The sequence below is a fragment of the Grus americana genome, chromosome Z (assembly GCF_028858705.1).
Source record: "Grus americana isolate bGruAme1 chromosome Z, bGruAme1.mat, whole genome shotgun sequence".
Classification (NCBI taxonomy): domain Eukaryota; kingdom Metazoa; phylum Chordata; class Aves; order Gruiformes; family Gruidae; genus Grus; species Grus americana.
The window spans coordinates 53155982-53300160 of NC_072891.1; the positions used below are offsets into that span (position 1 = coordinate 53155982).

The 144179-nt window shown below is 42.5% G+C and overlaps 1 protein-coding gene across 1 annotated transcript; it reads left to right on the plus strand.

Moving 5' to 3' along the window:
- The first annotated feature begins 9754 nt into the window (after nt 1-9754).
- On the plus strand, nt 9755-73951 carry LOC129199621 (neuronal acetylcholine receptor subunit alpha-7-like). Its single transcript, XM_054810399.1, has 10 exons — nt 9755-9858; nt 27546-27685; nt 46598-46642; nt 48394-48503; nt 50936-51015; nt 53591-53758; nt 55843-56037; nt 57326-57412; nt 68340-68449; nt 73430-73951. The coding sequence occupies exons 1-10, from the start codon at nt 9780-9782 to the stop codon at nt 73949-73951; spliced, it is 1536 nt and encodes a 511-aa protein (XP_054666374.1). The 5' UTR covers nt 9755-9779.
- Nucleotides 73952-144179: the final 70228 nt, after the last annotated feature.

Below are 144179 nucleotides of genomic sequence, written 5' to 3' on the forward strand. Positions count from 1 at the left end.
TGGAGGGTGACATCACCGAGCGATGGAGGGCAACATCACTGAGCGATGGGTTCTGATGTCACCGAGGGAGGGACTGCCACATCTCCAAGCGATGGACTGTGACGTCACCGAGCCATGCATTGTGACCGCACGTCCCTCGCTGCTTATATCCGGGCGCCGAGTCTCACCCAGCCGGCTCGTGCCTGCACTCCGGCTGAGCGAGTACGCGAGGTTTGGGGTGTCGTGCAAGGCTGTCGTCTGGTGCTGGTGTCGTGCTCGGGGAGTTGTTCTCTGCAGCTCTCGGTGCCCGACCCCAGAGCCATTGGAGGATTTTCCCCGGCCCTGACAGGTGCAGGCAGCCGGGGCAGCCAGGAGGCACGCTCGCAGCAGCAGAGGTGAGCTGGGAGGGGGCGCCTCACCCTGGGGTGGCGAGCTGGCAGGGTTTCCTCCTTGAGGCACCGGGGCATTTCTTCCACCCCTCCCTGGAGCAGCGAATGACCGTGGCCTCTCTTCCCTTTCTAGCGCAAGACCCGCTGCTGCAGCGGCAGCGAGAGGGAGCGTCTTGTCATCGCCAGCTCCCCCCAGCCCACCGCAGAACATGGAGGCCATGGCCACGGAGCTGGAGGACCGCTGTCCAATATGCCTGGACAGCTGGGAGGAGGCCAGCTACGTGATGCCATGCCTCCACCAGTTCTGTTACACCTGCATCCTGCGGTGGGCTGAGAGCAAGCCCGAGTGCCCCCTCTGCAAAAGGAGGGTGAGCTCCATCTTGCACTCGGTGCGGAAGGACGACGACTTTGAGGAGCACGTCATCCCACCACCTGCGGCACCCTCAGTCGTCGTCCACCTGACGGGAGGAGGTCCTGGACACCCGGCCGCCCGCAGCCTCCATCACCCTGCAGCACCCCGGCCAGCAGCCGCGGGGCCGCTGCCCAGGGCTCCAGTGGGCGGCTTCCATGCCTACTTCTGGGCATCCCTCTTCCGCATCTACCCCGCTGTCCTCCAGCCCCTGCTGCCCTGGCTGCAGCAGGAGCTGGGGCAGCTCTTTGAGGATGCCCAGGAAGCAGCAGCAGCGCAGAGCCTCGTCACATCCAGCCTGCGCTACTTTGGGCTGGATGAGGAGGCTCTGATCCAGCTGCTGCAGGCCTCCCTGGGCAGGCACACGAGGAGCTTTGTCCACCAGCTCATCAACACCATCGTGGACCGGTGCGGCGGGGAGGCCCGACGTCGGATGGGCCTGGAGGACGGCCGTGCTGCTGGGGGACGGGAGGACAGCCCCGCAGCTGCCCCTGGGCCCGCTGCCTCCCGAGGGGGGCCTCCGGCCCCCAGCCCAGCCCTTCGTGGGGGTCCCGGCAGCACCCCCTCTGCCCCCGTTCCCACCCGCGGGGAGCAAGAAGAGGCCCAGCAGGACCCAGAGGAGGCTGTGCCCGGGCCCTCCACTCGCAGCCGGGGCAGCCAACGCTCCCCTGGGGGGCCCCGGCGAGCCCCAAGGAGAAGGGCCAGCAGCTCCCAGGACCCTTCACAGCCCCCCAGGAAGCCACGCCGTCATCGCTGACACTGGGGGGCTGCCTCAGGGGCCGGCTAATCCAGGGCCAGGCCACCGCTGGGGCACACACCAGCCCCTCGTGGCCTTTAATAAAAGAAAACAAAAGCCTGAAAACTGCAGGGAAGCTCTCAGGATTACTATCAATCCCGTTGGCGTTGCTATCGCCGCCTGTGCTGCTTTCTGCCCCTTCCCCTGGCGCTGCGGCCACCCTTTCCTCACGTGTGCCCCGGGTGCTACAGCTACTGGGGTCAGCCTGGCGGGAGAGGGGGTGCAGCAATGCAGCCCCTGGCCAGGAGGAGTGGGACGTGGATGCGGACGGGTCCTTCTACATGTACCGCGTACTATCTTGCTGTTGCCCCCAAAGGCAAGTGCTGCCCAGCTCCAGGCCTGCATCTCTGCAGCTGGCCCCCGGGCAGATGTTTCCTGGAGCCGGGGGGATCTCCAGGGCCAGCCCGTGCCCCATCGCCCATCACCCCAGGCCTGTCCTCCTCCTCCTCCTCCTCACCGCACCCTCTGCCCCCACGTCCCCCCTGGGGCTCTGCTCTCCTTCCAGCCTGCACTGCCCGGTGCGGCCTCGCTACGGCAGCGCCCAAATCCCTCCTGCGCAGAGTCGCAACTTGGCGCTGCTCTCTGCATCCGCCTAGGGATGTACCCTGCCGAGGCAGGAGCACCAACAAGAAGTTCAACAAGGGGAAGCGCTGAAACACGGACCCTTCCCTCTGAACACATGGAAACACTTTTTCACTGTGAGGGTGACCGAGCGCTGGCACAGGTCACCCAGACAGGTGGTGGAGGATCTTCCAAAGCAGCCTCAGCTTGGTCCTGGGCAACCGACGCTAGGTGGCCCTGCTTGAGGAGAAGGGTTGGACAAAGTGACTTCCAGAGGTCCCTTCCAACCTCAGCCAGTCTGTGATTCGGTGATTTTGTGATACAGGCATTACCCTCAAGGGCTGTCGAGTTTCCCTTCCTCTGCCCGTCCCAAAACATCTCTGTCGCTGACTGTCTGTGGGCAGAGTGCTGGAGGGCAGGGCAGGAAGGCAGGCACAGAAGAGGCACTGAGAGAGCAGAGGGCCGGGCCCCATGGCGCTCAGCTCAGAGCAAAGGGGCTCTGCACAAGCTGAGAAGATGAACCATGCTGCTGCTCTCAGTCACAGGCTTTCTTTCCGCTCTCCCAGCTCCAGCCACGGCACTGGCATTTCTGCTCCCCCACTTGGAAAGGACCATTCTTCAGCAGATGGGCACTGTCACTTCCCCAGCGCCACGCACCACCCCCCCACCCCCCCCACCCCCGCTCCCCATTGCATGCTCTCTGCAGGACTTCCCCCAGCACAGCTCCTCCCTGCTGTGAGTGAACCCTGTAGAAATGACAGTGGACCTTCTCCGTGCTCTCCCGGGCCCCTTGCCCGCCTCTTTCACACCGCTCCCTGAGCCCTTCTGCAGCCAAGCCAGCCACGCAAGATGAGGGGAGAGACAGAAGACGGCCACTGCCTTTGGCACCAAGAGCTGCTGCCAAATCAAGACCCGGGTCCCAATGCCAGGCCCACAGGTGATTCTGCATGCCTGGGGCACGCAGCAGGAACCTGGGGAGAAGCGGAGCGGGGTGAAGCTCTGCGGGCAGGCAGGCAGAAAACAGCGAGAGCAGGCCAGGCCCCACCGCTCTGGGGCTGCACAGAGGGCCAGAGGTCTGCCCTGGGAGGAGAACCCAGCTGCAAGACACGGGCTCTCTCTGGAGACCACACGATGCATGAGAGCAGCCGCCTTCAGGGAAGTGTCATGGGGTCTTCCCGCACTCCTCAGGCTCAGGAAGAATTCATATTTGCTCTCATGCAAGCGGCTGCAGCAGTCTGACACAAATCAATGACTTCTTTTTGAAGGGTTTTTCTCCCCCTTTATTTCCCTCTGGGTTTTTGCTTACTGTCCGTAGCCTCTCGCCCTCCCAGTTTCCTTCTGAGTATTGTGGGAAAGATCAAGATAACCGCAGTCAGCTACTAAATAGTGCCAGAAATCAACCCGAATCTCTTTTGTGACTTCTACCACTTTCCCTCCGTCAAATCTAGGTAGTCTGCCAAACATATGTTTTGGCTGCAGAAATTTGTTTAAAAAGCAAATCAGAACGAGCAAATACTCAACCACACCACACCTCCTCTCCCTCCCAAATTTGAAAGATTCTCTCCAAAGCTGTTGAACCAAATGAAAAAAGTGGTTTTCTGACATTGCACCTCCTAGAAGTGGTTGCACATTTGGAAACCTTTCGCACATTTCCCACTGGCAGTGCTTTCTCTTCCCGGACTTCACAGGGCATCCCTTCACAGGCTTGTGACAGCTGTGCTCTGGGTTGTGCCCGCTCCGCTGTTGAGGACCTCCAGGGTCCCAGGGCATCCCGCAGCCTTCTTGGGCAACCCACTCCACTGCTTAATGATCCTCACGGTGATATCCTCCCCACCACCCCTATCTCCAGCCTGAAGCTCTGTAGTTTCAGCTGATGCCACTGCCTCTCAACCCTCCTGCCAGGCAGGCACTGCTGGGAAGACTCTGTCCCTATCCCCTTGGTCTCTTCCCCACAAGCAGCAGGGTGTGCTGTTATTGACGTCTCTCCTGACCGAGACCCCAAACAGGACACAGAGCCTAGATGAGGCCTGATGGGTGCTGAAGAGAGGGCATCACCCTGCCAGTACGGGCTAGGGGAGAAAAATAAGAGAAATCCCAGACAGCAAGCCAAATGCTGCCTTCCACCTCCCATGGGAGCTCATAGCAATTAATAGCATAGCATAGCATAGCTTAGCATAGCTTAGCGTAGCGTAGCGTAGCGTAGCATAGCATAGCATAGCATAGCAAAGCATAGCATAGTTCCGTTGCAATGGACCTACAATGATCATCTAGTCCAACTGCCTGACCAGTTGTGGGCTGACCAAAAATTAAAGCATGTTATTAAGACATTGTCCAAATGAATCATAAACGCCGACAGGCACGGGGCATCGGCCACCTCTCCAGGAAGCTTGTTCTGTGTTTGACCTCCCTCTTGGTAAAAAAGTGTTTCCTCATGTCCAGTCACAACCACCTCTGACAGAACTTTGAACCGTTCCCACACAGCCTGTCCCTGGGTCCCAGGGAGAAGAGATCAGCACCTCCCTCTCCACGTCCCCTCCTCAGGAAGCTGCAGAGAGCAATGAGGTCGCCCCTCAGCCTGCTGGTGTCTAGACAAACCCCGTGTCCTCAGCCACTCCGCACAGGACATGCCTTCCAGCCCTTCCACCAGCTCTGTTGCCCTCCTCTGGACACACTCACGTACCTTAACATCCTTCTTGAATTGTGGGGCCCAGAACCACACACAGTATCCAAGGTGAAGCCGCACCAACGCTGAATACAGCGGGATAATCCCTTCTTTTGACCAGCTGGCTACGCTGCGTTTGATGTCCCCCAGGATGCGGATTGCCCTCGTGGCGGCCAGGACACACTGCTGACCCATGTTGAGCTGCTGTTGACCAGCACCCCCAGATCCCTTTCTGCAGGGCGGCCCTCCAGCCACTCCTCTCCCAATTTATACTTGTGTGCGGCATTCCCCTGTCCCAGGTGCAGAATCCGGCATTTGGACTTGTTAAATTTCATCCCATTAATCACTGCCAAATGCTCCGACCTCTCTAGATCCCTCTGCAAGGCCTCTTGTCCCTCGAGAGAGTCAACAGCACCTCCCAGTTTGGTATCATTGACAAACTTGCTAATGATGCATTCAACTCCTGCCTGCAGATCACTGATAAAGATATTGACCAGGACTGGCCCTAGAACTGAGCCCTGAGGAGCACTGCTGGTGGCTGGTCGCCAGCCAGATGTAGCCCCGTTCACTACAGCCCTTTGAGCCCTGCCGTTCAGCCAGTTCTTCACCCCGCGCAGCCTGTACCTGCTCATCTCACAGCTGGACAACTTGTCCAGAGGGATGCTGTGAGGGACAGTATCAAAAGCCTTCCTATAAACCAGAAAAACTACACCCACCACCTTCTCTTCATCGTCTAGGCAGGCGACATTATTGTAGAAGGATACCAAATGAATGAAACGGGACTTTCCTTTTGTGAACCCACGTTGGCCGTGCCTGACGATTGCGTTGTCCTTTAAATGCCTTTCAACAGCACCCAGTATGATCTTCGCCATCATTTCTCCAGGTACTGAGGTTAGACTAACAGGTCTGTAGTTTCCTGGGTCTTCCCTCATGCCCTTCTTGAAAACAGGAAAAACGCTGACTAGCTTCCAGGCAGCAGGGACCTCGCCAGACTCCCAAGACCTTTGGTAGGTGATCGAGAGGAGTCCTGCCGCAACATCCGCTAGCTCCTTCGGTACTCTGGGATGACTCCCATCTGGCCACGCGGACTTACAAACATTCAACTGATACAACCGGTCCCTTACAATTTCAGTGTCCACAAATGGAAAGTCACTGTTCCCGCAGTTGTGGTCCTCCAGCTCAGAGGCCCAGGCAGCCCAAGGTCTATCAGCATTATCATTTTCATCAGTGATCGCCCCATCACCCTGCAGACTGCAAGCGGGGGATGCTGGGCCCCATCCTGCCCCACATCGGATCTGGGGCCCAAGCACTACGTCCCCCCCAGCCCAAGGGGCCTCAGGACCTGAACACAAAAACCCATTCGGAGAAGTGCGCGCCTCCTGTGGTGGCTCCACAGTGGGGTGAGGGGTGCAACCACCTCCATCAAACAGACAGCCAGAGCTTGGGGCTGGACAGGGGAGGCCAAAGGGCTGGCCAGCAGTTCTGGAGTGTGGGGCGAGCCCGTGTGACTTTGTCCTGAAGCCTCCAAGGGAGGCACGAGGTGTTATCGAATGAAGCCTCTTGCCGCACGTGCCTGGAGTCATCTGCCACGGCCAGCATGACCTGACATGGCGCTGGGAAGACACGGCCGAGGCCTCGGTGACTGGCGTGAGACACCGATGCCGAGCATGAGACTGGAGATGTGGGGATGGAGTGGGCGGTGTCATTGTGGTAACCCAAGACGCATGTGTTGCGGCCAGACTGCTGCCAGGGGCAGTGTCGCAGGTGAGGACAGCCCATTGAGATGTGCCTGCATGATGGACGGTGACGTCACCGAGCGACGGGTTCTGATGCCACCGAGAGATGGACTGTGACCTCATTGCGCGATGGAGGGTGACATCACCGAGCGATGGAGGGCAACATCACTGAGCGATGGGTTCTGATGTCACCGAGGGAGGGACTGCCACATCTCCAAGCGATGGACTGTGACGTCACCGAGCCATGCATTGTGACCGCACGTCCCTCGCTGCTTATATCCGGGCGCCGAGTCTCACCCAGCCGGCTCGTGCCTGCACTCCGGCTGAGCGAGTACGCGAGGTTTGGGGTGTCGTGCAAGGCTGTCGTCTGGTGCTGGTGTCGTGCTCGGGGAGTTGTTCTCTGCAGCTCTCGGTGCCCGACCCCAGAGCCATTGGAGGATTTTCCCCGGCCCTGACAGGTGCAGGCAGCCGGGGCAGCCAGGAGGCACGCTCGCAGCAGCAGAGGTGAGCTGGGAGGGGGCGCCTCACCCTGGGGTGGCGAGCTGGCAGGGTTTCCTCCTTGAGGCACCGGGGCATTTCTTCCACCCCTCCCTGGAGCAGCGAATGACCGTGGCCTCTCTTCCCTTTCTAGCGCAAGACCCGCTGCTGCAGCGGCAGCGAGAGGGAGCGTCTTGTCATCGCCAGCTCCCCCCAGCCCACCGCAGAACATGGAGGCCATGGCCACGGAGCTGGAGGACCGCTGTCCAATATGCCTGGACAGCTGGGAGGAGGCCAGCTACGTGATGCCATGCCTCCACCAGTTCTGTTACACCTGCATCCTGCGGTGGGCTGAGAGCAAGCCCGAGTGCCCCCTCTGCAAAAGGAGGGTGAGCTCCATCTTGCACTCGGTGCGGAAGGACGACGACTTTGAGGAGCACGTCATCCCACCACCTGCGGCACCCTCAGTCGTCGTCCACCTGACGGGAGGAGGTCCTGGACACCCGGCCGCCCGCAGCCTCCATCACCCTGCAGCACCCCGGCCAGCAGCCGCGGGGCCGCTGCCCAGGGCTCCAGTGGGCGGCTTCCATGCCTACTTCTGGGCATCCCTCTTCCGCATCTACCCCGCTGTCCTCCAGCCCCTGCTGCCCTGGCTGCAGCAGGAGCTGGGGCAGCTCTTTGAGGATGCCCAGGAAGCAGCAGCAGCGCAGAGCCTCGTCACATCCAGCCTGCGCTACTTTGGGCTGGATGAGGAGGCTCTGATCCAGCTGCTGCAGGCCTCCCTGGGCAGGCACACGAGGAGCTTTGTCCACCAGCTCATCAACACCATCGTGGACCGGTGCGGCGGGGAGGCCCGACGTCGGATGGGCCTGGAGGACGGCCGTGCTGCTGGGGGACGGGAGGACAGCCCCGCAGCTGCCCCTGGGCCCGCTGCCTCCCGAGGGGGGCCTCCGGCCCCCAGCCCAGCCCTTCGTGGGGGTCCCGGCAGCACCCCCTCTGCCCCCGTTCCCACCCGCGGGGAGCAAGAAGAGGCCCAGCAGGACCCAGAGGAGGCTGTGCCCGGGCCCTCCACTCGCAGCCGGGGCAGCCAACGCTCCCCTGGGGGGCCCCGGCGAGCCCCAAGGAGAAGGGCCAGCAGCTCCCAGGACCCTTCACAGCCCCCCAGGAAGCCACGCCGTCATCGCTGACACTGGGGGGCTGCCTCAGGGGCCGGCTAATCCAGGGCCAGGCCACCGCTGGGGCACACACCAGCCCCTCGTGGCCTTTAATAAAAGAAAACAAAAGCCTGAAAACTGCAGGGAAGCTCTCAGGATTACTAACAATCCCGTTGGCGTTGCTATCGCCGCCTGTGCTGCTTTCTGCCCCTTCCCCTGGCGCTGCGGCCACCCTTTCCTCACGTGTGCCCCGGGTGCTACAGCTACTGGGGTCAGCCTGGCGGGAGAGGGGGTGCAGCAATGCAGCCCCTGGCCAGGAGGAGTGGGACGTGGATGCGGACGGGTCCTTCTACATGTACCGCGTACTATCTTGCTGTTGCCCCCAAAGGCAAGTGCTGCCCAGCTCCAGGCCTGCATCTCTGCAGCTGGCCCCCGGGCAGATGTTTCCTGGAGCCGGGGGGATCTCCAGGGCCAGCCCGTGCCCCATCGCCCATCACCCCAGGCCTGTCCTCCTCCTCCTCCTCCTCACCGCACCCTCTGCCCCCACGTCCCCCCTGGGGCTCTGCTCTCCTTCCAGCCTGCACTGCCCGGTGCGGCCTCGCTACGGCAGCGCCCAAATCCCTCCTGCGCAGAGTCGCAACTTGGCGCTGCTCTCTGCATCCGCCTAGGGATGTACCCTGCCGAGGCAGGAGCACCAACAAGAAGTTCAACAAGTGGAAGTTTAAAGTTCTGTACCTATTTTCAGTGACAAATAAGTGAGTGTGCAGAACAGGTAAAATAATGAAAAAAACGGTGCTTATTATTACGGTAATGTCTTGCCTTGCCTTTGCCTGGCTCATGAATAAAATATATTTGGGAGGTAGAGGAGCTGTTCCAGAGGTGCTAGGATGTTTGTAAAACTCCACAGTGGGCAGACAGAAGCACTGGGCAGCTGGGCAAGATTTCATTCAGGGCATTTCCCTTTGTGTCATGAAAGTGATCGCATGAAGGTCTGCATTAAAAAGTGAGGAGATTGGATAGTTTCACCTTCCCCAGTTTCAACACTGTTGAATCTCCCAAAGTACCTCTGCTCAGAGAAAGGGCAGTTTTACGGCAGAGGGACCGTGCCACAGGTTCTTGCTGCAAGTTGCACTGGCCACTGCAAGGGAGCTGAGAGGAACCGAAACTCATTTTGCTGGGAAACAGCTCTAGAGGCACTCGAGTGCAAGCTCTGGAATTGCTGCAGACGTGCTGTCTCTAGTTAGGTACAATCTGTGGGGACGTGGAAAGCATCTCCCAGGCAGCAGGCTCCCCCTCCTTGCTGTATATAAACAGCTGTGTGCAGGGATTGCTTGCATTTGCTTCTGACCAAGGCAAGGCTCAGATTGCCGGGGAGTGTGAGTCCTAAGCAAAGTAACCAGCCCCTTCATGTTTGTATTTACTGAGCCAGCACTGAGCTGATTTGGCTCCTGGGTATGGGAGAGGCACATGTGCAAATGCAATTCTCTCTCCTGGTGGGAAGCTGGTTTGATGCCTTATTAGTGTAATTGCCAAATCCATCAGTCATTGCAGGCTTTCTCCAAGACTTCATCCTCTTTCACCCTCTGCTCAGGAAGGATAGCCAGCCTATTTTAACAATGCTCACAGAAAAGTGCTTGGGATTTGTTTATTCTGGGCTATGTCTGTGGGCATCCTTGTTCCTGTCTTTGTTAAAAGGTAAGCTCATCTGTGGTTGTTCAGTATTGTGATTTTTTTTGTTTGTTTGTTTTGTAGTTTCGGTTTTTGTTTTGGTTGGTTGGTTTTCTTTTTTTCAAAACAGTAGTCACATCCTACCCCAGCTCTGTTTTCAGAAAGACTTGTATCTGCTTGTAGTTTAAACTTTGTTAGGGTAAGTGCTGGTGCCACTCAGTTTTGTAAACAGTTTGAATAAGTTTATCGGCCTTACAGTGCTGGGTGCCTTCTTTTAAGAAAGGAAAATGTGTGGGTTTTGGTTTTTTTTTTAATGAAATTGAGTAATTTTCACTTTCAGAAATGAATTGAAATGATCATATTTCAAAAGGAATATGTTCTTGCTCTCCTTTAAAAATTTAACCTATCAGTGTTTATTTGGGAATGAGAAATTATAACTCCAGGCTGGACAGAATGGCTGTGAGATCCCCGTTGGTGTGAGGGTGAAAGGGTGTTCTACAAAGAAAAATGACCAGAAGAAAATTCCTAACTGTTCACTTTCTGTGCATCATTTGGGAAGATTTGTAGCTGCATAGATACATAAATTTACAGTTCTGGGGGTTTTGTCTTCTAACTTTTAGTTTGTTTAATAAAAGTCCTTCCAGGCAGTGATGGGTATAAATTGGAAATATCTAATAAAAATAATAATAGGCTTCTGTAGTCTAAGGTGTCACCTGTGACCAAGATATCTTCTGAAGTTTCAGCATGTTACAAACAAAAGTAGAAACTGTGTGATTCTTCCAAAACATGGAAGATTGCAAGGTTAACAATAAAGAATTTTTAAATGAGAAGGGAGGTAGAAATAACCACAGTCCTGAAAGATGTTCAGGATTTGTGTTGGGTTGTGCTTTTATTGCTTCCTATCAGCTTGTTATAGGAAACATGCATGTCTGCAGCAAGTGTAAATTTCAGGTGTGAGGGACCATGTCAGGTTACCCATGATTTATGCAAAGAGATTGTCTTTTTAAAGCAGACAAAGTGGTCTGCATATTTCAGAAGCGCAGGGGCATGGGAAACTTATGTATATGTGATGTTGCACTGGACTATTAATGCTACACAGATATCTGCTCATTAGTTTATCTGAATCTGCAAAACATCTATGCATTTCACTATTACAGGTCCATGTTTCAGCTGCCTAATGTAGCAATGGTATAGCAGGAAAATGTTTTCCCATCTTGCTAAATTAAGAACCTTGTTATCTTTGTTTGTAAGACATTTCTGTGCTACTTCAGGAGCTGAACTAACTAACCAGATAATGGCAGCTAGTTATAACTCACTTTGTGTGCAGTTCCATTTTGAGCAGTTGTGTATCATGTAAATACTGCCTTTTAAAGATTGAGTTATCACTAATTCATCAAGGGGGATGCTTAGATTGTCTGAATGGCACATGAAGACACAAACTGCTTTTTTAAATAATTCAGAGGATTTTTTTGTTAGGTGCTTTTACCAGCAGTTTACAAGTATGCACTTTTACAGACAACTGCTAAAGCAGAATAAAATGAACCTCTGATTAAGGTGGTCTGTATTTGACTTCTGCTTTGTGGATAGTTGTTTTGTTTGTTTGTTTGTTTGTTTGTTTGTTTGTTTGTTTGTTTCTTTTTAAAGAAAAGGAGAAAAAAGAAAAAAGAAAAGCGTTGGGAATTGTGCAGTTGGGGCAGAAGAGAAAATGGTCAGGATGATCTTAGCATGTTATCATTTAAGTTGTCAGACTTCTAATAGTAAGCTCCAAATGATCTCCCCCAGGATGCCTCAGTGCACCCACATGGAAATCACAGCAAGTCCATCATAACTAACATCACTCTCACATAGTGCTGAGTTGTTTCAACAGAATTCATAACAATTTCTCAATTACTGAAAACTCCTCCAGTGCTGTTTGACAGGAAAGTTGTGAAAAGAACTAGGTAAAAAACAAAACAGAACATGAAGAGCTTGGTCATTTTTTCCAGTCCCTTCCACAAATCTTTTACTCCCACTTGACTCCACTTCCACTACTGCTAGGAGCCCTGATAGAAAATTCATTTATGTGAATTCATTGCAGCCCTCATTCCTGAAGAGCTTGGAGGTAGTGATGCTTTTCTCGGACATGGGCCCTAGGTAGAGTCAGGAAACTGGTTCTCAGCCTCCCTGGATCCCAGATGACAGCTCTCAGAGCCAGATATCCATTCCAGGCCAGGTGCAATCCTTGAAAGAGCATGCAGAGGATGAAAGGACCCTGCGAATCCTAGCAGCTCTGTAACAACCTCAGGTGGAGGGACTTGAAAACCCTGCTCCAGGGAGAGATTGGAAAGGAGGGATCAGACCCTTCCTCTGAGCATGGCACAGTCTGGGAGCCAGGGTGCAGATGACCCTGCAAGGGAGTTCTTCTCATGAGAAACATGTCCCAGTGACCACATGGGCACTTAGCCTCTCTGAGGAACATTACTTTCAGCTCAGTGCACAGGCACCTGCCGGGTTTGAACATCCAGGGAAGTTAAACATGCATTTTTCTAGTCTTCAATCAATCCATGCATTCTAATCACTGTGCTTTTATGTCCTTCTCTTTAAGTGAGGCCACTACAGTGCCACACATGCCACACAGAGCAAAGTCAAACCTCTTAGTTTCTTTGCTCTGTGTAGCCTGACATCAGGATCATACTCTGGCCATGTCGCTTTGAAAAGCTTAACAAAGGCAAAGGTACGTTGAGGATGGAGCCCCTCCTCTACAGTCCGGTGGGAATGTAAGTACTCAGCAGTATAGGACAAATCTTATGGCAAAGGATGCTGCAAGTGAGCCAACCAGCTAAAAGATGTAAATTATGAAGTAACTCAGCCTGACTTGGTGTACCCAGGCAGTGCAAACCAGCTTTTCTTTGGCTTACTGAAAATACAGATTTGAATTCCTGCGCTACACTCATTTCATGCTTTCTCACAGCTTTGCTGATTTAGATGAACTCTGGTGATCACATCAGAACACAACTGGTGATCTCTAGGAGCAAATCCTCACAAGGATGCTGTTCTTGGTTCACTTCCATGCAAGCAGGTGCTGTTTCTTCAGCATCAGTAGCATTGGTAAGACAGTCTCAAAAGGCCAAATTCTGCTGCCAAGCTATAATTTCTCTAATGTGAGCTAGTTAGGCTGAGGTGACATGAGTTTAGAGATCTGTGTAGCAGGAAGAACCAAGGCTGGTGCTTAAATACCTGTATATGGAGTCTAAACTTCAGTTATTCAGCTGGGTAGCACTGATGGAACTGCAGTGAGCTGTTAATCAAACTGGTTTACTCCAAAGACACAGCATTGAATAGATGTGAGAGGTCCTGTGCCTTAACAGAGTACAATATAATTGGTAATTTAGGTGGTTGGTGAAGGAGCTCCACCTTTAGATGTGGTAAATGTTACCAGACTAGAACCAGATCATAAGCCAGATCATTTAGAATCTTTCATACTCTTAATTTGAGATGTGAAGGTCACAGTCACCTCAGTTCCCCACATTCTCTATGTTGATGCTCTGAGTTGTAATCACCCCATTGAGTGATACACAGTTTCAAAGATAACAATGCAGCTGATGCAATTTTAAAATAGAAAAGATATGAGGAAGACCTTTGCTTGCACAGGTAGGTGTTTTCTTCCATATTGGCTAAAAAGATGCCACACATGCAACTTGCAGGGATGGGAAATTACAGCCAGACCCCTGCCATTACTATAACATCTGGGAACACTGACACCAGAGTCTGGTCAGTCTGGATATTGAGAGTGTGCTGAGGCATCACATATGCATGGAGTCAGATGGGATTGAATGTACTTGCCACAGCACATGTCTGTTTGTAGGTGTCATTCTGCTCTGTCATCAAGAACACTAGTACAGCAACATGTGTCAACAGGCAGAGTCCTAGGCAAATTTCCAAGATGATTTCCTGTGAGTTGCTGTCTGCTACAGTAACTTGCTGTACATGATTTCCTCTTGAGATTGACTTTTCAGTTCAATGAACCAGACTTCATGTTCAGTTACTAATCTTCTATGTGCGTTCACTGGCACAGCTCTAAGGCTGATCTGTATTATCTTAGGCACAGCTGTAACTGTGGAGCTGGCCCAAGTTTGTGAGAAGTCGCCAGGCTCCAGGAAAGTTAGAGGTATTTCCATGCACATCTGCTGATAGTGATCTGGGCTAAATCTTCTTGTGTTAACTCTCCTCAAATCTCACTAGAAAAAAACGGAAAAGTGCAGAAAAAGCACCTGGGCCCTGACATCACCACCACTTATTGTTATATGCACCTATTGGTATAGCACTCTGCTTGTAGGGAGGAATCCAGAAGCAGATACAGTGCACAGAAAGTAGCATAAGTAGCATCCATCTGGTCTTTGGGATGATGCCATATGGTGCCTTGGGAGCCTTCAGCCTTGCTCCAGTGCAGGGGGTCTTCTGATGGTCTCAGAGCAGAAGTTCCCACTCCAGGCACAGGATTCATGTCCTAAAGACAGCTGCAGACGTTTTTTCTCTCTCTGGTTTGTTCTAAGACATGTTGAGGAGAATATGAGTTACTGATGGCAGTAATATCCTGAACAAAGAGTTAGTGCAGAATTTCATTTGTATGTCACAAACAAGGAGGGAGATATAAAGTCTCTCCAGCTCTAGGGCGTGATTAAAGTAGATCAAAACCCTTTGCATCACTCCTGACATGGGTATTCGAGGATGCCTACTGCCTAGAGATCTTGCATAATCTAATTAAGGAAGAGTGCAAATCTGCCTGAGACAGGTAGGGCTAGTACTGACAATCAGTAGCATCCATGGGAATCAAAAAGATAGTCAGGAGTTTATTGCTGTTTTGGGACACACTACTGAGCAAATATGGTTTGAAGAAAGAGTTTTGCTTATCCAGTACCTTCTGCATTAGGCAAAGCAGCTGATAACAAAGCTGAGACCAGAACCAGATGATGTGTTTGGAAATAAGTCTTCCCACCTGGGGCTTGCAATTAAGTCAGTAAATTGCAATGGAAAGAGAACCTGTAGTCAGCATGAATACTTACACATGTCAACAGTGAGGTGCAGGTGACTCTGTCCTGCCTTGCTATCAATTGGCTTTGCTCAGTTAGCAAAGCTGTGGTTAACAGAGCACTGAAACGAGTGTCTGCAATCCTCATCAGCTTCAAGAAATGGAAGTCTTTGGTACTCATTACATTCCAGAACATTGCAGAGAAAGCCACGGTCCTCATTTCTGTCTTTAGTGCAACATGGATTTGGACAGAAAAAGGACTCAGTGGGAAGTGGCAGGCTTTAGGAGATCTCATTTCTCATTGAGGACTCCAGCAGCCCAAAGCCAGTTTGCAGATTGGGCTGACGAGACTGTTCACCATGTTTCCTGAAGCTCAGCTGTGGCTACGTGGAAAAGAATGTCTGGTCACTTAGATCTCCACCATGCCAAGAGAGAAAATGAAGTTGTAAATTGGAAAAGATACATTTGTAGCAGCTGAGGTGAGAGAGGATCTGATCTATACAGATTCATAAACTGGTAGAATAATTTGGCTGGAAGGGGCCTCCAGAGGTCCTTCTCAGAGTAAGGACAACTCTATTATGTTGCTTCTTGGGCAATCAAAATGGGAAGATCTCCAAGGATAGTGGTCTCCCCTATGGTGAGTACCCTTCAGAGATAAAAAGGCTCCCCTTATACAATGGCAATGCCCCATGATGCAACCTGTATCTGATTAGTGCTGTCCCTGTGCACCTCCTGGAAGAGTCTGGTTCCTTCATCACAGAGCCCTTCCTCATGGCAACTGAAGGCAGCCAAAAGAGCTCCCCCTTGCTTTCTCATCCCTAAGCTGATCAAAGGCATGCCTCTCTGCCTCTTATTGGACATGCTGTGCTCCAGCAGCCTGTTGTCTTAGTGGCCTCCACTTGACTCACTCGAGAGGGTCAGTGTAAGTCTTGTGCAGCCCTGGGGAGGCTTTATTAGGCACAGACCTAACTGTGTGTCATGCAGTGGGTCTCACTGATGTTGAATATAGGCTGGGTGTAGAGGAGGATGCTTCTTAGTGTTTTCATTGGCTCTGAGTCAGTACGTTTGGCAGAAAAAGCTGAAGGAGGGTAGATTTAGATTAGATGTTAGGAAGAAATTCTTCTGTGAGTGTAGTGAGGCACTGGAACATTTGCCCAGAGGGGTTGTGGATGCCCCATCCCTGGAAGTGTTCAAGGCCAGGTTGGATGGGGCTTTGGGCAACCTGGTCTAGTGGAAGGTGTCTCTGCCCATGGCAGGGGGGTTGGAACTAGATGATATTTACGGTCCCTTCCAACACAAACCATTCTATGATTCTATGAAAAACAAAAGCAAAAGGTCATATGATGATGAAGAAAATATACTCCATAATTCTTAGCCATCTTGTGCTCTTTTTGAAGAAATTCCTCATCTTGAGTCTGCAAAGTGGAAGAGCAGGTCATGACAAATGATCGAATACATTCCCTCAAATATTGTGTCATTTTAGAAAAGTCATCAGCCAAGTGAAATCTAGCTTGAGCAGCTGTAACAATAGGAAGAGGAGATAAATGAAATAAATAGTTGTTAGTTTGCAGTTGTCAGTGTTTCAAGTGGCAAAAGGGCAGCAACTTTGAACTAGACCCATTCTTGTTCAGGCTTCACATACAATTCATAAAAGGCAACTGGACAGATTCAAGAGCCCTAAGCAAAAGACTTGCCTTTCTAATATAGCCAAACAGCTACCCTGCAGCGTACTCTCTGCAGCAGTGTTTTGTTCAAAGTCTAAGCCTTCTAATGTAGTCTCCAAAGATACTAGGGTCCCCAGTTTCCATTTACTTTATAATTCAAATTTGTTGGATTGGTATCTCAGTCCAAGCACTTTAGCACTCCTGCCATCATCAGATCTACTTACGTGTTGCTTGACAATGACAATGAGAGGGCAGGATGATAAAGGATAGATCAAATGGGAACAGGTCTGTGGGTGAGGAAAGGAGACATCCTTCTCCAGAGCAGGCCTCTTCCCAAGCAGGCAAATCATTTCCCCTTTGGGTCAAAATGCCCTAGCAGACTCAGGAAGTCTGCATGTTGGGGAATACAAGAGGGTAGGCCAGACAACACAGGGTCACTTTCTGCTTGTCAGGCTAGTTTTGGTCTCTTTCAGAGACCAAGCATCCTGCATCTCCAGGCATTGCTACTGTATTGCAAGACGACAGTCATACTCCAACTGGACACATGGGGCACCAATTTTGTTTTAACTTTGTTTTGTTTGCACTGACATAATTCAGGAGCATTAGATTTGAGTTACCAAAGTTTTAAATCAACAAAGTTAAGACAAAATCAGGCTCCCCAGATCATCATTTTCTGGAAGATCTCATTTTCACTGTAGTTCATTTCTGCTCTTAGTCAGGATCAGTGACTCAGCCAGTGCAGATTTGGCTGGCAGGTGCAGCAAGGAGAGCCACGTATTTCATATCCCTGCCGATCGCAACAAACCAGGACTCAAGGCCTGTGCCTGAGGAAAAGACAATAGCATCTAGCATTCTGAAAACTGACAGATCAAGGCTAACCAACACTCAGCTGTCACTGAGACCTTGTGATATTCAGTGTCTGGGAGAAAAACCAAAACCAAAACAAAACAGCTGTGAACTTCATGATACAGACCATGCTCAGCCACTTTATATGCACATAAGCAAATCTGGGCTGAATCAGCCAAAACAAAGCACTTCTTACAGTTTCAAGTGTCCTAGGTCAGATCTCCACAGACCTTGTTTGATTGGACACAATTCTAATTTGCTCAGAGCTAGTAATTTACCTCATCAAGACGGTCTTAGAAGCAGCTTTTGTCTTCAGTGTGAAATAAATTCAGACACTCTGCCGAGAATTTTCATTCCTCTATTTACAGCTCCCTTTGTCTTTGAAGACCTGGACCACCAAAGCCTCAGACTTCTTTCCCTTGGAAAAAAATCCCTTGATAGTAGCCACTTCTGCTGCCAAACCCTTCAAACTATCACCAGTCAGCTAGCAGCACAGCATCTTTCACATAGACATGCAGCAAATTAAGCATGGCCTAGTGAAAGCTCAGCAGTGCTGCTTTAAACAGGGCTGAGTCCCGTCCATAGTTGTTTTATGTAAGTTTTGCTTTCCAGTTCAGGTAGTAAGCACTGAAAAGGAGGACAAATAAGCAGCCATTCAAGATGCACTCAAAATTTCAGTCAGTGATTGCCCACATCCCTTTCACACGGGTCTAACACCAAGGGTCATATCATCCAGCATTTGAGTTTCTGATATTGGAAAGACAAACTTACAACTTTCTCTGCATTCCCAGATCCATGTTCACCGTGGACATTTGTGCCTTGCCTGTGCTTTGCAGCCAGTGAAGTTCTCACTTTGCTCACAGGCAACAGCTGAGGCTCAAGCAATGCGAGAAGGCAGCAGAACAAGCAATCACTAGCCTTGTCTATTGCATCCTCAGTACCTTCGCTGCTTAGCATTGCTATGCAAGTACAACTGGCAGGCTGGCAAGGCAGAAATTCATTGTTCAGGAAACTAGCCATCTCTGGGATCATAACCAGTGCCACTGACCAGCATTGGAGAATGAGAAGGGGAAAGAATCACTGCAACATCTTGGGGCACACTGGGTGGTTCATTTCCGCAATATTGGTGTAACTGGGTGTAACACTCCAACCTATCCTCTGCATTGCCCAGAGAAGTTAAAAAATATCACTGCTGCTTTGGTAACATCACACTGAGGCGATGGTTTTGAGGCAGGATCCCTCCCTCAACTCTGAATTATGAAAAAAGGAACAAGCTTTCTCTGCCTAATAAAGGCATGTCTGTGGTAAAGGAATAGCACTTGGGAGAACTAAGTTTGGATTTTTATCTTTGCTCTCTTCATGTCTTGGGGACAAAATGACTTATCTTTCTCTTCCTGGGATGTTAACTTATCTTCCTCCCCTTCCAGGGTTCTGCCAACACTGGTGCAAGCTTCTTCCTAATTATATTGTGACATTTTCAGGGTGGGAAGTGGAGCCTGAAGAACTGTGTTGCACAGTAAACTGAAGATTTTGTTGCAGTCTCTATCATTGCTGTTATCTGCACTGGGTTTAGGAAAAAAAACCCAACCCTCTTCCTACCTATCGTCTTCTCGGCCCTAATGAGACTTGCCTATCTGTTTCCACTGAAATCATTATTACACTTCTCTGTTCACATATGGCTTTCCTACATTTGAGTTCTCCACATGTGCCTGGCATGGCGTTGAGTGGGCTTTTGACAGGGAGGTGCAGATTCCCTGCGTCCCTTTTCAGAGCCGTCTGTGAATGCTGTGCAGATTGCCATGGCTACCTCATTGACAGCAGTTGGTTAGTGAAGTCCGTCGTAGAGCTTTCCCAAGGAGGGTTTGGGAAAGCTTGGTTTTCCCAAGCTTGGTTTACCGGTTTGGGTGCTCCAACATGTAGAGGTGAAGGGATGTGACAAGCTGCGCTGCAAGCCAGTGGGAGCAGGGAGTCCAGAAGCCCACTGCAGTACGCTGAAGACCATATCACTGTTATCTCACTTTTGTCATGTGATTTTGCTTCGTGCCATTGGCTTCCATTACTGCTCCCCCCTACAAATCCCAGTATGGCTGGTAAGAGTCACCTTCAGACAGCCACAGCTCTCTCTAACATGTCTAGCGAGGGAAGTTCCCCTCCTCACCACTGCTCCAACTCCCTCCTCCTGCGCTCCCTCCACATCTAGTATTGTAGTGATTACAGTTACATTGCATGGAGCTAATGCAAACTAGCATTACAATAAAAATACAGTTTTTTCCCTTTCTGCCTGTAGCCACTTATGGTTCTGACCTGGAACAATGAGGCATTTTAGATAACTATCATACATTTGAGAGGTATCCCACTGTTAATATCTTAATGTCTGTCTCTTCACCTTACACACATATCTCAGCCTTTAAAACATCTGCACCAAGCCAGCATGACCAAAAATATAATCCTATCCCTTCATTATGTAATGGCCTATATTCTCTTTTTAGCATGTTGTCATGTGCTTAAAGTCTTTGAAATGAAACCTTTCGTAGCATACCCTTTAATACTCATCTCTGCTGGGAGCTCTTTATCTGCTATGAAAGAACAAAAATGACCACTCTCAGGAAGATTAGGTCCTTTTTGCCTAGGAAAACATGGCATTTCTCAGATTCCTCCGGGTATCTAATGAGTTTTGTGTGTAAGATGCAGAAACAATCTGCATGGTGAGAGCCAAAGATTAGAGTCAAAGATTACCCAGAAAGAAAGTAGATTAAAAGGAGTTTTTAAATGAGAGAGGTATTCAAATACACAACATGCAAATACACACACACACAGACACAGGGTTGAGGCAGCTGATACGATTCCATTGTTTCTTATGTGAGCACTCTTCCCTGAAGGTGTGACAGCATGCCTTTTAAATCAAAGGACATTGAAAGAAATAATGCATTTGTAGCCACAGATAAAAGCAACAAAGCTGCACATAAGAACAAAAGCAGATGGGACACATCTGTGTCTCTGGGGATTAAGTGACATATGGCAGTAACATGCTTTACATTCTCAGAAATCTGCAAAATATACAAAATAAGGTGGGTGGATTTTTTATAGCTACCAAAGCATTAGAACATGCCACATTTTTGTAAAAGCTGTTGTCATTCTAATTCGTTATGTCGATGAAGTTGTCTGTGAAACAACCTGCTTTTTCTTTGATACTACCGCTGTTACTTCCCTCATAATTCATAATTGTATATAGTGTGTGTGTGCATCCTCCTGTGTTCATTCTATTTGCATTCCCAAAGAAATACCTAGAAATCCCTGTAAGAGTACAGTGATAAAGTAAAAAAAAGAAAATAAATAATAGAAGAGGAGCTATGGCAGAAGAGTCTGCAGGTTCTTAGGAAAGTACTTGGAAGTTCTAGGTTTTAGCTCTGATACCCATATGTTTTCCTAATGGCTATTTGCTCAGTAAATGTTCCAGTCATAACAAGATTGTATACAATCATTACACAAAAAAACATAACAGTACCTTTCAGTATAATGACACTGCTTTTCAAAAAAGATCAGAACTTCACTCCATTTCTTTTAGGAAACAGTAAAACAAACCAACAAACAAGCAAACCAACCAACTAACCAACCAAAAGAGAGGGAATGTGGCAAAGTAACAGTACAGAGAGAAAAAAAAAATCACACAGATGTGGTGAAATACCTGCAGAAGGTACAAAGGGGGTGAATACATACCACAGCCACAATATCACTGCAGTTAAGGACCTTTCATGAAGTAGCAGGGGACAGAATATTTAAAAGCAACAATGTGATGGACCAGGAATATGCTGTTGATCTTAACTTACTGTGCTCTGCAAAGAGGTTGTATGTGCAAATGATTCTAGGAACTGTTTCTGAGAAGGGACGAAAGAAAAGACATGTTTTGTAATTCAGAGACATGACAGCATGCATATGTGTAAATATAAAGTGATATGGGAAGAATATGGTATTTGGTCTGAAAACCATTGGTCCTTTAGGTACCAGTAACTCCCATAATCTTGTATGAATAAAGTAATAACTTGGCGTGTAAGGCTCAAGCCTCTGCCAGAAGAAATCAGCAACAGCTAGAAAACATTCAGTTAGCATCTGGCCCAACAAAAAGTTCAAAGTATATGAAAATAAAACCAGGGAGTACTATGAACCAGAAATGGAATGGTCAATACATACAGGTACCATGGCTGAAAACCTCTTGGAAATCCATGTCTTTCCACATACCCTTCTGTTAATATGTCATTATTTATTCTTTATTGTGCAGAGCAAGCCATTATGTGGTCCACACCATGGATGCTTAGTCAAGAAGCTGACCATTTGTAGAGCAAACCTGGGGAACTGGCAAGGGCTGGACTCTTGCCTTGTAGCTGAGGGAACTCTGCAAGCAAAGCAGAGCAGGAGGATTGACCAGCCAAGACCAGACATGACAGCACAGCTCCCAGGAAAGGAGGGAGCATCTGGCTTTCCTGGGCATGGCATATGGATAGTCTGGCCAGAGCTAGCTGCAATTTTGACAGCCATTCCTACCAGACAGCGCCAAACAGCCTCCTGCCCCAACAAATACTTCCCTGGATCTAAACACAAACCCACAGAAGCATAAGGAGTATTATCGTGGCACAGTGGGGGGACAGGATAACACTCAAGCATGGAAGTCACAATCCATGCCCAGAGGATCCCACCTGAACAGCGAAGGTAGAAGAGGTTTGTTGTTAGCCTGCATTAGTGTGCCTAGAGCCCTATGTCTCCTCAACAGGCCAAGCAAAATTGTAAAGGAGCAAACCAGTGCAACAAGTGAAACCATATGCAACACACAAGGCAGGACGAAGGGCTTTGCTAGTTTTAGTCAGATTTCTTTTTCTCTTTCTTTTTCTCCTATTTTTTCCTTCCTTCCTTCCTTCCTTCCTTCCTTCCTTCCTTCCTTCCTTCCTTCCTTCCTTCCTTCCTTCCTTCCTTCCTTCCTTCCTTCCTTCCTTCCTTCCTTCCTTCCTTCCTTCCTTCCTTCCTTCCTTCCTTCCTTCCTTCCTTCCTTCCTTCCTTCCCAGAGGTTTGGGGTATTTATTTTATTTTTAGCTTTTCAGCCAGAACAGATATCTTAGTTACACCAAGATCAGCATGTCTTAGGTCACCATAAAACATGCAGGCCAGTTGAGACAGTTCTCCTTGCCATCACTGGCAATACAACATGAGGAGTTCAGTCTGAGCTTGAGCTTGGGCATGCACAGCTGCTGACTTGGAGCTGACATCAGCCAGTACCAGCTTATTCTAATCTAATTGCAGTGTTTCAGAGATTTCAAACCCCTTTATAGATTCCATGAAGGCTCACAGTCAGTATGAAACACCATCTGTGCAAGCCTTATCAGAGGTGCCCTTCTCCCTCTAGCTATGAATCCAAACATTGTTCAAATACATGGATGCAGTTTTTAACTTACTTCTAGGCTTGCTCAGAGATCTCTGCAATTTTTTTTTTAATTTATTTATTTATTTATTTATTTATTTATTTTTAAATATACAATTATCCCATGTTTTAGTCCTAGGCTCTCAGCCTAACCAGTCTAGGACATGGCAACATGTCTGCTTTTAACAAAGAGGATGAAGTCTCACATGCAGACCATGCATGTAGAAGGAAAGACAGCTCAGACTGTAAACTAACAGCAAGATGACTTGCTTTATTTCCTGCTGAAACAATTCAAGTCAAGCATGTTGTAGGGGAACAAAGGAGGAGAACAGCTTTTCAGATATGTTTCAGAAATATGCCCATAGGGAAGCTTCCATCTTCTGTTTTCTTGCTACAGATTCCCTTTCTCATCATCGGGCTCCCTCATCCAGCACAGAGGATACCACACAGTACCACCCTACCTGAGGAGTTCCCTAGTCGCACAGTAATGCATTTGGAGGGACCCACATTTTCTTTTATCTCCTGTTAGAGGAGGTGGTAGCATTCTGCAATGGAGAAATAGCTCCTAGGCAGGTTACCTTGCTGTGCAATTCTCAGCAATTCCATCCTAGAAAGAAAGATGAAATTCAACTATAGCATGTATTCCCAAGCGATTGGTAGCAGTTTATAGGTCGTGTTGATCAATCAGTGTGCTTCTTGCGGAGTTCTTTGCACATGCAGAAGCATGGGAGTAGATTCAGAGAGATATTCAAGAGATGAACATAGTTCATGAATACCTCTGTTGTTCACAGAGCTCTTCACAAAACCACCAGTGACTCCATCCCTTCTGTGGATTGGTTGCCTCGTGCCTCCCAATTGCCTGCAAACTGCAGGACCCATTTAGGGAACCATTTCAGATTATTGAGAGAGTAAAGTTTGAGGGATAACCTAGTCCTTGGTCTAGTAACTTCATCTTTCCTTTGTACTGAGGAGCCCAGCACTGAGGAGACCTAGCACTCCAGGTGTGTCTCACCAGTGCTGAGTAGAGAGGAAGTATCACTTCTCTTGACCTAGTGGTGAGGCTCTGCCTGATGCAGCTCAGAATGCTGGTGATCTTTGCTGCAAGGGTGCATTGCCAGCATATGGTCAACTTGGTACCTATAAGGACCCCCAGGGCTTTTCTGCCAACCTACTCTTCAGCCAGTGGGCCCCAGCCTGTCCTGGTGCCTGGGGTTACTCCTCCTCAGGTGCAGGACTTTGCAGTTCCTTTCATTGAACTTCATGAGGTTCCTGTCAGCCTTTTCTCCAGTTTTTAGAGATCTCTCTGAATCACAGCAAAACCACGTGCTGTATCAGCCACTCCTCTCAGTTTTGTACCATCTGAAAACTTGCCGAGGGTGCACTGTTCCATCATTCATAACAATGTTAAACAGCATTGGCCCCAGTATCCACCCCTGGAGTACTCCACCACTGGCTGGCCTTTAACTGGACTTTGTGCTGCTGACTACGACCCTCTGAGCCTGACAATTCAGCCACTTTTCAATGCACCTCACTGTTCACTTATCTAGTCTGTAAGGCATAGACAAATGTCTGTAAGGATGTTCTTGGAAATGGTGTCAAAAGTCTTGCTAAACTTAAGATAAACATCATACGCTGCTCTTCCTTCAAATTTTAATGAGATTGTATGTTTTCCTACTGCTTCAAAGATTATTCAGAATCAAGGGGGCCACCGTCTGAAGAAGTGGGACATAAGAGGCTGTCTGTTTCTCAAAGATCCTTTATCTAGAAATCATTCTGCCCTTTGCCAGTTACTCGTACTTTCCTGTAACATACATAGGCAAGTAAGTCTGGCATTACTTTTGGGAGACCGACCTGGCAACCTTAAATATTGACATCCAGCCTAATTTAAAAGATGAACACTTTTGCCACTGCTTTTGGTTAGATGATTTCTGTGACTGAGGGTTAAGCAGTGGTAAAGCTTACTCTACCACTACTCCTGAGAGATCCAAACTTCCCCATCACTAGCAAACACTCCATTTAGCGCACAGAGATGTAGTGTCACAATGCGTTAGCACAAGCATTAAAGGTGAAAAAAGCAGAAATCTCTCTGGACTATGAAACATTAAGTATCTGAAGATTACACTTTAAAGAAAAAGTCAATGAAAATACAAGTCTGACTTGCCACCCACCTCAGTTCCTTCTCCAAAGCAGCTGCAGCAGAGAGATGGCAGTGTGATCAGACTAGTCAGGTCTTTGTGGTACTGACAGCTGCCATGGTTATTTGCCAGGACACCCCAAAGTGTCCACTGCTTCTGAATCTATGTAATTTTGTAAGCAAAACCAGGCAGCACACAGACACGTGGTCACCAATGCCAGCTCAGCAGGCTAAGAATCGATCAGCTAATGTTAACAATTTCAGATACAAGAAGTAGCAAAGTAATAGGATTATATTACAAAGGGAAGAGTTGAAGAAGGGATGGAAAACCAGGTGCAAAATTGCAGTATTGGGCTACTTCAGCTCACAAAGTTTAACAGGTAAAGGGGCCTGGCTTCAGCACCGCTTGGAGCACACAGTATAAAGACAGTTTCCCAAAGCATACAGCAAAGGGTTATACTCAGATCTCTCCAAGTCAGACCTCCCTTGGGGGGAGGGAGGTGCCGCTTTAATGCACCATGGCAGTGATGGTACCAGGGCACTCTAGCAGCCCAGCTGACTTCCAGACACTGGTGAAGGGCACTTTTCCCTTGTAAAATCTGAGGCAGACAGTTTTAAAAGGAAGGTTAAAGGCAAACATTACGTAAGTACTCAAGATGAGTGCAATAGTGCAGGCAGTCATTTCTTCCCTAAAGCACAGGAACATGGAGGGGTAGTGGTGGTGGGACGGGCAGGTGAGTGAAAGGAGAACAAATTTGCTCAAAACATAGAGCCTCTTTCCATAGAACAATGTGTAGTGATTTTCACGGGTTTCCTTTCCACAGAAGGATCTTACAAGGGAGTCAGGGTCTGCTGAGGCACTGGAAAGTAAGTACTAAGGCTGTAACAGAGGACCTAAATCACTGCCTTGCAGGGGAGCTTACTTAAGCTGGTGAAGGAGAGGTACTGTGGCCAGTTTGTCTTTGTTGATGGTGAAAACATAGCATCCAATACTGACGTGTCAGCAAGGGCTTACAGCATCTGCTCCTCTGGATCCCCATGATCATGTAATGTATTACACAAGAACAGAGAGGGCCCATGAAGATGATGTGTTGGTGTTACTTACCAAACTAAGCAAAAATACTCTTCCTTCTCATTCACCAGGTACTGCTATACCGGAAAGCCACAAAGCTCCCTTTAGCATGAGGAAACCTCAAGAGAACACAAATTAAACAGACTTATAAACTGTTTATAAACTAAATTTATTATTAGCTTTAAAAGGCATGGCTGCTGTGTTGGAGACCAGCCTGTTCCAGGCTTGCAAGGTTTGCTGAGCACAGTAAGAGTCTGGGGAAGGCAGAACTGATTGTTATGGTTTGTTTGCATTGTCAAAAAGATATTCATCATAACCTCTGTGAGACAAGTCCTGGTTTCAATGTGCAGAGCTCTGCTCAACAGTTAAAAAGAGTAACACACACAGACTGGGAGTTGCAGTGGATAAAAAATATTTCAGTCCAAAGTAATAATAATTTAGAGTGCAGATTCCCTGCCAGGGACTGGATTTCTACAGTTCAGGGAATACGCACTCATGCTGACAGGACTGGTCTGGCCTCAGGGAACCTGCAGCCCATGACCATCACTCTGTTAAATGCAGCTCTCGGGTAGAGCTCAGGCTCCCACTGGCCAGAGCACCAACATCTACACTGTTTTGGGGGACCCAAGCTCTTGAGCAGTGTGTCCCAGCAAAGTGCTGACCTTCCCATGGAAAGAGACCCAAGCCATCACTGCTACCCTGCCCCATCCATGGTTGCTGTTGGCAAGAAAATCTGGTCATGCACGTTAGATGGATGTTCTCCACACTCAGCCCAAAGCTGGGGAACAGGGGCATCTTGCAATTTAAGCGTAGACTGAAAGTCTGCTAGTCTTTAACATGCTCATGTGTTTGCATGCCAGCTTCTGTGTTGAGGCTGTTCCTAGTAGAAGCTGAGTTAGACATGTAACACCAGATATTCAATATCATTATACATATCAGTGAATTACTCTAGCCTTCATACCACCACCTCATTAGGTGTTAACAAAGTGTGCTGCCATGAGAAGGAAAAAAAGGCAAGGGAAGTAACCCAAAGCCCGGAAAGACTCCAACATGAAACTGAAGAGGGTATGAAGAAGGCTTCTAACTGTTTGCTAAACACAGAAAAGGGCCTGATACATCAGCTCCAAGAAATAAGAATACATGCTACTCATGCTGGGTAAACATGCAGTAAGTCCAAGTAATGCCAGCACTGGCTTACAGCAGCCAGTCTTTAGGAAATAAGAACAAGTAAATAAAAGCATTCTGACTGCCTTCCAGGAAGCTATCTGGTGGTTTTGGAGCCACATCTCCGCTGGCCATCAGCAGGATGCGCACCAAGGGACAGGGACACTTAATCAGAGCCCCAAAGGCTGTTCAGTAGTTTCTGAGTGTTAGAAATGAGTGTTAGTAGTTAATTTTTTTTAAGAGCTCATCAGTCAGATATGCAAAAAAGCTGTGTCTGTCACACCAGCAGAATTCTGGGGTTTTTTTGGAACTGCTTTCAAACTACAAACCTATTAAAAAAGGATTTTCAACGAAACAGACAAACAATGGGACTAGTGTGACCAGCCCGAATGACAGATGCCTTCTGTTCTTTCCCTTAGTGTCTCAGCAGGGTGAAAGCCAGAGACGGTTGTACAGAGAACTGCTGAGAAACTACAATCGTCTTGAACGACCAGTAGCAAATGATTCCCAACCCCTTGTAGTCGAGCTCCAGCTTTCTTTGCTGCAGATAATTGATGTGGTAAGTTACTTGCTGTTCTGTTCTCTATGGTACCCATTCAGCATAACAAATCTGATCTCTCTTGTAGAGACCATACTTTTCCTCTTAATCAGGCTATTGGAGAAGAAAGCAGACTGTCTTTGGCTAAGTATCCTCCCTAAATGCTGGAGTACATGCTTTGACACTTTGGAGGAATGAGTATTGTCCTAAAAGCACAGCCATCTCTGATACAACATGGGCTGCAAGGAGATTAATAATGTACTTTTTCCCATTTGTTTTAAACAAAAGGAGCCATGTGTTACTACAAATTATTAATGATATGTTCTTCTCAGAGCCATGTGGGATGCAAAAACTGAAGACCATGGGCAGCATCTAAAGCTAGCATCACTGTATTTACACTTTTTCTTTAGTCTTTATAATGACATTGGCCTCTTCTCCCATCATGTCTTTACCATGCACTGCAGTTGAAGGAGCCTGCCCTGAGATGAGATTAGAAATATACAAAAGCAAAACCTGGAGGCACAGCCTTCTAATTGTCTTGACTGCAACGTACTTTTTTAGAATTGGAGATCTGACTGATTCTGTATGATAAACCATGATATATAGAGAGAATTTATTTCATCTGCATGGAAAATATAAGCCAGGAGAACAATTTTGACCACCTTCACCTTGTCAACACAGCAAAGGGCTGAACACATTAGTGCTCCTTTCCTCATCCTACCTTTCCCATAGTCAGTATGATGAGCTGGTTCCCAATACATCGTCACTGTCATAGAGGGATCAAGGAATAGAGAGATGTGCAAACCTTTGTGCAGTTGCAAACCAATTTGACAGAGGCCTCAAATATTTAAACTTTTTAAGCTGCTATAATCTTTCTGGAAATGCATAGTGCACCAGGTGCTCTCCCTGGAGGGGTAAGCAGGACCCTGAAAGTCTAGCCCCCCAGCATCATGCCATACAAGTGGCGGATCCTGCCATTTGTGGTGCTCCTGGAGGCAGGCAGCAGCCACTCAGGCAGGGTAAGCAGCTCTCTGTTTTGAAATGTTAGCAACTGCATTGAGCTGGAAGAGAGAGAAGATCAGTTCTCTGAATTAAAGTCACTCATTCACGGCAGGAGATCACAGGCTTCTTCATGAACAGAAGAACAGAGAAATCCTCCAGCTAATTTCAAGTAAATTTTAGTGAGCAACTGAAGGTTTAGCAGAGGCATTTTAGCTCCAAAGATGTTGCTCCAACTCTTCTTTTTCTGATGGTATTTTCTCGCAGTAATTTGAAGGTTAGGGGTGGTAGAGGGGACGTTTTAGCCTTAGGGCTGTGACTGTACATTTTCAAAGTCAGTCAGTCAGGAGGAGTTACATAAAACCTTTTTTCAGTTGGTTTCACATTCATGTGTGAAACCCATCCTTTCAGGAAATCAGCATTTCTTTAAACATTTTATCTACATTATGTCAATGTCCATTACAACAAATTTAATCCCACTTTTTCCTTTTGATTGCTCACAATAGGAAAGAGGTAATCTAAATGGTCGTACATACCAGAAACAAAGCTTTGCTTCCCTCCATCTCTGCACACACTACAGATGCTGGAAGTCAATCAGCTCAGAGCATTAATGACTTGTCCCAGGCTCATGGCCTTGCGATCTGCACTCATGGTGTTTTTAAAAAACATCCAGAATCACAAGAACAGTTCATCTTGCATGCTACAAAAGGGTGCCTGTCTCCTCTGGAGAGAAACAGAAAATCCCTTGGCAGCCAATTCCCTGTAGTAGAAGGGTCACTGTGCCATTAAGAAGTGGCTGAACCAACCACCCTGAAAATCCACTAAACACTGCTCCCATGGGACCCTAAATCAGGAAGCAATTCCAGGATATGCCAGCAGCAAGCAGGTTGTGAGCATGGACACAGCCCCTCAGCCTCCACGGCTAGCTGGGCAGACTGCAGCATCTGGATGCTCCAGCTGCTGAAGAATAAGCCTGTTTAAAAGGAGAGTCATAATAGTCACAGCGATGTAAAGAGTAGCAGTCAAGGTACAAAGGAGAGGTAACCTTTACTAGCTGACACACCATGAGACAAACCAAGCGGGTGTGTCTCTGTTAACTCAGAGGGGAGGCTGGGGGTGAGCAAACTCTGCATCCTCAGCAGCCCTGCCTGGCACAAGACAAAGCAACTGGTGCACAGTTGCTTCTCGCTCAGGGAAGGGAATAGACAACATCACAGTCTTGGCAATGGTGTATGCACTAACAAAGCACAAAGCTGCTCTGTCCAAGGACTTATGTGTCCAGCATGCTCCACTACCATAATAGAGCAGGGTGCTAGGAAAGGTCCCAGCCTAAAGGGACTTCATGCACCATGCTCCCTGGGGAGGAAACAAGGACTCCGTGCTCAGGAGAGTATAGTGTGCTGAGGCATACAACAGTACTGCTGGACACATTGGGAGGTTTTGCAAGTTATCATTGCAATGGATGCAAGACAGTGGACTCTGGCCTGTTCTCCCTGTGGGAGGAAACAACATAAAGAAGATGAAAACCAGCCTCCTGTTTTATTGTTGCATAGAAGGAAGAAGGGATCTGGCATTGATACTCACAGGAACTCAATCCTTACTCTTGCCAGGACCTGGCATCACATCTAATGCACTTTTACCTGGGACAGGTTCCATGACATGCCTCCCTAAGTCTGTTTCCTACACATACTGTATTATAACGTAATTAAATCTAAATTAATCTTCTGCAGCCAGCCTGCTGAGAATAGCATTGATGACATTCTAGATACACTTTGCTACATAGAGAGGAACGACAGCTCTGAGGTTCCTGTGGTTTGCCAAGTAGTAGTGACAAATGACTTTACTTAAAATTTCACCTCCTCACATCCATTCAAAGAAAATTTCAAAGCATGACTATCTTAGATTAGGTTTTCTGCTCCTACCAGCATGTACTTGCCCGCACAGTATCTGTGTGGGTTTTCGTGCTCAAAGCCAGCCGTCATACTCAAAGCCGTGAAGAACGCATTCTCTGCTTGTCACAGTTGTGGTATACAAATGCAAGTGAAGGACTTCTTGCCATTAGGGTTAGGACTTTTACCAAAATTATATTAATCCACAACTACAGCCAAGACAGGCCTTTTACATCAAGGAAACAAATGAGCAGAAAGAGGGACAGTTACACCTCCTGTTTAGCAGCAGGGCTCTGTTCAGTTTGCCTTGTCCTCTGTGTGTAAGGACAACTTCATGCTGAGCTGTCTCACATCTGTGCAGTTTCTGAGGGTCACTTCTGCTTGGAACCTGCCCTGACAGAAGCCAGGCACTCCTCATGCATCAGCAGGGCATTTGGCTGGTGATCTCTCTCACACAGCACTGTCAGGGCCTGGCAAGCCCTGCCAGCCCAAGCAAATGTAGACCACATCCAAGAATACCTGGAATAAGAATTCTCTTATTTTGTCTAAGAGCATAGCCAGTTGGTCAGGCTAGAGCAGTTAAGAAATTAGGCATGACATTTTTCACAGCAGAGGAAGTGCAAGTATTTTTCCATTGGCTTAACATGATAGGAGCCTGCTATGTAGAAAGCATTTGTCGTTATGCATGACATTTTCATTGGTCCTGTTGGCATTTGCAGGGGACCTTATCTGAAGTGGTCTACATCTTAGAATCATAGAATCATAGAATGGTTTGGGTTGGAAGGGACCTTAATAATCATCTAGTTCCAACCCCCCTGCTGTGGGCAGGGACACCCTCCACTAGACCACATTGCCCAAAGCTTCATCCAACCTGGTCTTAAACACTTCCAGGGATGGGGCATTCACAGCCTCTCTGGGCAACCTGTTCCAGTGCCTCGCCACCCTCACAGTAAAGAATTTCTTTCTAACATCTAATCTAAATTGACCCTCCTTCAGCTTAAGGCCATTACCTCTTGTCCTGTCACTACACTCCCTCATACACAGTCCCTCACCAGCTTTCCTGTAGGCCCCCTTCAGGTACTGGAAGGCCACAATTAGATCTCCCCAGAAACTTCTTTTCTGCAGGCTGAACAACCCCAACTCTCTCAGCCTGTCCTCATAGGAGAGGTGCTCCAGCCCTCTGATCAGCTTCATGGCCCTCCTCTGGCCTCACTCCAACAGCTCCATGTCTCTCCTGTACTGGGGCCCCCAGAGCTGGATGCAGTACTCCAGGTGGGCTCTCACAAGAGCAGAGTAGAGGGGCAAGATCACCTCCCTTGACCTGCTGGTCACACTTCTTTGGATACAGCCCAGGACACAGTTGGCTTTCTGAGCTGCAAGTGCACACTGGCAGCTCATGTTGAGCTTCTCATCAATCAATACCCCCAAGTCCTTCTCCTCAGGGCTGCTTTCAATCCATTCCTTGCCAAGCCTGTAGTTGTGCTTGGGATTGTGCTGACCCATGTGCAGGACCTTGCACTTGGCCTTGTTGAACTTCATGTGGTTCGCATAGGCCCACCTCTCCAACCTGTCAAGGTCCCTCTGGATGGCATCCTTCCCTCCAGCGTGTCGACCACACCACACAGCTTGGTGTCATCAGCAAACTTGCTGAGGGTGCACTCGATCCAATTGTCCATGTCGCTGACAAAAATGTTGAACAGTGCCGGTCCCAGTACCAACCCCTGAGGAGCACCACTCATCACCGTTCTCCACTTGGACATTGAGCCATTGACCACAACTCTTTGAGTGGGACCATCCAGCCAATTCCTTATCCACCGAATGGTCCATCCATCGAATCCATGTCTCTCCAATTTAGAGACAAGGATGTCATGCAGGACAGTGTCAAATGCCTTGCACAAGTCCAGGTAGTTTACATCAGCTGCCCTTCCCTTATCCATGGACGCTGTAACCCCATCATAGAAGGCCACCAAGTTTGTCAGGCACAGTTTGCCCTTAGTGAAGCCATGTTGGCTGTCACCAATCACCTCCTTATTTTCCATGTGTCTGACCATATTCTCCAGGAATGTCCACTCCATGATCTTGCCAGGCACGGAGGTGAGACTGACCAGCCTGTAGTTCCCTGGGTTTTCCTTTTTTCCCTTTTTAAAAATGGGGGTTATGTTTCCCCTCTGCCAGTTGGCAGGAATTTCGCCGGACTGCCAGGACTTCTCAAATATGATGGCAAGTGGCCTGGCCACTTCATCTGCCAGTTCCCTCAAGACCCGCGGATGCAACTCATCAGGTCCCACGGACTTGTGCACCTTCAGGTTCCTTAGATATTCTCGAACCTAATCTTCTCCTACAGTGGGCGGTTCTGCATTCTCCCAGTCCCTGCCTTTGCCTTCTGTGACCTGGACAGTGTGGCTCAAGCATTTGCCAGTGAAGACTGAGGCAAAGAAGTCGTTGAGTACCTCAGCCTTCTCCATATCCTGGGTAACCAGGTCACCCGTTTCTTTCTGGAGGGGACTCACATTTTCCCTTGTCCTCCTTTTATCACTAACATATCTATAGAAGCTTTTCTTGTTGTCCTTAACATCCCTGGCCAGATTTAATTCTATCAGGGCTTTGACTTTCCTAACCTGATCCCTGGCTGCTCGGACAGTTTCTCTGTATTCCTCCCAGGTTACCTGCCCTTGCTTCCACCCTCTGTAGGCTTCCTTTTTTTGTTTGACTTTGCCCAGGAGTTCCTTGTTCATCCACGGGGGCCTCTTGGTGTTTTTGCCTTTGTTGGGCTGCATTGCTCCTGAGCTTGGAGGATCCATCCTTCATGTGAAAGCACTGGTATGGTATTTTAAAAAAAATATGGTCTCTATTTTCCAGCTTATTTCCTGCTAGTGATACTATTACCATTATCCTTGGGTCAGTGCATCTGTACCACTGCAACAGTAGCCTCACTGCATTTGGTTGTCCACAGGAAAAGCCTTCTTTATTAGCTTTCTAGCCTGCATATTTCCTCAAACTGAAAGTTCAAATGTACAAAGAGAAAAAGAAACCAAGCAGTCAACCAGCAGAAGAATATAAAGAAGAAAACCATGGCCAGACCAGAAATGTATCACACATTTTTTTAAAAAAAACCTCTAAATAAAGACCCTCATTTTAAGAAGAGTGCTACAAGGTGGCTGCACAATGCTGCAGAGATAAATGCCTCAAAATTCCCTTCCAAAAGCAAACACCTCTGAGGTTTCCAACTACTGCATCAGTGCCTTTCGGAGGCTGTACACTGCTAACCGCACTCATTAGCCTCATGCAAGGAGGGCCAAGCCACCACGCTGTCCCTGACAATATTGTCTTCTGCAGAGCCACTCCAAGGGTCTGGGTGTTCAGCTCCCTGTGTATGGCAAAGTCCTGTACCTTACTCCTTCATGTTCACCCTTCCAGCTGCCACTGACCCAGAAAACCACCCAAGAGCTGACAGGTTGCCCGAGTATGTCATGCCACATGGTTGTTCAGGTGCTCTTGTGGAAATTTCCTCCTGTTTCAGAGGGCTTAATGACTACAAAAAGGGATTGAGAGTGCCCAGTGGGAAGCCACAAAAATACTGAAAAACCCCAAGCCACCCATGAGTCATTTTGAACTTCCAGATTCCAAAAAATACCCAATTTTACTGTATTTTGGGCTGCAAACCTGAAACAAATGCTGTATCTGGAAAATTTAGTATGTACAGTTTTGATTTGATTTGATTGAACAGTGTGTAAAATGATTGTACATCCTAGGGACTGCAGGATCATCCCAAACCTGATCACATGCTTGCAAACTATCCTGCAGATTTACTTGCTGCAGTGTGTCAAAGCTCTTGACAGGTTTGGCAAGCAGCAAGACAAGGTAATAAAAGAGTTTAGTGGGGCAACAAAGAACAAAGATTCAGGTTTTTCTCCTGAAAACTGTGTCTCTGCCTTGCTTTGCAGGGAAACCAAGGGAAAAGATCTGCACATACTTTCCCTGAGCGCTCAGATGCAGTCATTACCACTATAAGCAGCATACTAGCTTAGTAGCACAGCAGTTTTTATCTTCTCTACCAGGAACTTATCAAACTGTTGGAATCAAGCTTTATCTTGCACTGGTTTTCTCCTACATCAAAGACTGCAGCCCTGAAGAGGTTGGTTTTTGGGTTTGGTTTTTTTTTTGATGTTGGATTGTTGAGGCTTTTTTGAGGAAGTGTTTGGTGAGCGAACAACTTGTAAATGCAGGCATCTCTTCCCATCAGAGATGCCCTCATCAGCCTGCTCTGTTCCCAGGTCATCTGCTCCTCAATTAGCAGGACACTCAAACTCAGTCCCCAAGAGCTGGTGCGCAACAAGCTCTTTGCTGGAGAGTTCTCCATTTGAGCAAGAATTGCCAAAGCTAGAGGCTGCCTGTCAGTAAACTCTATGTCATAAGGTGAAGGTGAGAAGGAAGGAGGAAGGTGACACCCAGCCGTGTGGTACTTTCTGTCTGACACAGCCCTTGTAGTGTCAGTTTCTTCACATAATCTGTCAGATCTGAATGCCTTTAGCAGTTGATGTCCTTGCTTTTAAGTGCTTCTGTTTCATAAGCTGCAAGATAGAGAAACTCTGTTAAATTCTGCCAACTTGTGAAAATAACTCTGCTTTCTCATCTGAAAATGTGCTTATTCATTCTGGCAAGCGTTAACGTAGCACAGGCACTGTTTCCCACTTTGCGAGGCATGGCTGGAGGCAAGAGGTGCCACAGGGCTGTGAGGCGGCCAGTGCTGGCAGTGGTCCTGCCAGCGGGGCAGAGGAGGCGGCAGCCAGCCACGCTGGCCCTGGGTGCTGCTCCAGGGGCAAGCCAGGCCATCAGCCTCCTAACCATCTCGTCCTCTAGGACAGAGGCTTTCTAGTGCTGGTTCTGCTGGTGAATTGAATGGCCAGAAACTTCAAGGGTTAAATTTCTAGCTCTAATTGCTGTCTCCCTTCCTAAACTGACTTCGCAACAGATAGATCATCCCCTCCCACCCTCCATCCCAGCACCATCACATGTCCAAATCTCTGCGCTGGATGTTATGCAGCAAACCCAGATCAACAGACAAGCAATTCAAGGAAACAAACAAATATGCCAGCACACATAAAACCTGTTCCCAATATAGTATCAGTATTCACTAGATTAAACCATAATCCTGACAGTACATCCTGTAGAAATCTTTTATGAATAGATAACTTCAACAATATAAGCTTGACCACTCAAGACTGAAACACAGAGTATATGAAAGAGAGAGAAGTAATAAGGAAAGGATTATAAAGCAAGTGTTCTGAATTTTATTTAATTACAAAGCATTGATAAGTGGTAGGGGGACAAACTGACTCCTTCAGCCCTTCTAGATAAAAATATCTTTCTTTTTCCTCTCCTAGTAATGCCTTTGCATTTATTTGTAGGCATTCTGCATAGCCTTTGAGATCTGTGTTTGCTGTGTATCTCCTTGTATAGACCTACTCTCCCAAACCACATATCTTTCCAGAAAGCTTTTTCTCCACCAGAAATTCAGTCTCATCTCGCAAGCATAAATTCAGTGAGACCGGAGCAGCGAGACTGATGCAAAATGGTGTAACTGAGAAGGAAAACTGACTGGACATCATTATGAAAGCTAAAAATTGGTAATTAGCAATCATGAATAGCAGTCATTAAAATTCCAGGCAGAAAAACTACAGAAAGGTTGCTAGACCAACAGATTCATTAAGGTTAAATCCCAAACTCTCTCTCCTGGTCATAAAGCTCACTTACTGTGACCAATTTTGAACTCTGGGAAGAAAAATTAAATAAATTGGCCTCTTTATTAGCATGGAAGGAGCTTGAAAAGTGGGAAATCCAGGGCTAATTGAGCCATGAATTATTATTTTGGCTGCCTTCTAAGTGCTAGGCATTATCAAAATGTCAGTCTCACTAAACCAATTAAACACATGACACGTGAGTTTGTTAGCACAACCAAGTTAGGCACCCTGAGTATTATGGCTTCCCGTCTAATACTACTTTGTGCACACATTTGCATGAAGCATTATGATCAAGTCTTAATTACCTGAATTTTACCCTCAGCGTTTTTGCTTTGGCTTCTCCCTGGCTCAGAGTAAAGAGTGGAGGAGGCTGACTTAGTAAGCAGCAACTCAATGGTTTGTTTTCTCTCAGCATGGTTCCCCAAGCTGTGCTTGGTGGCTGTGGCTCTAACAAAGCAATGGCTGATTTCCTTCCGGGGTTTTCAGTGGTGGTCATCCAGCCTAGGCATTTCACAATAACTGACAAATCTTCTGCCTGCCTGGTGGAAAGGCTGTACTGTGCTGTTTGAAGATGTGGGAATTTAGATCCTGAGCCCATGGATATTACTTAATCTTGGGTAACTAATTTGAGCCATCAAGGATTTTTAAGAGACATAAGTACTTTTACATCAGCTCCCCAAGGTGCACAGGAGCAAAATTTATTTAAAATTAAATTTTCCTGATTATCACCTAGGAACTTAATAACAATGGCATCCTTTGGTGAAGAACTCAGCTGCTTGAAATGGAAAATATTCTCCACATCTACCTCCAAGAAAGGCAACAGGGTCACCAGAAATCAGAGACTTCTCCTGGCCATGCCACGCTGTTGCCAGGGGACTGTGGAAGCTGACATGGGGCAGGGGCACTGCTGATGGTCACGTTTTTCTAATGCCACCAGTTGCAATAAACCCATTAAATCAAAACTTTTGGGGTGGCCTTGAACCTAGTATTTCTTAGTTTCTCAGTATTTGTAAGGTTAGTATTTTAACACTGTGTTCTGTGAGTGTAACTCCTGGGAGATGGTGACTTCACCTCCTCAGTAAAAACCTTTCCCCCATTTTCCATCCCTGATCACAGGCTTTAAGAGCTCACTTGATTTTTGGAACAAGCCCACGTCCCCTTACTTTGCTGTGCTGTTACAGCAGTGTGCAAACACAGGAAAAAAAAGCAAAGGCAGCTTTGCAGATAGACTGAATGTGTGTCTCTTGTAAGTACTCAGGGTTGGCCTATTTGAGGCCTTTCTCACCTCTCCTCCCACTGCTTTCCCTGTGATTTCAAATACTGAAAAAGGCAATGAATAATGAATAGCTTGGAATAATGATTCATGTCTAGTCCTGTTTATTGAAACACCTGCCGACTGTGCACAAAACACACGGAGTGCTATTTCAGGATGAGGTATCCACCCTGGAGAATATACAAACCACCAACATGCTTTGTGTGGATGACTTGGGATTTTAATGGAGGACTGACTGCTTTTGGATGGTGACATAACATCCTTTCCCCCAGGACCCAAGCATGTACGCCAGTTCATCCGAGCAGTCAGAGAGCAAGGCTGTGCTGGAAAGCCATGCGAGGCCCATGAGAAGCATGGGACAAAACTGGTGGCTTCACTCTCACCAGGACCCTGTCAGTGTGGGGACAGGGAGTCCCTGGAATTTGCAGGTCTTTGTTCAAGGACTGGAGGTCAAACTGCTTCAAAACCAGCGCTGGAGTCGATAACATGATACACTTCACAGGAGTCCTGATCCTCGGGCACTGCTGAGAAGCTGCATCTTGGAAAAACAAAATTAGTTTCCGAAGGCAGGTACCCACATCCTCGGGTCATGTCACATGTGCAGGGCGAAACCAAATCTGTCTTTTTTCATGAAAGTGGCAGTCTAAATTGGAAAAAGTGGGCAAAAAGGCAGGTAAGGCACAAATACGTAGGCTTGGCAGACTATCAGTCACCAGTTGTGTGAATCAGTGGGAGTGCTGCCTCCTCTGATGCCCTGCTCGCAGCAAAAAATTACATTTCTTCCCTTGTTCCTTCCTCTGGCTCTTGCCTTTGGGGACTGTACAGGTTCAGTACTTCCTGCAGCAGCTTTGGCATCCGGGCCTTTGCATTTAACATCTGTACCAAAGCAACTGGTTGGTCTCTGATGTACGAGGAGCCAAGGCCTTCACAAGGAACAACTTTCACAGACTTTGTTGGCCATGCATTAGGTTTCCTCAGGAACACAGCTGGCATCCCTGCATTTGCAGGCTACTCTCACACATCCCCCGTTTGAACGCTATGCCAGTTCTCTTAAACCCTCCACTCTCACCGCAAGTGATTGCTCCTTGCTCCAGGGGTTTGCAAGGGGAGGAGTGTGATCTGACAGTGGCCATGTAAAGCTCCTGCTGTGACAGCAAGTGTGCACAAAGCTGCTGTTAGCAGCAGATAGGGGTGCAATGATAGTCCCCCCAGAATGCTCTTCTGGGGAGGAGAACGCTGAGTGGTTAGCGGCAGCAGGACCAGGCAGCCTTATGCTGCTACCCAGTGCAAAGACCAAAGGCAGACTGTGCTCCCTCCCCACAATGAAGGGACACACCTCTCCAAAGCAGGAGAGGAATGAAGAAAGGCACGACTTCATTTGCCATCCAGAGGGACCTTGACAGGCTGGAGAGGTGGGCCCATGTGAACTGCATGAAGTTCAACAAGGCCAAGTGCAAGGTCCTGCACATGGGTCAGCGCAATCCCAAGCACAGCTACAGGCTTGGCGAGGAATGGATTGAGAGCAGCCCTGAGGAGAAGGACTTGGGGGGTATTGATTGATGAGAAGCTCAACATGAGCTGCCAGTGTGTGCTTCCAGCCCAGAAAGCCAACCGTGTCCTGGGCTGCATCCAAAGAAGTGTGACCAGCAGGTCAAGGGAGGTGATCCTGCCCCTCTACTCCACTCTTGTGAGACCCCACCTGGAGTACTGCGTCCAGCTCTGGGGGCCCCAGTACAGGAGAGACATGGAGCTGTTGGAGTGAGTCCAGAAGAGGGCCATGAAGGTGATGGGAGGGCTGGGGCGCCTCTCTTATGAGGACAGGCTGAGAGAGTTGGGGTTGTTCAGCCTGGAGAAAAGGTGGCTCCAGAGAGATCTAGTTGTGGCCTTCCAGTATCTGAAGGGGGCCTACAGGAAAGCTGGAGAGGGACTGTTTATCAGGGAGTGTAGTGTCAGGACAAGGCGTAATGGGTTTAAGCTGAAGGAGGGTCGATTTAGATTAGATGTTAGGAAGAAATTCTTTACTGTGAGGGTGGTGAGGCACTGGCACAGGTTGCCCAGAGAGGTTGTGGATGCCCCTTCCCTGGACATTTTTAAGTCCAGGTTGGATGAGGTTTTGGGCAACGTGGTCTAGTGGAGGGTGTCCCTGCCTGCAGCAGGGGGGTTGGAACTGGATGATTATTAAGGTCCCTTCCAACCCAAACCATTCTATGATTTTATGATTCAAGGAGAAAACAGTGGCAATTGACAGGAATGTGGCTCACCTTTAGGTGAACACCACTTATGAGACATCACCTCCAACTATTCATAGGAGAAAAGGCCCAAGCAACAAAATGAGAAAAGCCAGAGGGTGTGGGTGTTCAGCCACGAGCTCTTAACTGTATCCTTCTTGGCTTGACAATAGTGGCCTGGCAGCGTCTCCATCCTGATGGGCAAAGAAATGCTCCGCAAGCATTGGTGGATGTTTGTTCATCCTTTGTTATTCCAGTGTATTTTTATATTTCTCCTCAACCTTTCACCTTGACTCTCAGCCATCCCCTCTGATTCCCATCTTCCTCTTGAGGGTGTTTTGTTAAAAGCGTTGAGATGAAGTATTTAAACGTCAGATATCTCTTCAAATTTGATGTTACCATGCCAACATTTATTCTAACTTTTTAATGAGACCCCTGAAATATAAAGGCTGTCCAGCGATGCTTACTGAATGTTGCCAAGGCAACCCAGGCTTTCCTCAAACTGTCTGGTTTTGTGGGACATCAACCATACAATGCATGTAAACTGAGTTTTAGTTAATCAGCTGAAGGTTGTGGGCAGATGGGTATTTCAGCCATGGAAAGGACTGTCTGCTGAAATTGTAGACTAAGTGTGCAAGCATTTGAAAGCCTCATCAATTGCTTTTGATACTCTTGATCAAAATCCCATGTAGAGACCAATCCCTCTGCTAACAAAACTTTCCAAGTCTCCATGTCAATGTCTCCATATTTGTTGACCATATCCCTCCTGCATATTCAGGCACAAAAATAGTGTAAAAAAAAAAAAAAAAAGAAATTAACCAGAGCCACATATGGCTTTTGGTGACCTCTGGGAGTTACCTGTTCAATGTGGGACTTTTCTGATCAGTGTCTTGCAATAAATCAGCTGATTCAACTCCTAGAGCTGTGGCTCTGTGAGGGGGCAAGGATTAATGACACCTGTCAGTCACCTGTTAACAAGTGCCTTGCCACAGAGATGACCCGTTATCATATGATGTGACTACTGACGCAGAAAGGGCTTTGGGGTTGGGTTTTTTTGTCCATGTGCTATGACCCAGGTAATTATGTGGCTGAGGGCAGTCACATTTTACCTAGGTGTTGGCCTGGCAAGGGAGAACATTCTGACAGGCAGTGGTGGAAAAGGCAGGCAGACCTACATACACTGTAAGCTTTGGATTGTGACCAGGGAAAACAAAACCAAACTAAAACATTCACATGTCGCAGCATGTGCACCGGAACAAATGAAACTAACTCTGTCACTCTGCATGGGTCAAAGGTGGCTGTAGGAAATAGCAGATATCCAGAGCAGAGGATTAACTGGAGTCAGGCTGGAGACAGAAAGGGGAGACAGTGACCCAGATAAAGACAGGAAGGATTTAGAGGACAACTGTTGCGCTAGCTAGTGAGCACAGCATTAACTTTTCCAGCATTTTTGAATACCAGAAGCAAACTGATCTGTCTGAGCTGAACATTTGCAGCCCAGGGGAACTACCAGGGGAGTGCTAGAAAAGCGTCTCTGGGGGCTAGTCATCTCCAGCCTCACCTGGGATCTTAGCAGGGCTGCTTTGGTTGCTTGGCTGCAGAGACAGTCAGAAGCTGAGAGCCTGCCAAACATGGAGGGAAGGTCATTCACAAGACTGGCAGTGCCAAGTGAGACAGAAACCTTGCACAGGAAAAGCAGTGTGATGGATTATTCAAGTTTTCTCCTGGGAGGAAAGGCATCCTCACAACTCACCTTGAATCGCCCTGCGCAAACCCATCACACACAGTGAGGCGACCACCTCCAGCACTTCCAAAGCTCAAGAATTAGCTTTTACTTAGGCAAAGCAGTACCTCCCAGTGACCTCTTGGGACAAAGTAAAGCACACACGCTCTCATGGTTGTCTGTATCTTTGTAACAGACAAATACGATCCTTCCTGGGCCCAGGTATCTCAGAGATGCACACAGTCCACAGGCCATGATGAAGACAGCAGGAGCTGTGATTCCTCCACAGCTCTGGAAAGGCAAGGCAGCCAGCCCAAAGGCCAAACTATTTCCTTACAAGACACAAAGCTACACGGATCAGTAAACCACCACACCTGCTAAGATGGAAAGTTTTATAAACACCTCTGCCCTTAAAAGCCTCTTGCTCTAGACTCCCTCAGCCCTCACCTCCTGGGCAGCCCCAGCATGCACTCTTCCCCTGGCCAGACTCCTCGGGGTCCTTCACTAGAAGGGGCTTAGCAAGAAAGCTACACCTGAGCAAATGTCTGCACAGTGATTACACTGTTAGATTTGCTGCTCCTGCAAACCAGGCACCTGTGGCAAACTCAGATCCTTGTCTGGAAAACTTTGTATTCCATCCTGCAATAAGAAGGACTCATCACACTGCATTTATTGAACCATGCTGAATATGGAAGTAACATTTTCTGTCTTTTGCTGTCCATAAAGCCAAACACCCTTTGAAAGCTCAGCAGCCTGAAGGCAAGGATGAGAATAGGCTCTGAATGGCTGTGAAAACATCCTGAAGTGACATTTTTTTCCCCCCAAGCTGAGACAGATGTAAGCAGCCCAAAGCCCTGGTTAGACTTTGTGCTCTTGCTGACTGCTCTTACCAAAGGCAAGACAAGGAACACCATGCAGGGCATGGTTATGCTGTAGGTAAGCCTATGAGAACTCTAAGAGACAAGCTTTCCTTTGACTGCAAAACAAATCTGAGAAGCAGGACAAACATGGTGAGCACAGTAGCCCTGTGAAAGTGAGGCAAATCATACCCAGCATAATAAATTTAACGCTACCTGAAATACATGGCTGATGAATTGCTTGAGTCAAAGCTGATTACCAAGGTCATTAGCATCTGACTTGAACAAGGAGGTCATGGAGGTGTGACAGGGGAGCAGGTAAGGGCAACAGACTGTTTTGTGAAATACAGCAGTCAGCTCTAGATGTCTTCCTTTGCAGTCTGTCAAGTATAAACTTAATACGTCAGGTAAAAGGCAGTTTCCTTGTAAGTCAAGAGCCACACATGAAAGTCTCCTGACGGGAGGCATCTCCACATGCAGGAAACCCAGAGCTCCCAGATCTACATTGCACTTTAATGCATCCCCTGTGGCTCTCAGGTAGCTGCCAAAAAGAGGAAGGTTTTCTCCTCCCCTTCCCTATAGGGTGCAGTGTAGATGCGGAAAATCATTTTGCACAGGAAAGGAATTGCCTAAGTGTTGCAGCCCAATTTTTTGGTCATGGTATTCAGGCTTCTTTAGCAGCACACAGAAAGACTTTGCGAGGAGGATATGTGCAACTTACAAGTATAAAGCAATTATTGATTGGCTAGCAGCACAAAATATTGCTGGGATTTTTTGAGCAACTCAGACAAGCATCATGCGTGCCATCCCTAGAAGACACCTGAGGAGTCACTCGTGGCCAGGAAGGCATCACCCAGATGGGGAAGGGCTGGCCTCCAAGGATCCCTGAGACACAGCCTCTGTGTTGTTGGGTTGCTTTCATTTCCCGGGTCGGTTGACACAGACAGCTCTGATAACCCCATCAATTACCAGTTCTGGGTTTTTGCACTTTAGGATTTTATACCTTTCGAAGTTGGTATTTATCCCTTTGAATCCTTCAGCATCTAAAACCCCTGTCTCAACAAGCTTAGTCCTGTGTGTGATTTTTCTTTTCTTATTTTTGTGCAGACTTCCATACAATTGCTTCAGCAATTGCAACCCAGGGTACAAAGGGATTTGCAGATGGACAGGGCCTCTGGACGTGGGTTGTGATTTGCACAGAGAGGCACATATTTGCTGCCACAAGTCGGGGAGCAGCAGAGAGGTGAAAGAGAAATGTATGAACAGTATAACATGATATAAAATCCCAGCTGATGTTTGTGTGGCATCTCCCAGCAGCAGAAGCAGTTTAGGCAGGTCTTAAGGGGACTCAAGAGGAGCAGAAGAGGAGGTAGTGTGATAGACAGTTTTGCATGGAGGACTATTGCAAAGACCTGTTTCATGCCTGAAGTTTGCTTTTCCTGGGGAGAGGAGCCTGGCTGCAGAAGATAACTCTGCCCATGGTGTCAACACAATCAGGAATCCTCCAGATCAATGATGTCTCCCTTTCTAGGTTGGGGGTTTCTGCAGCTCCAACAACCCAAGTGAGAGAAAAGAGGAGATCATGACACAGACAAGATTCATGCTAAGGGTTCAGCAGTACCAGTGTCCCAGTATCCTGTGTGCTGGGGAATCAGTAATTAGGAGGCTTCTCCAGGCAGTTCTGCTTCATGCATTAGCTGGGAGTCTGCAGTTCCTGCGTGGGACACACAAGAAGTAAACCCGGAGGCCTCATGGAAGAAAGCACACACCTAGTGATGCAGTGCAGTGTGAGATGCAGTTTGCCTTTGAGCAGCTCACATCTTTCCTGGCTCTTCTCGGCAGTTTCTTTGCATATGTACTGTGAGGGTAGTTTTGGAGAGGAGGAGGGCAGGAAAGAGTGCATGAATGTAGCTTGAGGTGAGCAGACTGATATTTTTCCAAAGTGAGTAAGGTAGTTTTGGCTTTGCTACCTTGTTAGCCAATAAGTATTGGGGGGAAAAAAAAAAAACCCCACCAACCCAAACCAACAACCACCCCCCCCCAAAAAAACCTAACCAAACAAAAAAACCCCAAAACCAAAAAACACCAAAAAACTCAACCAAACCAAACCACGTACAATTTAGAATCGGAATGAATCAAAAAGCCCAGGCTACTTCAGGACTGTGGTTTACCTTGTGGTTTTGGAGACCAGGCTTTTTGGATGTGAAGTGCCAACAAAGAGTAGAAGTGGCATGGACTCAAGTGGAGGAGGAGAAATGGTAGTGAGATAGACATTTGGCATGAAGGACAATGACAAGTGCACACTAACTCATCCTCTACATTAAGGACATGACCAGAGAGGGCCTGCATGCCCAGGGTACACTGTAGGGTTTAAATGCCTGCCAGAGCAGTCTGCAATTGCAACGTCTCCCACCCCAAACACTGCAGACAACCATATGTGCTTCTTAGGGCATAATGCACACAGACACACGAGTACGTAGCTCAGCCATCCGGAGGGGGTGGGCATTGGCACCACATGGTTATCACCATGAGCCTGGGAAGCAACTTGATCAGGAGAGAGCCTGTGCCTGGACCCATGGGTAGATAGTGGAGATTCTCCTGCCAAATTTGCTAGGCCAACACATCATCTTGCATCTTGGTGAAGCTCCCTGTCTGGCTGTTCTTACAGCATACTTGCTATGAGTGGCTGCATCCTGTTGGTGCCTCCACGTTCCCACACTTCTGCATTGTACCCTGAGGTTTGATCACTGCAGTCCAGAAATGATGGGCTGCTGCTCACAGGGTTTGCTGTAGAGTTTCACAGCAGTTTTGTCTGATGTTAAAACATGTCTGTCCTTCAGACATCTCTTTATCTTCCTTGCAATGTAGCTAATCTCTGGTCGCTGCATGAGTTCTGTGTTTCTCCTTGGCTATGGAAGAATGGGAAGAAAACGATCAAACAAAAATTTTGCCTCTAATTAAAGAACAGTAGTGTTTCAGGGGCCCAACTTATCTGTAGGAAGGGGAGTCAAGTCAATCATGATAGGGTGGCACTCTGGGAAAAAACAGGTTGAAGGTATTTCCACTTTGCTGTAGGCAAGCGAGTCACATGGGCCAGGCCATAGCTGTGCCTTCCAACATATGCTCAAGAAAGTTGAGCTGAATCAGAGGAGGAAACTGTTGTTTTCTGGTATGCCTCCTGGCCAAGAATGTGGTTTTCTTGGAGAATGGCTGCATTGGTCAGGCCTTCCCCCAGCTATAGCGAGCTTCAGGATGCACCTCAGTCAAAGCTGGAGTGCTCTCTGGAGAGGTAAGGATTGAACACAGGTGATGCTCTGAGGGGGGAGGAACACCTCCCCACTGACTACCCCAGCCTGAGCTCCTGGGAAGTGCAGGGCATGCCTGTGGTGGTATGTGAAGCTCTGCCAGGCTGGGGTGTGGATCTGGGTATCTGCACCACAGTAAGTCTGCAGCCCTGCTTCCCCATCCTTGCTGTGGCAGTACCATTGCAGGGTCTCCAGCACCTGCAGACTGACTGCAGCAAGCTGGCCACCCTGTGGGCTCCCCAAAGCACTTGGAGACCAGCTGGGTGAGGGCTTCTTTGTTTCTGTTGTCAGTCAGAGCTGCTTCCCCATGGCCTGTGCATGCAGGTGTCAACCTACAGACTCCTGCTCCGTGCACGGGTTGCATGAGCTCCCGCTCAGGCAGCATTTGTGTCTTTTGTCATGTGCTAGCTTTTACCCAAGGCCAGCGCTTCCTTCCCTTTTAGCCTGAGCTAAGCTACATAATGCCAATACTCCAAAGGAACAGTACTTCCAGCACCATTTCACCATTGGTTTGCAGTGGCAGCAAATACAACATAAAGTCTCTCCAACTACTGCATCCTGTGTGGTACTGGAAATCATCTTGTTTTGACCAACTAGCTAGAAGGAAAAAATTGTGCTCTTGGTAAGCAGTCTGATTGTCCCCAGCAAAATACAAGTTGTTATCTATCATTTTCAATTCTGTTGCTGATCAGTTATGATAAATGCAGGGGGTTTGTAGGTTTAAGAGATAGAAAAGAGGCCTTATTGTCTGGGCCGTGTAATGCATTTCAGTGGTTTTTCACTGAGCTCACAATCTAGTCCATAAAGTACTTCCCAAGAGTCTGGGTTTTCTAAAAGAAACAGAAACTCTTCCACACTGTACTTTGAGTCTCATTCCTTTTTTTATTCTCTTCCCTTTCCTTTCCCTTTTGTTCAAAGGATGAGAAGAATCAGGTGTTGATCACAAATGCTTGGCTGCAGATGGTGAGTAACCTGTGTCAATAAAGAAAAAAACCCTTTTCTAATAACAACCTACTGAATGTGATTTCTTTGCTGAAAAGAAAGATTGCTGGTTTTTAACTGTCTATTGCTGTCTATAATGTGAAACAAGCAGGCATTTTGAGTCCTTTGAAATTTCTCTAGTGCTCCTTTTATCATTGAAAATGAAATGCATTAATCCTTTGGGCAGACCTGTTGATCTTTGGATGGTGAAACCAACTGTGTTGTTAGGCCAGTGGATGTAGGGATCTAGTAACAAAAAGCCCAAAGTTAGGGTCCCACTGTAGCTGAAGGAGAGATTCTTCAAGGGGTTCAAGGCCCTCTCCAAGGCCAGTAATGGGGACTTGTTGTGAAGGAGCCAGACCCCCAGTGAGACCTGGGCACCCTGCATTCACAGCTTCTGGAAAATCCCCACCTCTGTCCAAAACAGGGAGCCAGGGGTGCCCCTGTGGAGGGCAGGGCACAAAGATCCCCAGCACTTGCCTAAAACACAGAAGTAATGCAGCCATGCTGGACCACATAGAGATGCTCAGGATGGGTAGTGGGGTGGCCAGGGACTGCAAGCAACCACATGCTGCCTTGCTGCTGGCAGTGCCCAGGCACGTCAGTGGGAACGCTGCCATCCCTTGTGCTTTACAAACCTCATCTGTAAATGTTCCTCCTCCCTCTTCTGAAACCTGCTCCAGCTGAGAAGTGACCTGCACCAGTCATGCAGGATAAGCAGAACCGATCTTCACTGAGGGCTTTGGGGGAGGGAGCTTCCCCGTGAGGTCTGCTGCTGGCCGTGTATGGTGAGAGATATGGTCTTTTCTTATGGTGCATAAACTGATCTCCTTAATGGCTTGTGCTCAGTAAAGATGCAGCTCTGGAGGGAAAAGCCTGTGGGAGATTTGAATGATAGAATTAATTCTGCTTTGACTTTAGCAGCCAAACACTATCTCATGTTAATCGGTGCAACTGAACAGGCTATTTCTTCCTCAGCTACCTGCTGGGATTTGCAGCAGAAATGAGTTGTTCACTATTGCAAAAACCAAGACCAACCTATAGGACTACAGGATTGCTAGGACAGAGCCTGTGGGTGTCCTGTCCCTTGCAGAGGTGTTCTTCAGTTATAGCACCAATAACTGTTTCCCTTGCAGCTCTCCCATAAAGCTTTGCTGTAAGTCACAAGTTTCAGTGCAAAAGCTGTGCCTGCACCTTTCTTGAATTAACTGTTTGTGTTGGGGTGGAGGAGAAGAGATCAGAAACAACCCCTTGGGATATAAAGTTGACTTGCCTGCCTCTCATAGCAAGGTGGTTATTAAAAGAATCACCCAACCTTTGTAAGAGATTGACTTCTTTCTACCAAAGAGGAACTCTCAGACCGTGGTCCATGTACCACTGACGATACCCAAGTTATTCAAACCACCTCAGCTCAGAATCAGCATGCCTCATGGTGGTGCCTACTGCCAGTGTTTCTGCCAGCCCACCAGAAAAGGTTTGGGATGTCTGGCTTCAGACCATAAGGTGAAGAGGTTAGACACTACATTAAAATATAACTCACAGCATTCAATTATCACACTATGGATTCCTCAGTCTATATGATAACCTTTCTTAATAATTAAAGCCAAGGCATTAAAATATTATCACACTACTGCTATTGCTACTGGCAAAATCCATTCTGTTCCTATAATACTCCAGACAACTTATAAGACTTTTACCAGCTCATATAATCTGATGTATGTATTTGCCAACAGTACTGGGTTGATGTTTACTTGTCTTGGGATCAGTATGAATACCCAGGGGTGCAGAACTTGCGATTTCCAGCTGACCAGATCTGGGTACCAGACATTCTTCTGTATAACAGGTAAGCAAGATGCTCAACGGCCGGTGGGAGCCTAGAACTAGAGCATTAGATGCTGGAAATCAGCCATGCTTCACTGATATTCTGGGGCTTTTGCCATGTGGGGATTTGGCTCTTACTCTTGAAACAGTAACAATAAAAGCAAACAAGCACCAGCCAATAGATTTTTTCTAATAGCCAGTCTAAGTCTTCCTTGCTGTAGCTCTGCAGGTGCCTTCTTTACCTTTTCCCAGTGAATGCAGACAGAAAACAATCCATATTCTCTTTATAATTACCATGGCTCTCCAAGAAAATTATCATGTCTCTGCCCTAGTGTTCCTGCCTGAACTAAATGGATTTTCATCTCACTTTCCTCATCACTCATACTTTATAAATCTCTCCATCATTCCTTTTCCCCTCTGAACACTCTCTAATCTGTTTTTCCTCTTCCAGAGCTGAATCCAGCTCTCTAGCCAGCACTTCTGCAGTGTTGAATGGAGTGGAAGCTTTCTAGACAGATGTTTCCTTAATGCTTTCCAGGAGGAGGGGATTTTGGGTTTGTTCTTACTAACATCTTAGTTTTGGACTTATTTTTTGATCTATCACAAACCCCAGATGTATGTACTTCAGCCCTGCTGTCTTACTAGATTTCCACTAACAGTTTTTTAAGAGTAATACTTTCTAATAATCCAGACTGAATTTCATTCTTTCGGTTTCCCCAGTTCACCAAGATCAATTTTCCATTCCAAGCCCTCACTATACGGTATCTGCAGGAGGCTTGGAGTGACCTGAATTTTTTAAGTGTTCTTTACTTCAGCTTTACTCCTTATATAGGGTCTCTCTATTCCCTTCCAGTCTATAAAAAGGAGGCATATAGCCTGGTCCGTATTACTGTAGTTTGTTTATAAGAACAGGTTATGGCAAAGGCTTTCTGAAGTTCAGATATATCACCTACCTGCTCTTACTCAGTTAGTCAGCAAGAAAATTAGATTGATTTGATGCAGTTGGCCCTTGACAAATCTGTGCCAGCTGTTTTCACCTCATTATTTTTGAAATTAGGCTGATGTGTCTATAATTTCACCTTTAAAAAAAAAAATCAGAATTCTCTTTGATCTGTCCTAATTCAGCCCTTCCCTGTTCTCCACAAGCTCTCACAGATAATTGTTAATGCTTCAGAGAGTATTTCGGCCAGTCCCTTCAGTTCTCAAGAGTAAATTTCATCAGCCCTGCCAACTGGAATCTGTCTTATCTACACTTCTTTAACCTGTTCCTCCCTGATTCTGCCTTGGACTCCTGCCACTGTGTGAGAATTAATTGTGGTGAGCCACAGTTTGTGAAGAGCGAAGCGCAGAGGGTGCAGGATACTGCAGCTCTCTGCACCCTGTTGTTTCCTTTTCTTTCACAGCATATAATGGATCTGTCTGGTCCTTTGTCTTTTCCTTGTTTCCTTGCATTTATAACAACCTTTCTTGCTGCCTTTCATGTCTTTTGATAGTTATCACTCATGCTACACTTAACCTTTTCAATTTTATCCTCTTTGTTTTGTGCTGGGGACAACACTGAGGACTGCGGACTCAGACATGAATAAAGAGCAGGTCAGAGGAGGAATGGAGGGTCTGAAATTTCCACATGTACTTGTGAGACAGGGTGTGTAAGATGGTGTAGTCAGGCAACATAGACCTGCACATACCCATGGCAGGCAAGGCTCTACAGCATCAGCCAGGGCAACCCTCTGAAGTTAATATCTTCCCAAGAGACCCTCTCAAGCAAGCCCACAGGCCTGCTCCTGTGAAGAATTCTTCTTCTTGCCTGGCTCATTGCTCCCTTATTTTTCTCAGAATTGCTGGAATCCTAAAGAAATGCTCTTTTCTTGGTCCCTTTCACCTGGTTTTCACTGTTAGAGTCTCAATGAATGTCCTCCTATAAGCTCCAAATCTAAACCAGCTTCCTCCCGCTGCCTTCCTCCATTGCTTGAAGCAAACCTTGGTCCCTCCGCATCTTATGAAACTGCAGAATTGTTGCTTCAGGCCACCATTACTCTTTCAACAGGTATCTGGGTAACAGATAACTTGATTTATACTGTGAGCTGTCTGATTCTGACAGCAGCCCCAGAAAAGCGTCATCCTCCCAGCTGTCCGGTTTTTGGATACAGCTACTGTGCCACTTTTGCTCCTTTTGTTTCTGTCTTTTCTCAGAGACACCCAACAATTCTGCCTCTTACTTTTTCGAGAACATTGCAGCATGCAACCAACATGCCTGGGTGCAGCCAACAGTCTCTATAAGAAGTCGAGATATTGATCGAGGGTGGGCTCTTCACCTTAATTCACCATAGGACCTTAATTCAGACATTCTGTGCATTAAATTCAACCAAAAGATTATATTTATGTTGACAATTACTACATCTTAAATCAAACTTCACCTTGCTTTTTCTTTGTTTTGTTTATACTGTGTTATAGTGCGGATGAAAGATTTGATGCAACATTTCACACAAATGTGCTGGTGAATTACTCTGGATCCTGCCAATATATTCCTCCAGGTAAGCCACAGAGAGCCTTTGTTTGCTTTAAGCCAATGTTTAGCTTTGAATAAGTACAAGCAGTTTTCCTTCATGAATGAAGCCAAGGTGTTTAGAAGCAGTTTGTGGAAATTTTGCAAGGTGTGTAATTATGGGGCAGACCCATTGAAATAATTCAGGTTGGTTATTAGTGGTGTATTTTCACTTATTGATTCCACAAATCAACACATCACTCTCCTGAGCAGTTTGCTTAGAACATTCAGAGGCCCAGCTGAAGTGTCATCTAAACCAAAGTGGTGTGGACCCCTGTATCATGTTTCATGTGCAATCCATTTAGCTCTTCCTTGAGAGTGGAGAGGCATGTGACTGTGGGAGACCCTGTGAGCAGCACTCCCTCTGCAGTGAAGTCCTCCCTGCCAGGCTGAGGCTACAACTCCAGGTGAAAATGCACGCTCAGGCTGGTGTCAGCCAGTCAGACCTGAGTCTCAGCCTGCTTTCCATTTGTAGTGCCATCCATGTAGGGCCCAGCAGCCAGGACCTACCAGCAAATACACAGGCTTCTCCCCACAGTTGCTCACTGTGCAAATGCCCAAATTTTGTGTCGTAGCTGCTGGCAGACTGACCTCAGGCATGTCCACAGGGCCCACCAGGGAATAAGTGGGTCTGCCCTGGCAGCTGGTCCTCTGTTGATCCCTACTCCTGAGACCCCTTAAAGCATCCCTGTGGTTTCACTGGGACAGGCCCATGGGTAAGGTTGCTTTCCAGGGAGAGACTAAAATTGGCATGTTCCAGAGCAGAGCCTTCCCCATCCCTCCAGGTAGGGAGGTGATGCAGAGGGTGCCTATGTGCGCAGATCTGGTGACCTGCTCATCTCTTGGTGAGCTACGAACTCTATGGTGAAGAATTGGTTACTTAAAAACTCAAGGAAATAATAAAGAGAGAAAAAGTAATAATGGAAATTTGTTGTGTAAAGCACAGGAAATCCTTTGTTACACGGACTTAACTGCTGCCAAACTTCTTTGCAAAATTTTAGAAGGAAAAGGTTGATAATCAGCCTACTGACTGGCAAGTTCACTGGCAATGGCTCACAGAAGCAGCTAAATTAATCAAGACACTGGAAAACATTGACGAGTGGAAAAGGTCATGTTTCCAAAGCTTCATGAAAGTTTTATTTCCCATGACTCTGCGAGGAGGCTGTACTCACTGCTGCTCTCCATTAGAGATAAAAGATAGGTGGAGGAGGAGAAAGAAGGGACAAGAAGGGGACAGCTGTATGCGGTTAAGCAAAGGAGCAGAACCAAGATTTAGGAGATACTGGAAGAAAAGCCTCCATGTAGCCCATCCAAAAATGGCCATGATGGTGGGAGTCAGACCTCCTAGAACGTAAATGGACAAATGAAGGGAACCCAGCCACCCCCAGGCAGCAGTGTTTCTGCAGAGACATAGCTTTGCACACATGGTTAAGCCACAATGCCCTCAGCCTTTGCAGCAGCAGGCAAATACAGTAATCAAGGACCTCTGTTTTCAAGATTTTATCTTCAAACGAAATGGCTCAAGAACTTACTGCACAACACCAAACTCTGCTCAGTTAGGTGACTCTAGAGCTGGGACTCACATTAGCTGGTGTTTTAGGGTGCACACAGGAACAATTACTGCAAACAAGTAGGCTAACTAACTGCAGTGTTGGAGATAATTTTTCAATGAAGCAGAAGCTGCCTCTCCTTCACACAGCGCATCTGAACTGGCCAGCACACAGTGAGCTGGTGAGGTATGGCCACAGGTCCACAGGGGTGAGGGTTTGCAGGGATGACCTCTGTGCTTTGCCAGCAGCTGCCAGTGATGCAGGCTGTGTAGATCATCTTCCCCACTCTGTAAGCCCTACATGCTGCTGGATGGCTGGGGAAGTCCCACAGCCACAGATGTGGTCCCAAGAGGAAAGTTTGGAGCATTTTTTCTTCTCTCAGCTGAATAACCAAAAAAAGAAAAAAAAAAAAAGAATAATTAGTTTGCAACAATGTACAAGTATTAATCTCCTAAACTATTTAAAATGTCACATGAAATAATCACAGTGGACTAGTCACATCCAGAGTAAAATTCAAGGCCCAAGTTAACATACAGAAGACAAAGGCCAGCACAGAGCAAGGTTTAGCATAACAATGCTTTTTCAAGGGACAGTGGGTCTAATGCAGGGCCTGTCAAGGAACCCCATTCAAAGAGCTTGTCACAGTACTTTCAGCCACAGTGCATGGACTTCTATGTACTCTGTGTTCCTGCCAGGCCCTGCAACACTGCGTGTGATCTGCTGGGGCCAGCCAGCACTACGAGACAGGCTGGGCTGCTCCTGGGTGGCCAGAGTGTCCTGAGCAACCTACCTCAAGGGTGCAGCGAAAGAGAGAGGGATCTTCAGTGGTGCCCCAGCAAGGGAGGTTATTCCACTGATGGCAGCATCTTCCACCTGCACTACTTGTTTGGTTACCCCATGACTGCATCACACAGACTTCTGAAGAAGAAAGTTGCTCACGATTGATTGGACAGATAAGGGTAGAGATGAATTGCACCCTGCACATACCTGATTCTGACTGATTTCTATCCACAGGCATTTTGAAGAGCACGTGTTACATTGATGTCCGCTGGTTCCCCTTTGATGTGCAGAAGTGTGATTTGAAGTTTGGCTCCTGGACTCACAGTGGCTGGTTGATTGACCTGCAGATGCTTGAGGCTGATATGTCCAACTACATCTCAAATGGCGAATGGGATTTAGTGGGTAAATAGGCTGGCCTAAAAAATTTCACTAGTCTAATTTTCAAAGGCAAACCCCAAATATATAGAAATGATCAATTCCACTGGGACATGAAATACAGATATTAAAAGTTTCTATGTAAGAGGCAGGAAAATAAAAAAAAGGAAAAAAAATCACAAATCAGAGACAACCTTTCAGATGCATTCATTGAACTCTGTCTGAAAACACTGTGTTCTGAAGCAGTGCCTGGAACTGAGCACGTAAATGAAATCTACAGGTCCTGGTGCATCTGTGTAGCTTGTCAGTACAAAACTTAGATATGTCTCATGTAGGTGTACGAAACACTACTGTCACATCTACTCTAACACATCAGCCAAAAACTGATTGTTGTAAAAAACACTATTTCAGCAAAACGGGAATGAGCTTTTACAGAGATTAATGTCTGTCACCCAGAAAACCATCAAAATGTCTAGCAGTTCATAATAACTGCAAATAACTGCAGTTCAGTATATCTCTCTTCCCTTCTGTGCTTTGGAAGATACCTGTATTTTTAAGAGGAATCTATGCCCAGAACTAGTTATTTGGAGTAAACTCCTAGTGAGTTATTCTTTTCTCATTTATGTAGCCATAAGTCAGAAGCAATGCTATGGAAATTGACAGAGCCTAGACCACCCTAAGGAGAGCTCGCAGAAGGGACATTTCATCTGCAAGTCTGGATACGTAGACAAGGAAATAACTTGCTGACCAACTGCATGCAGTAGTTTTACCATTCAGGGCATCTGAGAAATAATACAGTAAGAAACGTAATTGGTGCTCAGTTTCATGAGAAGCTGAAGGACTCTGTAGGGAAGTCCTCCTAAAGTCTGTCCATTTCAGAGCACTCCTGACTTTCCAGTGCTCCTTTCAGTCGTTATTTCTGTCCAATAACTTTGCATATCTGATTAAGAGACTAGCCTGTGGCTTAGCTGCCTTCAACCCTGGCCAGGGGTGGACAAAACAGGCCCTTATCTCATCATACAGCAAGAGCATTAAGTAACATCTCAAGCAAGCCATGGCCATATCCTTTATGGAGACTTTGCCACGCTCTTGCCAAAATGTACACATTATCACATCTTCTGTTATGTGCACAGAAACAAAAAAGAGGTGAGCAATGGTGGCATGTAAGATACAAGATGCTGAGTTCTTCCAGCCCTCCTGACATTTTCTGCGCTGCTGCAGTCCCTGCCACACAGCATCTGAGACGGTCTGAGACTCTAGTCTCTCAATCAGTTGGCTAGGTCACCATGGCCAGCCCTGCAGTACAGCTGTATTGGACAACTATGTCACCTAACCTTCAGATCTGCAGACTTTAACTTGACACTTTTTTTTTTTTTTTAAATTAAGCCACATCCTGCTTGTTTTTCCTGACAAAACAAAGCAAATGTGTATAAAAGAATGATAGGAAAATAAGAATTGGTGGCACTTGTTGCACAGAAAATCTGCTGCGTGGGCTAGTGGACATGATGTCAGCTGTTTGTCACCATTTTCTGGAATGCAGGAAGTTAGAATGCAGATCTTACTGAGTTAATCTTTGGTCACTGCTTGCAAATCTCTCCTTGTTGAGGTTGGGATGCTCAGAACCACTTTAATCTGGCCTAGATGAACTTTCTTGGCTAAGCCAGGTTCTAATAACTCAGAAGGCAGGAAATTAAACCCTTGAAAACACAGAAGGTGGACTAGGAACAGCAGACATCTTGAACTGTTGCCTCAGACATTGCTGAAGACACTGATACCCTAGGAATTGCCTTGGCTCATTTAACCCTGTAGTGATGTATTTCAGCTTTCAAACAACATTGAACTGCAGCACGTTGCCCTCTGTCCCCTTTAATCTATACATACATACATGCATCATTGGCCACAAGAGTTAGATTACTTTTGCTGGTAACTGATTTGGGGGTGTCTTTTCTCCTTTATCAATTGCCACAGGACACTTCAAAGCATGCTTCAAGGCACAATGTGTAGCGGAGGAGCCACACATTGGCTCATAAACCATCAGTTCTTGGCCCATTCCAAGGGGATACCCTGGAGTCCTGCACATCTCCCCACTGCTCTGATCTCCCTCTCTGCAGGTGTCCCAGGAAAGAGGAATGAGATATACTATGAATGCTGTAAGGAACCATACCCAGACGTGACGTACACCATCACCATGCGCCGACGCACCCTCTACTACGGTTTGAACCTACTCATTCCTTGTGTTCTCATATCTGGCTTGGCACTGCTTGTTTTCCTTTTGCCAGCTGATTCAGGGGAGAAGATTTCTTTAGGTAAGTGCTAAAGAATTACTTTCTTTCATAAGCACTTGCTATAAAATGGAAAATAAATACTGCATGGTTCTTGATGAATAAAGATTTCCCTGGAGGAGCAATAGAAACACTTGTTTGGTAGCAGAAAGCAGAGTAACAGCTTTCTGTAAGGCATTCACACATCTTACACTAAACACTTCTAAAATCTTTTGGATTTTACCCTGGGATGGGGCAGAACTTGTCGCTGGCACAGGCACTAGTGGTAGTACTCTGTTATCCCTGTTGTTCTGTTCTTCAGTACATCTCAATGCATGTCACAGCTGATTAACTGTGTTTTTCAGATAGGACATAGAAAGACAAAGAGAGTGAAGCGTTGTGAGCAGCAGCAGCTGGGCATTGGATTTTCACCTTCCAAGTTCAGCTCCCAAACCACCAAGCCATGAGTCCCCCATGAAGGCGAAGCAGTGACAGACAAGGAAGGGCTAAATGAGATTTACTGTTGTGTGTGTCAATAAAGACAGCAGGGGTGCTTCCAAGAGAAGACAGGGGAGAGATGGAAATACACAAGACTGGCCCGGGCGAGACTTTAAGAGTCCGATCAAGACAGAGACCTTTAAATCATATGAAGTGCCCTCAGTGTTAGTAGAACAACCAGGGATCTGAGCGGCCTGTCTTACAAGAAGTAAAACCCAGGCTATGGGGGATACAATTGCTGTCTATGAAAGATAGGATGGAGATAAGGAAAAGAGTTATTTGAGTTGAAGTACAATGTTGACACAAAAATAGTAGATAACTTTCATGCATTGACCTTGTGATTTCTCAGTACCAGAGCAGTCAGGTTTAGCAGCAGTCTTTCAGATAGCACAAATAAAGAGCTTCTTTTAAAACAGGCTGAAGCTCTTTGGAGGGTGTTATATAATATGCAACAGTCAAAAAACAGACTCATGTCTGTGCAAGTCTCTCCTAGGCCTTAATAACCATCTGGGCTTTGTTTGTGCTATGTTTTGGAAAAGCAATGCAGTTTACCAGTTCTGCAAGCTTCATTTCACTTGACAGGAAGCATTTCTCCATTACTTTAAGAGGAGCAAGGGTTTGGGTGTAATTGAGAAAAGTGAAAAGACAGCAGACAAAGTTGCCTCCAAAAATGCTCTTGCATTGTGGAAGTTCTCATCTGCACTGACAGACATGAAGTCATGGGTTTGGCTTAGCCGCAGACCAGGACAAGGTTATATTTGACAGCACAGACTTCAGAGGAGCAGCTGCAGAGTTCATGTTTCTCATCCTTCCCCTCCATGTTCACTCCCTGCAGGTATCACTGTCCTGCTTTCCCTGACTGTATTCATGCTGCTGGTGGCTGAGATCATGCCTGCAACTTCTGACTCAGTCCCACTAATAGGTAAGTTGATTTTCTCTGCTCTGTGCACAATGCATGATGCTTCTCAGGAACTGTTCATAGCCTATTTGAGGACCGACTCTTTTTGTTACTATAGTTTTGCATTTCAGCAATGTCAGGAGTAAATGTCTGTCTGGGTTTACTGTTTGCATGTATGAAAAGAGCCTACATAAGGGATACAAAAAGGCTCTGGCAATATCAGATAAACTGGTAACTGGAAGGATTGAGGGGACACAGAATCAAGAGACAACACGGAGGTTTGGGTAGGCAAAGCATAAAGCCAACACCACCAGTGCGCAGTCACGCGTGGCAGACAGGAATAGACTCAGTCTTGGCTCCGGATTCATTGAGTCTGTCCATAAAGGCCCTTCAACAGCACTTTGGATGAAGCTGTGTGCACAGAGAGCTTTTGAAGATCTCAGTGCTTCTGGCTGGAGAAAATTCACCTTTCTTCTTCCACTTCACCTACCCTCCCTGCTATTATGCATCTCTTCGCCGCCTGCCCCCTTCTCCTGCTCTTCTCTCTACCCCAAGAGCAACTCACGATACTACAGTCAAAATTCAAATATATCACTGGAGAATTTTTAACGTGCTGAAAACTGTGGGACAGATTATCATCTGGGGAATGTGGACCAGACAGGCATTGTTACATCCTTTGTTTTCATAGGACCATCCCTTTACCTTGATCTCATGGGGCCTCAGTTTCTCAACTGCGAACTTGAGAAAACATTATTCCCTGACCTCATAGCAGGGTAGAGAAAATAAACCTGTTCTGGTTTACAAAACAAAGAAGTATGAATACCACAGGAAAACTCAGAACCTGTTTAATTACCATCTCATGAGCTAAGGTCTATCTGTGTGTACAAATCATGACTAAAGTACACATTCTAGACAGTAGAAATAAAAGTTCAACAATATATCTAGGCGCTGATGGAAGGTGTACCTCACCATTGTATAATTAAAGCCTCACACAAGTTATACCATGAATAGCACAAAAGAGCATTTACTCAAACAGCCTTGTTATCTAGCTTCAAGGATTAAACCTCAGACCTTAACTCTGGGGAGGGAGGGTGACTATGCAACAGTAAGGGCAACAATGCCCATAGGCAAGTTTCAGAAAGCCTCCAAATAACTTGGACATCTTATTGAAAATCAGCAGGGCTCTTGCCTCTGAGTCACATAGGAGCTTCCAAAAAACTAACAAAATCTCCATCTATACCTAGGACTCCATAGAGGCAGATTCAATTTTAAGAGAAACTTTGTGTGTAGGGAGGAGACACAAGGCATCTTGGACCATTCTTCATATAATTTTGCTTTGTGCAATACATAACAAAAGCCATTTGTAATTAGTAAAGGGATTCACTTGCTTATGCCCAGTCCACTAGCTTTAACCAGACCAGTTTCTACTGATACAGTCCTCTATCATAGAAGGTAAGATTTGTACCAAGAAAAGCTATGAATAGTTAAGCATTATTACAGATTTTGATGCTGCTGTAATAACAGATTCATTTCCACTTATCGCCGCATAGCTATGTGAACATCACATATCAGGAGGGTGAAGGGCAGTGCTGTTGAGGAGCCCTGTTGCATCAAGTCCCCCTTCTCCAGGTGAATATTGGCTCAACTATTAGGACCTCTCGCATCTCTTCACCCCTTTTGGATCACAACATCAAGAAGATGCTAAGGGAGCCTCTTCTTATGAGTATGCCTCATTGACAGCATGTATTGTTGCAAGTTTTTCCCTAATGCCTAAATAATTAGAGCATATCAAATGTATTAGAAATGCATCTCTCGAAGTTATTGTGTAGGTCAAACACAGTCTGCTTCTTTTGTCTGTTCATTAGACAAATTTTATATTGTGAAACACTGTAAAAGAATAATCCTTGCACATGGATGCTTTGTAACACCCTGGAGACTGACTTCAGGTATCCAGATGAGGGATGTCTAAAACAATCCTGTGGCTACTGCCATCCTCCCCATTCAGCAGCAAGCCCACATTTTCCTCGTGCAGCTTTTTACTGTTTGTGTAGTGGTAGAAACTCTTCCTGTTGCCCTTGACTCCCTGATGTCAAACCTCCTGAGCTTCAACATTCCTAATACCAACCTTAATGCCCAGGCAATGTTTCCAAATTTTCCGTTTGCAGCCTGTCCCTGCTTCCTGTATCTCCTCCTTCCTCTGGACTGAAGCTTCACCATGAGTTCCTGGCTTAGCCATGCCTATCTCCTGATGGGTTTGCTTATTTCTCTAATGGAAGGGACTTTTCTTGCACTTGGAGGCCGCTGTACTTTGAGACCTTGCAGTTTTCTTGTGCTGCTTCATCTTTCAACGCTTCCTCCAGTGGGATCCCAGCTACTGTTCCCCTTCCTTGTTATGTCCTCTGCATTCTCTCTCTGTTTGTAAATCTGCCCAGAGCAAAGACTCTTTTATTCCACAGGTGCAACTTCCCTACATGATGGACTCCCATTTCTATGTAGCCTACTGACTGCTGTGTTAATATATATTAAAAACAAGCCAACTTCTTTTCTGTAAAGAGCAAGTGACAAAGCTTGGCCTAGAAATCAGCAGCAGGCTGCTCAATACCTTTGAGCACCAGGACCCTGCTACTCCTTTACACTGCAGGGTGATGGGTAGAGCTTTCCTTTCCACAGTGAGCCAGCCCCTTTCTGTGCCAAGAAATGTTCCAGTTGGACAGCCTGGGTTACTGCATTTGCCCTCTGCTCTCAATCAGCTTTTTTGGGGCTTGCATTCACATCAGTAACTAGCTACTCCTTGCCCAGCAGCAAGTCTGCTGCTATCGTTCTCCAGGAGTGTCCCTTTTTGGAGAAACAAGGTATTTCCAAAGTCCAGTTTTCAATAGCATGCATTTGTGCAAAGCAAGGCACTGCAATCTTTCAAAAGTTGAATCCTGCCCTTCTCCAAACTCATCTGTGATGCCAAAGAAAGGAGAAGTCTGTGAACCAGAGCAAAGATGACTCTGTTTCTGTTTAAAACATTAACTACCTATAGCAATAGAAACCAACTCAACCATTTGGATCAACAACATTAAAGTCCCATGACATCTACAAACACAACAGTTTGGCCAGAATCCAACCCAAGTCGACTATATGAACAAGGCTTGTCTCACTCCAGGGTCCTGGATGTCCCTCCTGGCACTTAAAATCTCTAGAGTTTAGCTCCTAAAAGACTTTCAGATCATGACTATAGAGTAGCAGCTGTGTCCTAAACTTACCTTTCCTAGTGTAGCTTAATCATGCCTCACAGGAATTGTGTCTGGCTGCGCTCATGATTTGACTTACTTTTAATTTCTCCTTTAAAAATACTTTTATCAAGAGTCTATGTAAGTAGACAGCTGGAGTTCATTACTTGAGGAAAGGATATACAGAAATGCAGAGAACTCCAGATGTGTTACTCATGTGAAATTACTGATCTGAGTGCACTAATCACTGGGTAAAATCATAAAGCCTGTGTGATACAGCTCAGGTATGTGACAATTGTTCTTTCTGCTCCTAAAAACCTATGCAATTATGCACAGATTTGTCTCACACTACAAATGCCAGTAATTTCATGGGGATTTCATGCACCTTCCTGCCCCTACCACATAACACCATTACACCCAGTCTAGTGCTTTATGTAAGAAGAGATATCCATGTCCCACTGTGTTGATTTCCTGGTTCAGTGACCAAATCAAATTTAAACAAATCCTGTTATTTCAATTAGTGCTTTTGTAGAAGCTCAGGTCCTGGCCATTGAAACGAAAGGCTTAGGTAATTCATCTGAGAACTACATTTGAGGCATTTAGATCTCAACTGGAAGGGCTTTTTTTATTTCTATAAAGACAATGTGATTCATGTAAATAGTACTGGATAATCAGATCTGGTTTTGGTAATGGTTTTATGACCATCTCTGAAGAAAGGATGAGTTCCTTCGGCAATAGACATATGCCTGAATTCCTTTTTTTAAAGAGCACTGTGCCTCCCTGTTTACAGTCTCCGTATCCCTGACCTGATTCATTAAACTGTGTTTTCCATTTGAAAGCAATGTAGTAATTAAAGCTAGGAAATAATGCATTAAGAAGTGACTAAGTAACAAGTTCCCCTAAGTCAAGACAGATTCCTAAGTGTAACTCTTCCCTTTCAAGACTATCCTTTGACTAGAGCCTCCTTAAGATTACACAGCTGGTGGTCATGTTTACCCACATCTAGTGGTACCTGACAAAGCAGTGACCAGAATCCCATTCATCTTTCACTGCTGTAGGAATGTCTTCAAAAATCAAAATCTCAGTATAAGCTGCTAGTTTGGACTCATAGACTTAAAAAAATTCAGCTCCTAAAGTAATGTTTAGTTACTACCAAAACCAACTAGTTTTTCAGAAGGACAGATCAATCCACAGCCCATGTTAAAGTCAGACATGGCCAAAACCCATTGCTCTGGAAAATTGAGAGCAACACAGTTATAAGCATAACCAGCTTCCTGACTCTTCTCCCTGCCTGCAATATCCCCTCCAGAGGGGGAAAACATTCAGGGCCACATGGCACTGAAAAGTTTGTAGATGTCCCCACTTTTCCCTCTCCATCTGTGATCCCAGCTGCTTCCAGCACTAGATGTTTTGTTTTTAAGAAAACACCATCAAGCCCTCACCCTTAGTAAGCAGCAGGTTCACCTCTTGTTCCATTCTGCAGTGAGACACAGGCTGTGGGGTTCCTCCTCCACCCACCCACATCAACCTTGCACTCACCTCTGGTTTTCTGTGCTGCAGTCTCATCGCTGTGAGAACAGGGTGACACCAAAGCTGCAACAAGCTCTGAGCTGGCCGTTCTCCCTCCACCGCAGCCAGAGCTCTGAGGAAGTATCATTTTCAAAGTACTTGGTCAAAGCAGATACAGCACGCTTCTGCCCAAAAGCCAAATCTTGAAATGGAATGTTCAGACCTCTCAGGCCAGTCAGATTATTTGTTTCTCCCATAAATACTTTTTACACCTGTAAATTCAAGGCATCCCCTTGCACAGGAGAAACGCTTAATAATTTCTGATTTTTTTTCCATGCCCCAAAAACTCCAGAGTGCTGCGAATCATCATTTCCTTCCAGCTCTCTCCAAAATAACACCATTGGGTTTGGATCAAGAATCTGTATTTTACTCTAAAAGGAGTTTTATAGCAGAAAGTGCGGAACACTTGAAAGCTGGCATGTGCAGAGGGTGTTTGAAAAGGGAACATGCAGCTCATGAATATGAGGAACTATCACTTCCTGTGATTAACATCCACATGATGCTTGACACCTTGGCTGGACATATCAAATAGTGCACAATAAAAATTAAGTTATCTTCACCTCCAGGTTACAAAACTGCATTTCTCTCTGTCTTCTTTTACTGAGCTCCTCTGCTTGCTTCTTTAAAAACCACAACACTTACTTGCTGCTTAGGGCTCTACTATCATGACTTATTTTCAGCTGTGTCCCCTCCTTGCCATGCTTTATCATGCCTACATTATTTCAGTAATAATGAAGGTTTTATGCTGTGAGTAAGTACGTTTGCAGCAGATGCTTGGGGTGATTTCTTGCAGTTAGTCATACAGCAAACAAGGCTGCAAATGACTAAAACAAGGAAGCAATGTGGTGCTTTGCCACCTCCAGGAGTTACAGATTGTTTTAAGTTATGAGCATAAGGCATTAGTGGTTCTGACTAGAGAGAGAAAATGAGATTAATCTCCTGTTACATTTTCTGCTATCTGCCTGTATGTTCTCAGCTGCTGTCACTTCACTTTACTCTGACTCTTTTTGATTTTGTGCAGTGCTTTTTCCCCCCTCCCTTTCATGGTCCTGCCCAGTACCTTGCTGGCGCCAGGACCCTGTTCAGTCTCTTCTATGAAACAGAAATTCTCATTTGCAGCAGCTCTTACAGTTTCATGCCCTGTGATCACTGGTGCTTTTCTCAAGCCATGAGTCTTGGATGCTTTTTCTTTATTAAAAAAAGAGAACAGTTTTACTTTTTAAACACCTAGTTCTGTTCTTTAGAACATATGGGAGGAGAAGAATTTGAAAACACTGAGAAAACACTGTCCCTGTGCCCTCTACAAGTACCATAACCAAAAGGTAGGCACAGCATCAAATCTGAAGTCTCTCGCACTTACATTTCATGTTTATGAGGGACCTCCTGGACTGAGATGATGTCCTTCACTTCCTACTGTTAGTGACATCTAATGGATGGTACAAGGTGTCCCAGCCACAGCAAATCTCGACAACGGTGGAAATTGTTTTCCTGCCTACATCCTCTTCTGTGTTTCTTTGCTGTCTGTGTACAACAGTATATCAGCCAGCAAGGGAATCTCTCCTCTACCTTTTGGTTTCCCTGGTCTGTGAGAAACTCTGCCATCACCTGTTGTAGACAGCAACAACATCTGCCTAGCACCAGCTCTGATCCCTACCATAGGAGAAAAGAAGAAGGGTGGTTGGAAGCCCCTCTGCTGGTGTCTGAGGTTTTCTGCATCCTCCACAGGCTTCAGTTCATTAACCTGGACCATTTCCAGAAGGAGGAGCAGTGAGTATCTCATTCTGTGCATGCTCTGGGACATTTCTCCCATTTTCTGAGAGTTCAGCAGAAGCATGAAGCACTGAGCAACAAATGACTGAAACAGTCTGACTTAGAGCAGCTCTAAATCCGTCCATCATTTCACATGCAAAATCTGATGTTTCCTGCAAAGGAGAAATACAAACATGAACACCAGTGGGAGGTATCCAACTTGATCACTGTGAATACCTGAGCATGACACTCTCCTCCTTCCCCCACTGTTTCATAGGAACAGCAAGACTGTAATTGGTCACAATGGAGTTCTGCCTTTCCTATGATTAACATAGTTAACAAATCTGGGTAATATACTGCTTTCTCAGTCAGTGTTCAGTGATAAAGTCAACAAGTCAAAGCATCCATCTGGAATCATCTTGCTCCTCTTAGAATTTCTCTTTCATTTACCCTGTTCCTAATCAGCCCTTAAAGTTGATCCAGTTCCACTCTAGCATCAGAGCTTTCAAAACATCTCTAAAATAATCATAAGGTGCTTCTTTAGCATCAGGTAATGATACAGAAGGTCCAGAAATGGTACTGGAAGCCCGTCAGGTTATGAATTGCGAGTCATTGCCATCCTTTTGATATAGGCGATGTCAGAGGATGCCTGCAAGAACAAGTTGCTGTTGTCACTGATTTTTTAAAAAGACTTTATTGCTCTCCGTGGTTGTATTAGATCCATATTTGCTATGACAACAGCACCTGATCATTTGACAGTGCTGAGAGAGAGGCTGACAACTCCCAGATGTTAAAACAGCTGTCCAGGTAGTGAGTTGCATCACGCCTCTTTTGGCAAAAAAAAGGGAAGAAAATAAATTGTAGAAGCACAAATACTTCATACTACTTGAAGAGATCAGTTAAGCATCCAAACCAGCTTTTCCACTCACACAACTGCTGAAGAAAGCAGCATGCAGGCTTGAAAACACATGAAGAGCATCTAGCACTGACCAGTGCAGACCTCAGTATCCCTGGGGAATGTCACTGTGTAAGTCAGGGGTATTGAGGGGCTCCAAACACAGGTCTTCTGGTCCTTCTTCCTGGCCTGTGGCAGCTGTGCAGGGCAGACAGTGCAAATGAGCCAGTTCCCCTCCGGAACGGGTTGGTGGCTGCCTCAGAGCAGCTGACATAAAGCTAGCAGGCCCCCGTTCTTTCAAATGCATTCCGGTCTGGGAATTCTGTTCCTGACATTGCCAATGGTGAAGTAATTTGTTAAAGCCTCCAAGCTGACTCATCCATACCAGGGATGATCTAGTAACCAGGAGCTCTTAAGTAGGATACAGAGACATGCTTAGTGAGAGTTGCTGAGCATTTCCCTTCTGCAGATAAAATGCCAGGGGCTGAGCTTCTTTGTAAAATCACATTTGTATTTACCCCTGCCAATGGAAATATGTGGGGGTAGGACTTTGTGGGAGTGGCAGCTTCAAAGCCCTAACTCCATAAGTGCTGTAGGCTTTAGGATGGACCCTAAAATACTAGCAAAAAAAAAAAAAGAAAAAAAAAGAAAAAAAAAGAAAAAAAAAGAAAAAAAAAGAAAAAAAAGAAAAAAAAAAAGAAAAAAAAAAGTCCGTGGATGCCGCTTGGGAGATCAAAGATCAGGTCTTAATCCACTGCTTGTCTTCTGTGCCACATCTCACCCAAGAACATCCTATTTCTGTGCTCAGCAACGTCAGTGTAGGCCCATGAATAGAGTTTGCTATTTCAGGGCTGGGTAAGGCTAGCGTAGGGTGGGTGAAGACTGCAGTCCCATGGCCCCAAGGAAAGTGTTATCTATGAACATTGTAGCTTGATCCTTTCAGCAGCTAGGCTCCTCTGCTCACAGGGTTGCTGGAGAAAGTCGAGTCATGGTCCTATCAGAAGGGGTGCTAGAGGTGAAAAGGGGCAGCAGCCCTTGTAGCTTACAATGAATGATGGGTTTGATCTGGCTGGTGTGAGGGCTAAAGATTGCCAGGAACAGAGATGCCGAGCCAGCAGACTGGAGGAGGATTAAGCCATGCTTTTAGGGAGGTGCATGGGACACAGCACAGGATTCTTTCCCACCAGTTCTCCTGACTGCTGCAGGAGGACCATGTTTTTCTGCCTCCAGGAAAGAGAGGATGTAGGATTAAACCCTGGAAGGAAGAATCAGAAAATGCTGAGTGGGTATGGATACTGTTCCAGAGCCAGCACCATTTTGCCTTGTGGACCTACCCACTCAGTTCTGGGAGCTTTCCTTCCTTTACAGGTGAACCATCACTGAACCCAGGCCCAGCTAGGTCTTGGCCATCCCTACCTGTGTCTGTGCCCCAATGTAGGGTCTGAATTGTAAGCACAGAGTCATGTTTTCCATCAAAGAGACCCATGGGAAGAAAATCTAGCGGTGCCTTTGTGAACATGGCTATCAGTTCTACCTTGACTTGCCACAGGAAAGGAGGCAATAGCTTTCATCATATGTCCAGCTAGAGACATGAAAGGCTAATGTGACAGTTACGCTAGCCATTGCTACTTTCTTCCTCCCCTTTAACTGTTGGTTCTTCAGGGCTGGCAAAATCCAGCCCTAGAGCAGGTCTGGGCTGCTCAAGGGCTTTGTGGCTTTCTCCCCCTGAAATGAATACAGCACCTGCACCTACCTGGACTGCATAAGTCTACCTGCCAGTTCTCATTGCACGGATATCTTGTGATTTTTGACTGCCTGGCACTGATAATAGGGCTGAAGTACTATGCCCTATTTCCTCCATCCTTACTTTCCAAACTGAAAACTTCATTGTACCTTGAACAGAAGGGCCTCCCACAAAACGCAGGTGATGCACACCCAGCCATCTTCCTTGCTTATCACCAGGTAAAAACATAAAACATCTTTCTTTCTGGGTCCACAGGTCTCCTACAGTTCCCAATCTGTTTCTGAGAGAACTGTTTTCCCTGTTTACTAGCAGGTCTCCATAGCAGTTTCCTGACCTCAGCACAAAAAAACGAGAATGTAAATTCCTCTGCTAATCATTGGCTGGGATCTTGGGTCAGGTAATACCAAGTTGTTTCCACGTTCAGCCAGGTGACTAATTTTCCAATTAAAATTGGAAAAATCCTAGCCAAAGCCATTTTAAATGAACCACTTCAGGCCTTTGAAGTCTGGTGGCACCAAAATGCATAGAATTTACGGAGGTTGCTTAGTGACTTAGTATCAGAAATTAAACCAGTGATATCAATACTGCTGTGTTTCTGTTACATGGGGCATACTGGAATCATATCAGCCAGCTTCCCTGAAACCCAGGCTCCTGGTTTGCTCTGCATCTGCCTGGCTAGTGGTTCTGTTCTCTCATGAGTAAGTGCAACAGAGACCTTTCAATTCACCTCACCCTCGGGACTATTCTTCTAATCGAGCTGTATAATTCATTTTGCCACAGAAAGCCATGCCCATCTCTCGAAGCAATTGCAGCGCTGGTTTCAGGAAGGCCTGAGAACCTCATTATTATGAACAAGCTTTTTGCTGCTGAGGCAGTGGGAAGTGGTATTAAGAAATGGAGCTGGAGCAAAACTTGCCTTTGAGCCTATATTGAATTTTTGACTTTTCCTGGAAGCTGCAGGAGGGAGGGCTGGGGGTGGGAGGAGGCTGCAGTCTGGGGCAGTGCCACACACTCTCCCACGTCACCCCATCGTATCAGCCAACAGTAATGCTCCCTGGTATTTTGCCACAGCAGCCTTCAAATGTCATTAGGCCTGTGGGTAATTCTTCTTTACACTCCAGTGCATCAACCTCACTCCTGGCATGAGGAAGCTGTACTGCCACTTAGGAAATACGGTTTCAAGTCTCTGTTCTGGCTTTCAAGATCTTGATTTCTTTCCTGCATAGCAACCTTAAAGTTAGCACTCAGCAAGGGTGTAGCTTGCTTTCGTAGTAACCAAAAGAAGTGGTCTTGAGGGCTGAGGAGGGTGCTGAAAAATATGCCTAACCCCTTGTGAGTAGCGGTGGAGCAAGGGAGGGGGTCTGGTGACACTTCCTGAGGGGGTCCAGGATAGTGTTTTCCTCAAGCACCTCTGCTGGTACCGTGGGGTGGCCCAGGGCTGGGGATGCTGGAGTTCAGTGGCTCTGGTCAGCTCAGTTCCACGCTGTCCTGGCAGCAGGCAGGGAGCAGGTCCTTAGCAGGGGACCCTACGTTCCTCTCTGGAAACAAAAACCAAGCACTTTATGCCTTTCACTGGTTGTAGACCTTCCCTCGCTGAAGAGGAGGGAGCTGAGCAGATACACTGAAAATCTCAAAGGCCTCAAATGCTCCAGAGAAGAGGATATTTAGATGTGACACAGCACTTCACAAATGTAGATCTCGGGGTATGGCCAAGGAATATTATTTGCCTTTTGTTTGCTTTTTCCCTTCCTAACCAAGTCCTCCTTTTACTTGCAGCTCAGTATTTTGCTAGCATCATGGTCATCGTTGGTCTGTCTGTGGTGGTAACAGTGCTGGTTCTGCAGTTTCACCATCATGACCCACAAGCAGGAAAGATGCCCAAATGGGTAAGCAGCTTTGGTGGTAAATATTCAACAGCCTGGTGAAAGAAAAAAATAGTCAAAAAGCTGTAGTAAACTAGTTAGAGATGAGTGGCAGAAGTTGTTTTCCATTAATCTGAACAGTCAGCTACAGACTGTATGTTGGACACTTAAGTTTGCTATTGGAGGGAAAGAACAAACATACTAAATTTGAAGTTCCATTGAAAACAGTATCTGTTATTTTGGTTTTCTATTTAAACTTACAACGGGGTGGTTGAGTGATGGCAGAGTAATCTTGCTCAGCACCCGCTTTGCAAGTGCTAACCCTGTGGGCAACATCTTTGATTTCTTATCCAGCAGACACCAGTAGTGATAAAATGGGACATTTCAAAACACTAAAAAACCACTTACTTGTCTCTGCTGGGCAGTTTGTCTGCTTTGTTCCCTTACACAGGTTCTCACTGCAGTTGGTGACAGAGCTGTAATCTCCCAAAACAAAGACGGGAGGTGAAGCCAATTTACTTGTCTTGCAACTGTTCCAGTTATGAGCTGGCTCCCTGAGTTGCTGGAAGATAAGGAGCCCAAATGCCTCAGTGTAGTGAGGATGTTGAATACTGAGCCCAGCTATAGTTCTCACAGCTTGGAGCTCATTGCTATTGCACCACCAGCAGAAACATGAAGGCTACGCTGCTGGGGTCAGTCTGACCGTACTGAGGAGAACCTTGGAATTCCCTGGCTTGGAAACCTGCCTTCTGCTGAAGCCACATCCACTTGTCTGCGTGGAAAAACAGTTTTGTCTGCTGCCATCTGATCAATTCTCAGTGCATTAGCATGTGGACCCTCTTTTCTCTGCAGCAACAGACTGTTAGCCCAGTGAGGTCTGGCACCAACAGCAGCTGGCTTTCAAGGAGGAATGTGTTTCCTTTAGATTGTGCAGTTAAAAGAAAAGGATTCTTTTTTTTCTCTCTGCTTTTCTTAAGAATAGATTATAGAATAAGCAAGATATGCTTTGTATTTACAAAAGAAAAAGGAATGAAAGCAGCAACAGATACAAATAGTCACAGTCAACTACCCGCCCGCTCTGGTTTCAGAGAAGTCTGATTGTCCAGCATTCTCTGGTATCTCATTCACCATATTTTTCATGCTAGACAATTATCCTGACATGATGTTGAATGTCACATGGTTACCAATGTCAGCCTGAGTACAGAACAGCTTTCTAATTTAGCATCTCTAAAAATAAACTGCAGCATCAATGCAAATTAAAAAAAAAGTCCAGTAGCAATTAAGTGCACCGTTATTTCTTGAAGTGCTCTGTCATTCAAAATCATCTAACTTTCAAGACAGCAGGTAAATTCTGGATGAACCTGCATGTAAGCAAGACCTGAGGGCTCAAATCTAGGTAAACATGCTTCAGATGTCTACATGGACGGGGCATGCAGCAGCATAACAGCCCCCGTGGGCAATTTATTGTTACATCTGCTTTTTGAGGAGCCGAGGCACAATGGCTCATGTTAAATCTGCTCACAGGCCTTGCAAGTCAGCTCTTGTTTTCTACCAGTCTCTTGCTCTCTTGGCTGGAAACACAGCATGGAACAAATTCTCACTCTTGAGGAACCTTGCTCGATGTCCGGACAGCTGAACTGGCATACATTATATAAATGGCATCAGGAAGCAAAGATTGTGGAAAACATTATTGGGAAATGCAAATGATAGACTGTGAAAGCTGTAGACCACGCAAGATGACAGAGCTAAGAGATCCCAAAAGTGCGAATGCCAAGTGTGTAGGGAAGAGGCTGACCCCACAAAAGTGGACATTAGTCCTCTGCAAGGCATGGGCAAGGCTCAGTCATTAGGATTCACAGCAAAGTCTCAATTTTTGTTTTTTATTTTTTACTGTCCATCTATGTCAGGTGTTCCTTACAGAGACATTGGATATTTTTACAGCATTGTTCTCACCTCCTGCTTAAAGGGAATTAGCTGCTGTAGTAAGTTTCAGGGGAAGGCATTAGGCTTGTGTGGGAGCAGCTCCAGACCTAGACCATTTAACTGACTGCATTGCCTAAACACCTGCTTTCTAAACGATTTACAGTCGAGCAGCTTCTTTTCCCTGCTTGCCTCTCAAGGTTTCTGTGCTTGGCCTTTGAACCAGAAGAGGAAGGAGATGTGTGTGTTAGTATTTAGCCTCTCTGTAGGGGCTCACTTCTTTCCTTACTCCACTGCTCAGAATTGTGTCTTCTTTTCTATTAATCTTTGATGCCTTACTAAAGCCAACTTTTTCCAACAGAGGAGTTTAAATCTGAGGTGTTCAGTTAGGGCATTTGTTGACTACACAGTTGAGAATTGAGAGCTGCTGGCTGCTTCACACTTTTGATAATATTTCCTAAGCTAGCATGGAAAAGAGCACTAAAGAAGATCCAGCTAAGTAGCAGTTTGGGAGTGGATAACATCAGGCATGGGTTACAGTTCCATTGACCTACTTCTGCTGACAACCAAGATTGTTACATAGGTGAGAGATACGGACAGATCAAGCACAGAGAGAAGAAAGAATTTTGTGGGAAAAGGCTCTTTGCTGTGCCTAAGTTAGATTTGTTAGGTTTCGGGCTTTTCTTTTGATATGCTTTAAACCTGGACATGCACAGGTTTGCTCAGGTGCTAATGCCTCTTATTAGGGGAGCTTTAATTGGAGGCTCTCCCCTCTGGACTAGACCAGGCAGGTGGCTGTGACTGGAGCTAGTGCCACACCTGTATTATGGTTAGGGGAGGACCTTGGTGGAGAGCGTCACAGAGCATTAGGCTATTGACCTCTGAGGGCAGCTGTACCTGTGTCCTTCCTTCACAGAAACCCAGATATGATAATGCAGGTGAGCACATAGATTCATATCATCATGCCCAGGCTGTTTTCCAGCAACCTCTGTGCTGCAGCTATCTCCTGAATTAATCAGCATGACAAGAACAGATTGATGCCTGAGTATCTGCATTTTCAAGGAAACAGGGCATTTGGAAGTTCAAGTAGATTAAAAGCTGTGTTGTTGTCTTCTGTGTATTTATTTTTCTATGGGAAATGGGTTTGGCTGTATTTATAAATGTAATTTCCCTAAGGAGTAAACACTTTGTCTCAAAAGAATAGGGAGCATTCCTGTAGAATAGAGATTTTTCAACTCATGTCTCCTTCCACTGCTAAGGCAGTTATACTAACATTTTCTAATAAGAAAGTTTGTCTGGCTTAGTATTTTGGAATTTCACAGTACTGGAGAATTAATGTCTCTCTCCCCTTTGCCACTGACACTGTTGAAATATTTCTAGCAATTAAGACCTTTGTTTTGTTCCATGATGTTCCATTTTGTGTCCATAAGCAGTCAGAGGACACTGTAATTAAGTCAGTTCAATTAAATCCAGGATCGATATTTTTAGGCTGCTACATTATAGTTTTCTATTTGTCTGTGGTGACCATGGAGGAAATAATTAAATCTTTAAGGACCCCAATGAAAGCAGAATAATATGAATCACCGGAAAATAATCTATCAGGATGAAGAATAAATGATTCATTAGTGGGAGAGCAGCAGAAAGGCTCACAGAAGATGGCACAGGGCTGCGACACAGAAGAGCTCTCATTGCAGAATTTAAAAATTGTGTAACCATCTTCCATTGGTCATTGGTTTTGGCTTTTACTGTTATTATTCCCACTTGTGGTAATTAATGCCTCCTCCTTTCTGAAATTATGCTTGTGATTACAGCAGCAACTCAAAGTAATTTCCCCATCTCTGTATCTGTACTGTGCAAACACAGGAGACAACTCATCCTGCGTGGGTGGAGTGGAGCAGGATCACACAGGGGGTCCTGGGCCAACGCTCAGAAGTGAAACCAGAGGTCACATCTGTTCTCTCCTGGACATCAGATTGTTTGACTTGCATATGATGAAGTCATTAAAGAGGCCACCTATCTTTCCAGAGGGGCCCTCACAAGCACATTGCAAATGTCCATTTTGTATAGATAATAGCTGAAGGACTTCATAATTACAAGATTTTACTGATTTAGTATGCTACTCTTTGCACAAGGTGTTACTGATTTCACAGCCTTTTTACTGCCTTTCACAGCAAACAATAGGAATCATAGCAGGCTCAGATTTCAGACAAGACATCTGATGATCAATTCACTGGGAAAAAATACTGGATGCCCTCTCTAGAGTTAGCTCATTTCATGACCTTGACAAGAAACATACGGGGCACAGTCTGCCACGTGCAGGTTAGAGTGCTCTCGCGATGCGCCAGAGCAATTGTACACCAGAGCACAGGGAAATGACAGCAGCTAATAGTAGCATTCGGATTTTGAACTGCCCAATTTAATTGATTTGCTATTATTCTTTCAAAAAAAACGGCCTGCTGTATTATGTGTGGCTGATCTCTTCAAAGGAGTATTAAAATGGCTTTCAAATTAAAGAAGAAAAAAAAACCCCAACCCCCCCAAAAAAAACAACCAAGGCTATTTATTTAGAGTTCAGCAATAGAGATGGGGGTGGAGAATGTACTAAAAGCACCTGTTTGTTGTATAGGGGGTTTTTTCCAGCAGAATCTAAATGTTGCCCCCCCAAATATTTAAGTGTATCTCTTTCCATACTATCTGACAAACGGTTGAAATCTATGCAGCCGATTTTTTGCCCTCTGCTCAATTACATAGATCTGGGATTTATTGCTAAAGATAGGACTTCAAGAATCATTTTGTAAAGTAAGATTTCATATCTCTTATGCTTTATAAGCTAAGTGGGTATTGAACTTCCCTGTGCTGCATATTGTCTTCTCTATGTTGAAGACATAACCAAAAAAAAGTCATTCTTGGGAAGAAGCCAGACCGCCAAAAACCCCATTTGAAAGCAGATAGCTGGAGAACACAGAAAGCAGTCAGTCTTTGTAGAGGACCATACAGACTAACTATAGCAGTCACAAAATGTTTCAAAAACTTTGTAAATGCACAAAAGTTCCCTTTATTTCTATTATGATCACTCTCTTTCAGGTCCGTGTCGTCCTGCTGAATTGGTGTGCTTGGTTTTTACGCATGAAAAAGCCTAGGCAAAATATAAAGCTCTTCTCTTGCAAATACAGCTATCCCAAGCACCATCTGAGCATAAACAGCATGGAAATGAATGTGCTATCTGGGCACCAGTCTGGCAATGGCAACACGATCTTTAGCTACCACATGATGGAAAACCCGTGCTGCCCCCAGAAGAATGATCTAGGTAGCAAGAGCGGAAAGTTTAGTTGCCCCTTGCCAGAAGATATTGAGTTTGTTCAAAAGAAAGCTTTAATGGATACTATCCCGGTGTTTGTGAAGATCCTGGAGGAAGTTCAGTTCATAGCAATGCGCTTCAGAAGACAAGATGAGGGTGAAGAGATCTGCAGTGAGTGGAAGTTTGCAGCTGCAGTCATAGATAGATTATGCCTGGTTGCATTTACCCTTTTTGCTATCATTTGCACATTCACAATACTCATGTCTGCTCCAAATTTTATAGAAGCTGTTTCCAAGGATTTTGCATAAGGATTTCAAAGATGAGCAGGATAATTTAAAAGTGAATATTGCAAGAAATTTTGCTACATAATTTAACTCAAATAGAGAAGTGTACTTATATGTGCTAACACACAGAAGGGGATGAAAATAATTTCAGGAGGTAATTATTCCTGATGTTAGTGTTTGTAGTTACTGCATAATAAACATATTTGACCTCTGCTGTTTATTTCATAGACTAGTTCTATGTGTAATTATGTCATGATCTGTGACAAATGATAGACAAGAATTCAAATCTACAATATATTTATTACAAATTAACAGTAGTATTAATGTGTTACTATGAACTTGTGAATTTTTAGATATTGTTAATAATTTAAATGATCGTTAATGACTACAAGTTTTACAGCTTTTGTTGTTTTTACAGTATATTTGTGTTTTATCATTTTTGTTTAATGTGGCTGTGACGTTCACTTCTCAGATTTGACAGACATATATCCACAGTCTTATGATGCTGTATATTGTATTTATGAAAATAAACTATCATCATGTTAGCACTTACTAGTGCAGTGACTGGAATGTTTGCTCTGTAAATAGGTTAACAGAATTTATTTTTCCCAGATGTTTGTTTTTTTTTTTTTTTTAAATTAGGAAATGTTGGTTGTGAGGTTGCAAAAAAAATTCATTCTCCATGCTGACAATCATGTATATCATATATATATTAACAGTGCCTTCTTAGCTGTCCAGCTGCTTAACTGTTGCTGTCATCTTGAAACTCTACTTAATTTGAAATATCTCTGATCTCTTGGGACACAGTTGCCAACCTAATACTGACTAACTCAGTGTAATTAGGGCAAAAATCTTGGCTCTGCATAATCTGTAGGAAATTTGCCAGTGATTTCATTAGGCTCAAGTTTCATATTTAGTCTACACCATTGAAGTAGTATTTTTTTTTAAATTCTGTTAACACAGTTCACTTTCCAACTTGGTCAGTATGGCTTTGTTAAAAAGAGTGTGTAAAAGACTAATTTTACTTTGCTAAAGTTCAATGTACCAATGCTTATTATCAATTTGCTGTCCGTATACTCTAACATAATGTCTCTATATTAATAAAAAACAATCCAATTATGCCACTTCCCTGGAAGATAAGGGCAAAAGAGCACTTCTCAATAGCAATTTTGTTCTACTCACTACTGTGGGTGGGAATGACACCTCTGTTGGTGTATTTTGCCTATTGAACACAGCAGAGCTATAAAAGGATGTGATCTCATGTAGACACCTTTCCTCTTTGGGCTAACAAAGCAATTTTCTGAATGTTCACTAAAAGAAAACCACAACATTTTATATCTTCTCTGTCTGACTTTCAACTTCCTGTTCTTCCAGTGTTAGTGTACCAAAATTAACATTTCCCATATCTGAGTGATGGGATCCTTCCCACCATCACTGTTGAAGCAGATCATGGCACAATTACCCAACAGAAAGTATTTCCATCTACAATGTGATGATGAAGGTGGTAGTCCTATGGACTGAAGGAATATGCAACTATTTCTTTTAGGCTAAGATGCTTGAGCTTTTCCACTGCTGCTCTTCATTAGCTGGTGATGGCTCCCTTTAAGTAGAGACTTAACTGTAATGAGTGTTATCTCTGCAGCTGTAAGATTACATCATCATACCAATGGGTTTATCACACTGCTTGGATTTATGTTCAAAACAGCACCTAAAAGCTATTGGAGGTCCTGACTACAGTGACCTGTTTTGTATTTCACTTAGCATTTGCGCTTCTTGCAGTTACTTCAGTGCTGGGTGCAGCTCAAAGGGGTAACAGTGGCTTATAGAAAAAGCCTCTACTGAAAATTCAATCCGTATTTCAGAGAGATCTTGTCTTCCTTCATAGGAGCATTAGTGCTCTAAGTAGCTCTCTCTGAGCCTGCAGGAGAAAACTCCCATGATCTCTGTTTCTTTCTCCTGCCCATTTTTCAGCTTCTACTTACAAAAGTTGCCTTGCTGAGGTACAGAATACAATTCAAGAAGGGTTTGCCTAATAAAAACATCTAACTGAACATAAGAACTGGTCTGGGGGTTTGGGTTAGAGATATCAGGCTCTGCTTTTGGACAGCAGCTGAAATGCTTATTGTAATTTATTGCTTTATTTATGGGCACAACTGATAAAATGTCTAAATATCGTATTACTTCTGCAGCTTGTGATGCAGGATGCTAAATGACCTTTAGAACACTTGCTCAAGGACTGCTAATATTTTTGCTTGAAAATCTCAATTTTTGAAAGTAATCTCCAGTGACAGGACAAAAAGATAAAAGCTAATGTTAAAGCACACAGTCACAATAACTTAATATCCTAACGCAAAGCATGTTTCTTTACACGAAACACAGAGCTGTTGTATAAGAGTATTTTTACCTGGGTGCGTACACCTTAAGATCAGAAGAAGGATGGAAACTATCTGAAAACAGCAGTGGAAAATTAATTTCAATTACTTTTTTATTTTATTAAAGCCAGTGGGAAAAAAAAAAAGAAAAAAGAAAAGTAAGGAAAAGGAAAAATCCATTTATAGATTACTACCTTATACCATTAGATTGCCAGGGTTGGGTTGCCTCTTACAGAAATTTCCTAAAACTCAAATTGTATTAGTGGTAGGCAGTTCAAAATTCCTTACACTGGGCTGAAACTGCTTACTGCTTACTTTTTCAGATGACAAAGCAAAGCAGATGCATTTGAAATCCAGTTGTCACTTGGCCTTTTAGAAGGCGGTAACACTGTTACCACAAAATTTGTAGAATGATCTAGTATAAAATGGCAAAGAAAAACGTTTAATGTACATACAGAACATTACAGAATGAAGTGCAAATGCATTTAAGATTTTCCTGAGATCTACAGCACACTTGGAAAGATTGATTCATCATCTGTATATACCCATTCACAACTCTTCATGGGACCACTAGTTAGTGTCGCAGACTCCCTGTCAAGGTATTACATAATTCTAAAAGAAGGGAAAATTCCCAAATCAATTGCAAAGCATAAATGGCAACAAGAAACTAACCCATAATAACGTTTACAAAATTGAGGCACTTAAATAAACGTTAAATAAAGAGTGATGGTCTTACCCTGCCCCAGTAAGGCAGGAGCATGATAGTAATGGGCCTCGTGCACTTTCTCTTGCTGAGGAGCACCTTATTTCCCAGAAGGCATGGGTAGATTTCTGGTATGGAGGTATTCAGCATAAGAAGATGACAATCTGCCCTGATTTATTCATCAGATATAAAGAACTGTAGTTATCAAACATAATTTTAACTTTAATTCATAAGTTACCAGGGTTTTTTTGAGCATCTTAACTACCTTGACTCAAATACCTAGATATACCTGAAACAATGTGTTTTCCGTTCTCGTTAGAACACTTTGGTCACCCTTGAAAGTTCACTATTATATCTGCCGCCATGAGAAGTATGGCTGTATAACTTCCAACAGTGAATATCAAGTATTTATTTACTATAGTAAAGCCACATAGTTCTTTCTATCAACTTTAACTTTTTAGCAGTGACTATAATAAAGAAGTTGATCATGAGCTAAAACCTAAATTACCACGTGCCCAGGACAGGAGATATGTATAGATCAGAAGAATGTTAATGAACAACAGCACTAATCTGGGACTTTAGGCAATAAGAGTGTCAAATATTGTGAAATTCCCCCTGAAATAAACAGAGGTGAAAACAGTTGAAATTGCTTTCCTTTTGTGAGGCTCCTCTTGGCAGAATTTGGAAGAAAAATTTGAAACCCTATAAAACACTCCATGCCTGTACGTCTGGGCTAAGAGGATCGGCTGAGCAGTGATCATTTGACTGGAAGATTTCCTCTTCCCAGATTTGTATATCTGGTTTGGAATTATAAGCAAAATGAGGGTTTCTTAACCTTTTTTTCTCTTGATGACATGCAGACTAAGGGAGAAGGGACACAAAACATATAAAAATCCAAATTTCAATTTAGTAAGAATGGATATGCTCAGAAAGCTACCTCTCTTTTATTCTTCTTGAATGAACTAGAGTTTACTAATAGTCTACTCATACAGGTTTTGCACAGAGAAGAGTGGAACTGTCTCTTGGGTTTATATTTGATATCACAGGTGTTAAAGCTAGACTCCATCATAACTGCTTTCCATCACCCTTTAAGGTGGTCTTCAGATCTTTAACTCCAACTCCTTATCAAGTCTGTGGAATCATACAAATCGCTCACACAATCTTTCTCCTGTCCCAGTATGGGAGCAAGAGCAGCTGTCTCTCAAGTGCTTTCAGCACATGCTTAATCTTAAATCTCCGATAACAGAGAGTTCAGTTTCCCTAATGTGTCATTCCGTATTTTATAACTGCTTGTTAATCTCTACTAAATGAATCTACTAGGCTCGATCATTTGCCTTTCATGTGAGAAAGCAAACGTCAGGATCATTAGCTGACTCAATATAAGTAAAAAAAAAAAAATTCTTTATGGCTGGAGCACCTCTCCTATGAGGACAGGCTGAGAGAGTTGGGGTTGTTCAGCCTGGAGAAGAGAAGGCTCCGGGAAGATCTAATTGTGGCCTTCCAGCACCTAAAGGGGCCTACAGGAAAGCTGGAGAGGGACTGTTTGTCAGGGAGTGTAGTGACAGGACAAGGGGTAATGGGTTTAAGCTGAAGGAGGGTCGCTTTAGATTAGATGTTAGGAAGAAATTCTTTACTGTGAGGGTGGTGAGGCACTGGAACAGGTTGCCCAGAGAGGTTGTGGATGCCCCATCCCTGGAAGTGTTCAAGGCCAGGTTGGATGGGGCTTTGGGTGACCTGGTTTAGTGGAGGGTGTTCCTGTCCATGGCAGCGGGTTGGAACTAGATGATCTTTGAGGTCCCTTCCAGCCCAAACCATTCTATGATTCTATGATAATCATGATAATTATTAGTAATCAAAGTCCTAATGATCATCCATCATAACACAGTTATTTCAATATTGGCAAGATCTTGATAATGTCACAGCTATGATATTGGAAGAAAATGTTTCCTAGTACTTTAACATATAGCCAATTTCTTTTGTGAACAGAAACCTTTGAGTTGTTATGTGGGCTATCAGCACCTTGCCCCTGTAGATTGTCATTTAATGTAAGAAATTGGTGAAGGCTTTCTCAATTAAAATGTAGTTTTGACACAGACCAGATAGACTTGTCTGACTAAAGGGAAAAAATTAACAAGTGTTTGAACAAAAATAATTGCAAATATAATTAGAATGTAAAAAAAGGACAGAATACTAGAAAAAACATGCAGTCATTCTGATGGTGAACTCTAAAAAGAGGTATTATTGCAGAAAAGAGAACTTTAAAAGATTAGCATTTTCAGGACACATGCTTATCTCATACAAGCATTATATCTTCTTGGCTTTTTAAATCCATTTATCAAAGAAAGCAGGACCAAGGACAGGAATGTGGCAGTGTGGTTTTAGGAGTACCTATTTCCTTATATAGAAAATTATTTTTGTTGAAATAATTCGCATGGTTATACAACATCCAAAAAGTGAATGTATACACAAGACAGTACAGTGAGATGTCCATTGTGTTCTAATCAAAATAATTTTCAAGATCATATCTTTACATTCTTGGCTTGTAGACACATGACATTGCATTCCAAAATTTTCAAGGCACAGTCATTATTTACATTCAATGATAGAACATATTTAATAAGGAGAAGGTATGCTTAGGAATCCAAATATCCTTTAACTGTCTGCAGCCCTCAAGGTTACAGCTGTATATTCAGCTACTTTTGCAACTATTATATCTTTTAAAAAGCCAGCAAACAACACTGTTGCTTTTTTCCCCTCAGAAATTTCATGTCAAAAAAGGCGTAAAAAGGCCTTTTTTCATTAAAAAAAAAAAAAAAGCATGAACAACAAAAGCAAAAAAAAAAAGAGAAAAGGTTATCTTGTAATGTTTTGTGAAACTTCTGGCAAAAAAAAAGTAGGATTGAGGGTATTTCTCAGGGCACAGATTTCTGAAATCTGTGAAGTACAGAGTTACAGTACACACTGATGTAACCTTAACTCTGGCTCCATGCAGCAAGTCCTGCTGCAATTTAAACACCGCTCCCATCCTTTTGTGTTCTACCTGTCCTAATGCCCAAAACAGACTACTATACTAAAAGAATACCGTATTTCTATGTGTTCATACATACAAATGCACTTCAGTCTAGCATGATGCAGTAAATTCTGAATTCCACTTATATCTCACCTTGATGCTGACAAGATCCATGTACAGCTCACATAGGAGAGGTCTGTAATGGAGAGGATGGGGGTCTCACATATACTTTTGCCTTTTATCACATGCTTGGTAGTTGTAAAGATTCATGCCCTCGCAGGTCACTTTGTATCCCATTAGTTCTATTAAACTATTGGGATTAATTTCTTCACTATTCACTGTAACTACACTATCAGTGAATAGAATTAGTATACTTACAAATAATTCTCATTATCTATCACCAACTCTAAAGCAGCACTGATAAGGTTTAATATTTCATAATTGTGTGCTTCCTTGATTCTACACATTTGAGTTTCATTAAAACCAGTATTACAGGAAAAGCATGCAGCCCCAATCCAATCACCAAGTTTTGTCCCTTGATTATTTTCTTAGAATAAATCCTTTCAGGAAAAACAGATCTTAAAACAAAACTGTCTGCATCCTTCCCAGTGTTTCTGAAAAGCCTACTATAGCTGTCAGCTGATCCAAACCGGACACTCCCAGCATCTTCAGATCCTTAGAATAATGCACAGCAGTGACTTCTGTCACAATACCCAGAGATATAACACCAGGGAAACAGATAAGCTGTTTTGAGAGAGAGGTCTAGTACGTATATTTCTCACAAATAAAGAAATTTTCTTTGGAAATGCTTATAGCATGTTTCTCATTCAACACCCTAGCAAAGGCTTAGATTTTATCCTTTATGCATTCAAAATGTTCATTTTACAGCTCAAACAATGGAAGGTTACAGAAAATGATAACAATGGATTCATTTGCCTGGCCGAGGCATCTCCTGTAACCATTTCTTCATGTTTCCAAGGACTTGCAGTCAAAACCATCCCATGATCCAATAAACCATTTTCAGAACATGGCCACTGATGAGAACATCAAAAAGTGAAAAAAATGAGTAAAATGACAAAGACCAAAAAAAAAAAAAAAAAAATTCCACTCTGCATAACATGCTGAAGTTCATAAAAGAAGGGAAAAGGTCAAAGGCACAGTAACCCTGAAAATAGATACAATAGATTTACCAAAATTACTCTAAATTTCATTTTTGTTAGTAATAATTCTGACAAAAAAACTTTCCCTCATTCTTGTGAGCCCTAAAGAAGACATATGATCTGGAGTTAAGAATTTACTTCTAATTAATTAGCACTGTCAGTTTTATTTTATGAAGAAAAATTACTAGTAACAAATGTCAAAAGTATCTCCAAAACCTGCAGATGCCTGTGGATAACAGATCCTTCTAGCCCAGTGTCCAACTTCTAAGAGGATCAATAATGTGTATGATCTGACTATGCCTTCCTAAATTAAAATTTGTTTTGACAGATTTCAACTAACAGTCCTTAATGAATTAACAGGCCACATAGTATGTGTTGAGAAGTAGTGAGAATATAAAATGTGTTTATGGCTAATGTGAACATTTCTGCATAAGACCAGAGTATTTTTATAATGCATTTTCTCAGTATTCAATCCTTAGATACTTTGACTTCACAACGAAGTCAGAGATGAGGCACAAAGTTTTTTGCCAGTTCTGAAGGCTTCCAATTTTATAATTATGTGCAATCAAATACCATACTCTCATTGCGAAAGTGTGCCGAAACTTACATAGCACAGGCACCAATAATAAGCAGGAGGAAGTGGAAGTGACAAAAGGGATCATAGAATCATAGAACCATAGAATCATAGAATAGTTTGGGTTGGAAGGGACCTCAAAGATCATCTAGTTCCAACCCCCCTGCCACGGGCAGGGACACCCTCCACTAGACCAGGTTGCCCAAAACCTCATCCAACCTGGCCTTGAACACTTCCAGGGATAGGGCATACAACCTCTCTGGGCAACCTGTTCCAGTGCCTCACCACCCTCACAGTAAAGAATTTCTTTCTAACATCTAATCTAAATCGACCCTCCTTCAGCTTAAACCCATTACCCCTTGTCCTGTCACTACACTCCCTCATAAACAGTCCCTCACCAGCTTTCCTGTAGGCCCCCTTCAGATACTGGAAGGCCGCAATTAGATCTCCCTGGAGCCTTCTTTTCTCCAGGCTGAACAACCCCAACTCTCTCAGCCTGTCCTCATAAGAGAGGCGCCCCAGCCCTCTGATCAGCTTCATGGCCCTCCTCTGGACTCGCTCCAACAGCTCCATGTCTCTCCTGTACTGGGGCCCCCAGAGCTGGACGCAGTACTCCAGGTGGGGTCTCACAAGATTGGAGTAGAGGGGCAGGATCACCTCCCTCGACCTGCTGGTCACACCTCTTTTGATGCAGCCCAGGACACGGTTGGCTTTGTAGGATGCAAGCGCACACTGCCGGCTCATGTTGAGCTTCTCATCAATCAATACCCCCAAGTCCTTTTCCTCAGGGCTGCTCTCTATATATTTCTATATTAGTGATAGGGTGGACAAGATGCTGAATGGGAGAAGCTGAGAGTTTAGGACTGTGTAGCGTACATAATCTCGAACACTTGCCCAACTCCAAACCAAATATTTGAAATTCCCTTGGGTTATCTTTGAAGATGTGTCCACTGCGTACTACCACTCTAGCAAATCTATCTGTTAAATTCCTATTGCTACTGAATTTAAAATGAATGTTCTCTGGGATTAAGTGACCTAGCATACTCCAACACAAACATGTAACATGAGCAGAAAAGACTGCCAGAGTTTCAGGTTCTCAGCAGGGGATGTTTGAAAGGTGAGTAGTATTTGCAGTAATGAAGAGACTTAGTCCTCTCTAATTATCTTAAAGTGACATCAGTATAAAGTGGAATGCCACTGCCAGAAAACTGCTGCACCACACTCCTTGGAAAGTGCCATTAAGCACATGCTATTCAAAGAGGAAAGGGAAACTGTAGCCCCAGACAGATGAAGGGAATGACCTGATCTCAGAGACTGGTGCAGTGCAACGATCTGGAAGGCTCAAGCTGTGGAGGTGCTGACTACCACATGTCCAACAAGGCCCATGCTTCAGCACGTTCTTCCCACTGTCCGGAAGTCTTTGCCTTGAAGAATAGCAGCAGATTGAAACTAAGTGTCCAGAAAGAGACTTGACTAATATAATGGTAATAACAAATAACAGACTTTTCAGTGGGTACTGTGCTGGTTTGGGCTGGGATAGAGTTAATTTTCTTCATAGCAGCTAGTATGGGGCTGTGTTTTGGATTTGTGCTGGAAACAGTGTTGATAACACAGGGGTGTTTTCATTACTGCTGAGCAGTGCTTACACAGAGCCAAGGTCTTTTCTGCTTCTCACACCACCCCAGGAGTGAGTAGGCTGGGGGTGCACAAGGAGGTGGGAGGGGACACAGCCAGGACAGCTGACCGCAACTGACCAAAGAGATATTCCATACCATATGATGTCATGCTCAGCATATAAAAAGCTGGGGGAAGAAGAAGGAAGGGGGGGGGACACATTCGGAGTGATGGCGTTTGTCTTCCCAAGTCACCGTTACGCATGATGGATCCCTGCTTTCCTGGAGATGGCTGAACACCTGCCTGCCCATGGGCAGTGGTGAATGGTTTCCTTGTTTTGCTCTGCTTGTGCACACGGCTTTTGCTTTACCTATTAAACTGTCTTTTTCTCAATCCATGAGTTTTCTCACTTTTACCCTTCTGATTCCCTCCCCCATACTGCCAGGCAGGGGAGTGAGCGAGCAGCTGCATGGTGCTTAGTTGCTGGCTGGGGTTAAACCATGACAGGTGCATTGTGTGAATTTTACATTTTAATTACAAATTACCTTTGGAGGAATGACTACATAGCATATTCAGGCTAGCCTCTTCTTTCATCTCTCTGAGCATCTCCCATAGTTAAATCTGAGAGAGATCAAGTTCGGCATGAAATTCCCCATCTGGAAAGGCTATCCTGAGGACAAGATCTTGTACCCTGCTTCCTAAAGGGTTCAGAGGATACCCTGCATTGGCCCATAGAGCAGGAACCTGATTGTTCAGAACACTATTTCAGATGTTCTCCATCTTCTGACATAACCACAAAATCAGCAATAGCTTTTTTGAGCGTTTCCAAAGAGCTCTAAAACCAAGATTTAAGTGTCACAGAATCAGAAGCAGACCACTTATTTCTTATTCATAACTATGTTTTTGTAATGGTTGCTTCTACAGGGTAATAACAACATGCTTTTTACGCAAAAAACAGTCCCAACTTTTGGTATTTGGATATTTGTGGGAGGAAGTAAATAGCAAGAAGCTGCCAGATTTACACTATGGGCAACTAAGATTGCCAAGTGAAAATTTGGGCTTTTGGAAGACTAAGGGTTGACAATAAGCATAGAGTTCAGTAGTGAGAGAGAGGGAGACCTATGTGTAAGGAGAAATGTCCTTTGCACAGTTTGTGGGGATATATGTCAGGCCCTGTAGCTCGCACATAAAGACTAACTGATCTTCCAAAACTGAATGAGACAAAAAGTCAACCGTACATCTGTCCATGCTTTTCTACCATGGTTGTTAGAAGATGGAAGTGGTAGGCACTGTGGATGATTAGACAGCAACAACTTTGTCATTTTAGACATGTTTTGATGTAAAAATACTATATAGTGGCTTTTGTCATTACTTTTATTATTAATATTGGACATGAGCTTTCTTTCCATGGAGACATCAAAAGAGCCTGGCTTTTATCTCGTTGACCAACCATCACAAAATAGTTCTATGTTTTTGTAGCTTGGTGGCTGTATGTTTTCTAAGTCAAATTAGTAGAGTCTTCTTGGCAAGATGACAAAGGATTTTGCTCTCAGACAGACAGTGTAGCTCTTCTCAGTTGAGATCTGTTTTTCCAGAGGACACAACTGAAGTCTATATGATGGAATTCCCAGATGAATGTGACAAGTGAAATGGGGGATTTGGCCAATGGCAGAACCTGTTCAGGCTTCAGTGTTCATCATGAGCAGCATCTTGTCATATTATTCACCACTTGTAAAGGGAAGAGGGCAAATAAGTTATTTCATCTTCCCAGAAGTGCAATATATTAACTCCCTTACAGTAAGAACTCCCTGGTGTGCTCCTAACGTTCTCCTCTGCATCAGGAGGAAATCTCACTCAGAGCTCTGCATTATCCTGAGTTCAGAGCTAAGATTATGGCAGGTACGTGACATGGGAGTACTAATCTGTTGCGCAGTGAACCTCTTAAGAACAGGGCACATGTACTGAATATTTAGCAGTGGTTTACTGTGCTCACAAAACACTGCACCCATCAAGGCAGTGACAAGCTCCCTTGGCTGACATCACAGTTTATTCATAACCAAGCTCAACACCAATATCACCGAGTATCTGTAAACCTTCTAAGCAGTAAGGGTGAAAGTTTCCTAACAGGAAAATCCGTTAAGAAATTACACATCTCTAAAAATGATGAGCTGTGTTTAAATGTTTTCCCATTCAGCCATCCTTTCTAGGCCTTCTCTGAGTTTATGAAATAATCTCACAAGTCAGGATAACAAATACTAGTGGTGGCTGTAATTTATTTTTTTTTACTCTGGACAGGGAATTCTTCTCCCCACCACGTATAGAGAAGTACATATATATATATTTCTTCTTCTCTGACTGCAGTGTAGGATTTGGTGTTGGCTTGTGTGCTGCTGTGTTTGTATATAGCATGGAGAAGGTAACTGAGGAAGACTCTACTGTTGTGTCCTGTGGTGATGTTCTAATAGGGATGAACCCCACCTAATGGATGGACCCAGACCTGCCTGATACAGACTGACTGACAAAAAAGGAAAAAAAGCTTTCTATAATGTGATTGACATTACTAGAGAACTGCACCTGAGAAACACGTTCAGAGACACAGGTGCCGTGCGTTTGGCTGATGCTGTACTTGTGGTGAGTGTAATTTCCAGTTAAAGACAGACAGACATGAGAAACCGTGCTATCTAATCTCAAGGCAGAATTAGACCTTTCTTCAGTAAAAACAGTACAAGTATTGAGTTACTTTTGTTTACTGACTGAAGGAACAATAAAGGAGTGAGCTATTTGCACAGTGAGAAACACCTAAGCTCACAATACTTGCCAGTTTCCTATACTTTTCTATTCTAAGAAACATTAACAGCACATCGTATCTCTGACTCTTACCAGTTGCATGGATGTAATGAAATCCTGCTGGTGTTGTTGCTTACAAGCAGCATTGCTAAAATAGCTTTGAGATCAAGAGGACTAACAAAGCACAGACATACATTGAGTGAAATGTGGGTCCTTGCTTTCCTGTCTCAAGGGCATCAGAAGGGTAATTTCAAATAGGGAGCTTCCAGTCAGGTGTGTACATTCATACCTCAGTATCTAAACGCAAATTGTCTTGAATGATCTTCAGAACCTTTGTTTTCCACAGCTCTAAACTAATGGTTCAAGTACTTGGACGTCTAAAAAATGTGCTAGATCTAATTTCCAGTTTCATACAGAAACACTCATCTTGCATTTGCAACAAGAACTTATGGACCCTATGCAAGCTCACGTTGTTAAAATTAACTAGGAACATTCAGTGAGGCATTGCAAAACACAAGTAAAAAGATTTATGTAATATGCAAGTAGTAGAATGAAATCTTGCTGTACTTGCAATGGAGACTGGAAGAGCGAGCTCTTGGTGTCTGTTGGACATTGAAGTTGTTAAGGCAATGAGTTCAAATGACTACCAGTAGCAAAGAGCTTTGTATAACAGCAGAGTAATAGAAAAGCATCTTCCACTTTCCTTTTGGCTTTTCTTCTATTTCAGAACCATAGTAAAAGTAAGAGATATCCTAAATATTCAGAGACTTCTCTTAAAGAAAAACAAACAAACAAACAAACAAAAAACCAAAACACTTGAGGGCAATTTAGATTTTTGTTATAGTGTAGTAAAAATTTCTAAAATAAGGATTTAATGAAAATTATTAACCCTGTGGTGAAATGCAGCTGAAAATAATCAAATCTAACAATCATTATTTGCAGTTCAAAGCCCGAATTTTCAGACTCATCTCCAGAGTATAACACCTAATACCAGCTGTCAGCTAGTGCAAACTGAGCTACCTGAATGGCCAAGCACAGTGGCCAGTATCTCCCAGGACCCTCCTTCCCATCACACAAGGAGAACAGCTGATGGCATACCAAGCTATCTACCTCCCAGCTTCACTCTGCCTCTGAATGTCTGCTCAGTATCTGTGTGCAGAATCCCTGTATACAGCAGGGACTTGTTTCCCATGCGGTTGTCAAAAGCTATGTTGCTGTAGTCAGCACAATAATGACTGCAGTGCCTGCCTGGGAAAAGAAGGCAGTATTTTTAAATGGATTTGGAAGTCTTAAGTGATTAGAAAAATCATGTCTAATGCTCAAATAAATTTTCATGATGAGGTATCGTAGCAACAATATATATCTTCTGTTCCTCTAGGGAAAATATCGTTCTTTTCCAGCTAACAGCATTTATTACACATTTCCTTAGCTCTTGTTTTAATTTATTTTCTAAAATAAAGTTTTAACACTCACATCACCTAAAATGCATAAAACTCACAGCTTTTATATGGTCATCCAGCAGCCAAAACTACAGTGGTGAACTGCTTTGCCTGCTTCAATTTACACTGATATATTGAAGAGGCTTGGCACTTGCCAGCATCCAGTCTCACTGAATTCAGTGAGAATTGTTCCACTGGCTTGCCTGAATCCAGTACTGAGACTTTTACTATTGTACTGTAAAATGCCCAGTGCTTGCTCTGGTCCCAGGAGTCTGTTACTCCTTCTCTCTTCCCATGCAGTTGGTGGATCCACCAAAAAGTAGCTTCTTGAGAACAGAAGAGATGGGGAGGGCTCAGCTAGAGAAGGAGATGAACCAAAGTTTATCACATTTTTCATGCACTTCCCTTTTCTAAGAACCATTTTCTCAAATGCAAGGAGGCTTTTCTGATTAAGGAAATTGAGGAAATGAAAATGAACAAACTGAATTTACCATGCATTGAAATTCTGTCCTGATGCTTTTCCAAGTTGTGATCTCTTGCTGACTACGTGTTCCCCACTGTGCCTCCAAAAGCAGCAGGTCAGCAGGAACCAACGCACTGGTTTATCCCACCCACCTATTTTGATGGTTCCATCTAGCTAGTTCCAGTGTTTCCAGCACTGGCCTGCATGGGGCATTTTGAAAGACATTGATGACACTATCATTTATGCCAGTAGTACACATTTATTCATCATTCTTAATACTGATTACTGCTTAGAGGACATCTTGAAGCATTTGAATTGTTACTCCTGAATGTTTATGCTGTGTAGCAGGTGTTTATTACTTAGCAAAATAACACTTTTATTAGAAAAAAGAAAAAAAACTGTTTTGATTAATCTAATGTGGTCTATATTCACTAGTCAAAACACCTTTGTGAAGATGTTCAAAAGCGCAAATGAGAATCAGTTGCTCAACAATGCTTTATGCAACAACTTCCATTGGTTAATTATGAATTATGATCAGGTTTTCTTCCCTTTTTAGCATTCAAAGTACAGAAAAATTTCATGAGTATTAGAAGCTTTGGCTTTTTATATGACATGCATATTTACTATTTTATCAGGTAAGACTGGCATCACCACAAGTACACTCTCACTAGAAGTGAGTTTGTTAGAGTGAACCAATTTCCACTCTTTTCAACCAACAATCCTTACCATATAAACAAGCAGTACTAGGAAGGATAGAAGTGACGCTGTCATACCAGGAAGTTTGGACAAGATGGTGTGAGTAAGCATTTGAACGATTTCGTCACTGCTTTTTCCTGATCCTTCTTCATGGCTGCAATTCAAGGATTAATATAATTAAAGTATTTATCTCTCTACACTGAATAGAGGAGGGAAAATAGAAAACAGGAATCCTTCAGAGCATTTTCCACCAGAAGCCTCATCTTATCTTTTCTTCTTTTTTCTTTGTTCATAGGAAATACTTCCACCGAATATTTGGGATTATGATTTTATTTACATGGCTCACTCCAAAATTTAGTTCTGCTATTCTGCACCAAATTTCTACTTGCTTTCAGCTATTTAGTAAAAGAATAACTACACAGGAAAAATATATTTCCTAAATTTCATTCCCAGCATTTAATATACAATATATTTTTTAATTCTGCACAGCATCTATTCCATTGAATTGTAGATTATGAATACTATTTAAATTCAAGATAGATGCTTAAAATTAGATTAAAGTGTTTATTAATACTTTATGCTGATCATTCTAAAGACAATTTTCACTGTTTCCTACATAAAGAAGCTTATTCTTCTCAGTATGTTTCTAATTTTGCCATTAAACTCCTTATGTATATTCCTGAATGAGACTTTAAACATAAGGAAATGAGTTAAAATTTTAATCCTTTTACTTAATTATCTTAGTACTAGATGTTATTAAATCCTTGTTTCAGGCCCAGAGGAACAAAGTTTATTAAATATTGTGTTATTTATCTTTGCTGTTTTGTAGAGCAGAAAGATCTCCTTTATTTTGCTAGTAGTTCAGTTTCTTGCTGTAGAAGTCTAGTTTTTATAATTAATATTATACTACGGACACAAACTGGAGCTATTTTCCCAAACAGAGAGCTATGATGCAAGTAAATTGATTTGGTTCAAAAACTGCTTCTAAAAGTTGAAGCTGATACCATCTTCACAAAAGGACTGATATGTGTTTTGTTGGCTGATGGATTTAGATTAGAAATGTAAAGAATTAGAAATCTACAGATCAGATTATTCAGAATGATACAGCGAGTATTAACATACATGTATTTCTGAACTCATGGGTTGTCATTATTGAAGACAGAGAAGCACTCAGAGAAAACAATCAAAATTAGTTTCTTATATGCCTGGCTGTCTATAATCAATCTGAAGAGCTTTCAAATCAAGTAGAACAGGTATAGGAAGAAGGTATATCTCATCATCTGTTCTGATGAGCAGAAGCAAAGATAAAAAGAGATCAAATAACTTACCCAGGGGATCTGTGGCACAATCAGGAATTGTACAAAATTACTGCAGTTCTACCCCAAAACCTTAAACATAAACTAACATTTTTTTCCTTGTTGTTTATGTATCCATAAGTTTGTATTGAAAGTCTCAAAATTCCTTATCCTGAGTGTTTCTAAGCATATAATATTACTTTGGTTCAGCTGCTATAAATGTCTTGCTTAAGCAGATTTTAGAGGATTACTGGGGTCCCCCTAGGAAAAATGAATAAAATTTAACAAATATGATATTGAGAACTTGGATCTGAACAGCTTCTTAGCATTCCTTTAAAGCGTTCCTTTGTGAAATCAGACAGTATAAAACCACTAGCCCATGAAAAGTGATTGATTTGTGCAAAACCATGGATAACATCTATGTTAGTATGTAACATACAATGTATAAATAATTAATTAAAACATGAGTTGATAAGAAATGGGTTGAAGAGAACATCCAAAAATCCTGTGTTACATGCAAGAGAAGCCAGATCTAAAGAGAAGTACTGCCATTCCTCCTTATTATTTCTGCTTAACAAACTGTGATTGTTAAATCAAATTTGTCCTTTAAGCTACAAAGTATAATTCATTTAACATAATTAGTTTAGGAATGTATTTAAGAAAAACATACAAACCTGAAACACTAAATTGGCATTCCCATGCATTCTGAAGATTTCTGGATCAACAGTCAGTGGAAGGTTTCAATATGTTCTTTAAAACCTTGGAAAATGCCATCCAGATGTGAAAAATACACACCTGTTGTAGAAATACATATGTGTGTATATATATGATATACATATTAAAGTATTTTCTTATGACTTAAATGAAGTATCAGGCTATACATGTAACATATCAATATAAACCAAAGATTGTCTTTAAAGTATCTGAAGAGATACATAATTCAGTATAAGAAAACATCTGTATGAAGATACTTGCAACTGCAAGTATGCACATGGAAGGCAAATATTTTCATAGGCAGTGACAGATCCATATCAGCTTTTGACATCCTCAAATTAACATAAACATTTTAAAAATTATTTTTAAAATATATTTTTAAAAGTTTCACATTCACTTCTAATATATTAACATGCATTAGCATTTCAGGAAAAAGATTTCGAAACAGAATATTTCCTCCCTCTCTTTACACCTCAGAACAGAAAACCAAATTGTTGCTTGAGGGAACAATGTAAAAATGATAGCTAGCTGCAACATGTGGCTTGTGATACCATTTACACAACACAAATCATACACAAAATAAAAAGAACAATACAGCTTTCCAAAGCCTGACTGCTTAGCTAAAAGCCTGACAAGAATCAGCTTATATGTCTTGATCATTCGTCTGCCTTGCCTTCCAGATCAGCTGAATTATTCTGAAGCATGGGCAGGAAAGTTTAGGGCACCTGTCCAAGTATTGGGAGCTGTGGATCTGAAACTGCTCCATCCCAGACATCCTGGATAACTTCATCAGCTCAGAAGATGTGATTTTTCAGCAGCCGCACCAGATAATGGAGTTCCCTTCTTGGCCATGTCTCATTTCTCATTTTCTCCCTTTTGCGCTATCATCCCGTAACACAGGCTGCTGTCCTATCTGTTGTGCTGGAACAACCAGATGCGTTATAATTACAGTCTGTCATATCAAATAAAAAAACCCCAAACAAACAAAAAAACCAACAAAATACCCAACCCATACTAGCTCATCAGGCAGTAACCTGCAGTGGATCAGCAACAATCACACAAGTAAGCTGAAGGAGGGTCGATTTAGATTAAATGTTAGAAAGACATTCTTTACTGTGAGGGTGGTGAGGCACTGGAACAGGTTGCCCAGAGAGGTTGTGAATGCCCCATCCCTGGAAGTGTTTAAGACCACGTTGGATGAAGCTTTGGGCAACGTGGTCTAGTGGAGGGTGTCCCTGCCCACAGCAGGGGAGTTGGAACTAGAAGATCTTGAAGGTCCCTTCCAACCCAAACCATTCTATGATTCTATGATTCTATGAAGTACCCTGTAACAGGTACTTCTCTTACCGGGCATCGTCATGGGATGGGTAGACAGCTGCTGGCAGGAAGCTGCTCCAAAACAAACCATTGCCTTCATGACCCACGAGTCCTGTTCTCAAGTTATAGGCATGTATTTCACATACAGAAAGTCAACGATATGCAGTGACTGCAGCTCCACTCTAGGTAGCGGGGCACACCTCAGCCACCTTCATATACCATGTCAGTGTTTCGTGAGGCTCTGATGCTTTAGGGGTGTCACCTCCCACTGAAGCTGGCCATTTCCAACCCCAGCTGTCATTCTGGAACACTCTACCTTGACTATGGAGGATAATACGAAGTTTGCCACTCTGTCACACGTACCAACTGTTCTGCAGACAATGTACAGGTAGCATAAGAGAACTGGAAATCTCAGGATCTGTTTCAACTTTTAATACTGAAAACTAAATCCCACAGCGCAACTGAGCCAAATGAACCACCTGCTATCGCTGAAAGGGAGGGGGCTTATTTATTCCTCTTCTACTCTCTGAAATGAAGAATGAATTAAGTAAAATAATTAGGTCAGTTTAGTTATTTACAGATATACTTTATAAAATAATGCTTAAAGAATCTACAAGCAAGATTAATGATAGAAGATTACTAAATAATGCCAAGCTTGAGTCAAGAGTGCCCCCTTGAAACTCTATCTACTGTTCAGAAAGCTTTGCCTGTGGGAATGGAGGGACACTACCATTATCATTCACCATAGACAATAACAGTTTTCTCCATAAATATCTATGAAGACTCAAACTGAATTTTGGCATATTGCTTAGATGCACGGAGTGAGGGTGATCCTAGTTGAAGACTATCATTTCTGTATATCACATAAAACAGACATGGAAATACACAATCATTCACCTTCATGGAGCACAAATATAATACTTGAGACTGAATGAGTTCTTCCACTCAGATCTTCAGTCAACTTAAAATTTTTCATCTTTTCTTTGAAATATATTTATCTGATTCTTTACAGTTGTAGTCATCTTTCAATGTGTCAGTAAAATAATCTCTTTAAGACTGTATGAAGACATCTCTGATCCTAGCTATCAGTAGCTTGACCTTCCGAGGTAATTTCAGTTACAGTATTGACAGATTTCTATGGAACATTAAAATGCACAAAGAAATAATATTTTGTATTTCGAAATCTCCTGTTTCCTAGACTCTAAGAGAGTCAAGCAGTAAAAATAAGGTAAATGTTGAATTTTCAACATCCTACATAAGGAATTCCATACCTGATTTGACTATGGTCATAGCTGCAGCTGCATGCGTATACTGTGTATCCTTTCATTGCCTTATTACCCATGTGGGTGAACAACTAATTTTGCCCATCTACTTGCACAAGTGCCTAATTTCCAATGCAAACAGAATGAATGCACATGCAAAACAAACACTTCTCACTTTTTTCACTTGCAACCTCAAAATCTGGTCCTTAGTGTGATCATTCTTGAACTGTTTTGTCTTAATTTCAGAAAATGACTGGATAAAAAAAGGGTTTAAAATTCTATACAGAGATACTAATTTCTTAGTAAGAGATAAATAAAATTCAGTAGACATGCAAAGCTTCTAAAACCAATGTTACAACATCACTGCTAATTACATACGTGTACATGAACAGACTCTATCAAAGCCATCAAAAAGCATTTTCATTTAGCTTACCAAATTAAAAGCAGTAACATTTTCAACGGAAGAAGGAAAACTAAGACAAGTATTACTATGTGCTCTGACATTTATCTCAAAGGACAAATATCTGTGACACAGCAAACAAGAAGTAACAGTTAATAAAGACATGAATATGAGAAGGCTAAAAGAATGTTATATCACCTAAATTTGATAGAATTAATCTGTTTTCAAGACCAGTGCCAGAAGCAGAATGAAAACCAAGCCAAGAAATCTTTATACGGTTTGTAGTGAATGAATATGCAGATGTTTTGCAAAGTTTGTCTTCAAGGGCTGATACATCTGCTTTGCAGAAGTTAATTCTGTGTTATCTTGTGGTTTTGCTGTTCCACATATTTTTTCCTAGCATTAGTAGCTTTTCCATTTTTCAGGGTCTGGCAATTAACAAAAACCCCCCAGATTAACAGAGTTGATCTCATGGCTGTAGGAACTCTTTGAAATGCCTGAGTAATGCCTACGAACAAAAGCTATCCTTTTTCTCTAGACTAGGATTCGGGACTACAAAGCCCAAAGTAACACAGTTGGCTAGTCATATTTCAAATTTTAAGATTTGAAATGAGGAGACAATTCATTCTACACAAAAAATATCATTAGAAGAATCAAATATTCATCCATAAACCCTCTCTAATGTAGTAAAAACACGGTCAAAGGCATTGTAATGGTGATGTCAAAATAAAATCAGTCATCTGTAAATAAGCATTTACTATTTAATGGTGAATGAACAAATCTTTTCTACTCATATTGGGCCACAGTTTGCAAATCAAAAAGGATTTTGCTTAGGAGGGATGCTTGAAAGCACTTGTTTTCATTGCAGCAAATATATGAGTCTTACTCTTCAGCTTTGCAAAAGAGTTCAGAACGATACGCCCAGGTTTTGTTTGCATTTCCTAGTGTATAGGGAAGTGAATATAGAATACGTACTACTGGACAGAAATATAACTTTTAAGTGACATACACAGGTATCTATCTTTTAAAGTATTTGCATTATGAAAAAAGCAATTTCAGTGTAATGAAAATGCAGACAAATTACCGGGCTTTTCATAAATAAAAGATTATATTAAAAGGTATAAAACAAAAAAAAAAGTAGATTTAGAGAAAGTACTTTCATATTTCAACTGAAATCCAGGATACATATTTGAATAGAAGAGCTGTCTCATCACCTAAATGTGCATTGCCCTAAATATTTGCAGTTATTTTTGCCTGTTATAGTAAATTACTATATATTACTTCCCACCCTCCTCTTATTATCACAAATTGCCAAATTTGTTTCCTGTGTTTGATAAAATGCAAAGTAAAATATATTAATCACAACTAGTCAAGATCATAAAAAAGATTTTTTTTCACAACTAAAAATTGATTAATTAAAATTATAGTTAATTAAAAATATAATTCCTCTAGAATCTACAAAATGTGAGGGTAGTATCCACAATGATGATACTTCACTTTTGTGCCATAATGACTATGAGATTGACACAGTGATTCATGGGAGATTCAGGACTCCATGAATTACAGAAAACTTTTCATAACTTGAAAGAATCACACCATAGAGAGAGTTTAGTATCATATTTGGGATTTTATAAGCTAACTTGTCAGTTTGAAAGGATTGACTGTTTTCTTCATTGTTAAAGAAGAGCTTGAGAAACTTTATTTCAATATACAAACCTTTATCTCAGTATACAACAATACATAAAATTATATCAAAGGAAATTCAGAAGTAGCTAAAAATGTAGTATGAAATGAATTTTATACCTGACAAAGTATCCTTTTACACAATCATCAAGGTGACATAGTGAATAAAAAAGTGTAAAACATTATTTGTATTAGGAAAAACGCCACATTCTGCAAACTAATGATGAATTGATTAATAACACCTGGAGAGATAATTCTGAAAGTATGTTAAATTATGAGAGGTGATAGAGAAATTAGGAACTAGAATATGCTGAAAAGAGGTACGTGGAAAGAAAAGTTTGCAGGAACAGTTATGAACATAAAAAGGCAGAACAGCCTTTGGCCATGTCAGATATCAGGAGAGGCACGGAAGATTAGGGAAGGAAAGGTTGCCGGGTATCTTATGAATTCTACAACAATTTTCAGATGGGAAAAATGGGGAATGAATGTGGTGAAGGCTTTGCAATGTCTGTTTTTAAACATATAGCAAATATTACTCAGGGAAGGAACTATCTCAGACTCTCCAGAAATTATTAAAAATGTTCTCAGTGGAATTGCTGAAATCTTAAATGGCTAAAAAATTTCATCCCGGGCAATCAGCACCTTATATGTACTATGCACTACTGTTGACAAAACTCACAGACAGGCTTTAGTTGGTTAATGCTTTGAGAGAATCTGCTGAAGGCATACAGGTATGAACTTAGAAAGCTAGAGAAATGTAATACAAGAATAAGTCCGCCTTAGCCAGCTATATATGTAAGAAAATAAAAGCAATGTTCATATCAGAAGGAAATGGGCTAGAGTAGAAAATATAGACTATATGATGATACATATTTGAAGTCAACACTGAGTCCTTTTAGTGTTTTCATGACGGTAGTAAGAGAGAAAACACAGTTACCTTGGACTATGAGGTTCACTTACTATTGGTATTGTAGGTGGAAGTTATGACTCCAGTGGAATTTTGGGCAGTAACAATGCAGTCTTGAGCAGCCAGAATTTAGCATTAATGTCAGCAGGTATGAAGACTATGATAATTGAGGGTAGTAAAACACCACCAATTCTAGAGCCAAATGTAGGAGAGGTGTTTGTAAGAGTGAAAAACTGTAATAACCTTGCACAAGTGTCTGCAGTATTGCAAGTTCCTTCTTTAGTAACTTTTGGTATCAGAAATAAATTGTGCAAATCTGTTCATTGACTCCCTCAATACATGGAACAGATTCCTGGTCAACCATGGAGAAAAAAAAAATCAGACACACAAATAAGCAGACATCATTTCATTGCAAATGCAATGAAGGTATGAAGTCAAGCAATTGTGGGCTGGTCCTGTTGCAGAGGGTGATGGTGTGACTGTTGCTATCTGCTCTGCAATGACATGAAGATTCTGCTATATGGTGGCTCTTTCAGTGAGAGCAAGAAGGACATAATCAGCTGGGTGATGGCTAACACACTTGGTGGACGAGATGATAATAGAGTTCAAAGAGGACTTGTAGCATGGACTGTGAGTGAAAACTGAGCTGTGAAAGCTCCTTACTGTGAGAGAAAAGACATTGCATTTTGTATTAGAATATAAAAATCAGAAATTTGCTTTTCATCTTGGAAAAGGGACAGATGGTGGATAATCTAAAGAAATGCTATATGTTAATGTGAGAAATTTAACATTTTTTATATACTTATTTTTGGATAGGAGACTTCAAGAAGAGTACCTATGAGTTGATAGGCAGTGTGTAAGAATCTTGACTGTGTATGAGGACTATATGTCTACATTGACTAGAGTACTTGGGTTAGAAGGCTTTTCATCTTCCTGAGGATGGAGAGGTTTAAAAAAATATAAAAAATATTTCAAAGCCAGACAGCCTTTGCTCATTGATCTATGACTCTGAAATCACCAGTGATCACAGCCCCTAGACTTTACTTATTATGTCCGTCATTTCACTGGGTACTTCAGTTTTAGAGAGTAGGTGGAATTCAGCTCAGCTAATTTTAGCCTTCAGAAAGCAAGATGCCTTCTGTTAGTCAGCTATCTTGAATCTTCCCTGGTCAATAGAGTGAGAAGGGCACTTCACTAAGGTCATCATCTGATAATAAAACAGGAAGAATAAAACAGATGTAATAAACATGTAAAACACGTGGAATAATGTTGTGCCTACAGAGTATCTGTTTTTCCTCCTTCACCTCCCTCCCCCTCCTCTTACAATGGATTCTAGAGGCACAGCTCAAAGAGTAGACCTCTGACATTATTCCACAGTTAAGTGAAATAATCCTACCTGTCAGTAACTAACACACACACACTACCCTTAGTTGGCCATGACCAGCCACGTTTGGAGGATAAAAAAGTGTTCATCTTCTGCAAATGCTTTACAGCCTCAGCTGGCAGCCAGTTGGCCGTGTAGATTCTGGGTCACGCTGTGTAACATGCAGTTTGCAGAACCCTTATTTTCCGAGAAATGCCAGAAACAGACAGCCATGGACACCACAAGTGCTGTACCTAAGTGAGGGCATCCTATGGCATCTCCCCACCTTGACAATAAAGGTTTCAGTAAAGTATCACTGTCATTAAATTCACATCAGATGTTCCAAACAGGAGATGCAAACTTCTTCCTCTCCTACATTTAATGCAAAATGTAGTAAGTTGTTCCATGGATTTGTTTTCATGCAATTCTAAAAACATATAATGACTGAAGCATAGATCATACCTTGTCCCCTCAGGTAAAAAGTGGTATATCTGATGATCTCTTTATGTGCTTTGGCTGAAAACAGTAATGATCTAGAAAAATTTCTCTGAATTGCAACTAACATTTACTCTTGAAAAAGCTGAAGCTAACTAGCAAACTTGCTTAAACGGGCCATTGAACTCTGGAACCTGCCAGTTCTCCATTCTCTACCTGAATGCTGGTCACTTGGATTGGGTTCTGATGTAATTTTTCATGATTCTTAATAATGTTTTTTTCTCACTATTTCTTATCATCCTTGTTGGAAATTTTGTGTACATCTATATAATACTTTTTTTCAAAATAGACCCTTGAAGATTTTTTTCCTAGGTGGTGTGAAAGCAAATGATCACACAAGTATTCATTAAATCTGACAGCAGCAACTTCCTCAAGAAAACATTTACAAAATTTAGAAAGAAAACAGATTTTTGCTTCCAGCTTCTAAAGCCTTCAGTGCACAGTGAGATAAGCAATGGGAAATGTTTTGAAAAAATTATTTAAGCTGAAACCACAAGCTTTTCAGTATCTATCTTCTGTCTTAAAACACATATTTTAGTTTGGCTAGCCTTCGTTGCATCACTGAAGAAATATAATTTTGTAACTATGAGAATTAATAACAGAGAAATCCCTGCCAGTTTGGGATGAAGCTTAGTAAAATTACATTGGTTCTTTTACAAGAAAACTTCTGCTGGCTTTAGTGGAAATTGGTGTAAATAGTGACTTATTGCAAAATCAGTAAAGAAACATTAATGGTATTCTTATTTAAACACACTTTCAACAATCAGGATGAAAATAAACTAATTATGGAAACATATATATCCATGTATCCACGCACAATCTGTAAGCTTAAACTTCAAATATGTAGTTATTCATTGAACCGCTTGGAAACACAGAGATGACTTTTTCCTCAGGTGTTTCCTTCCTTTGAACTGTATATTTAAAAGTTATCTTTAAGTCATAACAAGTTTTGCATGGACTTTTCTGCTGAATCATAATTAATCCAATTGATGAGAGGTTTCATAGTAACTAAATAAATACAATACTGATTCCTTTAAACTAGTCACTATATGAACTTTGCAGAAAATGCTATTATGATTGTGAAACACTCCTTAAAGAAATATCTTAAATATGTAAGACAGGAAGAACAACTGTTTTTTATAACTGCCTCTTCCTATGTACTCCAGTACCATCAGACAGTCCTGGATAACAGCATGGAAAAAACAAATGCCAAAAAAGATTTTTCTCTATGTTTTGCCAAGGATATTTTATTTTAAAAATGTAGCTGTTATTTCTGATGTCTGCACAAAGTTCTTTTGCAGGTTCCTTGATTATCTAAATTAAAAGAAAAACACTGACTATATACTTAAATTTGCTTCCTGTTTTTTACTGCAGTGCTGTGACGTTAACAGATGGACTCTAGCAATATGTAAACTATATTTTCTGAATGGAGTAAATTCATCTACAATAGGTTTTAGTGCTTAGTGAGATGAACATGATGATTATATAACAAGTGAAATTAAAAATTTGTGGAATTTAAATATGGACAAGAAGAGATTTTGAGCAGGAAAAGATGTAAAAGAAATCATCTTGCAGAAATGGGTATAACCATGCAATAAATTAGCTGAAAGTTGACTGAGTAGATCCTATCATAATTTAACTGTTCTGTTTAGCCATTATAATATTCTATTTTGAGTGCTGGTTCAGCAGATGTCTCTGCTACCCAGCAGAAAGAATGGCCAGCCAAGAGAAGCCAGCATCTAGATCAAAAAGATAGGTGTTACAAAAGCAAGCAAGTGCAGTAAGTATGTAGAGAGAGTATAAAATCAGAGCGATCATACAATATTTGTTCCTCATAATATTCTTCTAGGCACCCATGACTTGTGGCTTATGTTTTCCTAAGCCAGAGGTGATTTATTTGCTTTTTAGATTTCGTATAGTAGTTGTAAATGAACATTTTTCTCTGCAAATATGCCAAACTGCTTTTTGAAACCATGTAAACTTTCAGCCTGCATGTTTTCAGCTAGAGCACCACTAAACTTTTTTGTTTGTTTTTGCATGGGGTTTTTTTTGTTTGGGTTTTTGTTTGTTTGGTTTTTTGGGTTTTTTTTTTTTTTGTGGGTTTCTTGGTGGGTTTTTTGCTAGCTACTGGCTTAATTTGATGCCCATACTCCATTTGCAGGGGAAAAGTATTCCTCATTTCAACAACTCCATTATTTCTCTTCTAATTCCCTTGATTTTCTTATCATAGACCTCTACTATTTCTTTCTCATCCATCTCTTTTCCAAGATGAAGGTTTCTAGTCTATTTAATTGTTCCTCATTTAAAAAAAAAAAAAAAAAAGCTGTTTCATATCTGTGATGATATTTGTTGCTCTTTTCTAGACCTTTTCTAGTAATGCACCTTTTGACAGAGGAGGACCAGAACAGCATGCAGGACTCAAAATGTGGGACCACCACTGATTCGTACAGTGCCATGGTGTGGAACTATACTCCTCTCAATGATTTTCTCAAGAGCTTTTTTGCCCTTTCCTGACTGTTGCCCTTATTCACAGAACTGTGAGTCACGACATCCCCACCAGCTTGCTTTATAGGCAGAGTTAGGATTTTTTCCCACATGCATTATTTTAAGTTTCTCTGTACTGATTTACATCTGCCACTTTACTACCCATTTCACTGCACGAGATTCTCAGTTCTTCAGTTTGATTTTGTTTTTACTTCTCTGAATATCTTCAACAATGTTGTCTCACTGATCATCACTTTTTACAGAGCAGTTACAAATGTAATGAACAGCACTGACCTCAGCAAAGAGATTGATGGAATTTTACTAATTACTTGCATTGCATCTATACTGACTATGTATTTCTGTCCTTGGTTTCCGGTCTTTAACCAAGCACAGAGATTCCTTCATATTCAATGGTATATTACTTGCTTTACCAGTCTTTGGTTGGAGACTCTGCTGAATATTTTGGATGCCAAGAGTAATACCATCCAACTGCTCTGCACCTGTTGACTCCTTTGAAGACCTCCAATAGATTTGACTTCCCTTTACAAAAGCACCATGAGCCTACCCCAGCGGACTGCACTTACCCATTTTTCCCACTAATTCTATTCCTTAGAATAGTTTCTTCAAATTCTGTCAGTCTAAACAAAGACTGATTTGTAGCTCCCCAGAATGCCACTTGAATGCTTTTTAAAAAATTGCAGTCACACTTGCCACACAGCAAACTGATGATACCAAGGCAATTTGAACTGGTCTATCAGCATGCAAGCGAGTAGTACACTTTTTCATCCTTGCATTCCTCTAAAATTTTGGGGTCAAAACTACTGTGTCCTTCTTACTTGCAACTCTCAAATATATGAATGTGTTATATCCACATCACTTCTGTGAATACTAACATTTGAGACAGATCAGGGAGATTTTAGGTGGGAATTACTCGCAGTTTATCCACCATAAGTACAAACGCAAAGTGCAATTTATGTTTTCTGTCATAAGCATTTTGTTCTTTGATCATTTACTTGACTGGAGATTTCCACTTCTGGCTTCTGATGTATTTCGAAAAGGATCTATTTGTTATTTTTTTTATACCTTTTCACCTTCTGCTGTGGTACTTTGAGTCACACCCACAACACATTTTTGAAAAGCAAAGGAGGATAGGAGTTTATTCTGCATTTCCTCAGAACATACATTTCCATTCCTAACACTTGATACAGGTATGTGCTTAATAGTCATATTTACAGGCACCACAATGTAAATAAAACACTGAATTTGGAAAATATTGTGATTCATTGGAACATTGGATTCTTCAGGTCTTCACTACCAGCAATGCCACCAGACAGTTCATCGCATTTCACGTATTTATGAATATGGTGTGTCTTACAACACAATAGAAAAGAACCAAAGACACAAATATACGTGTGTAAAATCAACATCAATAAGTATATTAATTAGGAAAACACACCACCCACCCAAATATTTTAACTGAGAGATTCTAAAAGGAAATTCTTTTATATTTTGTTGTGTATTTGTTGAACATATTACCTTGGCAGGATTTGGCAGCAGAGGGGCACGAAAGGTTTCACAAAGCATAGAGCTTAAATGGAGCTGGAAGTTCCCATGAACTGAAGTATCTGAAAAATAAATAATGTAAATAGATTGCTCTCTTGATAACTTTGGTTTAGTATGTTAACCACATTTTAACCAACACAGTGTTACAAAATTAATTAAATTATTAGAGTACTTTAGTAATATATGTTAATTTCTCTACCTATGATCTGTGAGAAAGAACAAGCAATATTGTAATTGCACTTTGAAAGCCCATTTGGAATTGGGCAGCTTGGAATTGGTTGAAAGTCCAGGAGAAAAAACAAAGAGTACAAAAAACATAGAAAACTTATGTGAGACAACAGTTAAGAATTAAGCTAAAAACCGAAGATAATTATTGCAAATTGCAAAGACAGTAATTGTGGGTTGTTTGTGTAATTATATTGAGAGCAGCCCTGAGGAGAAGGAATTGGGGGATGAAAAGCTCAGCATGACCTGGCAATGCATGCTTGCAGCCTACAAAGCCAACCGTGCCCTGGGCTGCATCAAAAACAGTGTGGCCAGTAGGTCGAGGGAGGTGATCCTGCCCCTCTACTCTGCTCTTGTGAGACCCCACCTAGAGTACTGCATCCAGCTCGGGGAGCCCCAGTACAGGAGAGACATGGAGCTGTTGGAGAGAGTCCAGAGGAGGGCCATGAAGCTGATCAGAGGGCTGGAGCACCTCTCCTGTGAGGACAGGCTGAGAGAGTTGGGGTTCTTCAGCCTGGAGAAAAGGCGGCTCTGGGGAGATCTAATTGCAGCTTACCAGTACCTGAAGGGGCCTACAGGAAAGATGGTGAGGGACTGTTTGTCAGGGAGTGTAGTGACAGGACAAAGGGTAAAGGGTTTAAGCTGAAGGAGGGTAGATTTAGATTAGATGTTAGGAAGAAATTCTTTACTGTGAGGGTGGTGAGGCACTGGAACAGGTTGCCCAGAGAAGTTGTGGATGCCCCATCCCTGGAAGTGTTCAAGGCCAGGTTGGATGGGGCTTTGGGCAGCGTGGTCTAGTGGAGGGTGTCCCTGCCCATGGCAGGGGGGTTAGAACTAGATGATCTTTGAGGTCCCTTCCAACCCAAACCATTCTATGGTTCTATGATATCACAGCATAAATAATCTTTCTTTTGCGTAAAACTGTATCACTGCAGCTTGAATACAGACATCACTTTCAGATGTCACTGGTATCTATTAATAAAAAGTACAAAATATGAAATTAAGAACAAAGGAATCAGAGATTATGAATGTGCAAGCAAGGTGACTTGGTGAGAGTAGGCAAAATTAGCACCTGTTACATTAGTGAAAGTGAATATTGGTAGAAGAGTGGATTTTGCAAAAAGGACAGTTTGCTATATGTCATGTAGGCCTGTATTTCAGTTCCCAAGTTTAGAAGGGGAAAACCATTCCCACTTTTCCAGCAGATTGTCATTCATTCTTTGTTAAAAGAACCGCAGGTAAGTTACATGCTATATCTTTAAAAAACATAAATATGTCAATGACCTGAAGGCCACTACAGTGTAGGTTGCATTTTGCATAACAACACAGCAAACAGCAACTTTTTAATCCTAAAGCGTCTTTCTATTTACCCCATAGTATAAGTGAGAACTGCAAAAGCACAATTCTGATTTGGCACCAACTGTGTGAAAACATATTGTAATGCAGCATGAAAACTACATACTTGGCTCTGTTAAGCATTTTACAAGCTCTTATGGAGCTAACATCCATGAAACAGTGAGTTGACAGTTTTGTAGAAATACTCAGTTTCCCAGTTTTATTGCATCCTATATCATCTTTTCTGCAATAGATCCTTGACCTTGCCCTAGTGAAATTGACTGCAGTCTGCAACAGAGAGTAAATGAGCATTCATACTAAGTACAATTTCATATTCAGTCACTTTTAAAATAGTAGAAGCTTTGGGATTTGCTGTTTTGGAAAACACTGGCCACATTTTTGGGCTTGAATGTTGAAATCAGGTTTCTCAGTCTCATATTTAGACCTAAAATGAAAATTACTCAATTTTCTGAAAAGCTACACACCACCAGTTCTGTAAGCCCATCATTTTGGCTGTAGTGGCTTAACAACCAGAAACCAAGGCATCATTAGGCATTTAATTGTTGTATATGAATTTTAGCATAATGTTCAAAACCAGTTACTGTTCCTACAATATAAAGTAGTACACAACATGCATAAACTGGGGTAGAAGTATATACCTACACTTACACTATGCACATGAAATCTCAGCTTTTTCTAAGTCAAATCTCATCAATTATTACATAATTGATTCTTAGTAAAATCTCATCAATTGTTACACAATGAAGATTTTGTGCACAGGCTATGTAGAATTAAGTATTTTAACAGAATAAAGAATGTTTAGAAGAGAGTGGTATTTCGAAGGGGCCCACATGAATTCTTTTTCAAATAAGTCAAATGAATAAATTTCCTAAATATCACTAAAATATTTAGATATTTGATATTTATATCTGAAAATAGTTGTCTGACAGCATGTGCAATGAAAAAGTGTAATCGATACCATTCTGAATATCCTTGCTCTTCCTCAAACTGCTGAAAAGCTCCTATTGGGTCAGAGCCTGTGTTCAAAACAAGCCCTAGTGCAGCTGAGACAGACAGGTCTTCACACAGATGTCCAAGTCCAATCTGGGGATTGTCTATAAATTTTTTTCCAAGATTCTCTATTGCAACCTCAGTAAGTGCAGAGGCCACCAGAGGAAGTGCAGCAGTATATAAATGTAGAAAAGCTGAAAGAAAAGAACTGCACCTTAGTAGGAAATCCACTGCTTCTTTTAAAATACCTGACAAAATCAGATGTGTCCTATTCTTTCATCATGATACAAATAATAAAAATTGAAGAATGAAAAGAAAAATCAGTCATCTAGGGTACTAATCTGAAAATCTGTGATACATAGAAACAACTGCCTAAGAGTATCCACAAGCAGAAGAAAGAGCTCTCTGCAAACTACTAATTATAATAATATTATCTTTACACTATAAATGCCTCAAGAAATTGAGGTCAGCTTCTAGAAGCTGAAACTGTTCCTTAACACAGGGTTGAACGACAAAAGAGCAGTCTTTCCAAGTAGTTTCACTGAAGTCGCAATTCTCACTGCATTCATTGTTTCAGAACTCCTACTTTGTTATTCCTCTCACAGACAATTGTTGGAATTTTGGAGCAGGTAGAATTCAAGAGGAACCATACCTTTTCTGCAATAAAGAACTTCACCAAAATTAATTTCTGAAATATAGTCAGCCTCAAGTTTCAAGAAGCTTTTGTCACATTTTCAGTTTTTTCTTCCTTGTGTTGCTCTGTATGAAATGGTTCCAAATTGTAGTGTCCTCAAGTTTCTGGAAGAACATGAATTTCAAGGTACGCTACATAGGAAAGTACCATTATCTGTGCCATGAATTTGTAATCCATGCCATATCATAAACCAGCACGTCTCAGTCATATTTATGACACAAATGTAAGAAACATTTTTTGTGCTATTAAGCTAAAATCCCTTTGAACTTTCTCAAAGTTAACACATACATTTTATTACATTCACTTGGGAACACGCTAAGATACATTAAGGGATAAAACAATAATCAGAATCCACTTATTGCATAAAAATCAGTATATAAGTGTTTGACCCTGGTCTGAGCCGGGGGGGTGGGGGGAGTTTGGACTCGGTAATCTCTAGAGGTCTTTTCCAACCTTTGTGATCCTGTGATAACAAATAGATCCTTCTCCCTGGAATTACGAAGCAGTGCTTGGAAGAGTGAGCTGAGAGTAAGTGCTTTAAATAATGTTACTGGAAGGGATAAGCTGCCCCACTGATTTAAGGAAGACATGAGTCATACTGCCATCTGATTGACAGCCCTACCCAGCTTACTGCCAGAGAAAGTTTTGTATGTGTGGAGAATATTACATCATGCCTCATCAAACCAGGGTGCAAACACTGATACGACTGAGTTTGCAAGGAGGAACAGGAAGGTGTGGAAAGAAGGGGAGAGGGGAGAAGTGCTCCCCATACTGTTCCACATTGCAGAAGAGGAGTCTCAGACTGTCCTACCAAAGTGTGTGGCAAGAGCCTTTCACCCCAGCAGAGGAAACACAGAGAAATGGCCTTTAGGAAACCAGCTACAGACCGAGCTGAGCCACTGTCTTTGAAATTGTTCAAAAATATATTCAATGAAATGAGGCAGCGTCAGTGTAAGAAAAATCTACTTTAAAACAACAGATTGGCAACCACAAGAGGATTTTTCCAATGTAACTTCTAGTTTCTTTTGTTACCTAATTTAATGAAGATTAAAGATAAAGATTACATTAAGACTCCATTGGGAGTGCTTCGTCTCAGCACATAAATTGCATGCTGTCTTCAAGCCATGGCACATCCAGTTTAACAAGTTGTTGCTATTGAGCAGAGGGAATAATCAGTGAAAATAAAATTAAGAAAAGGCAAAGAAAAATATAGGAAGTGTGTGACTTTCAACAGGCAAAATACATGTGCTGTAAAACAAACAGCATTATAAATAAAGTCCTGTTCCAAAAAAGTAATTCACATATATTCTTAAATTAACTGCTAAACTGAAGATATCATTTAAGCATTATCTATTAACATGTTCTTAAGTTCCACTTGGCCATTGAAGTGCTATTTGAGTATAGTTTCCTGGAATCGGGCCAGCAAATGACAAATAGCTTAAAATCACACACGCCTTAGAGGATACCATATCTTGGGAAAATATTAATTGTGGTCCTACGCATCAATATTTTTAAGTCTAAACTCTAGAAAACTATCTTTTTCCCCTATCTTCGAATACCGCTGTGAACCTCAGCTATCTAATGTCTGACGATTGTCTTTGACCCAAGCCTATGGCAGGGTATCTTAACCCCAGCCGCAGGGCCCTGGAGGCAGAACTCCATTCCACATCTCTACCTTCTCTCTGCCACAGGGTTTCAAGGCACGGCATAAAGCCAGGCGGCAGTTTGTGTGACTCGGAAGGGCCTCGAGAAACATCGGTATATGTCGCATAGAGAGTCTGACTAAGCAGTATTACCAAACGCTGCTCCAGATTATAATGCTTTTCAAAAGTCTTGGTAGTTTTACTAAATAGTTGAAAGCAGAAAAGATTGGGTTTAGATGAGGTCATTAATATTAATTATAGAAGAATCCTGGAGTCATTCCCTAGACTGTCTGGAACCATTATTCTTACTTGATTTCATATGCTAGATTATATTTTAAACTGAAAATTTCATAGGTCGTCACAACTCCTCACTAGCGACTCCCTTTTTCTCTAGAAGTGTCAGTGTATTAGATGCCAAATTCATGTAACAAGATCACTAGGGAGGCAAGATGACAAGAAAATTAACTTGTTTTAATATGGGGATAGCTGCAAAGTTGCATATTCTTATTTTTGTTTGGATGGAGATAGATCACCATCCCACCAGAGAGAAACAAGTGAAATATTGGAGAAACCAGGAGCAGAAGAACCTGGTCCCTTCTAGAGAGTTCTTGTGTGACCTTCGAGAAAGGTGATTTAGTCAAATGTTGCTTGGCTTAAAGTCATCCACCTCACAGTAAAAATGACCTGATTTTAAAAGGTGATGAATATTCATCAGGTATGGCAATAGATGGTATGAGGAACTCACAGAATTTCTGTCAGTGAAGATGGCTAATAACAGCTTAAGCAAGTGCCTGTAGGGAGAGATCTAGGCATCTCCAGCCCTGCTTTGGAACAGGGGATGTGCACTCAAGGTCCAAGAGCATTTTCTAAGATTTATTTAAGTAGCTTGACCTTAAAAAGTAATTAGCATATATATATATATATGCTTTGGAAATGAGGGTATTTTTATCTGTCACCTGAAGCAAGGCTCAATACAGAATCTGCACTTGATGTAAAGCATGAATGTTTTTATAACTTTAATGATTTTTATTAATTTCTTATGATATATTTACAAATAGAACAAATGCTTTCATGAGGTATAGAACAAAGAAGTTTGGTCTACATTTCAGGGTAGATTCAAAAGATCCATACTAATCACATCTTTTGAGAAACACTTTTAACTTTTTTTCTACAAATATTCTAGTTTGCAAGTGTGGAATTTTTAGTGCAATTTAATGAGATACTATTTTAGGGTATCTTAAGTATGGATAATGCAAAATGCTATTTTCTGTAAAAAATTTATTAAAGTAATGTGCTTAAAAATACTTCAAAGAAAACTGATACATAGGATCTGTCTCTGGCAGACTTACAATTACAAAATACATAACAGATTCTTGAGTGGCAACAGCCCCGTATTTCTCATGAGCAGCACTTATTTTTCTGTTACAGTGCTTCTACCTCTTGCAGCCTTGCAGTAACGGCATCTGATGTAATCTAAAAGAAGTACCTTTTTTTTTTTTTTACAGCATTTTTGCAGTGTTTCTGCAACTATGAACTGAACACTGGGGACAACGGAGAAAAGTTTCTCCTCTCAAGGCTCTGGTGGTCACAGGGACAGGCCCTCTGGGCATAACTCTCTGGTGGAATGTAAATGTTATCTCATGCTGAAAGAGGCCCGACTCCAAATGCTGTCTAGCTCTTCTGCTCGCCACAGGCAGAAGCTCAAGACCAAAGGATATTTCTGTCTTGGATACTGTGCACTGTTACTACAGAATAACAATATAAACTTAAAAACAAGAGGACTCTGTAGCATTTTGTGGCTTCAGAGCCACAGAAGTTAATCCCAAGAAAAGGGAGTAGTTAGTATTTATTCTACAAGCACTATCCCAGCAGATCATGAAAACTGAGTCTGACTTTCTGATCAAAAATTCTGACTAGAAGACAGGAAAGTATACAATATATTCAGATTGTTTTAAAAATAATCAGCTGATGACTGCTACCCAAGCAAAGCAATCTATCAGCTCTGTTTTCTGAATGGTGTGGAGATCTCAAAGTTCTTTTTAACTGCAGAAGGGCAACATAAATTCCCAAAATGTCACTTAAATTATGACATATTTTACCAGTTGAGGAATGCCTTCTTTGGAGAAATCTATGCAAAACTACCTGCAAATATGAGTGATCTGCTGAGAAAGGGAAAGGTACTTAACTCCTTAGGGCCCCCTTTAGTTATTTGGAGACTACAGACAAGCCGTCTGCCTTTCTTGGTTGGAATGACTTTATAGTACAGACCTCGGTCTATTAGGAGGTCAGCATGAGTTCTATAGCAAACAGCCAGCTGTATATCATAAATATCACAAAAATGTCATGTTTGCTCTTACTTTGCCAAAAGCCTCATTTGACCAATAAAATAAAGCTACCAATGAACAAGCATGGCAAGAATAAAACTTAATGAGCCTAATAAAGCCACAAACTAAACATTGTCATTAATACAAATAAATAAATAGTGTGAAATAGCAATTCAGATATACTGATGCTGGCTATATGGAAAGTTTTCATTTTTGAACAGGCTTTAGAAAATTAACAGTTTTTCTCTGTTCTGAAGAAGAGCTGCCTAGCTACATATCATAAACTACTATGGGCACTGACAAATAGTGGTTTTAATAACAACCATATCAGCATAATATTTACAACCTTAAATGTGATTTGAAATTTCCGTTGCTTGCTCCGTCACTTGTGATCATTGCTTTCCTTTTCTTCAGTTCAGGCCTCCAGTAATTCTCCCTCTTTCCCACAAAGACAAAATCAGATTCTTTTCTGCGTATGCACCTCTTAAGTGTCACAAAGATATCACAGCAGGGAGTCTCTCGCCACCATTGCTTGCTACTTCATCCCAGTGCTGTTGCAGGTCTCAAGCTCAGCCCAATTGGAGGCTTAATTTGACAGAGCTGTCAGCCCTTGACAGCTGCAGAAGCATTGCACCTACTCCATATTGGCAAATCTGTCAATGGACCAGAAGACATACTCCTGATGCTAGAACTCATAAATTTCCACCATTTGCCATAATGAGAGTGTCTATTTCCCAAACGTGGAAGTATTAAGTACAGACTCCACCTGTGCTGCATTCAGTACACTTTTAGGTTCAGGCTCCTGAAGCTGCGGAATCTTGGAAAAGACCTGCTCAATCTCTTTCTCATCATTTCTGATGCTGCACAGCCTACTGACCTCCTCCTGCAGCTTCTTCATTGGGCAACACTCTTTCTCAACAAGGGCATACCTCCCGCAGCATAGGAAGTCTTCTTCCACTGCCTCAGCCTCAGCAAGAGGCCTCAGGCTCTTGTGGAAGGCAGCATCCACCTTCCAGAGCTCTGCCTGGGTCAACAGCTCGGATGCTACAGGGACAGTGACTCCAACAGCTGTTGCTCTGTGGTGCAGCAGCACCGTCACTGAGGACACGTGTGCTTTTCTAAGCTGAACTGCTGACCCCCCTTTTGTGCAATCTGCTGTGCAAACTGCTGCATCCGTTGTCTGCCTCTCTACTGTGCCTCTGTTAGCTGCCCTCTCTTATGCACCATGTGTAAAAACTGTATCAATTAAACAATAGCCTGGCACGCAGCAACTCTGTGAACTACATCCTTCATATACATGGGAAACTTCTGTCAATTGTGCTAAAAATGACACAGCATTAACAATAAAATTAAAAACAACTAAAATTCCATTAAAAAGTTAGACATACACAGCACTGGGAATCATCCATAATGATGGCATAGGAACAACCAATATGCAACATTTCTCAGAGTTAGAAATTAAGAAGTGATTTATGGACAACAGTTAGACATAAATATGCTGTAACAACTTCACATAGAACAGACTTCAAAGAGTACACCTCATGATGGAAACTACTTTAGAGTAGACTTTCATTTTCTGAGTAAAATAAATCTAATGTAATATATAGGGAATGAGAACACACCAAGCTCTGGTACTCATGTGCTAAAACTACGTAATCAAACATTAATACCTGGTTGGCTTAGAACTTTTTCTATGTTTCCAAAAAAACAGAAATCATTATTTTGAAATTTTATTCTATTTTAGCAAATTATTTTTCATTTATTTTGCTGAACAGACTTTCTCCCCTGGCATTAGATATATAGATAAAGTAAAAGTAGTTGGGTAATCCCAGGCTGGGACATAATTCCATTCTGATTTCCACATTTCCACGCACAAGTCTTGTTATAAATTGCATGTCTTCATTAAAACACAAATTATTTCTTTCTGATTTAAATTTATCAGTTCACAAGGCTATATTACACATGCCATCTACCAGAAAAGGACAAAAACTGTGTGACCTTTTGTTACGAGCAAAAAGCAGCAGTGAGGGATGACGCAAGACTCTTGGCAAGTGAAAACTTTGGCCTCAATGAAAGCCTAACTTTACCACGGTGGGAGCCCCAGGACACCAACGCTAATCAAATGGGGACCCGATGTGGCGGAGCCCTGCTCAGGAGTGAAGCGCAAGGGAAAGCGCCACAGGGGTGGAGGATAAAACTTGTGCTGATTAACACATCATACATATACAATGTCCTGTGTTGCTCATTAGCAAACTCGCTGATGTAGTGCAGGTGCTGTTGTCCAAATTGTGAGATCCACAGCTGGACACCATCGTTGGTGCCCATGGAAAAGTAGATGCAGTTGTGGGGCAGGAGGGGTGGGGAAGGGAACTATCCTGGGTTACCATGGCAATGAGGTAAAATGTGCTGGGGACTCTGCATACTCGGATGGGATGGGAAGAAGTGAACCGTCCAAGGTTACCCTAACAAGAAGTTGTGCTCAGGCCTCTACATACTCAAACAGGGGAGGTGAACTATTCTGGGTTACCATAACAAAGTTTTCTTGCGTCCTACACCATTATGATGCTTGCAGAGTCTCTGGAGAATACTTCATATTGTTGATCCCAATAGTGTTTTCAGGGGAAGTGCTTTTCCACTATACCACTACACCAGTTGCAAGGTGAGCATTAGGATGCTCATTTATACAACATCAACCTTAGTCCAGAGAGGATTTTATTTTTTTTCTTTTTGCTAACTGCTGTGGTACAGGGCAAGGTCACAGAATAGACAGTCAAAAGTTCCGTCATAAAACTGGTTTCATCTCTTCCCGATGAAGCAGGTGAAGATAGCGTTGAAGAAGCAGTCTCTAAGCTGTGGTTTGGAAAAAAAGAAACTAGAAATTGGGTGTGATTCGTGTCCTCCTGATGCCACCTGCTGGGTAGGCAGTGAAAGAGCATAAGTTCGCTTCAGCCTGTCCAACAGATTATAGCAAGGTAGGGACTGCATGTACTGGTTTTCTCCAGATACATCAGTTAATTCATTGCTTTTTCCAAAAGTTTGTCTGTCTTTGACTTTCATAACTCTGGCTTCTGTAGTTTCTCTTTCTCTGCCTCTTTCTCCTCCTTAGAAATGAAAATGAGGGGGTTTTATCAGAAGAGTACATTAATTGCATCACTTCTCTCTTAAGCCTCCTCAGATGACAATGCCTCTTCTTGCCTCTATAAAATCTACACCTTTTCTTATGCTTTGGGATCTTCAACTTTCTTTATATTGCCTACACTTTCCTATTTGCAGACTCAGATCATCCAAATCATATAACAGATCTGAAAAGAGAATTCATTTGAGGGGCATTCCACTGGACCATGGTTTCCAAAGCTAATATGCTATGATAGTGGTCACACTAAATGATGCAGTTCCTTCTTCAAATGGACAGAAAAGAAATGGGAATTTGAACACTTGTGCACGCATCTTTGCTTCACCTATTAGACTGTTTTGATCTTGACTCATGAGTTTTCAGCTTTTGTTCTTTCAATTCTCTTCCCCATCCCACTGAAAGGTGGGAAGTGACTGAGCAGCTGTGTGGGGCTTAGCTGCTGGCTGGGGTCAGCTCACCACTTGTGGATATAATAATTCATTTTAAATGGATACAAATTTATCTTGGATACCTTTCCCAAGAACATTCTAGAAAGAAAGATAAGGAAGATTATTTTTACTCATGAGCTGCCTGTATAGCACTGTAAAAGCTCCATAATAGGCCATATAAGTGGCTGCTCTGAATGCATTCCCTGTGATATTTGAAATCTCAACTTCAAAATTCTCAATGCTCTCCTCCAATCAAACCTATCCACCTCCAGCACTCTCCAGCTCAGGTCAGGTGACCTGGAATGAGAGCCATGGTTCTTGGTAACCAATCGAAAAATACAAGGTTTGGATTATTTTCTAAGAGATTTTTTTTTTTCCCCCTAGCAGTTTTACACACTTACCTCCTGTTGTATTCCCTGTTTGCTCTTATAATTATTCCCAATCTCATTAGTGGGTTAGTGAAGGGCACTGTTGACTGACAGTTTTTCTTTACTTGTTAAGGACAAGGAGAGACAGATTTGATTCCTAGCAGTTTCTTTCAGTCCCTAATATACATTTGCCGAGGAGATCCAGAGGAAGCTGCAAAACTCTTGGCTGTTGGACTTCTCAAATACAGTAGTGTATATTTAAAAAAAAGGGGTAAAGGCCAGTAAAGTACCACACCAGTGAACTCCTGGTGTCATGCATGTAGATATTTTACCCTTGACTGGATATTTCATGTATCTTAAGACCATCTGATCCAAAGCTCTTAATAGCCTTATGTAAGCATGGACAGCTAGCTCTATGCTGTCAATATGAAAATTAAAGTTTCAGTTCTTTGGCTTAAAGAAAAAAAAATCACCAAGGCTTTCTTTCTCTCCAAGGCTTTTCTCATACTGGCCTTGGAATGCTTTTTTCTGATCCTCCACCTGTCTCAGCCTCATCTGTTCATCTTAAAGGATAGGCACTGTAGCATTAAGTTCAGCCTAAAATGGCAGAGTAAACGTTTGGGATGAGATAACCAAGACTGTTGGCTTGATACTTAGAAGCTGTTAACAGGAGTGAGAGATCACACACACAAACAGTAGATGTAATTAGGAGCCTACTGCTAAGTAAAACAAATCTGTCCTCAGTCAAATGGCTATAATACAGAAAATTTCTGTCCTGTCTGTAAAACAATGTTCTCATAATGACAGATCTCTTTTCTCATGTTTGTATTTGTCAAGCTGCTTTTTTCAATACCGTATTGAAATTCGGCATAGAGGTAAGTGAGGAAGTCTCTTCTGGACCACAGATCTTTAGAAATTCATCTTGAGATAATTTCTATCCACCCAGCCTGGAAAAACTCTCTCACAAGATCACTGCAAATACATAGATGGATCACTGTGTTGAGTCTATCCCAATAATACAGCTCTTCTATGGCTCTTCATGCAAGTTCTTACTCTGTACAAATGGGATGCACAAGGCTTAGAACCAGAACTAGCTTCTCTGGCTGGAGACGTCGGCAGCCCAAGGACCGGGCCCAGGGGATGGAGGAGAAGCTGAGCCAAGAATGGCTGTATTTGACTGTCACCTGCTACATTAAAGAATGACAGATCTATATTTGCCTAGGCAGACTTGAGTAAAAGCTATCTTAGCCTCCAATGTGACCATGCCACCACATTACATAACTCAATGTAGTAACTCAGCTTTTCATTACTTCTAAAAAGAAGTAATGAAAGAAATAAATCACGTGTAAGATAAATTGAGCACCTGTACAGCATTAATTTTTTATCTCTTTCACTCAACTTCTTTGACTATCTGACAGAAAAAATCCATAGCTCTCACCCACATACACATGGACCCACATGCTTTTGCAACCCTTTCTACTTTTTCAGGTGCATAATCTGGGTTATTGATGTATCTTTGCAGCTTTTGACAATATTTGAGGCTTTACATTTTCTTTATCCTATTCCAAAATCTTTCTAAGAAAATTGGTATATCCAAGAAGTTAGATGAGAGGTTTCAGAGATGAAATTAAAAAAACTAGCAATATAAAATTAGGAAATAATATTTTAACTAATACAAACTTGCATATTTTGAGTGATTTCATGTATAATGCTTTGAAGTGATTTACCACAACAAATATTTGATAAAGACAATGGGCCTTTAAAAAAAAATTACTGTAGATAAAAATCTAAATTTGTTAAAATTTGTTCTCTGCTTTAGAACATCTGAAAGCTGAGGAACAGCCCTCCTCCTGGGGAAAATGAAGGATAGCATGTGCAGCAAGACAGCAGATGTGCAAGCAGGGAAAGAGTTCAGAGATTACTGCTTCATAAGAGTCTGGACTAAAGTACAGTCATCACCCCTCTAGTTATAATTAATCAATGCAGACATTTCAAAAGCAAACTTCCAAAATTGCTTCTTCACCAGCAGAATGGGCCTTATGGCTTTCCGATAACTGAAATTTCAGACAAGTCACAACAAATTTGAAGTCTCAAGACAGTCTGCTAACCAAAGAACTGAGCTTTTGTTTTAATTCCCAAAAATGTCATGAATGTCTAATCATGCTTGCGTTTTCTCATACTGAAAATTATGCAGTTAGCCTTTATTACAGGTTCTTAAAGACATTTTAAAAACTGAATAGGTTTATGTGAAAACAGACCATCCTAGTAACAGTGGCCAAATTGTGAGAAATTGCTGCAATAAACAGTGTGTACAAGTAACTCCATCTTAAAAGAAATACCATAGTTGTAGTATTTTAAGATACTTGGAGTATGTAGTTTATGGACAGGTAAACTAAAAATGTATAGGAAGCTTCAAGGCATGAAAACCCCACTGCTACATATATTTTAAAAAGGTCTTTGTCATCTCTAGTTTCTGTTCTCAGCTTTGTAAAATGTATGTTGTTCACCATATCATCAATTAAAATTTATGCCTGCCCTTTGTTTTTTAATGACACTTTCCTGACAGAAAAGGTTTGCTTACCTCTCAGATGCTGGCTGTAATTTTTTCTTGAGACATTATGTCAGTACAGTCCCAAATGACTGCTGATTTAGAGCAAGAAAGTGGAGCTGAGTACACACAGATCAAAGTGTAAGACTATTTGAAAATGTTATGTATGAAAATTAATCAAAATGTGACAAACCAAAATGTAACAAACATCAATGCATGTCATACACATTTAATTTTTGTAGGTTACTCTATCTTCTTTTTCCTGTTTAGTCCTAGAACTTAGAGAGAAGGTAAGCCACAAGTTGGCAGCTTGTTCTGAATGTCTGTGAAGTTCAGAGAGACTGCATATCTGAGTGAGGCCAGTTAGATGTGCTAAATGTCAACACTGAACTTCTTTTAAGTTCAAAGGTATTCTTCACAGGGATTTTGGTCTAGGAACATCCATGTATAAATGAACATAGCACGGTGAAAAAAATATCTTTCATTTAAAATGGCTAGTGGGTATTTTGCTTGAGGAAAAATAAATACGGGATAAGTAATATTTTTGCCATGAAAGTTGTTTATAGACACAAGCAGCACAGGTAAAGGTGATTGGCCAATAGGAAAGACAGAAAAGCAATAAGAAATGTTGAACAGCTTACTTGGCATTTACAAGAATACAAATAGCTTGCTTTACCCTCATGACAAGAACAGGCGGTTTCATAAAAATTCCAATTTCAGAAATACATGCTTTATCTAAGGAGTCAAAAGTCTTATTCACAGCCTCTACAGCTGGGAGAACTTCATTCAGGTTTGAGCATGTTTAGTTATTGCTTGAGTCTCTTCTGCTTTCTGTTTAGCAATAGCTTCATCTTCCTGAAAATACAACAAACCTGACATTAAATATGCAGTCACAAATTTTCAATACGCAGTAATTTTTAGACGAGTTTATTCTTCACTGTTAGTGTTCACTACTCCACTTAGAGTGTACAGAGAGAGATGGGAAACATTCATGTACTTTATTCCACATGCACAGCAGCAGACACTGGAACTAGAAACATAGATCAGCCCAGGTTGGAAGGGACCTCAAAAGATCATCTGTTCTATCCTTTCATGGGAAAGAGAGCCTAGATGAGATTATCTAGCACCCCATCCAGTCACATCTTGAAAACCTCCATTGATGGGGATTCTACAACATCCTGGGGGAGGCTGTTCCAGTGATTGATTGTTCTCACTGTAAAAAATGTCTTTCTTATATGAAGATGAAACCTCTCCCGGTGCAACTTGTACTCATTGCCCCTTAGCTTCTCCATGTGAAGCCTTATGAAGAGAACACCTCCATTCTCTTTTTAGCTGTCTCCTAAGTACTGAAAAACTGAGATGAGGATTAGGACAGAATGCTATTATTTCGTAGCATTAGCAGCTATCATGCTTGTTAGCTGGTGGGGAATATAAAAAATAAATTTTGTTGTGCACTTTATGTGAGCTGTGTCCATGCATGTAGGACCATGGAAAGAGAAGAGAATAATATTACACAAACCAAAAAAGGTGCAGGTTATGAATTTCAGTATAGTATTAGCAAGATGAGAATATCTAGTTGTTATATGCTGGCCAATGTAAAAGAATGACCCTTAGCTGGTCTTGTAACTTTCTTTTATTGTCCTTTTTCATGTTCAGCCTGACTCAACACAGGTGAATTTCCACAAGCTTGGGGACAGCTAGTCAAATCCTTACTACACAGACACACAGAAAATAAGAGATGTAAATAAGGGCTACTTGAAAAACAAACAAACAAACAAGCAAGCAAACAAACAATGGATTTTTTAAAAAACAAATCTACATTTTGTAAATAGCTTTTTCTTGTTGTAAATTACTTCTTGTTGAGGATTTTTTCTGGTTATTCCCAAACTCACAGCGGCTAGCAGGTAGCAAATTGGGCTGAATACAAAAAGAGGCACATATGAGAAAGCTACAGGATTCTTTAGAGAAGAAAATTCCTCTGCATTGTTTTTCAATATGCAAGATTTATATATGCTCATCTGGTTAGTTTTATCTTGATAATGAATAGTCTATACAATTTCACTTCAAATTATCTTGTTCTTTTAACTATCTGTGTATTCTGCCACCACTGCATGTTGCAACTAAGATTTTAATGACCTTGAACGTCCTGGTTAGGACTGACCCCACTGTCCCCAGCATAACAGCTGCAAAGAATATACAGGCCAAGCCAAGTCCTGTGTACCTCACTGCCTGTTCTGCTCCAAAGGCATTTCTTTACTGTTAGCCCCAGTTAAGAACATACATTGGAGATAATGTGAATTTTTTTTGAAAGCAGCATTCTGAAGGCTGTCATCCTTTCACAGGAACAGTCATGCTGATGAAAACAGCAGTAGAGAAAGAGGTGATATATCTAGCTTCCTTTCCCTCTGTGATAGCGTGCCCCCTGCCGACCTGACCTTCATTTCCTGTAACGTTGGCCAAGTGATAACCACCAGTGGCAGTTGTAATGGATGTGTCTGGTCACGATGGCTGCATTGCAATGGCTCAAAGTGGATTCAGAGACAGACAACAACACAATTGCCAAGGGCTAATTTGAGCACTGCACCCACCTAACCACGGTGCTGGTCAATGTCCAATTCAATTAAAGTTTGGAAGAAACCAACATCTTTGGTCACTATGCAAAAATGACTATGAGTCAATCATCTTACCTCCATAAATACTGAGCAGACCAAGACCCATTTGAGCTCTCCTGCACGGCAGTGGGCTGTACACCAGGGTCTCCCCTTGATTAGGGATTATTCTCAAGGTTACTCCTTGAGGCTGAGAGATTACTTGCTGCAACAGATGCTCAGTAAGCAACTAATAGCATGCTAAATTTTGAAATCTTAGCTAAGTAATATAAAGGATTGATGGTGCATGTATAATCCTTTAGACATAAACCATTGACCAAGTCTGGGACTGGGATTGGATCCAGCCACACCTAGACTCCTCTCTGAGAATGAGTTTAGAAAGCAAGGCGTTCCTTTCTGAATTTCTGAACTTCTACACTCAATGTGAGGGTCTCCCTGAGAGTTTTGTCTGACCCTGTCCTCTATGCAGTAAATAATCAAGCGTACTATGCCATTGAATCTTGTTCAACTACTGTCGCATTTACCATTGAACTTTGTTAATTCACTGTTTTATATCAATAAAGTACATTGTTGCTTCTCTCTTATGAGCGAAGTGCATAACTCCATCTGTGACACCCTCCCAGACTCCGATGCCAATGCTTACTCTTGTATTGTTGACTTTCTTTTCTACTATGTCACATAATGCCTAGAATTACTGATCCTTAAATATAAAATTTCAGCTGTTAGTTATTGAGGAATAATACATTATCTCATCAAATATCATGGCTCATAAAAAATTGAGGCTTCAACATCTACTGATTTCTCTTTGGGGACTATCATTAAAGCTGAGAGATTTAATTTCATTTTATATACAAGCTGGTTTTAGATAAACCACTGTTCAACTGTTCACAGCCCTGTTCCTGAAATATAAGAAAATACTTCAAAAATTTCAGATTTTTTTTTAGTTGCTGGTCCCAAATATGTTAAAATTTATTTTTGTAATCTTATCAGCTAAATCAGTTGCATGGTATGTAATAATTTCTGATTTCTGTAATAGCCTGCTGTTGTAAAGCTCAGATTAATTTGATTGAGTTTTAATTGGCAAATGGACATCATAATATATTTATTTTAGTATTCATTCTGCTGGTGCTTTATCATGACTGATACTAGACATATCTTCATGTAAGATTCAAGAAGTCAAAATAGGATTCATTTGGAATTAGAACTCCCATTTTGAATTGGAACTTCTGCTCCAGCATTGTACTTTGAGTTTTACACCATACCACAAACATAACTGGAAACAAAATGGGCAGTATTTTTCTACCTTTTTTTGCTGATGAAGAAAAATGATGTGTCACATAACTACTTTTCAAAACTCTTGTTGTCATAATTGGTGATGTATTGTTTATGGCTACATCTTTTCAAACTGCAGAAAAGCAATTGAAGAACAGTACAAAAGCTGGAGAGACAGCAAATGGAGAATTATAGTCAGAAATAATTACATTCACCCCCCCCAAATTGTTTCTTTTTCTCTCCCAATATTCTCAATAAGAGCTTGATTAATTCTAAACACGAAGGGGATGTTCTATAATATTGTAGTCAGAGTTCTGTATAAAATCAAACTGCCATTTCAGTCACACTCATATGGATATCCACATATTACAAATGGTTTGTCTTTCATATAATCACTTCCAAGATCAACATTCAACAAAAAATGTCTTTGATACAGAAAGAAGTGCTTCTCTTGGAGACTGCAGGGAGGAAAAATTATTTCAAGAGTGGCTCTTCTCAAGTGCATAAGCTCAAAGAATATTGGGTTTCATAAGAGGTCCTAGAAAGGGCAGAATTTAGAATGCAAAATACTACTGTTGGAGAAAAAATGATCTTTTTTTTTTGTTTTTTGTTTTGAGACATTCTTATTAATCGGCTTGCAAGAAATTAGTAAATCAGAAGTGTGATGTACTACATATTCCTGGCTGACATCTTGGGACCAAATATTTATTTACTTTGTCATTAACACAAGCTTGTACATATAATTGATATGTTTGCTATTTGGACACCACAAACATTGCTGGATCACAGTAACCACAAATCCACATGAACCAATGTGTTGTGCAGCAGACCTCAAGGGGTGGAAATATTTGATGATGTGCATGAAAAGTCTTTCCAATAGGACTCCTATGCAGAACAAACAAAGTAGATTGAGAAAGAATTGAAATATTTGTTCAAAAGCAAGCAGAATTGTCCACAGCCAAAATAGGGTGGTAATAATTAGATCATCTACTCAGATGAAACCTTGTCCAGCCATATACTGCAAGCAGTAGAATTTTGGCTCATTATCTAACAAGGTGTTTTTCATTGTCAGCATTTACAATTTGCCTTAGAAGCCACAAATGAATGAATAACTGAACAAAGAAAATTCTGTATTATTCATCGTGTAATTAACAAAAATTGTGCAGAGTAAACTCTCAGCTGACAATAATTGATCACGATTTTTCATGTCCAGAAGATAAGTGTCATCACTTGTTGACAGACAAAGATGAGAATGACAGGTAAAGTAGTTCCATAGTTCTATCATATTAAAAAACAGTAGGTGAAAAGAAAATACCAGCTGCACATTTCCCATCATGACTGGCATAGTTTCTTCTAATATTGTGTGCTTGGTAGAATGTCATAACCTAGAAAAGTACAGTTGACCATCTCTGAGAGAATACTTAACTCCTTCCAAATATCAGTGAGCACAAATGTTTTAATAACTCAGTTTTCTCAGAGTGATAATTTAGACTTGGCAAAGCAATTTATATTATCTCTGTGCAGGACAAACAAAATCTTTCATCTCCACCACAAATGTGCTCTGTCAAAAATGACCTTGGTTCTCAATCTGCATCAATAATTCATTAAATAAGAATAAATTAAATTAAGAAACTTGTCTGTCCCTTCAACTACTTGTAAAGGTGTGAAAAATACTTCTGGAATGAACTATTCTTGTGGTGTGTTGTGCCTTATAATAATAATGTGCATTCACATGAAACAATCATACTTGGAGCAATATCATGGAGGACTGTTGGAGAGAGGCCAGAGGAGGGCCACGAAGCTGATCAGAGGGCTGGAGCACCTCTCCTATGAGGACAGGCTGAGAGAGTTGGGGTTGTTCAGCCTGGAGAAAAGAAGGCTCCAGGGAGATCTAATTGTGGCCTTCCAGTACCTGAAGGGGCCTACAGGAAAGATGGAGAGGGACTGTTTGTCAGGGAGTGTAGTGATAGGACAAGGGGTAATGGGTTTAAGCTAAAAAAGGGTCGATTTAGATTAGATGTTAGGAAGAAATTCTTTACTGTGAGGGTGGTGAGGCACTGGAACAGGTTGCTCAGAGAGGTTGTGGATGCCCCATCCCTGGAACTGTTTAAGATGAGGTTGGATGAGGCTTTGGGCAATGTGGTCTAGTGGAAGGTGTCCCTGCCCACAGCAGGGGGGTTATAACTAGATGATCTTGAAGGTCCCTTCCAACCCAAACCATTCTATGATTCTATGATTCTATGATTCTATGATTCTATGACCAGACATCAGAAGTAGAAACCCATCTTTTTGCATTAACTCAGGAACTGCTCTAACAATTCTTTTAAAAAGAAAGACATTCACACAGATATTCCTATATGCTTTAATGATCTAACAGAGTTTTAATTAACACTGACCATAATTCTGATATTTCTATATGTGTTTATTGGTATATTTATAATATATATTAAGAGCAGAATTTAGCTGGCAGTTTAAGGTCTAACCCTACTTATAAAAAAACTAGTTCAAATCCTAGTTTAAATCCCCAGTTTTCTGGATCCTGGATTTAAAGACCTTTGATTTCACAGTGTGCCACAACAACAACAACAACAACATCATCAACATCAACAACAACAGAAGTGCCTTCTGGAACATCCCATCTGGCTTATGTCAGATATTTCTCACAGGACAGGATGAATCTTCCTCTAGAATGTATTTTTTCTCTTGACTGATTATCAGACGGTAATATAGAGGGGAGGCAGCTATTTCTTAGCTGGACACCTACATCAAGATGAGGTGAATCTCACCAAATGCTTGGCATGTAGCCAGGCTCACATCCACAGTCTGCCCACATTCAGACACTGTTACCAAAAGGAAATAATTAATAATTGGCTCTGATATGGAAAAAAATTACAATCAAAACCTCAACTGAAGAAAAAACCAAGTGTATGGTTCCATTTCCATTACTACTGGATCTGTACTGGATTAAATCAAGTAGCAATATGCATTTCATCTTGATTGGTCCTGTGCCAGTGCTTGCATCATATAGAGCTTATATGAAGAGGTCGTCAGCCTCAGTGCACAAAGTGAACTCATTTAAACATTTTGCAGTGTTTAAATATGTGAATTAGCAGAGGGAATTTATACCAGTCTACTACATTTCAGTGCATGGCTGTGGTATTTTTGTTTTGTAGTATAAGCTATAAAGATCCCACTGTGAATGAAAGCCTCATAAAATAGGAAATGGAAAGTTTACAATGAGGGTTTCAACCAGCCTAATCTCTTCAATATTAAATGAGATAACAGATCTCATGGCATACTTATGTGATGTTTTCGCTCTTGGTCTGAGGGTTTCACTAGTTTTTTCATTTAAGCATGGGAAAAAAGATTTGAAACATGAAGACCAACAACCTTGGTAATGAGGTCCTCATTCTTTCTCCAAACATTTTCCTGACATTTAAACACCGAAAAGAGAAAAACAAATAAATGTGTTCATTGGGAGGATGCATACTTAATCTGGTTTATGAAAGGAAAGGATATTTCTTTGCTAAATGATGATTTGGGAGCTTAATTCCACACAAAAGGGTGACATGAACTGAGCTTGTCAAATCATTTTAGCCTCCTTCAATGTGACATTTCCTTATAATTCTGCTTGTACAGGTTAATTTCCTCTAAAGAAAATTACTTGGATTCAGATTTTTTTCCTTTTGGATTTGAGGAGAAAGTATATTGAACTTTGTTTAATCCAAAGTGTGTTTACTATCTTCTCTGTTATTCAATATCTATCATGGTCGTGGAGAGAAAATTCTTGAGAAGGCTGAAGAAAAGGGAAAAACATGTGGAAAAGCAGATTTTAGCATACATATCAGCTTTGCTTTAGTATCCATCTGGCCATTTTTAGCTACTTCCGTCTGTTTCTTAACAATCTTTCTATTGCAAAGCCTGCCTTGACAAAATTATCAATCCTTCATGCCTTTGCAGGTGCAGATTTCTACACCATTTTTCCACACAAAAGTTCCCCCTCATCCTCTCTGCATGCCTTTTCCTGGGGATGCTGCATGTCCTTGAATCCACTGGTCAGGGATTAAGATGTCTAGATCTCACTGACTCCATCCGGATTAACTCAGGTGTCTCTGTAACATGCACTTTGTTGTTCAGATGATCAAGAAATGTGTTTTAGATTCAGAGTGACACTTCACTTTAGTAGGAAGACATAATTATCTTGAGTTCCTTGTTTCATGGCAGGGAAACTCCAGGGAGGCGGGTGAGACCCACCACAAGCCAGCTGCTCTCACGGGAACCGCTGACGAGACCTGGGTGTTGCCAAAGCAATGGCGCCCACCCCCAACGCCTATAAAAAGCAGCCTAGGGAGTGCTAGCGACCTGGAGCGCGGCGAACAGAGTGGGCAAACAGAGCGTGGCACGTCAGCCAGGGCGTGGTGCGTCAGTTATGGCGTTTCAGCCAGGGCGTGGCGTATCAGTTTGCATGGCAGTTCATGCAGGCAGGGCGTGTGGGTAGGGTCCAGTCAGTCTACCTGCTCAAGAGGGGAGTCTGTTGGTGGTCATCACTCTCTCATAGAAGGAGCTCAGCCACGGCACTCACCAGGCAGAAAGCCCAAAGCTCTGTGCTCGCCAGAAGGCATGCGGCAACGCAGACAGAGCTGCCACAGAAGCATGCAGCCACCCGGCTCTCAGGCTGCAGGGAGTGTCTGAGCTTGGCACTGGCAGGGGAAGGCAGTAGTGAGATTGGCTGCCTGAGGTGTGACCAGGTGGATGATCTGCTCAGCCTGGTGGCAGAATAACGTGAAGCAGTGGAGAGGTTAAGGAGCATCAGAGAGGCTGAGATAGACTGGTGGAGCCAAGCTCTGCCCTCCCTGAGACAGAAACAGGGACAGCTAACAGACCAAAACCAACATGAAGGGGACCCTGTATCATCCCCTTGCCAGGCGGAAGGCAGCACCCTCAAAAAGAGGAGTGAATGGAAGCAAGTCCACGCTCTGTGTGGCAGGCAAACCTTCTCCTCTCCCACCTCGCCTTCCCATGTACCCCTGTGCAACAGGTAGGAGGCTCTGGCTGTGGAAGGCCACTCGAGCAAGGATATGGATGACAGTCAAGCCACACCAGAGGCAGCACCTAGGCCAAAAAGGCCTGCATCTCATGTCATGACCACCCCACAAAGAAGAAAAGGCGGGTAATAGTTGTAGGGGACTCCCTTTTGAGGGGTACAGAGGGCTCGACAAGCTGGGCAGACCCTCCTCTCAGAGAAGTCTGCTGCCTCCCTGGGGCCCATGTTAAGGACATTGCAAGGAAACTCCCCAGCCTGGTACGGACCTCTGACTACTGCCCACTGCTGCTCCTCCATGTGGGTGGGGATGAAGCAGAGTCACATAATGCTAAAGCGATCAAAAGGGACTTCAGGCTCTTGGGACAGTCACTGAAGGATTTGGGAGCGCAGGTAATATTCTCCTCCCTCCTTCCAGCTGAGGGCAGCAACACTGGGAGGAACAGGCGGACACAGTCCATAAACGCATGGCTCGGTGGCTGGTGTCAATGCCATAACTTTGGGTTCTTTGACAATGGGATGGTCTACACAGCACCAGGCTTGATGAACTCTGATGGAATTCACGTCTCTCAAAGGGGAAAGAGGATCTTTGCCCAGGAAGTAGAGGGGCTCATCGACAGAGCTTTAAACTAGGCTCAAAGGGGGAGGGGGATAACATCAGGCTTGTCTGCGACATGTTGTGGGACGATGTGCCCAGGTTGGAGGGATGAGGTGCTGGTGAGGGCCCTCAGCCTACTGCTCGGAGACGTGCTGGATGCACTGCAGCATGCTCAAAGCTTAGAGAAGATGAGCCAGGGGCTCCAGATGCAACGGGAATCAACAGGGAAACACTGGGAGAATACCTCAAAAGAATTCCAGCCACTCCAGCCAGTAAGTGAACCTCATCGGGGGCACAACTGAAATGCCTCTACGCAAACGCACGGAGCATGGGGAATAAGCAAGAGGGTTGGAGATGTGTGTGTGCCTGCAGGGCTATGACCTTATTGGCATTACAGAGACGTGGTGGGATAGCTCCTGTGACTGGAGTGTTGGGATGGAAGGGTACAGGCTCTTTAGGAAGGACAGGCAGGGCAGATGAGGAGGGGGTGTCACTCTCTATGTCAATGACCAGCTGGAGTTCCTGGAGCTACACCTGGGGATGGATGAGGAGCCGACCAAGAGCTTATGGGTCAGAATTAAAGGGAGCGCTGGGGCAGGGGACATCATAGCGGGGGTCTGCTAAAGGCCACCTGACCAGGGAGACCAAGCAGATGAGACCGTCTATAGTCAGATAGGAGCAACCTCACGTTCACAGGCCCTGGTCCTTATGGGGGACTTCAACCACCCCGACATCTGCTGGAGGGACAACACAGCAGAGCACAAGCAATCCAGGAAGTTCCTGGAATGTGTTGATGACAACTTTCTCCTCCAAGTGACAGAGGAGACAACGAGGAGAGGTGCCATGCTGGACCTTGTTCTCACCAACAAGGAGGGCCTGGTAGGGGATGTGAAGCTCAAGGGCAGCCTTGGCTGCAGTGATCACGAAATGGTGGAGTTCAAGATCCTCAGGGCAGCAAGGAGGGTGCGCAGCAAGCTGGACTTCAGGACAGCAGACTTTGGCCTCTTCAGGGATCTGCTTGGTAGAATACCATGGGACAAAGCCCTGAAGGGAAGAAGGGCCCAAGACAGCTGGCTAGTATTCAAGGGTCTCCTCCTCCAAGCTCAGGAGCAATGCATCCCAACAAAAAGGAAGTCAAGCAAAAACACCAAGAGGCCCCCATGGATGAACAAGGAGCTCCTGGGCAAAGTCAAACAAAAAAAGGAAGCCTACAGAGGGTGGAAGCAAGGGCAGGTAGCCTGGGAAGAATACAGAGAAACTGTCCAAGCAGCCAGGGATCAGGTTAGGAAAGCCAAAGCCCTGATAGAATTAAATCTGGCCAGGGATGTTAAGGACAACAAGAAAAGCTTCTATAGATATGTCAGTGATAAAAGGAGGACAAGGGAAAATGTGAGTCCCCTCCAGAATGAAACGGGTGACGTGGTTACCCAGGATATGGAGAAGGCTGAGGTACTCAACAACTTCTTTGCCTCAGTCTTCACTGGCAAATGCTTGAGCCACACTGTCCAGGTCACAGGAGGCAAAGGCAGGGACTGGGAGAATGCAGAACTGCCCACTGTAGGAGAAGATCAGGTTCGAGAATATCTAAGGAACCTGAAGGTGCACAAGTCCATGGGACCTGATGAGTTGCATCCACGGGTCTTGAGGGAACTGGTGAATGAAGTGGCTAAGCCACTCTCCATCATATTTGAGAAGTCCTGGCCATTCAGCGAAGGTCCCACTGACTGGAAGAGGGGAAACATAACCCCCATTTTTAAAAAGGGAAAAAAGGAAGACCCAGGGAACTACAGGCTGGTCAGTCTCACCTCTGTGCCTGGCAAGATCATGGAGCAGATCCTCCTAGAAACAATGCTGAGGCACATGGAAAATAAGGAGGTGATTGGTGACAGCCAATATGGCTTCACTAAGGGCAAATCATGCCTGAAAAACTTGGTGGCCTTCTATGATGGGGTTACAGCATTGCTGGACAAGGGAAGAGCAACTGACATCACCTGCCTGGACTTGTGCAAGGCATTTGACACTGTCCTGCATGACATCCCTGTCTCTAAATTGGAGAGACATGGATTCAATGGATGGACCATTCACTGGATAAGAAATTGGCTGGATGATCGCACTCAGAGTTGTGGTCAATGGCTTGATGTCCAAGTGGAGAACAGTGATGAATGGTGTTCCTCAGGGGTCGGTACTGGGACCAGCACTGTTCAACATCTTTGTCAGCGACATGGACAATGGGATCGAGTGCACCCTCAGCAAGTCTGCCGATGACACCAAGCTGTGTGGCATGGTCGACACGCTGGAGGGAAGGGATGCCATCCAGAGGGACCTTGACAGGCTGGAGAGGTGGGCCCATGCGAATCACACGAAGTTCAACAAGGCCAGGTGCAAGGTCCTGCACATGGGTCGGGGCAATCCCAAGCACAACTACAGGCTGGGCGAGGAATGGATTGAAAGCAGCCCTGAGGAGAAGGACTTGGGGGTATTGATTGATGAGAAGCTCAACATGAGCCAGCAGTGTGCGCTTGCAGCCCAGAAAGCCAACCATGTCCTTCATCAAAAGGATTGTGACCAGCAGGTCGAGGGAGGTGATTCTGCCCCTCTACTCTGCTCTTGTGAGACCCCACCTGGAGTACAGCATCCAGCTCTGGGGTCCCTAGTACAAGAAAGACATGGAGCTGTTGGAGAGAGTCCAGAAGAGGGCCACGAAGCTGATCAGAGGGCTGGAGCACATCTCCTATGAGGAAAGGATGAGAGAGTTGGGATTGTTCGGCCTGGAGAAGAGAAGGCTCCGGGGAGATCTAATTGCGGCTTACCGGTATCTGAAGGGGGCCTAGAGGAAAGATGGTGAGGGACTGTTTATCACGGAGTGTAGTGACAGGACAAGGGGTAAAGGGTTTAAGCTGAAGGAGGGTCGATTTAGATTAGATGTTAGAAAGAAATTCTTTACTGTGAGGGTGGTGAGGCACTGGAACAGGTTGCCCAGAGAGGTTGTGGATGCTCCCTTCCTGGAAGTGTTTAAGGCCAGGTTGGATGAGGCTTTGGGCAATGTGGTCTAGTGGAGGGTGTCCCTGCCCGTAGCAGGGGTGTCACTGAAATCCAGGAATAAACCTCGTAACACCAATGTAGTGTTAAAAGGCAGGCATTCTTTATTGCAGCGCTGGATGCATGGTGGATAGCTCCACCCAACATGCATGTCAGGTGATCACCAACACACAGGTTATGTAGGATCAAAATATACATATTCATCGTTTTTCTCAGAAAAGGCACTCATATGATAATCATTTCTTGGAATTCATTTACATATTCTCCTCCCCATCACGCGTGCTCAGTGATTTGAGTTGATGGTCTTCAAGAGATCACTGGTGGTCATCAGTGGTCGCGCACCCGTGTCCACTGGATAACCCTCTTCTTGCGGGCATGCACAGTATCATTGTTGTGGATGGACCTGTCCATAACTTCATAAGATTAATATCTCCAAACCTATTGTTCGGTTGGGTAGGGACTGTACATGGAACATAGCAGCATTGTACATTGCCATGGTCAGTTAGCTTCATTACCTATTACCTTGGTTACAAACTAATTATCTCAGACTGATTCTATAGTTTCTGTCTCACGGCCCCTATCCCATGGTTACAGGGGGGTTGGAAGTAGATGATTATTTAGGTCCCTTCCAACCCAAACCATTCCATGATTCTATGTTACCTCACCAGTTGAGAGCTTTTCTGTATGAAAAGCAGGTACCAGTTTTTGGTTTTGTTCCCTCCAACTTTTTTAAATGCAGTTACCAGTTCTCAGTTTTGTTCCCTCCAGCTTTTATAAATGCAGTTGCCAGTTTTTGTTTTTGTTCCCTCCAACTTTTTAAAATAGTACCTCTGGTCATTCAGTGCTAATCTGTGCACATTTAAGTTGCCTGCTGCACAATGTGTGATTACTGTAGTTTCTTCCCAGAGGGCCAGTGAGAAAAGCTGGAAAGTCCCTGAACTGTACATTTGGTTAAGTTGTTGATAGTAGCCAATGTTTTTGGAGAATTTACAGCATTTTAAGGATGAGACCTATGCTGTACTCTTGAAAGATTAGGCTCTGGAGAAGGATCATTAGAAAAGTAAAACATTACTTATAGTAAAACACTATGGACCAAGACCATGACTTTCCAATTCCAAACTTTACTGAAGTCCTCGGTTTTAAATTACTTGCTGCTCAAATAAATGGTAGCTTATTTTATCCGCACATTCTTACAAAGCATTTACCTAGATTTATATATACATACACACACAACTATATAAAGATGTATCTGATTTTATCAGGCCCTCCTTTGACTTTTTATCTTTTTTTCTGTTTCTTTTTTTTTTTAATTGTTTTTCACTTTTTGAATTGCTGTGTGAAGACACGGATATTTAGACTTTACAGATCCTTTTTCTTCCTCGGTTAAGAACAGTAGTTCTCACAAGAGAAAGTGAGTTAATTTGGGTCTGTCATTACGTTTCAGAAGTTCAGTCTTTCCAAATGATTAGTAATCATTCCTCTGATGATGCCAGAAAATAATTCAATTTTGACAGCAAACCTAGATGACCTTTCTGAAATACTTATTTACCTACTGAACTCCTCTCACTGAAACCAGGGTATCAATATTCTGTCCAGACTTGACAGAGCACTGTATTCATCAAAAAACCTAGACAGTGATCTTTTCAGTTATAACGCAAATGCAATATCCTCCTCTTTCCAAATGAGATAGATGAAAGATGGATATAAGACACTTCTTAGGATTTTACTTTTACTTCTTTCTTTATATATAAGTATCTTGATTTCCATGGGAAATGCTATCTGCTATAATCCAATCCTGATATTTCTATTTCTCTTGCTTTAAGTCCAATAGCTGCCTGTCTAATTCATCATTTTCAAATATATTAGGGAATTTATCAGGGAGTGTAGTGACAGGACAAGGGGTAATGGGCTTAAGCTGAAGGAGGGTCGATTTGGATTAGATGTTAAAAAGACATTCTTCACTGTGAGGGTGGTGAGGCACTGGAACAGGTTGCCCAGAGAGGCTGTGGATGCCCCATCCCTGGAAGTGTTCAAGGCCAGGTTGGATGGGGCTTTGGGCAATGTGGTCTAGTGGAGGGTGTCCCTGCCCGTGGCAGGGGGGTTGGAACTAGATGATCTTTGAGGTCCCTTCCAACCCTAACCATTCTATGATTCTACGATTCTCTGAATTCCACAGAATGAAGAATACTTATATCTTTCAAGAAGTCCTCTATAACAATCTACAGGCAAGATTGTACATACATTTGATTTCCACTTGCAACAATGGAAACAAAGTCATAAAAATTGGTATTAACAGCATAAATACTACACATTATAAAACATATGTAAGTCAGATTTAAAAAAAAAAAAGCTGTTAAACATCAGAAAAACATTTCAAACTCTTAAAAGGGAGGGGGGGGAAAAATAATAACCAAACACAAAACCCCACAAACCCACAAAAAACCCCAAACCCATCATTCTTGATAGTTTTCTTTTTATGTCTACAAGTCACGAAGTCAGAAAGACTCATAACGTAGCTTTCATATTAAGAGAGCATTGGTCATGGAGTGCTTTCAGCATACAAAAAGACTGATAGGACTCAAAGACGCAATGTCACAGGACCTTTAAAATGTGCATAAAAGGAAATTTAGACTAGAAATGAAAAGAGATTCTGAAACATTTGAATAAAAGGATGGTCACTAAAACCTTACTGATTGTACAAAAGATTAGAGAAGATGAAAGGACCTATTGATTTTGATATGAATAATCACCATAGATAACCCATCCCCATAAAAATAATTTTATGGGTAGATAGCATCCTAGGTTTATTTTTTACACAAGGCAGAACTCCCGGGAAGGATATGTACTCTGTATTGCAAGCCATGGGTATACAGCTATGCAGCTTCCACATTTAGACTGCAGTTGCATCCAAGTCAAGCTATCCAGGTGGCTGGCTGCACAGCTTCTTAAGCACTTGATCCCAGCGCTCAGCATGGGATGCTCCTGTTTTCAGTAAATTACAAATATCTCCTTCAATTTTAGGTTACCACAGATTATGTTTGATTGCAGGACTAACATAATTTGTTTCTTTCCACGTCAGCAAGATCTTCATATAGTTTATCAGCTTTTTCTGTTCCAAACTGAACTGAAATTATCTGAATAAATTAAAGCTGTGGAAAAACAAAATAAAAATAAAGCGGCACAGATCTAAAACTTCCTACAATTTGTTCACATTTTCAAAACTGGAAATTTAGCAACAGGCTTATAAATAAATTTGGTTTTACATACCAAAAACTAGTGCTTAAAATACATGCTTAATTTTTCCAGTATGTTTACACCCTTATCTCCATTTTCAGTTTAGTTTTTCAGCTCATTAAAAGCTCCACCTCCACATCTTTCAATATAAGGCTAAAATAAGCAATTGAATTCTCTAATTACGATTAAGCTGTATTTCATGCCTTATTTTCTGCCAAGTCACTCTCACAATGCAGCTGAAATATTTCACCTGTTGCACCTCTCAGCCTGTATCTAGACATCCTTTCTTACTCAATTTTACCTTGCACATCAAATTAATTCCTCCTACCTAACTACCTCTATGATGAGGTATCTTCTGGCACTAGGTAGAAAGGAATTAGTAAAAAGTCTTGAGTTTCCACTTACAGAAGTCAGTCAAAGCAAAGTAAAATCTTTGCCAGTGCAGAGAAGATTAGAATGTAGAAACATTTACTTTTCTGAAAGTTGATTGTCTCTGAAAAGGTCTTGTGATGGATAGTTAAGTGACAATGGTGCAGCTTAAAATCCTTTTCAGTATAATTGTTTTGCTGAAATCCTTCATTTAAGAAAAAACTCTTTCAGGCTGGAATTTGTCTCTAGTGTGAAACAAGTGGTGTCAGTCACTGATTCCTTTCCTGTTTGTTCCCTTGGAGTAGAATGATCAAAATGTTTTGTGTAATCCACCCTTCCACGGGACCTGTAAAGGGATAGTGAGAATAATTAGCTCTCCCTGTTACGGGTATCATCCACGTATATCTGCCAAGTAACTTACTCTTGAACTACCACAGGACCTCACTTACCTGCCCAAGAAACATTATTGAAGGGGAAATAAACTCATTTCAGCCATCTATTCTACAGATAAGATGCAAACTGTGCCTTTTTCAGCATCTCAGTACTTCTCTAGTCACCAGTAAAGCACCATGAGGAAAGGCAGTATCTTTTATTGAATTTGTTGACATTACAGAAAAATGAGTAAGCTTTCAGGAGGAGGGACCTGACTTTGGGCTCTCCCTGCATGCCTGGAAGCATGCTTGTGGGTTGTAAATAAAGCACTAGTTGGTGTATTAAAAGTTACCACCTTTTCCTATAAACTCTGCCTCATTAAGCTCTCCTTAGGCTGTGCATAGGCAGGCAGTATTGTCTGGTCAGCATGTTATTTCAGTTTGTGGTGTTCCCCACAGTTGCCCTTCTTCCTTCCTACTCAAGATTGTTTGAGCACCAGGCTACAAACCAAATCAGGAAACAAGTAGACTTTTTTTTTTTTTTTAAAAAGAAAAAAAAAGTGGAAATATTGTGAATTTTTATGTTGTTCTGTTACTGGTTTTGTGGGAAAGGGGCATTGCTGAATGAGTTTACCATGCAGCTCCACCAACAGGTACCAAGGAAGAACTGGTGTACACTGGAATCCATGAGAGCTGACAGGAAGCTGGAACTTTTTAAGACAGCATTGTTGCTGGAGAAGATGCACCATCAAACCCTTGCCATTGCTGTGGCAAACACATTACTATTAACAGCCCAAAAGCATTACCAGTTTTCTCTACTGAAAAATAGGTCATTTACTTTTGTGCCAGACTTTCAAACAGAAGATTAATTTCTGCTTGTCCCTTAATTTCCAAATTTTTTAAGAGGTCCTCTTAAGTCTTTAGATCTCTAGGGCTACAGTGATTACAGCATTATATATATTTCAGTCTATTTTTGACAACTGAGACAACAGCCAGGCAAAATTCTAATTTTATTAATACAGACATTTCATAACGTGCAAAAGAATAATTTCCCTGCTAAATGTAAAGGCCCGTGCCCCTTTGGCTTGTGAAGACATGCAGCTTCAATCACCTCTGTTTTCCATCGTTTCAGTTATATCAGACATTTGAAAGCAACTATTTTTGTGATATGTTCACCTTAAGAAAGTCACCAAATATAACTGGCTTGCACACAACATATACTGTGATTCCAAATTGTTTGGCTACAAATCAACATTCAAAGTTAGACAGGTTTGTGTAGGACATGTTTGCATACCTGGTGCAATAGAAATAAAGTGAGCTGATTTCCTTCCTGGCTATTTCAGACAGCATAGGATGGAAATACTGCTGCTGTCTGTTGTCGATGAGGTGGTTGTGGAAAAATCTTTGGGTTTCGTGACAACATAACCTGCATTCGATCTACTCCTACTACAGGATCACAGTGGAGAACACGTACATAAAAAAGAGATGGAGTACTTTGTTGGTTAAAATCAGAAAGTTTCATTCTATGTTACCATAATCTTTAAAAATCTTTAAAAGTGGGAAAAGAATTTGTCAGATCTATTCAGGAAGCCTTATTGGCAGTGAAGAGTGTTCACTAATCCAACAACATCAGAATATGAATAAAAAAGCATAATAAAGTAAAAAGTGAGACATTATACAAAATCATATAGTGCCTGCAAATATCTGTGGCAGAAAACATAGAAAGAATAATTCTAAAGGAAGAAGAAAAGAGAGAGATTGCAAAATGCTAAAATATTAAGTCTAGAAAAAATTCAAATTCAGAAATGAAATATTTTATCCTCCTTTATATTTCTTCATCAGTTGGAATGGAATTAAGAACTACGATGGAATGGCACAGAAATCATAACTGGACAGAGTGGCCTGTTAAAAGTGAAAACAAGAAAAAAGGAAAGGGAATGTTAATGTGTGTTCATGTTATTAACATTACTAATTTCAATATTATTGCGTGCATATATTATTGACCAATGTTTCCAACTTACCTCATAAGAAAGGTATTTAAAATGTTTACGATCTTTATTAAAATATATTCTGTGAACAAACTTAAGCAGGGAGGAAAAAACTGCCATCTTATATCTGGTTATGTAGAGCGGACATCTACAAAAATTTGCCTTTTTTTAATCCTGGCCAGGGACAGATGTTTGAAAGGAGCAGTAAATTCCCTTAAGAAATATATCAAGCCCATTGATATGTTACTTTAAGAAAAATGTCATGCTTAATTTCAGCAACTCCTCTCTTAGTGCTGTGGAACACAACTGGATTATCTTGATTAGTTTAGCTTGGAGAGCTATTCATGTTACTTAAAGTAATAAAACTGGTCTGTCATAATAGTGTCTGATGACTGGCTGCACTATGAATCCCACCGGTAGATTATAATCTGAGTAAAATATTGTTAGTTACAAAATATTAGCCATTTTGTTCTTTATGTCCACTCTTCTATTAGCTATAGGAAAAGAAAAAAATGAAGAACTGATCATTTTTCAGTGTCACTTTCAGAATTATGGGCATCTCAGCTGATTTACGCTGGTTCTTCTCCTTTATGAACTAAATAATCATTGTCCCTCCAAGCTAATGTACTATATGTAAATTTAATCATATAACTTGCAGTATTCATTGCCTTTCTCTGGCTCTTACCAATCTGGACCATATTTCTCTGGAAATAATATTTTAAATCTGGTGGGAACAAACTGCAGAGGCAGATTTAACTGAGAAGGCAAACAGAAGGCAGGAGCAGAAAAGGAAGCTAGAAGCCTATGTCTACTCTTTAAAGTATTCACTGAGTGTACTCACACATCTGTTTTAAAGTAAATGACGAAAGATGAGTCAAAAGGGGTTGGTTAATTTGGTTTTCAGGCAACACACATTAGATACCTGAGCAGCAGAAAAAGCAAATGAGCTAGAGGGACAAAATGTGCCTTGATTATCTCTGTAAATCAAATGTATTTACACTAATTTATATGCAATCTTTTCAGGTTAAGTGTTTCCCCTCCATTTGCCTTCTTTTTACACCTTTTGGGGAAAAAAAAAATCTGCAGAAACCATAAGCTTCTTTCATCTAGTCTGAAAGCAGATAAAGAAAGACTAAAGTACCAGGGTGATTAACTAAAAATCATTTACCCTAAAAAATCCAATTACATCGGGGGGGGGGGGGGATGAGGGAGGAGGAAGGTTCTTAAGATGCAGTCATGAGAAAGTGGAGCACTGCAAAGGTCGATGCTAGATAGCATAGTGCCCTTAATTCTCCTGACCAAATTAATAGGGTGCTAGAAGGCACCAGGTTAAAAACAGCTTTATCTTACCTTGGACACACTCTGACAAATCACATAAATTAAAAACATAACGGGATTTGACTGGTGCTAGGATAGGACCAGTACTCACGCTCTGATGAATTTCCACAGCAGCATCCACAAATTTTGTTGCAGTCTGCTTTACTGCTTAAGCAAATTCTGCTAAGACGACCTTCAGGATAGCTTATGTGCAAAACAGAAGCAGAAGAATAAAACACACTCAGAATGCAATATGCAGGAAATTTACTTTGATCATCAAATACCTGCAGTCTCATTCCATTATCGTTTAAAGGAATCTTAGCTGAAAAATTTAGCATAACAGAAGACAGACACATTAACCATAAAACTATAGTAAATAAATTTAAGCTTTAATTTAAGAATTATATTGTTTGAGTTCAAGAATTTAACTGGAAGGTGCCTGCACTTAGTCTTTTAATTCATAGCCAGACATCTACATATGAAAGGGACTGTGCTGCAGGGAACAAATTAATGTCTGTATCAAGAGGGAAAGGGCCTCGGGAAAGGGCACTTAAGTACTTTGCACTCCACCTTCTCTGACCTGAAAAGCTGTCTATCTCCAGATAATCTGGGCAAAGCAGGTAGACCTAAGAGCAGCCCAGGACAAGGTAAATACATGATGAGCTCTGCACTGACGCAATGGAGAGATACAGGTGAATCCCTTAGCCTTCTTCCTGATGTCCAAAACTCTGTCACATTCTGTTTCCAAGCACACAATCTCCTTTGCTGAAAGATGCAAAAAATTAGGAAGAAAGGAAGAAATGTGGAAAGAAGTGTTGAAACAAAAATAAATGTGAAGGATGAGGGGAAACATCAACGTTTGGCCAGAAGACCAAGGGACGTGATTCTCCCCATCTGTTCTACTCTTGTGAGACCCCACCTGGAGTGCTGCGTCCAGCTCTGGGGGCCCCAGTACAAGAAAGACATGGACCTGTTGGAGAGAGGCCAGAGGAGGGCCATGAACCTGATCAGAGGGCTGGAGCACCTCTCCTGTGAGGACAGGCTGAGAGAGTTGGGGTTCTTCAGCCTGGAGAAGAGAAGGCTCCGGGGAGATCTAATCGTGGCCTTTCAGTACTTCAAGGGGGCTTATCAGAAAGTCAGAGAAAGAGGTTTTTACCAGACCCTGTAGTGTCGAGACAAGGAACAATGGTTCTTAACTGAAAGAGGGTAGATTTAGATTGGATATGAGGAAGAAATTTTTTTATTATGAAGGTGGTGAGAATATGGGCAATGCAAACTGATACCACCATCCTAAGTATGATTCAAGTGAAGACTGGTGGGACTTATGAATCACAGGCAAAATAATAAAAAATCAGTGTGGCTGGGTGTACTTGTATTTTATCCAGACAGTTAAAATTGCATAAGGCCTCTCCTGTTTTTTAGATCAATCTACTGTTTAGCATTAGCCTTACCACCAGTGCTTTATGAAGGAAGCACCAGATCACTCACGCTCTGCACAGCTCCATCTTTCTGTCCTTGAAATGGTTACAGTATTATTTTATCAGCCTTCACAGGCATATTATAGACTCAGTGTATTCATTTTAGTGCTATGTTGGCATAGAATTTGAGTATCCACAGAGAAGATACATACTATACCAGATAGTATACTACTGGAATTATAGACTTAAGAGCTTTATAATGAAGGTCTCAAAAATTAGATGAGGTTGTCTATGAAATTTTAACGTTCCTCTATTGTATCTGTCCAGATTACCAAACAGATAGTTTTGACACACCATTATTCTTATGAATACAAATTTCCCCTCTAGGCTGGAAAGAGCAATGAAACAAGGAAGTCAGCACAAGGAGAGCATTCTTGCCAGCTAAACTGCTGCTGAGGTATGTGAAAAATCACTGAAGATTGAAAGGATTGTAGCTAACACACCTCTGTTTGTATCATGTTCTCATAATGTAGACTAGAGCACATTGTTTTGTGGTGCAGGCAGAGGAACAGACGCTAAATAAGAAGCTAGGAAAAACAAATAATTGCTGGAGAGTAATATTAGAATCGCCATTTGAAGAGAAAGGCTAAATTCAGAAACTGACTCCTCTATGTATACCATTAAGCACTACTGAAAAGCACTCTTGCTGCTTAGTCCCTGGGCTCGTAGAGCTCCTCAAACAGAAGTGATATGCAATACAAATCATAGAGTACTTGAGATCACATCCTTGCATACACTCAGAAATGGAAGAAAATCTCTGAATTTTGGAGAATAAATGCAAAGAATAATAAAAACAGAATTCATGATATATTTAAAAACAGTAAAAAGTAATAACTCCATAACTCTATAGAGAAGTGTGGAATCCAAATAACCTTACCAGATTCACTACATGAATAATTTATAGGCTGAGGTGAACTTTTTTTCTTCCAAAACAGTTTATCCCTGTGCTAGACACCTACAAAATCTGTCGAAGCAACTCACGAGGAGTCTTAGAGGTATAATGACCCAAGTTATGCATGTGTAAAGCATGTACAGAAATAACAACTCTTATATTTCCTTGTGCACTAGGAAATAAACAAAAAAAAGGAATTAATTGAGAGACATAAAATTGCTTATAGTTTCCATTTATAAAATTAAAATTATAGATTTGGAGTAACACTTTAATTTTTTTGTCTCATAACTATTTGTTTACAACAAAGAAAAAAAGCTATATTGTTGTTGTTATTTAACTTTGTAGGACCTTTGAAGTTTCCAATAGGCAACAGGGTGTAGTTTTACATGAAGGGAATACCAGCCTACAAATCTTGTCATGGTGCGGACATCTTGGTAACAGTTTTATTCACAACCTCATGCTATGATACTCAAGAGCAAAACCAACAAGGTCAGTAGAAAAAAATCAGCAAAAAACCTGTTGTGAAAGCAAGGTGCATCTGAAAGAAAGAGTAAATTAAGGACAGATGGGAGAAAAAAATGAGGTTCTCATGGCGTTTCACCTAGAAGCTGAACGAGTTGGTAAATACTTATATCAGACAAGTAATTTATATTCATCACTTCATCACAGATAACCTCAAGATGAACACAAATTTTCTCAGTATTTGTTACATTCTCTAGTTTAAAGTCTTAGTAAATAATGGCAAGACATTTTACTATCCCAGACATCTCTACTATCCCAGACTGTTTTCTAAAATCTAGCAAGGCCACACTTCAAAAAGAGTTTCAGCTTTCAGAAAAGTCCACAATGGTTAATTTCTGGAATGTGTTGCCATCAGGGTTGGCAGAGGAGGAAGAATATATGGGGCAGAGGATCTGCCGAATTTGGGGAAGCAGAGCTGACCAATGAAAGATTTTGATTAGTTTCATAAAGGAAGTAAGTTGCTGTATATGTCTATTTCTTACTAGTTGTGTTTCTCGGGCTCCCCAAAATGTCACTTATCTATTGTTCATTTTACACCAACATATTTTTTATGGGCAGATATTTGCTGTTCAGATTATGGAGTGAATACTTTGTAAAGAAAGGCATGTCTGCATTGCAGACAGAATTACTGACATTAAAAGCCAGTTTACAACTCAGCAGAAGAGTCTGTAGTTGTTCAGTTGTACTGGCAGCGGCTAAACCTAGATATGAAATAAATATGGAGCGTGTTTATTTCTATTACTGTTAGTAACTTGGCTGACAGGCTGTATACTATGAGTATAATCTTAAAATAATTTTTTAATGTCAGAGTGTATGATATGATCGAGCATCGCATTATAAATCATACTGATAATAATTTTTAAAACTTCTTCATATAACAAGCTCTGTGTTAAAATAAATTTGAAGTATGAGATATCTCAATTTTGTGCTCAGCTGTAAAACTAAAATAACTACATCTGTTAAATTATAGAGCTGAAGTTTCATTTGCTATGTTACAATTTAATAGTAATTTGACTGTGAAGCTAATTTTCAAAGTCACCATGCTCCATAATATGTCATTAGAATCACTGAACCATAGAATCATAAAATAACTTAGGCCAGACGGGACCCCAGAGATCTTGTATTTCAACCTCCTGCTCAAAGCAGGACTAATCAAATTAGGTTTCTTGTCCAGTAGAGCACTTGTCTCTGCTTGTCCAGTAGAATGTTGAGCACTTCCAAGGATGGAGACTCAACAATCTCTGTGAGCAGACTGTTCTAGTATTTGCTCACCCACATGGTAAAAAAAGAAAAAAATCTTTATGTCCCCTGAGTCTTCTCTTCTCCAGGCTAAACAAACCCTGTTCTGTCAGTCCTTGTTAATATGTCAAGTGTTCCAGCCCCCTGACTATTCTGGTGGCCTCCCACTGGACTTAACTCTAGTATGTGAAAATCTGCAGCAGAAAGTACTTCAAAATGTTGCCATTCAAATAAAGAAATAATTAGGAAAATAATTACCTCAAACTTTTTTTTTCTTCTTCAATTTGGATTCAATAATTTCTTGTGTTCTTGATAATGTCTGAGCAGAGAAATTTAGATATATTGGCACATAGCCTGTTTATCTTGAATTTGTTTTAGCGGGCCCTTTGCAACTACAGACATCAGAAAGAAATGCAAAATATAGCATATTTTCAGTGGTGTATAGTTACGTGCATCCATTTTATGCTTCATTATGCAATAGTGTGTACAGTTTTATTAAATAATTCAAAAGAACGGAAGAAGTGAAACAGATGCCAACCCTTCCTTCTGCTTTCCAGTTCACCTTGCAACAGGCTGTTGTGCTTCTCCCCTCCACTTCCAGAGAGACACAGCAGCACGAACCAATGTACCCAGGACATTCCACATTGCACCTGCAATGCCTGTTGCTTAGAAACAATGAATTACCGTATAAGCTCAGCAACCTTTTTTTTTACCAAAACCACATATTCCAGAGGAAATAAAACTGAGAAAGATCTAAAGAATAACTTGCTCCAAGTTTATTTTCTTCTTAAAACTAAATTGAGTGTGGTTACTAAGTTACCATTTTTTCTTCTTAATGTATCCTAAACCCACGTCTGGCCACATGATGACCAGGCCTGCATCTTGAACAGCCACTCATACTGACATGGATTAAGATGCATGAACAGAGAAAATCATTGCTCAAGAGAGCACTGCTACGCATGTGCCAACATTGAATTTCCTCTGCCATGATGTTACACTTTCCTAGGAGCGGTAAACAGTTGTAAACTCCTGATTACAGCTCTCTGATGTATTTTTCTTATTCTGTCCTCCCTAATTTTACTATCCAGAAATCCAGTCAACTATCTTCTCTTCAACTTTTAAGATTGCTAATTAATGTTTTAAGGATTATTACAGGATTATCAATGTCTGATAATTTTGAAGGACGCCACTGTTCAAAAAACACTCTTTGTTATACTTTTTAGTCTCACAGTCAGTTTCCACCAAATACAGATACATTCATATATCACTTAACAGCCCTGGAATGAACATCAAATGGAACTCACTGTGCCAAGAAGAAATCTGGCTACTAGAAACCAGCCTTCTGGACTACAGGGAGTGAAGAACTCACCACTATGCATGTATTCCTGGGAAGTCTCAGACAGCACAAGGAATGCACAGCTGGCACCTGACTGCCCTGAATATCAAGTCCTCTCCCTTCAGCAGAATAAAGATTTATATGCAGGATTCACTGGTGGCTTTTAAAGGTGTCCCCCAAAAACCTGCAGCACTGCCATGGCTTGCTTTTTCACCTATTTCCCTATTATCGTAATTGATGAGATTAATACTGTCGGGCTCTGGCAATAAGATAGGTGAGGTGAAGACTAGGCTGGATCTCCTGAGTGTGAGTGTGGAAGAGAAGATGAACACTTCTGTACTGCTAGGACTTGGGCAGCAGCTGTTTCAGTGCTGAAAAATACAAACACACATCATCAGACCTTCCTACAGCTATGAGATAATCTGAGCAGGGGTTTTAAACAAAAGAAGGCAATATCTCCTAGGGAGGAGATACATCTCTGAGGGGCATAAGGCTCCAGAAAAATATGTATTTTACTGATGGGTGGAATCACCATTGTCACGTTATGGCAGCTGTCTAGCGATACAAGGATATGAGTCTAGAGTGAATTCAGGATAATTATAAAGTGATTGCACAGCAGGTGAACATTCTCAAAAAGAAAAAACCCATGATGAGCACAGCAGTGTCCTGATATGCTACTGCTCTGCGTATTGATTAATCACTCAACACCTGAAATATGAAGTTACAAATGTTGATAGAAACTATGGCTTTATAAATTGATAGCTGTATAGGTGAAAGTGAATATACAACATACAGCCAGTAAAGAACCAGGCTGTGAGGCTTAAAAACTAATGTAGGATCTCTAATGACTGTAGGTACAACAGACGTGGTATTTCAGTAAGAAAATAATACTGTTCGTGTTATTTCTGCATTCAAAATTATTACTTTGACCTCCCAGAGTTCCACTCCACTGAGGCACTGGATTTCTTTACTTTGGCATCAGAGTGTTCCTCGAACAGTTGTCTCACAAATATATCAAAATAATCCCAGTAGTATTCAGTTTAATTTCCACCTACTGACCATGAGAAGCAGAAAGCAAAAGTCAGGCAGACAATGGCAAGTAATTTTGAGTGCCCCACTGAGGAGTAAATATTGGTTAAAAAGTATTTTGTACAGTATTTTTCTGCAGAATATAATTTCAAAAAGGTCTAGCTGTCACGAATGAGGTGAGCTACTTCCTATTAACTACAAGGCAAGTGCATTAAATAAATCATCAAAGCCCAGGGATGGATGTGCTTGAAGGACAGTAATTATAATTAGAGTTATAGCCTGCCCTCAAATGGTAAAAACAACAGGGAAAGTTTCTCTGAAATGAACGCATAAACACAGCAGGCAAAGGGAACAGTGTTTCCACTGTAGGTCTCAAAGAAGTGGAAGCTCCTGTTGGGTCCTCCTCCCCAACATAGTGAGACAGTTTTGGCTCCGCTGACATGAAAGGACACCAAGAAACCATCACCAGGTAGTTTCTTTGCCGTATCATTCCTGTATCACAATTTCCTTTGCAGGAACATTTAGAGAGGTGCAAGAAGTAAAGTTTCAAGCACTGTTAGCTATTTTCTTCTGGCACTAAAAGAGCGGAACAAGCTACTTAAGACAGCTGTTTCCAACCCTGAGTGCACTTACGGTGGAGAAAGGCCTGGTGAGTGCAAAATCTGAAATCAGATCTGACCTAGGGATACACAACTAATACCTCTCCATGTGGCAGTTTTTTGAAATTTGTCTGAAACTGAGCTCACAATATAAAAAGTTAGGTCCTCAGAAAATGGGAAATTATTGATATTTCTGTTAAATGTGATTTGGCCACCAGTTTTAGGAAGGAAATTGGCAAGCTAGCAACAGAATCCAAATCTCCGCAGGCACAGACAAGAATTTTAATCATGTTTCAGCATCCCTGGTTTGTATTTCTGCTACATGCTTTTCAGGTACTAATCTGAATTAGGTATAATCCTTCCAAGCAACTGTTTTGCTTACAAAATAGACCTGATGCTTTTATGAACACTGCAGGCCTTCAAATCAAATTAAGTCAGTGAAGGATTTTGTGAGGTAGTACATAATCATGGTTCCATGAAAAGCTGATGAAATGCACAAGCAAATCAGGTCAAAATTAAGTAACAAAACTAATTCAGTGGTTTGTTGTCTGCTCGGAGTTTAAGTTGGTCCTCTCAAACTCTTTTATATGTTTTTGTACTGCAAGAAGGCTTTTGTGTGTGTGTGTTTTAAAATAAAATGGAAACTATCAGGTGCAATTGTGAAATTTCTGTGACTTTAGACAATATGCTAATGAGTGGCAGACTGCAGTAAAATGCTTAGTCTTGTGAAGCAGCCAACACATGCATGACTATGAAGCTCCAAATTGCTTACGTGTGAGTTCAACTTTGTGAACACCCCTGCCAAGCGCACAGTCAGATGCAGCAAATTTATTATGATACCGAGAGTCAAAGCAGATATACATCAGAATGAAAGCTCTTTTCCTACCGTGTTAGAAAAGACCTATGCCCTTGATCAGTACGTGAATGAAGTTGAGAGAGGGAGAAGGACAGGTATTTCTTCCCTTAATAACACAGGGAAGCCGCACACATTTACAATAAGACCAGTGAATGGCATTCAATTATTAACATTCCAATCAGTAGAAGAGATAAAAAATCATCTTGCCCCCTACTGCACTTTCTTCTAAATGAAAAGATATTGTGTTCAAACAAACAAACAAACAAAAATTAAAAAAAAAAAGGAGTGGGAGCTGCCTCATATGCATAAGCTAACTTTAGAAAATTCCAGTGTGAACAATTTTTTTAATAGGCAGCAAAACAACAGTTCCGTGACACAGACCTGTATCTATGCTGAATTTCAAAGTTCTGATCCAAAGGAATAAACCTGGTGCAAAAAAAATGATGGAAAAGT

Excerpts from the sequence above, each read along its gene's own strand:
- LOC129199621 (XM_054810399.1), top strand. The coding sequence starts at position 9,780 with ATGCTCACAGAAAAGTGCTTGGGATTTGTTTATTCTGGGCTATGTCTG. Across the intron at positions 51,016-53,590 it reads CTGCCAATATATTCCTCCAG|GCATTTTGAAGAGCACGTGT; the intron begins GTAAGCCACAGA and ends TTCTATCCACAG. Across the intron at positions 57,413-68,339 it reads TGACTCAGTCCCACTAATAG|CTCAGTATTTTGCTAGCATC; the intron begins GTAAGTTGATTT and ends TTTTACTTGCAG.